Source organism: Cibotium barometz, chromosome 50 (genome assembly GCF_041138505.1).
Source record: "Cibotium barometz isolate CiBa-2024 chromosome 50, ASM4113850v1, whole genome shotgun sequence".
Lineage (NCBI taxonomy): Eukaryota > Viridiplantae > Streptophyta > Polypodiopsida > Cyatheales > Cibotiaceae > Cibotium > Cibotium barometz.
The window spans coordinates 9692961-9837139 of record NC_141095.1 but is presented as its reverse complement, the minus strand read 5'-3'; positions in this window follow the sequence as shown (position 1 = coordinate 9837139).

Here is a 144179-nt window from a genome sequence, read left to right as displayed (position 1 = left end):
CCGAGGGATAGGTGGAGGTGGGCCCTCAAGTATTGATTAAGCTTCCCTAATGAGTTGTTGATGTACAGCTAGATTGATCTTCTCCTCACGAGGGTTTGGGTATTCTTGAAGCTTCTTGGGTAGCTCAGATAAAGCTACAATGCGACTTCTATGAGCATCGATGATGGCATCTAGAGTCTCGTTCACCTTATCCACAAAAACAGAACCCCCAGAACTATCCTCGGTCGTACTAGCCTCATCTTGTTTAGCACTATGCCCAGGTTGAGGTTGATGCTCCTCATGCACTTCTTGGGATGTAAAAGCTTGATCTCTCATGTTTTATTTAGAGACTTCTTGAGAACTAGTGGATGCACTTTTATTTCGCTTGTTGCGGTTCTTTTTCCTCCTAGTGGTCCTTTTTCTATTGGAATGTAGGGTCTTGTCCACTAGATTTGCCTTTGCATCCCTAGTTCGAGGCATCTCATCAGTCTACATTTCGGCATTTCGTGTCTGTGATTTAGTCATGACTCTAAGTGGCATGACATCCTCATTCTCTGATGAAGGTGGCGATGGAACTTCCCTTACAAAGTTGAGTGAGACCTTGGGTTGAGAGGTGCCTTCCTCATGTGGTTTCAGCAAACAATCCTTTGGGAAGTGTTCTACACAACACCCTAGACAATATCTTTCAATTGGTAGAAACTGTGGTACTGTTGTATTGGATCGAGCTGCTTGCCTTGAGCGATGTGGACAATCACGAGCCCAATGGGGTTCTCCGCACTCATAACAGGGGCCCATTAGTTTGGCCTCTACTTTCCTTTGCTGCCATTGACCTGAGGGGCCTGGAGTCCTAGGTTGGTAGCCTCCTAGCAACATCAAAGTATTTTGTTCCCCTGGTTGAGCCTCCACCAGTGCTTGGCTTGGATATGCGGGACTTTCAAAGAGATTTTCCTTGGATGAATATGATGCATATTCCTCCTCCACATAGCCTGGGATTACCGAGTCTCTACACATATTTGAATTGTCATAGTCAACAACCCTCACAGGAGCAGTCCCAGGAGCAGGAGGTTGAGCACCAAGAACAGGTCGTGCTTGCTCTTGTGCCATCGGTGGCTTACGTTCAAAATTAGTATACTGTTAATGCATTTGTGGAGTCACTCCACCCCTTTGCTACTCACGCTCCTGTCTCATTCTTGCAATGCGAGTATATTCCTGTGTGGTGTGGGTAAAGTTCCAAGCACAGGCCTGGCACCACTTCTTTGTGGGTTGGTTTGTGACTAGAGGAGAAAAGGTATTACATTCTTTAGTTTTATGGTTACCGCCACATGCTCCACAAAGATGAGAACCTGTAGGTAGTACACTCCTCATTCGCTGCTGCTGTTGTTGTGGCTGCATGGGTGGGCGATAGGTTTGTCCCAATCTCCTTAGTACTAGGTTAGCTATTTGGTCTGGATTTACTAGCCCACTAGACCCTGCACTTTGGTCATCACCCCACTGATCTCTAGGTTTCACCTCAGGGCTAGAACCATCTTGGAATTTGAAGTTATCGGTGAAATCCATAGCATCATGGCAACTCATTGAAATTTGTATGCTTCTTTGCATAGAGATGTGTATGCAGTGTTGAATTTTTGAGTCCTTTTAAAAATAGAGAAATTAATCAACTCTGGGTGGGCTTCTCATCTTCTGGGCAACGATTAATGTACTGCTTTATCCTATTTACACAATCTCTAACACTCTCAGTCTCGCCTTGCTTGAAAGAGTAGATGTTTGCTATTGTGTCATGTTGAATCCCCATTAAGGAAAAAGCAGCAATGAATCTCTCTTCTAGAACTCGTAAAGAAGATTTGTCTGAAGCCTCTAGTGCCTGAAACCAAGCAAGGGCCTTTCCCTCAAGAGTGAGCCCAAATCCTTCAATTTGAGTATGCTTGTTATACTTGCGCAGCTCGAACTGCTTGCCTAAATGCTGCTACATGGTCATATGGATCTCCCGGCCCTTCGTACTTCTTTACCAGTTTCTGAAGAGTTGATGGCCTTACTTGTCTTGAATACTCATCATAGGGCCTACGACCTCTCACTCACAGTGGGAATTGTTCCTCTCTTTGGTAAGATGGTCCACATGCATCCCAAATTGGTGTGGGTCCCCTATTACCTACCTCACCAACCCCCTCCAAAGATCTTGTTACCCGCATTTCAGGAGGTGCATTTATGAGGCTGAGTTGGCTCCCCTACCCTCCGATTGTCATAGTGAGAGAAACATTGTTGTGGTGTGATCTGTGGTCGCACTTTTGGTGTAGGATAATATCTTGGTGCTAGAGTTGGGCTACTTGCAGTGGTCCACTTTGATGTTGAGGGTCCCTCTCTAGTGAACTCTCGTAGGGGAGGAGCAACAGTTTCTCCAAGAAAGGCTGTCTCTCCTGGTTTAGCTGTATTTGTTGAGAACACTTCCATGAATAATGGTCGTCCTTTCCACGTGAGCTCCCGAATCTCCTTCCAATCTAAGGTTCGGTATTCATTGGCCCATTTATCAACGATTCGGTTCATGTGTCCTGCAAGCTTCTCGACTACCACCACAAGTGCTAGAGGAAGATCTAGCTCTGGCAATCTAGTTGTAGCATAATATCCCTCTAAAGAGTCCTTATAGACCTCTTGAAGTGGGTCATCCTGTAAGACCTTTGTCACTAGAATCTGTCGTACAAACTCCCATTGGTTCGCAGCCCCCTGATCCATTTTGCTCTTGCCTTTCCTATCCCTTTCCAAATTTAGATCTACAAGAAGTAAATCATCTATGGATGGCTTTGAGGACTGGGCGCATTGGATGGTCCAAGCATGTCCGGCTCAATGAGCCAATCATCTCAAGACTCCCTTGCTCTGGAGAGCTTTGATAAGTCCAAGAACTCGCTCTTAGAGAGCTCCCCTAATTTGTCTACATTCTCTTGATGATAGGTGACTTCATAGCGAACACCATCTCCACCCATGTACATGTTACCATCTGCGAAATTTCCTACCGATTGGGTCCCACTTTCCTGCGTAGGGTAGGTACTCTAGAAGGTGCCCTAGGCCCTATGGCAATGTCTATGTGATGTCCCGACCGCAAGTGCATAAGGTCAAATTTTTTTTTTTTGGTTTTTTGGTTTTTTGGTTTTTCTTTTTTGTTTTTTTAATTATATATATATATATATATGTATATATATATATATTTTTAAACCCTACCTAACTACTAAATGCAACTAAAATAAATACGTGTGTAACTATCTATCTAATTTTCTCTTTTTTTTTCTCTCTTTTTTTTAAAAAATTGTTATTTATTTATTTATTTATTTATTTCTTATTAATTACACAAAAATACTAATTATGCTAAAAAATACTAATTATGCACAAAATTACAAAAATTTTAAAAAAAATACAAGTTACACTAATTATGAAAAAAATTACAAAAATTTTACAAAAAATACAAATTATGCAAAAAATATGGACTCCTAAAAAAATGTGGACTCCTAAAATTATTTTTTTTAATTTTATTTTATTTTCTTTCCTTTCCTTTCTTTTTTCTCTTTTTTTTCTTTTTTTTAAATTATTTTTTAATTTTTTTATTTTTTAATTTTCATGTTTTTTGTATTTTTAAAAAAAAATAATAATAAAATAAAATAATTTAAAAAAAAGAAAAAATGGAGAGACGGAAAACTCTCTCACTTGTAGCAAGAGTAGTATGATCCACGTATAGCTCAATCCAATGGGATTTGCATCCCTTTCGGAGCTAGGGATTCAACCCGTACCGGTGCACAAAAGCTTATCCATTGGAGAGAATGCTTATGGCTACCATCACATGACACTAGACTCAGCATACACACAAGCTCAACTTGCCCTCATTCTTACACACCCATTCATTCACAAATACAACCAAGAGGAACACAATCACTATGCGTACAAGGAAAGAGAAAGACCTCACTCCACTCCTATCTTCCTACAAGCATGCACACTCTCAAGCATCAAGCTTCCATGAAAGCTTCAAATCAATCCACATACTCAAAAATGAAATACTAAAAGCATGCATAAGAGTAAAATGATTAGAGAAGAGGATGAGAAAAGACTCATGACATTGCTATTGATTCAATGAAGAGATTTATCTCATACAAAGATGTAGATGGGGTGAGAGAAGAGTCTTCACCTCTACGGAGAAGAGGGAGATTAGCTCTCTCAAAGGAGCTCTTGCATGAACTTAGCCCAAAAGTGTCCATAAGCTCTCAAATGAGCCACTTTTTATACAAAAACTCTAAAACTCCCAAAACTTCCCATGTGGGATTGTTCTTAAGCCCACTCCCACACTCATCTACAACTTGGAACTCTTTACTAGAGCCCTAAATAAGAATGTCACTTGTTTTCCTGCTTGCATCTTTGAGTTGCATCCTTGCATTGATCACCACTTGTCCACTCGTCACGCAACAGTTGTCATGTCAAAAAATACCCTTGGACATGTGAAAATTGCAAGTGCAGTGAAGGACAAAGACGATAGTTAAGTGGAAGAAACCCTGTTTGACATTTCTATGCAATGTAAGAAGAAGCGTAAGGGTGCACCTCGATAGGTTGAAGGATCACTGCTAAAAAAAAACCAAAAAAAGTACATTTGTTGACCCTCCTAAGCCCCGTGCATGCAAGAAGCTTCAAGCTTTTTGTACAATATTGTACTCCTGGCTAGAATGAAGCTTTGTGTTGTAACACTTTATTCATGAATATGAATTTTTTTTGCTAAACATTGTGTATGCCATTTGGAAAACCCTTTTGTTCTCCATTAGTACCTCGTGTTGTACTATTTATGATTGTATATATTTTTTCAAGGCATTTAACCAAGTGCCTTTGTTGTTGTATTAAAATTTGAGTGATTGGTAGCAAATCTGACCCACCCATCCAAGAACATGTGCATATCGAAAGGGTGCTACCTACACCTCAGCTTAAGTACCTTGCAGGAAATGTAGGAAAGCTAGATCTTCTTGCATTGATCTTGGATTTGAATGGTTGAAGGACATTTATATGATAGAGCGGAAGGTCATAGTGATCTATACATCCTACTTGACAATAAACCTCCTGCCATCCTTTACTCACACTTGATTATATGCCTTAAGTTTTCCTTGTATCTTGTAAAGGGTGAGCCAAATGTATACACATTAACTAGTGAGGTATATGAGGACTTATACAATAGTATGCCTTTTGAAGACATGCCATAGATGTAATCTACCTTCTAGTTGTGTAAGGGAGAAAATAATTAATTGCGTGTGCCTATTAAGTTTACTTGTCTCATCAATGCAATGGAATCATTTGTATCGTGGAAAGTATGTTTACTTGTCGTCAATGTAGTAAGTTTACCTATCATCAACGTAGAAAGCTTACTACAAAATCAATTGTATCATAATTCAAAGGGATCTTAAGAAGCAAACAACAAGATCCACCCACTGAAGATATCTTAACCACGTCTGGAAGTTAGTAAAGAAAATGAATGCGAGGATTACGTGCAACATCCATAAACAAAGAATGCTATAAAGAAGAACCATTTTTTGACTTGCATCGAGACTACAAAGGAAAACCAACAATATACTACACAAAAAGTACTACATCCATGTAAATAAGTTACATATGTTCAGTGACAAAGTGTTGTAGAGAATTACATCCAATGACATAAAAGTATTCAGTGACTAAGTGCTGTAGAGCACTACATCCATGTACAACAAAAGTATAAGCCGATATAGGGGAGTTTACTTTACATGGCACCTAGTCCACCACATTATCACCCTCTAACAACTCCCTTGTGCATCCACTCTCCATAGAACAATATGTGAGATCGAGAGCATAAGCGTTCTTCTATGTACTGCATCACTCGAACGACTTGATCAGCAGGCTATGATCTTGCATTAAAAACATCCTCTTCTGGAGCTGCGCTCAGCTAACTCCACCCACCTATGCGGATATCATCCACCATGCCACTATGGGAAGCCAAAAAGAAAAAAGTAACCCAAAAATTCCAAAAAAGTGGTCTCACCAGTCCAGCATTCATGCTTCTTACCCATTAAAAGAAAAGAAAAGCCCCAAAACACTAGAGCAAAAGAAGAAGCCAAAAGAAAAATCCACTCAACTATGGAAGACTTTAAGTATTCCAAGGGAAAACAATGGGTATGAAAGGAAATCTTAAGGAGACAAGGGTACTATGAAGGACAAACACAAATCTAAATATTCCAAAATAATGTGGGAAGGCGAAGAGGGACATAAATACTAAAGAGAAGCCTCTACCATGACAACCAAAACAAGTAACAGACCCAAAGTGAAGCAAAACTATTATCAACTAGCACCACAAAAAAGGTTGTGGATACTGATAAGAAGTTTGGAAGCCCAAGGCTGCTGTCAAGGAAATATCAAGATATGGGTTCCAAAGAGAACGAAAGGCTAAAGACTAGAACAAGAGACAAACCTCAAAAGAGGAATGCTTCAATGGTATGGCACCCAAAATTATGCCCCACCAATAGTGTGATTGAGAATCCACAAGAACCTATGTCAAAGTTATAAGAACCCTCTCAGGTAAAAACCACACTAGCCCCAAGTCATGGAGTAAAATACAAAATCCCAATGGATGCCTGCTCCAAGGTCTTAGTTTGTATAGCACTTGTAGTGGCTATCATCCAATAGCAATGGGTTCTTGTTGCTGAACTCTGGTAAAACAGAGCCCAAAATCTCCTCAAGGTCTCCAAGAAAAAGGGTTTTCCCTTGTACTCAAAGGAAGAAATCCCACATATTTCTTGGCCCACCCACTCGGCCAACCTGTCCTTTATAGCTAGCAAAAATAAATCAATCCTTTTTTGTAAGTTTGCCAGCTTGCAGCAACTCCATATGAACACCTTTGCTATTTGGCTCATAGCCAAGATGAAGAATGCAACATCCTTCCTCACATAGTGAACCACATTGGAGTCGTGCCTCACAACATCGAAATCGGCATATGTACATCACCAACCTTGATTTCCCAAAATACCCGGTTCACTCCCTTTGTGGATGACATGTGGTTTCCACTATTGCTCATTGCATTGAGAAATTCCACCACACTTGTTGCATTGTCTAATGTCCATCCATCTAGCTCCAACTGCTCACTTGTCATCAGCTCTCTCTTTGATTACTGATCTACCCATCATGCTCACCCTTGCCATGTCCTGATCCAAAATAGTTATGCATCATCTCAAAACTAGTGAGTTTGAAGTACCTCGCAACAAAGTAGAACATACGCCTTGCTTTAAATTGTGATACCACACCATCAGACCACACCCAATGCCACTTTAGATTGCTACTCTGTTCTTTCAACCACCTCTTATGTAAAAGAAAACAGTGTTGCATAAACGAGGTGTCATGGACCTTGTCATCAGAGATATAGAAATGGGTGGTCTTTTTGATATTGCCCATTGTTGAGTGCATGTAAGAGATGTGAACCAAGATGGCCACCTAGTTTGAATACCAATGTATTGATTGGATCTCATTCTGCACTTTGACTGCAAAGTCCACCACTAAGACCACCACATCATTTGGAAACTTTTGTAAACAATCTTTGAATTGGTCAGCCTACTGTCAGGTAAAAATCTGAGAAGTGTTTTGGGCTTGTGTACATATGGGATGCATGGTGTGCAAATAAACTTTGCCCTGAATGCCCTGGCAGATGTACGGACTGAATGGCTTTGCAGTGAGCTAGTATACGCATGTTTTTTTTTGGGAGCAGGTGCTTGAGATTGGAAGTTTTTTTATTGCAGCAATATGGTGTGCGGGTGGTTGTAGGGCACTGATCGATTCGAATGAGAGGCCGCCTTTGGAGCATGGGCAATGGTCGTGTTTTGGTAATAATGATGCTGCTGATTATGAGCTGTGGGCAGCTCTTGTCATGTTTTTGTGTGGGTGCCGCACGTGAACTTGAAGCACAAGATAAAGAAAGGTTGGTGGTGGCCATCATTGAAGCTTTAAAAAAATATATAAAAATGATATCCACGTGGCCAGCTTGTAGGAGACCACATGGAGGTTTATCTCGCTGCCAGCGTGAGGTTCAAGAAGGTTGGCGAAGCGTGGGACACGAGGAAGAAGTGGAGTCGGGTTGTAAAAAGGAAGTTGGCTGCCTTGTGCGTGGGGGCTCTCGGGTAAGTGAAGGCGTGGCTCTGGTGAGTCTACAGAGAGACGCAAACAGTGTGGAGTTTGCCGCCTTGTGGGAGATAGCCTGGGGCGCAGAGCTGGAAAGGTGGCCTTTGTTGGTGCATGGCTAAGAGCAGCTATCTGCTGGCGATGGGCTAGTGAGAATCGCCTAGGAGCCGTGTGGGTGATGTGACTTTGGTTGCTGGGGCGACTGGGAGATGCCAATACAGCGTGTACAGGGACTGGAGCGCAGCTAAAGGGACAGCGTAGCCGCCTTGTGAAGAGAGGGGGGGCTCTCTGTTGGCGCTAGCTAGAGACTTCTCTGGTGGGCAAGAAGGGCTGGAGGCTCTCGGACGAGCATGGAGAGCAAACACGAAGAGAAGGTAGCCGCCTTGGGTTAGCTGGGGAGCTGCTAGGACAAGTCGCCGGTGACAGTGAGAGGGTGGCCTTTCTTTGTTTTGTGGCTGGACGTAGAGGAAGCCGTGTGGGTGATGTGGCTTGGGCTGGTGTTGGGTTGGTGATACAGGCAGTGGGGGCTGGAGATGTGAAGTGGTCAAGCGAAGAGAGCTACAGTGTGAAGAGCCTACGAGGGCTGAGGGCACGTAAAGCAGCTGCAAGCGCAAAAGTTTTTTGATGCAGAGGTGGCTGGTAGTGCTGAAAATAGGTGCAAAGGCCAGGTACCATAAAAGTTGGGTTGTTTCGTGTGTGGATGCCTTGTGAGAGAGGGGCTGTGGAAGAGAGAAGTGGCCCGTGGTGACGGGAGAGACAGTGCAAGGGTGCTGGTCGTGACACAGAGAGAGAGAGCTGCTGAAGTCGAGGGTTGCTGGTGGGGCGCTCTCTGGAGAGAGAAGTGGTCGGTTTTTGTGTGGGTGGCGACTACTACAGGCAGAGAGTGCAGTGCAGAGACCGGGAGAGAGGCTTGGTTGTTAGACGCAAGGGTGAATTCCCTTGGCAGCAAATCCAAGCCAGAGGCTTGGTTGTCAGATGCAAGGGTGAATTCCCTTGGCAGCAAATCCAAGCCAGAGTCTTGGTTTTTGGTGTAACTGCTGAGTTGGTTTGAAGTGTGGTGAAGATGGGATTGGATTTCCCAAAGTTGTATGGTGTGGATAGTGCTGTGTATGTTTTTTGCTGGATAATCATTTGTCTATCGTGGTTTTGAGCTATCTTTTTGGTGTGGGTGGGTGGTAATCTATGAAAAGTGTTCCAGCCGGTGGCTGGTGGTGTCCGCGTTTGTAGTTAGTGTTTCCAAAGTTGGGAGGTGAAGGGCTATAGAGGCATGGTCTTTTTTCTTTGTTTTCACCTCACATCTTTCTGGTGCCCCCACTGAGGAGAGCTCAAGTTTTTTGAGGGTGTTGATTAGCAAGGAGTAGTTCTGCTTGAAGCCACCTCCAGAGGGTGTATGCCCCATAGGAGCACGACTCGCTAGCTACTTTTTCTTGCAGTGTTGTGTTGGTTTTCAGAATGTTGATGTATCCGGAGTTTTTTGGTGGTTCTAATGAAGATGTAGCAGATTTTCTTGAGAGGTTCAAGGTTGCGTGCATTAGCAACCTTGTTGATAATGAAGAGCAGGTGTTGAAACTTTTGAGGATCTTTTTGAAGAGTGATGCTAGAGATTGGCTCAAAGGTTTTGAAGCAAAGGAAGCTAAGGCTGTACCACCTAGTGTTTTGACATTAGACAGGTTGATAGAGGCTCTTTTGGAGCGGTTCCAGCGAGTTGAAGACTCGAGTGTGCTATGGCAGGAACTCAATGATTTGCGACAGGGACAAGGACAAAACGTGGATGATTTTTTGTATGTGTTCACAGGGTTGTGGGATCGATGGTGCTTTTCTTTGCGGAGTGAGGCTCCCCCGATGTTTGTGAAGAAAGGATTGTTTGTAAGTGGTTTGCTTCCTGCGTTGAAGCTCAAGGTCGAAGGGAAGAAACCCAAAATGTTTGAGGATGCTGTGCAGATTGCAAGGGACAAGGAGTGGAAGATGAAGAAGATGGCAGAGCTTGGTATGCATTCAGAGGGTGTGCATGAGGATCTCTTTAATGCTGGAAAGGATGCCAAATGTTTTTTGCTGGAAGGAATGCCTTTAAGGCCAAAGCAGGTGAATAGATGTATGCTTGATAAGCCGTCACGGTTCTTTTCATGGTTGAAAGGGTGTCCGGAATGAGGATTCCATACAGGTTAAAAAGCCAAAGCAAAAGGAGTGCTTGACAGGTCTTGAAGAGAAGCCATTGTTTTTAGAAAGCGGGGTTGTCGACGAAGACGTTATTATGCCGAATGAAGAGATGCAGGTGCCAATTTGTGTAGAGGAAGAGATGTCCTTGCAATCGTATGTTGATGCTGTTGTGGAAAGTGATTTGGAATGCTCTCTTGGTGATGACTTGATTGTGGCTGCGAATGTTGAACATATGTGTGATGACACACCCATGTGGGAGGATAAGCAGGTTCTTTTGGCCAACGAAAAAGATGCCTTTTATAATGATATTTGTTTTGATGATTCGTCTATACAAACCATTACCAAGGAGGATAGGGTAGAGAGCTTTTCACTTGAGGATGATGATGTGAGTGCTTATATGTGTGGACAAGATGTGGACCATGAGCTGATTGCTTTCAAGAATGAAGAGGAGCAGGTCATTGCGGACTTCTTGGATGAGCATGTTTATGATTGTGAGAATGTGATTGATGCTGTGGATGTTTCCTTGTCTGATGAGCCAAGTGATATGGATCTTATGCATGAAGATGAAACCCGGATGGGCATAGACAAGAATGTTATGGGATGATTGCTTTGATGTGACTTTGGATAGGAAAGATGAGGCTCCCTTGTATGCTTTGGTTAGAGGATGGTGTTCACAAGTGGTCTTGAATTTGATGATGAGTGCTGCCATACAACAGGTTAGACAGATGAGTCTATGCATTGTGGGTTATCACTTATGTGATGCTTTGAAGTAGGAATCGACCAAAGTTTTGGACAAAGAGGACAGGATGTGTGATGAGGATGTTACAAAGGGGTTTTTAGCTGCTATGGGTGAGAATGGTGTGGTGATAAAGGAGAAGCTTTCAATGAAAAAGATGGATATATGGTCAAAAGAGGTACTCTTGGATGTTAAAGCTGAATGGTGGTCTATGCATTTTGGACATGGTTTGCATGCAGATGTTGAGGGTGCTTATCTTCTCAAGTGGTGGCAGTGTATTGATCCGTCCTTGTTCTTTCAAGAGCCTTTATTCTGGCATGGTGGATTTAAAAGGATGGATATATGGTCAAAAGAGGTACTCTTGGATGTTAAAGCTGAATGGTGGTCTATGCATTTTGGACATGGTTTGCATGCAGATGTTGAGGGTGCTTATCTTCTCAAGTGGTGGCAGTGTATTGATCAGTCCTTGTTCTTTCAAGAGCCTTTATTCTGGCATGGTTTTTATTCTGGCATGGTGAATTTAAAAGGATGCTCTTTGACCCAGGTGGGTGGATGTGGTATGCTATGATGTTAAGTTGGGTGATACAACTTTGGCCGTTTGATCCAGGAATATGAATGCAAGGTCTTGTTTTCTACTGAGCATGAATGCTCTAGCAGGCTGGGGGGTTGGGCAAAGTATATCAGGTAAAAATCTGAGAAGTGTTTTGTGCTTGTGTACATATGGGATGCACGGTGTGCAAATAAACTTTGCCCTGAATGCCCTGGTAGATGTACAGACTGAATGGCTTTGCAGTGAGCTAGTATATGCATGTTTTTTTGGGAGCAGGTGCTTGAGATTGGAAGTTTTTTTATTATAGCAGTATGGTGTGCGGGTGGTTGCCAAATGCAGGGCATCGATCGATTCGAATGAGAGGCCGCCTTTGGAGCATGGGCAATGGTGCTGGATAATCATTTGTCTATCGTGGTTTTGAGCTATCTTTTTGGTGTGGGTGGGTGGTGAACTGTGAAAAGTGTTTCAGCCGGTGTGGCTAGTGGTCCCCATTTGTAGTTAGTGTTTCCAAAGTTGGGAGGTGAAGGGCTATAGAGGCATGGTCTTTTTTCTTTGTTTTCACCTCACACCTGCCATCTGTAAATATAGTTATGTTTGCTAAAAGTGGTTAGCTTGTCCTTGAACAAAGAAATGAAACTTTTGCACCCTACTTGTTGCTGAGCTACAAGATCTTTTTTTTTTGTGGCCCTCTTCATCCACTTCTTGTGTCTACACATCAGCAAAAAGCTTGACAGTTACCAAGTATTTGTCATCATGCTCCTCTAAAGCACACAATTCCATCCTTCCTGTACCACATTGACCACACATTCCTAACAAGCATCTCTTTGAGAGTGGAACATTGAATTCTTTGGTCTTGTACACAGTAGGGACTCCCAAAGATTTGTCAAGTTGTGAAATGTGGATTTTTTTGCTGCACATGTAATACCACCTATTTCAGGAACATAGATTTTACAATTGTAGTTGCCAATCCATGCTGTCCAAACCTCCCTTGCCGCATTTGATTGAAGGCATATTTAAGATACACAACCTACACATGATATCGACAACAACAAATATTTTGGTCCTTCAATTTACACACTAAATAAGGTTTGAGACCCTTAAAGAATCTAAGGAAAATCTTCACGTCAGGATGTCTGTCTTGAAATCTTCTATAGAATTCCACCTGTGCCAATTCACCATGTAAATTTATAGTTAAAACAAAGATATCACTCTAAAGAGTTTTTTGCAATTGCAATTATTACAACTTACATCTAAGAGAACTCCAGATATTACCTGAGAGTACCCTAGAGTGTTCTTGGGAGTACCTAAGAATACTTGGAAGTGCTTTAGAAAGAACCTAAGAGTACTTTCAGAAAGTGCTTGGGAGTGCCCCTGAGACCACTTGAAAGCACTTTGAGACCTTTTGAAAGTACTCCAAAAATTACCTAAGAGTACTCCAAAAAGTTCTCGGGAGCTTCTGAGAGTACTTGGAAGTACTTTAGAAAGTACCTAAGAGTATTTGTAAGTACTCTAGAAAGAACCTAACACTACTTGAAAGTACTTTAAAAAGTCCCTAAGGAGGGTACTCCATAAAGTGCTTGTTGGAGTTCTTGAGAGTACATGGATATAGTTTAGAAAGAACCTAAGAGTACCTGGAAGTTCTTTAGAAAGCATCTAAGAGTACTTGTGAGTACGTGAGAGTAGTTGGGAGTACTTTAGAAAATAACAGAGAGTACTTCACAAAGTGCTTGGGAGTGCTTGTTGAGACCGCTAGAAAGAATTCTAGGATGCACTTGATAACACTCCAAAATGTTCTTGAGAGTGGCTGAGACCATTCCAAAGTAGTCTATGAGTACTCTAGATAGTGGTTGGGAGAGAGCACTTAGAAGGACTTTAGACATTGATTGAGGGTTCTCACAAGTACTAGGTAGGACTTCAACAAGTACATAGAAGTCCTTTAGACTAAGAGCACTCTAGAAAGTTCTTAGAAGTGTGTGAGAGTACTTGTAAAGACTCCAAAAAGTACTTGAGAGAGCTACTAAGTGTACTTGAGAGCTCCCATGCATACTTAAAAGAACTCCAAAAAGTACTTAAATGGGAGAAAAAATTGGATAAGAAAGTTGTACGAGCTTTGCAAAGTGCAAAGTATTACACAATGCCACCTTAGCAAAGTGTTTGAGAAGATTTTAGAGGTAATTGAGAGAACATCCCAGGATAGATTTCATACATGAGGCAAGTTAAGTAGATGCACTGGATGTATCACAAAAGCCTTTCTACCAATCCTCTTTCGACATATATCTTTTTTGTTTGGGGAGACACAAGTCTCTATTGCCCAAAAGTCAAATACAAGGTCCTTAATCTCTGGTGTGATGTTGGTAGTACGATGCACCTATCGTTGGCATGTAAACAGAGGGAAGAATCCATTTTCATCCTGACACTGCAAGCACGAATTGACAAAAATGATGTTCCTCCTATGTATACCCAATGCCTTGGCAACAACTGTTCTACTACTCAAGAGCTTTGCATCCTCCAAATCATTGGCATTGATACAGGTCACCACAATTTCCCTTTTGAAAAACATCTCATTACTTGAGTGAGGCACCTTCACTTTGGACAAGGCTTTGCAAATGTTGGAGAAAATTGCTCTCTCCAATTCTATTACTGGTGGTCGTAGCCCACGGAATGTTGAATGTAGGAGGAGTTGCCCAAGAATCTCTATTTGAATTTGTTTGTCAGTCCTTGTGTTTCCTTGCGCCATTACTTGGCCACAGCTCTGTAAATCTTGTTTCTTTGGATTTCATTAACCCAGTCATTTTCTCTCATCCTTTACACATCCTTTTCCCTACTTCTCTAATCTCTCTTCTTTGCAGCCCAGTAATCTCTCAAACTTGGTATGAGTTCTTGTGGAATTTGCGCTGCAATGCTCACACGTGAACCCACGGTGGCATTGGTGAAACCTGTAGAAAACAGCCATCCATTAATGGCATTAAGCAATCATGACGCGAATAAAAAATTAAGACTATTGACATCTCATTAGCTACTAAGTACCCATCTCAGTCTGTAGCTCCAATGTGTTTACGTCTCTACACCTCAGTATCCTAGAATCCACGTCTCTCCATTCTGTTGAAACCTCTTGACTTTGTGACTCCATGTGTGGGATCCCTGCCCTCTCTGTGCGCCGAACTTTGGAGTGCTGGTAGCAAAAGTAGCAACCTCACACATAGGGCGGAGCTTCCCACTCGGGGCCTCGCCCACACGAATGTCTAGACAATAGACTAATCTGACAGCTCTTCCAAAACCGACTCCAAAAAAAACTTCCCTCGCCCAGAAAGCTTAGGTGATTCCTCCACAAGAAACTCTTCTAACGTAGTCAAGGGCCTTATCTATCCTTTGTTTTCCAACCGATCCCATGGGTCACATGGCCTAATCAAAGGAGGAACTTGCACTTGGTTCATAGAGACCAACGCTTTTTCCCCCATCAAAAGAGGCATAGCCGTTGATTCTTGTCCATAGAACAAGAATTATCCTATGACTTACTTCAACTATCGTAACTTGAACAGAATTAAATTTTATTATAGGAATCCATCGATCTAGCCTAACCCCATCCAATCCCATGGGTCAGCCAACCACCCAGCCATTGTATTGATAGGATCCATTATAAGAATTTGGTTATGTTTTGTCTCGGGTACCAAGGGAAAAGAGTTCCCAGGCCCCCTAGCTGGCTCTCATGCAAAAATAAAATAGACACACCACTTACACACCCAATATGAGATTGCCTTTTCTTAGATTCACTATTTCTAAAAAGAATTGCAATAAAACCACATTATTTCCATCATAATCCTCAGTATTCCATTTCCAGGGTCCAAGTTCCAACTTTTCCAATTTCCAATCATGAAATCCAATTCCATTCATTCCTTCCTTGGTGTACCTATGGCATCATTGGCAACCAGAACGCTCACCACCTCATCAGTCTCTCTAGGCTCACCTAGTACTTCACTCAGGGGCCTTTTCAATAGTTCCTAGCCCATAGTACCCAAGAATATAATCAAGATTTTTTAATAAAATCCATATTCCATTCATTCCTTCCTTAGTGTACCTATGGCATCATTGGCATCCAGAACACTCACCACCTACTCACTCAGGGGTCTTTTCAATAGTTCCTAGCTCATAGTACCTAGGAGTATAATCTCATAAAATCCATATGGAGTCTCCATTGAAGATCAGCTAGATCAACCAACAAGATCCATTTAAAAGAGCCATGAACTCATCCGTTGAAGACGAACAAGGCCAATCAACCAGATCCATGCCCCTGTTCAGAAAATAACTCGAGCTCATTTTCTTCTTTGATGCAAGTGTGGGTATCCTAGGCGACCTAGAGCCCAAGCACTAAGGTCAGCACCCTCTAGGCTCCTTCGTAGGTGACCTAGCGCTTCACTCATAGGCCGCTTCCTTGGCCCCTCATCCACCATACCGAAAGCTCACCATTTTAACCGAACCGAGGCTGGTCAAGACCTTGGCCGACCTTGCCATGTGAGACGTCCTTCTTTGACTCTCATTCAGCTACTGTTGTAACATTTTCCAATTAGGTCCCCACCATAACCTCATTCCATAAGATAGTCAAAATGCTTCCCCCAGCATTCTTGACGGAAAACAATTTAAAAAAAAATAGGTTTCACATACAAATATAGTTTCCAAGAAAAATTCCCATCATTCCTCATCATTTCACATCATTCCTCATCGTTTCTCATCATTCCACATCATTTCTCATCATTCCACATCATTCCACCTCATTCCATGTCATTTCTTGTTATTTAACATTAATGCACATCACATCATTTCACATCAATTCACATCATCCCACATTCATTCACATTATCCCACATCATTTCCACGTTCATTCACATCATCCCACATCATTTCCACATCCATTCACATTATCCCACATCATTCACATCATTCCCACACCAATCCACATCAATCCACGCATCCCACACATCACTCCACATCAATCCATATCAATGAAGACATCCCACACATCACTCCACATCAATCCACACATTCCACATCCTTCCACACATCACTCCATATCATTTCACACATCACCCACATCAATTCAAATTTCTACGAACAAGATGGTCTCTTTTCGCTTTGAGCGAATCAGGTTTGATTATTACTTGGCTCAGTAAAGGTAACTTTTTCTTTTTTCTCGAGTCAATTCAATTAAGACTCAATTTTCGTTCCCCCTTTTGGATCCTCGATCCTTTCAAGAATTCCAGATTCCTTTCCCAAGGAATCTAGGAATAAGTCAGTCACAAGTGTTTACATTCATTCAACTAAGCGTGTTTCTGGTAATTTTTGGGAAATCCCTTTTCTCGTTTTAGAATGTACTCAAGATTCCATTTCTCGGGAGTCTAGACGTATACTTCATAATTCCAGAAGTTAATATGTTTGTGATTCCTCTTTCTGACAAAAAAATTATCCATGTTTTCTCGACGCATTCCTATGAATATTTTAACATTCTTTTCTCAAATTTTTCAAATAAAATATCATGGAAATCCCTCTTTTAGCATAAAATATTTATGTACTAATTCATTTTTATCTAAATGAATTATATTCATAATCATTTTCATAATTCTCATAAATTAAATGAGTCTAGAAAATTTGTGCATAACCTTATTTATTTTTCTAGCAAATGAATAATGCTCAAAACTCCACTTTTAACCTTATTTATTTTTCTAGCAAATGAATAATGCTCAAAACTCCACTTTTAACATAAAATTTATTATGGGTAAATTCATTTTCGAATTATAAAAATTCTTCCATAGTTTCCCCGCATTTTCTATGAAATGAGAATGCCTAAAATTCCACTTTTACAATAAAATTTATATGCATAAATTTATATGTATAAAATTTATATGCATAAATTTAAATTCATTTTTTAAATTTTTTTCCATAGCTTCCCCACATTTACTATGAAATGAGAATGCTCAAAATAACACTTTTAGCATAAAATTCAATATGTGCATAAACTCATATTCTAATGATAATCATTTTACCACAGTTTTTCCACATTCTCTATGAATTGGGAACTCTTAAAATTCCACTTTTAATATAAAAATTAGTTTATGCATAAACCTAAGCATAAACATAAACATTATTTCATCTAAACCACAACATAAATCAAGAAAGGCATGGTTTTAAGTGAAAAACCATGAAATAAAATGCTTCCCAAGCATGAGGGAGGTTAGGAAGAAGATTAACATCAAAAAGAGAGAATAAACTTCATTGTTTAGGCTTACCCTTGGTTTGCTTGATTCTTTACCTTGCAAAAGTTATGTAGGCCGCCTCAAGGAAGAGGCTTGGCCACCAAGAGAAGAGGGTAATCTTCAAGAGAAGAAGAGGTTTAGTGAAGCACCAAAGCTTCACAATGGAGAGGCAAGGAAGAGGGATAAAGGAATTACACTAAAATGAAAATTACACTAGCATGGAATTACTCTAAGATGAAAATAAAAAGGAATGGGGGTCTATTTATAGGTGAGGGAGGCCACCAACCAAGTCCAACTGGGATCTAGAGGCTTCCAGCTTCAGTTTGATCCAATTTGGACAAGTTTTGGACCAGTTAGGCCCACTTTTCTGATCTAGTTTGAAAGAGGTGAGAGGAGAGATGAAATATCTCATTTTTTGGATAAAATAATTGAGGTAATGATGGAGAATCTAGGAGCCTCCTTCATGAGCTCCACTCACCCTCCTGAGGTGTCAAAATTTTCATTTTTTTACTATTAAGTGCTAGTACTAGTCAACTCTTCATCTTATGTGAGAATCTACTCATTTTTGGGGGATTTTATTTTATTCTTGAATTTTTATTATTCAAACACTTGGATTAATCCTATAGGAACATTAGAACACTCTTTGGACCTTAATCTAATTTTTTCTGAAAATAGGTTTCCCTATGCTAAGGTGTCCAGTGCACGTATTCAATTAATTTCTAATGCACATTGGAAAACTCTTTTTAAACTTATGTTTTAGGGGATCACTTCCTATTGACTGGAAGAAAATACTTATCCAAAAATATTTCAAAGCTGTATTATCTCTCTCTAGAATATTTTCTCTCTCTAGACCAAAACAGGGTCAAACAAGATCTTTTTCCATTTTGAAAGGGGGGATGATTACAAGAGACTTAAGGGAAGGTTCTTACATCTTTACATCATCAAAAGGTGGCGAGAGGAATCTTACATCCTACCCCACTTAAAAAACATGACATGTCCTCATCTCGCAGCTGGAGGCTTGCAGCTGGAGGATAATCTCTTTCTTCTTTTATTACATCAAGCGTTACTGCTTTGGAAGTAGATGGCTGATTTCGAAACCTCTCTCTTTGACTTCTCCAATTCTGAGACTGAGGTCTTGCATTACTTTGCATCAAAGCTGAGAGTTGGTTAGGGAATCTACGTCTAGGGTTTCCCTGATTTTGACGGGAAGGACCTTGATTATTCTAGAAGGAAAGAGCCAGAATCTGGAATCTTGGTCCTTGACTTCCTTGTCTTAAAAACGTTGATCCAAAAGGAGTTGGGGAGTCCTTGAGCTGGTGCCCAAAACCTTGACAACCAAAACATATGTTCTCACTTCTAAGAGATCCGGAGTTTTAGAGAATGTGTCCTGAGAGGAAAAGGCCTTTCTTCCATTCTAAAGCTTCTCGTATCTTGGGTTTGATTAGGACCTTGCTGTCTCTTAGGAGGTGGAAAGCTGGAATTACTTTTCGGGGTTAGGAATATTTTGAAAGACGAGGGTGCTGGGACCTTGACAACAAAGGCCTTGACAAAATCCTTTGCCATCCGCAGTACTTCGTCCATAGAAACTAGCTTAGCATTTTTCACCAAGGTATCCAAGGGTTCGTTCATTCCCCGAATGAACCTGGCCATTCAGCTGTTCTTCATCACCGCGATGGGCAAGTATTTGAGGAGAGCGAATGCCTGGTGATATTCCTCCATAGTTTGGCTCCCCTGGGTAAGCTCAAGAAACGTATTTCTCTTTTCATCAATTCTTTGTGTTCGAAAATGCTTGCCTTCACACCATATAGCATTGAACATAGTGCACTGGACCAAAATAGAAGCAATATTTGTGTAAGCAATGTGAATAAATATTAAAAGCAAATCACTTACAACTAATGCAAAACATTAGTTCTATGTACCTTTGACATGCATCCTCGTGCATACTCCCATTCTTCCGCGGTGATATGCAGCCCCTCGTCGCTCTCTGCTCTCTCCATTTCCTCATGCAACCAATAAACATGGATATCATTCGGAAGTGTTGCTAGATGCTTAGGGTACGCCTTCCGAGAGCCATGTTGCCTCCGAAAGAGAGCTCTTTCTGCTTGCCTTTTTGTCTTTGCATCCTCATATCTTGTAACCCATCTGCTCATCACATCACTATTAAGGATACAAGTGAAATTGAGATCATCAATCAATGTTCTGTCAATTACTTTACTCTGTCCTTTTCCTTGAGGCACAATAGAGGTCATCCTCAAGTCCTCTTCATTGCTCCATAGTCGTGGCAAAGAGCTGTCCACCTGACCAAGAAATTCTGAAATATATACAAGAGACTCTTGTATCAACCAACCCTCGGCCATGCTTCCTTCAGGCCTTGCACTTTGCCTCACAAAGTCTTTTAAGGTCTTCATGAAGCGCTCTAGGAAGAACATCCAGCGTGCATGCACAGTACCACATAAAGCAATTTCGTCCACTAAATGCACAATGAGATGTAGTGGACTTGTGAGAATGGTTCGCGGAAAAGTCTCCTCTACCAAACAAACCACCTCCACTGCCATAACACGCGCATCATCCAACGTGGCTGGATCAATTGCTTTGGAACTAACATATCTGAAAAATAAATAAATAGTACGTTATACCTCATGCACGTTCATTTTGCAAGGTATAATGAAGGGTGATCTGAGCATGGGTTTTACATACCTCACAAGCTCGCCTCTGACAATAGATCCCGAAGCTCCAGCATCATCTCGTCGACGCTTTACGTGCTCTCGTCGCGCGTAGGGTACCATGTTAGGGTGTGGTACTGCATCCTGCTTCAATTAGAGTTTATATATTACAACTCTATTAATTTAATTTGGATACCATGAGTCATTTGAATACCATCAATTTACATCTACTCACCTCTAAACCTGTTTGATTCCATTCTCCATACATGGAGATGTGATTCAAGGTGATTCGACGTGCTCGTACAATGCATCGTTGACATCGATTACACATACATTTGATCCGTTGTCCCAACCACACATCGCGATTACGATGACGCATTGTCTCATCTTCCCCAGAACTGCTTGAAGAGGTTGATGACATCCTGTGTACAAACCAGAAAACACAAAATCATAATATGTTTTTAATGAAAGCACAAAAATCGCGTGTATTGACGCGGCTATTTCCTAAAAATTGCGTGTATTAACGCGGCTACTTCCTAAAAATCGCGTGTATTAACGCGGGTAATTTCTGCAAAACGCGTGTATAAACGCAGCTAAAATATCATACACGCTAATATACACGCGTTTGTAAACGCGAATATAAACGCGACGGTATGTTTAAACTAAAAATAGCCCGCCTTCCCCAAATATAGATTTTGAACTAACATATCAACACTGCTTGCGTTTTCGCCTGTTTTCGCCTCTTCCAACAGCAAGGAGGGAGCAGAGAAAGGAGCACACACACGGGAGAAGGAGGGAGCAGAGAAGGAGCAGAGAAGACTCACTTTTTCAGCGGTGAGTCACTTTTTCCTGTGCCTTGTCTCTTTCCTCAGATTTGTTTATGCTATTTGCTCTTTGCTTTTTGGGTTTGTCTCCGTCCTTTTGCTTCTGTGCACACGATTGGGTGAATGATTCTGACAGGGGCGACAATGGTCCTTTTATAAGGACACTTTGTCTTTGTCGGGGGTCGGTCCTTTTGAAAAAAATTTTTCGCAGGTCGCGTGTAGAAACGCGTGTAAAAGCGCGTGTAGTCTGTCTGCAGAGTCTGTTCACACGGATATACACGCGTTTCTGCATGGGTGCATACACGCGTTTTTTGACGGGTGTATACACGCGTTTCTGCACGAGACTGCGTTTCAGAATTCATGATTTGCAGACAACACAACTGACTTGAATGATGATATTTGTGTGAGTCAAGAGACAGCCCATGATGTACATGAAGATGTTTGTTGCAGGTTCTTTATGGATATTCCAGGTTCTTCATCCGATCCATTTGCGTACAGCAATTGGCTGATGGAGATGTTGAATCATTTTGGGCGCCATCCTGGTCCGGTTGAGCTTACAGAGTATATGTATGCCCATCCCCCTCCTTCCCTGCCTGGTGTCTATACCCCTACCGCGAGTATCCAGGGCACTCCAGTGCCGTCTATTCCTCCGAGTCCGACGAGACGGCATGCAGCTTCTCCTCTTCCACGTCCACCGAGGAGACATACCTCGTCCCAGACACACTCACGTACACCCTCACAGCCACCATCACGTGCTCCCTCAGAGCCACCGTCACGTCAGGGCTCACAACCACCGTCACGTAGACAATCCCCCAGTCGTGACTCCACCCGCAGCAGTAGGAAGAGTGGGAGTGGAGGATGCGGCGGGTGCTTTGGTGGGGGAGGTGGGGGAGGTGGGGGAGGTGGGGGAGCACGCGGTGAGAGAGGAGATAGAGGGAGAAGAGTTAGAGGAGACAGTTCGGAAGAGGAGGAGATGAGAGAGATGGAGAGAGTGGTCTGCTATGATGTGACGGATAGGGGCGGGATAGTGATGGTGGATGCGAGGGGGAGGGAGGTAATGGAGTACATGCGTGGGGTAGTATCAAACTCATATAGAAATTATTTTATTAAATTTAAAGATCAAAATAGCCGATTAGTTGGGGAGGTGATAGAGGCTGTACATAGTCGGTACCCCAATCCCCCACATGCTACATTCTCGGATGTATGGGGAAGGACACGAATAAGGGAGATCTTAAGTAATAAAAGATCTCACCTTCGCGTACGATGACCGGCTAAATGTAGCTGCGGGTGGCTATCCTGCCGAGAAACCTGCCCCACTGCGCACAAACGCGAGTGGAAGGAGGCAAAGAAACGAGCAGAGGGTGGCGTGAAGAGCAGGCAGCATGTGGAGGCACGACGGATCCAGATGGAGACCATTGGATCTTCGCATTTCGGATCTGGCGGCGTCAAGTCATGGGAGGCAGAGTTCGTAAGTATCTTGCCACTTTATTTGATTGTTTACTTAATTCATTGATTCTATGATTGTTTTAATCTTACAAATTGTGTTGATTATGATACAGCGACGGGTTACGGGGAGGAAGCCCACAACCCACGATACTGCGTATGCTCGCCGGCATAGCAGACGTGACACGTGGGCCATCTTCAGAGCCGAGGGACGTATTACGGACGCGCAGTTTGAGATGGCCATGAGACCATACGGTCGACAGGTACTTGAAAATTCTAAACGAATGATTTTGGTTTATTGAATTACATATATATATACTTATATACTATATATTACTTGAACAGGCACAAGCTGCTGATGATCCACCGGCCGCCACTGCAGAGGGTGGACGTGAGCACTACTCATCGGACATTCCGACCGATGTGAGCTCATCTGAGCATGGAGGGAGCACCGAGTCATCATCTGGGTCTGAGTAGTACTCAGACTTATAGTATCACATTCCATATTGAGGATGTGATTGTATATATTTTTTTGTAAACTGAAGCCATGGGCTACTTCGAGATATGGACTCCCTTGTATACATGTATGAAATTTTGATAGTAATATTGAATTGATTGATCGATAGTATTACATTCATGTCTGTCTTGAATCGTGTATTGACAATGTATGCATTCATGTCGTTCTTGTCTTAATCTCCCTCGTGCATATGTTCTTCGTGGATGGTCTAATGGGATGGTCTAATGCACAAAAAAAAAAATCCAGAGAGTGCTATTGGGTGCTAGAATGCTGGAACAGTATTCAGGCACCAAATAGCACTCTCTGTTTTTTTTTTTGCTCTCTGTTCGCGTGTATAAACGCGTCAAAACTGCTAAAACTCGCGTGTATCTACGCGGATACTCTGTAAAATACGCGTGTATTAATGCGTCAAAACTGACAATTACGCGTGTATAAGCGCATCTAAATTAAAGAAATGCGTGTATAGACGCAGGTATCAACGCGTCTGAGACATCTGAACTGAACAAAACACGGCTATACACCCGTGTATAAGCGCGTCTAAATTAAAAAAAAGCATGTATAACTGCATGTATCAACGCGTCTGTGAAAAGAACGCGGCTACACACCCGTGTATAAGCACGTCTGAGAGGTGCTATACACGCGCTTTTACACGCATGTCTGTGGCCGCGATGATACACGCGCTGATATACGAGCCCGCTACTTTTTTTCACAAGTCATTTTTAGCGGCTAGGAGCGCGGGTATGAGCCCGATCCCTTGTAGTGTACATGCATACTCATGCATCCTCATCCATACATCCACATCTACATGCACATTCACATCCATACATCCACATCTATATGCGTACATCCACATCTATATGCGTACATTCACATCTACATGTATACATCCACATCCCATCCATGCATCTATATCCACATCCTCATTTACATCCATACATCCACATTCACACTCACATCTACATGCATACATCCATACATACACATCCACATTTACATCCATGCATCCACATCCACATCCACATCCACATCCTCATTCACATCCATACATCCACATTCATGCATCCACATCTACATGCATACATCCATACATACCCATCCACATTCACATCCATATTCTCACCCTATCACAGCCCATATACATCTTATCCCATCACATACACTTCTTACCTCATCCCATACACATCTTATCACTTCTAAACTCATCTTATCACATCCTAACTCATCTCATATGCATCTTATCACATCTTATCACTTCCCATATCTTTTATGCATACCTCTATGCATAAAATTCAATTATGCTAAAAGTAACACTTTTATAATAAAATAATTATCTTTTATTTATACCTCTATGCATGAAATTCAATTATGCTAAAAGTAACACTTTTATAATAAAATAATTATTTTTTATGCATACCTCTATGCATGAATTTCAATTATGCTAAAAGTAACTCTTTTATAATAAACTATTCATCTTTTATGCATACCTCTATGCATGAAATTCAATTATGCTAAAAGTAACTCTTTTATAATAAAATATTCATCTTTTATGCATACCTCTATGCATGAAATTCAATTATGCTAAAAGTAACTCTTTTATAATAAAATATTCATCTTTTATGCATACCTCTATGCATAAAATTTAGTTATGCTAAAAGTAACACTTTTATAATAAAATATTTATCTTTTATACATAACTCTATGCATGAAATTCAATTATGCTAAAAGTAACTCTTTTATAATAAAATAATCATCTTCTATGCATAGCCCTATGCATGAAATTCAATTATGCTAAAGGTAACTCTTTTATAATAAAAAAATCATCTTCTATACATACCCCTATGCATGAAATTTAATTATGCTAAAGGTAACTCTTTTATAATAAAATATTCGTCTCTTATGCATACCTCTATGCATGAAATTCAATTATGCTAAAAGTAACTCTTTTATAATAAAATATCATCTTCTATGCATACCTCTATGCATGAAATTCAATTATGCATAATATAAAAATCAATTTCTCTAGGATTACAATGAATATCTTTCAATCAATCTAGGATGATAATTCCTAGAATATGGTAGGAAGTCCTCTTTTCATGATTTGAATGAAATTATTTTATGCGTAATTTTTATAAAAATTTTATCATAGTAAAACTTATCATTAAGGAAATAATTAGAATGATCCCTAATTGGATCACTAATCCATAATGGATTGAATCATCAATATTCATGAAATACATAAACTAAAAGCATAGTAAAAAGCCATTAATTTGACCTCAAGTATAGATTAATCTTGGATTAAAGAAAAACTTTATGAAAAGCTTCATTTGGATTGAGAATGGGTCATGAGTATGACCATTTCTTGAGTGAGAGAGAGAAATTACATAAAAACAATTTGAATTAAACATAAATGGAATTTCATGTAACTCTTATCATTAATCAATTAACTTCAATAGCATTCATCAAATTATGTAACTCTTCACTACCATTCATCAATTAACTTCAATAGCATTCAAAAACCATTCCAATTAAGCTTCTCAAGCTTGAGAGGGGTTGAGAAGAGAGAAACATTGAGAAATTATAGAAAAGATCAAAATTCACCACTTACCTTACAAATTTCTTGATTCTTTGTTCACGGTAGAGGCCCCCAACCAATCAATTGGTTAAGTATGTTGATGGAGCCACCAATGGGGATTGAAGAAAGAGGGAAGCTCCAATTTCTTACAAATTGGAGAGAATTTTAGAGAATAGTAAATATTAGCATTATTTCAGTATAGTTCTAGAATAGTAAAATTCTCCTCCTTTTTTTCAAAGGATTCATGTTCTATTTATAGGAGAGGGAGACTCTAACCAAAGCTAATTGATTTCTAGAATTTTCCCAATTTCAGTTTGGTTGAATTTGGACTAGATTTGGACCTAGTTTGGTTCCTTTTTTATTCGGTTTGGTTCCCTTTTGATTTGGTTTGGTTCAAGAGAGAGGAGAGATAAAAATATCACATTATTTTTTAGTTTAAAACTCATTCAAGCATGTGAAATATGCACCTCCTTTAATGGACTCCCCTTCCTTACATATGTGTCAAAATGGAATGATTATACCCAAAATATCTCATATTTTTAATATTGCTCATAGTTTTTTACTAATAAACCTTGTACATTTTTAACTCTTCATCTTATGTGAGCATTTACTCATTTTTGGATACTCAATTTATCTCATTTTTTTGATATTACTCATAGTTTTTTACTAATAAACCTTGTACATATTCAACTCTTCATCTTATGTGAGCATTTACTCATTTTTGGATACTCAATTTATCTCATTTTTTTGATATTACTCATAGTTTTTTACTAATAAACCTTGTACATATTCAACTCTTCATCTTATGTGAGCATTTACTCATTTTTGGATACTCAATTTATCTCATTTTTTTGATATTACTCATAGTTTTTTACTAATAAACCTTGTACATATTCAACTCTTCATCTTATGTGAGCATTTACTCATTTTTGGGTATCTTCTTTTACAAATAGGATTTATCTCCTCCCTACACATGGATTGATGCTATTGCCCATAGGAACCTTAATTGGACCATAATCCAAAAATTTCTGAAAATCTAGACCCTTAGGCTAAGGTCCTTCATATCCATTTTTAATTAATTCTAATTGCACATTGGAAAGTTCTTTTTGAATTTCTGTTTCAGGGGAACTTATTTTAATAAGATGAGTTATTTTTCTATCCAAAAATATTCATAATCTGAATATTCTCTCTCTAGAATATTTTCGCTCTCTATGCCAAAACAGGCAGAGACAAGATCTCTTATATTTTAGAAAAGGGAATTGATTACAGGGGAATATGTTGGACATTTTGAGAGGCTGGGGAGAAATCTTACATGGCGGGTTTTTCCAGAACGAGGGGCAGTACCCGCGAAGGCTGAGGGGGAGAAGGAGAGAGGAGTGGATAAACAGCAGAGAGGAGGAGCAGCAAAACAGGAGAAGCAGAGAAGGAGTGTGATGGAGTTGGAAGAGACTCGAGTGCAGGAGCGTGAGCTGCTGTGGGCTGGAACGAAGGACGACGCAGGAGCAGAAGAAAGAGAGCATGGGCTGCAAGAGTTTTGTAGGAACGGAGGAGCTGAAGTAGCGTGATGCAGCTTGAAGGTCGTCGTTGAATCCGATCATGATGAGAAGGGCTGACTGCTCGTGATATTCTATGAACGAGCTAGAGTAATGGAGTAGTTGAGGTGGAGACAAGTTGCTGTTGAGAGGGAGCCTTTTGAGAAAGGCCGACAACTGTGTGGTTGTTCTCTTGAGAGCCCGTGTGTTGTGCATCGCAAAACACAAAAGATAGATGGCTGGGGTTTGGTTCAACAGAAGCGAGGCTACAAGATATGGTGATAGGAAATGCAGAGGGAAGGTGACTGGAAGGTGTTTGGAACCCCGCGCAAAGAAGAGAATTAGGGTGAGAATGTCGGTTCTCCAGGCTACAGTCTCTGGGTAGAAGTGAGCATGTCGTGGAGAGTTTGTTTTGCTGGTCGTGAGGCAGTTCATGTGTAGAGGAAATCGAGGACATAGGGACGCCAAGCTTGGAGGTGGTGTGCAGTTTGCATGGGCTCTTTCTGGATACCAGAAACGAGGAGCCTTGGAGGTCGGTTGCCGCGTTTTGCTGAGAGCTCGTTGAAGCACTTCTTCACATCATCAAGGCTAGCCATGTTATATGTGGTGAGGTGGCTGACAGAGATATATTGAAATAAAGTTTTGTTCATACTCTTGGGTCTGGTGTTCTGGGTGTGTTTGTATCAGTGTGTGGAAGTGTGACACTCTATAAAGGCATATATATCTATACCGCTTCCGTGTCATCAACGTCCTTCTTTGACTCTTGATTAGCGGTTTGTAATATTTTTCACTTAGGTCCCCACAACCTCATTCCATAAGATAGTCAAAATGCTTCCCCCAGCATTCTTGACGTAAAATAATCTTTAAAAAAATAGATTTCACATATAAATACAATTTCCAAGCTAAATTCCCATCATTCCTCATCATTTCACATCATTCCTCATCGTTTCTCATCATTCCACATCATTTCTCATCATTGCATGTAATTTGTTATTATTTCACATTTTTCCACATTAATTCACATCACGTCATTCATCAATTCACATCATCCCACATTCATTCACATCATCCCACATCATTCCCATATTCATTTACATCATCCCACATCATTCCCACACCAATCCACATTAATCCACACATCCCACACATCCCTCCACATCGATCTATATCAATCCACACATCGCCCCACATTAATCCACACATGCCACATCCTTCCACACATCACTCCACATCATTTCACACATCACCCTCATTAATTTCAATTTCTACGAACAAGATGGTCTCTTTTCGCTTTGAGCGAATTAGGTTTGATTATCAACTTTCCTTGATCTAGTCATCAGAATCTTTGTTCCACAATCAACTAGGTTAAAAGTACAGTTACTCTACTTTTCATACTGACAGAACTTTCTAAGTCTTGTCCATTACTTGGCTTAGTAAAGGTAACATTTTCTCGACTCAATTCAATAAAGTCTAAATTTTCGTTCCCCTTTTGGATCCTCGATCCTTTCAAGAATTCCAGATTCCTTTCCTAAGGAATCTATGAATAAGTCAGTTACAAGTATTTACATTCATCCAACTAAGCATGTTTCTGATCTTTTTTTGGGAAATCCCTTTTCCCATTCAAAATGTATTCAAGATTCCATTTCTCGAGAGTCTAGACGTATACTACTTCATAATTCCAAAAGTTAATATGTTCGTGATTCCTCTTTCTCTGACTAAAACTTTATCCATGTTTTCTCGATGCATTCCTATGAATGTTTTAACATTCTTTTCTCAATTTACCCAAATAAAATATCATGGAAATCCTTTTTTTAGCATAAAATATTTATGCACCCCTACTAATTCATTTTTATCTAAATTAATTATATTCATAATCATTTCTATAATTCTCATAAATTGAATGAGTCTAGAAAATTTATGCATAACCTTCTTTATTTTTCTAGCAAATGAATAATGCTCAAAACTCCACGTTTAGCATAAAATTTACTACGCGTAAATTCGTTTCCTAATAATAAAAATTCTTCCATAGTTTTCTCACATTTTCTATAAAATGAGAATGCCTAAAATTCCACTTTTAACATAAAATTTATTACGCATCAATTTAAATTAATTTTCTAAAAATTGTACCATAGCTTCCCGACATTTACTATGAAACGAGAATGCTCAAAATTACACTTTTAGCATAAAATTTAATATATGCATAAACTTATATTCTAATGATAAAAATTTTACCATAATTTTTCTAGATTTTCTATGAATTGAGAATTCTTAAAATTTCACTTTTAATATAAAAATTAGTTTATGCATAAACCTAAGCATAAACATAAACATTATTTCATCTAAACCACAACATAAATCAAGAAAGGCATGGTTTTAAGTGAAAAACCGTGAAATAAAATGCTTCCAAAGCATGAGGAAGGTTCGAAAGAAGATTAATATCCAAAAAGAGAGAATAAACTTCATTGTTTAGGCTTACCCTTGGTTTGCTTGATTATTTACCTTGCAAAAGTTGTGTAGCCCTTAAGGAAGAGGCTTGGCCACCAAGAGAAGAGGGTAATCTTCAAGAGAAGAGGAGGTTTAGTGAAGCACCAAAGCTTCACAATGGAGTGGCAAGGAAGAGGGATAAAGGAATTACACTAAAATGAAAATTACACTAGCATGGAATTACTCTAAGATGAAAATACAAAGGAATGGGGGTCTATTTATAGGTGAGGGAGGCCACCAACCAAGTCCAACTGGGATCTAGAGGCTTCCAGTCTCAGTTTGATCCAATTTGAATAAGTTTTGGACCAGTTAGGCCCACTTTTCTGATCTAGTTTGAAAGAGGTGAGAGGAGAGATGAAATATCTCATTTTTTGGATAAAATAATTGAGGTAATGATGGAGGTTCTAGGCTCGTCATTCATGAGCTCCACTCACCCTCCTGAGGTGTCAAAATTTCCATTTTTTTATTATTAAGTGCTAGTACTAGTCAACTCTTCATCTTATGTGAGAATTTACTCATTTTTGGGGGATTTTCTTTTATTCTTGAATTTTTCTTATCCCCAAACACTTGGATTAATCCTATAGGCCCATTAGAACACTCTTTGAACCTTAATCCAATTTTTTCTGGAAATAGGTACCCCTAGGCAAAGGTGTCGAGTGCACATATTCAATTAATTTCTAATGCACATTAGAAAACTCTTTTTAAACTTATGTTTCAAGGGATCACTTCCTACTGACTGGAAGAAATTACTTATCCAAAAATATTTCAAAACTGTATTTCTCTTTCTAGACCAAAACAGGGTCAAACAATATATTTTTCCATTCTGAAAGAGGGGGTGATTACAAGATACTGAAGGCAAGGTTCTTACATCTTTACATCGTCAAAATATGGAGAGAGGAATCTTACACCATGCATTTGGCTAAGTCCTCGGTATAGTGTAACAAATGGATGTCACTAATCGCAACTCAAAGACTCTTAGTACTAGGAACAACCTGAATATTTGGAGCTTGGGCTACGGTAGATGATGATGCCTCGTTCAAGAGCCAAGACGACAACAATGAATGGCATCTAGGCATTAGGTTGTTCTACATGGGATACAGATGCATAAGGAAGGAAGCTGACTGTTTGTCTTGACTCTGCACATGAGAGAGGGAGGGGGAGAGGGAGAGGGAGAGGGAGGGGGAGAGGGAGGGGGAGAGGGAGAGGGAGAGGGAGAGGGAGGGGGAGGGGGAAAGGGATACACATAATGATGGAAGTTGACGCTGACTGTTTGTCTTGACTCTGCACAGGAGAGAGGGAGGGGGAGAGGGAGAGGGGGGGAGAGGGATACACATAATGATGGAAGTTGTCTTGCCTGTGTGTGTGTGTGTGTGTGTGTGTGAGAGAGAGAGAGAGAGAGAGAGAGAGAGAGAGAGAGAGAGAGAGAGAGAGAGAGAGAGAGAGAGAGAGAGAGAGAGATGGTCATTACCAAGGAGGTCGTGGGCACGTAGTTGCAATTATTTGCAAACAATAGTTTTTTCTTTTCTTTATTTCCATTATTTTCCCCCAAGCTCACTACATGAAAAAGAATGTCTAAGACACCCCTTTTTGGTACCACCAATACATGCTTTAACCCTTAGGAATACGCATGCTCCATCTTTGGTCCAAACTTGTCATTTTCATGGTTTCTGGCTCAGAGACTCATGTAACTTGGCTTAGAGAGATTGGTAAGCTTGGCGCAAAGGCTAGTGTGAGCATGTCCTCAATAGGCTCAAAGGCTCAACACTAGCATAGCTAGGAGGCTTAGAGGTTCATGTAGCTTGTTCCCAACTAGGGCCAAGGTAACTTTGGGATTTAGTGAACCATGACCTATACTAGTTTCATGCACAATAATCCCCCCTTGCTTTGATCAGGGATAATGGAGTATTGTGGTAGATGACTGACACATACACTGATTATTACATCTCGTTTTGGATTTAATCCATGAAAAAGTAGCCCGTCGGGCTAAATGACAACCCCGGCAGGCCCACCGGGGTTTTAAAATTCCCGAAAGGACCGCCGAGTATTGCAAAAATCTCGGCGGGATTTTGGCCGGTTACTAGGGAACCTCCCACCGGCTTTTTTGGGAACATGTTAACATGTTAACATGTTAATAACATGTTAACACATGTTATTAACATGTTAACACATGTTATTAACATGTTAACAATTTTTTTTTTGTTAATAACATGTTAACACATGTTATTAACAAAAAAAAAATTGTGATCACGTGAATATAAAATCATTGGTGCTAAGATCTTCTAAGCGAGAACAAGTTGACAAAGTCCCCAGGTTCTGGTGTGGGAAGCAAAGGATCCAAAGAGAGCCATCATGGAAAGTGTGTTGGGGAAATGGTGTTTTGTTAATGTGGGACATACTCAAGAATGGGATCATGGAAATACGAAAGAAGATCATAGTCTTGTTGGTGTGAGGTAGCTCAGGAACACAAGAAGGCCACTATAGCTCGCCGACTCACCACCTTCAGAACACTCACAAGCACAAGGGGCACCACCAGCTTCTCTAGCTGGAAAGAAAAATATCTCTCTCTCTCTCTACCACCCAGAGATACCCAAAGAAAGGCAGTTTAAATAGCTCACATATTTCATTATCCAGGCCTTTATCTGTCAGCAAGGCTAAGCCACTCACATATCATCAACACAAACCCTGTTTGTCCATCTACAAGGGGTGATCCATCACCATAGATTTTATTAATTGACAAACTTCAACCCACTCTTCCTCGCACTCACCTTTTATCACACACTCTCAGCAAACAACACACACACACACTGCCCAAGCTTCTCTTGGTCTCACACCAGAGGCCTCTTGGTCTCACACCAGAGGCCTCGAAACAAACGGCCACCTCCTGGTAGAAAGCCAGCAGCTGCACCAACACCTAGTCTCACAGACAGCCCAGCTCTCACCTTGACATTTGTCCTTTACCCGCTGGTCGGAGCTGCTTCACTAGATCACCTGGCCTTCCACACGGCGGCTACCTAGAATCACCAGCCCACCGTCTCTTTGGCGTCCATGTGTATAGCTTGCAGCAGCTTTGCTCGCTTTGTCACTAGAGCCACTCGAGCGCGACCTTCTCTGGACCCGGTCTCCTTTCCCCGCAACTGTCCCACACTTATCAGCTTCAAATCCTTGACCTGCTATCTTCACTCGCCAACCTCTGGCTCTGCCTTCCTCTTGCCAGCCTCAGAACACACACAAGTCGGCCTCTCCTTTTATGTCTGCAGCGCCTGAGGGAGAGCGTCCACTCTCTGTCGCCAGCTCTCCCACACACGAGCTTCACCAACGCTGGCCTCTGTAGAGCAACTTCACCAGGCTCACAAGGCGGCTCCTCTGCTCTGGTTCCCTCTCACTTCAGCAAGGCAGTCCACTGGTCCCCAGGCCTACCAGCCACCTCTGCAGTGCCTGGTTTTTCTTGCCTCTCTGCAGCTCTATTGCGCCTGTGTAAGGCCCTCTCTCTCTCTCTCTACTCGGCGACCTTCACGTCTTCGGCTGCTTTCTGCTGCAGATCACCCACGCAAGGCGATTTTCCTTCACATCGGCCTCTCACCTTCTTTACTGTTCCACGCTGCGCAATCACCAGCCCTCTTCAACAGCAAGGTGGCCACGGCTCTCCTTTCCCAACAGAACCACAGCAAGACGGCTTCTTCTCACGACCCCGAGCTCTCCTTTCCCAAGCGGTCAACTCCCTCTGCACACCTTAGTCTGCACACGCCCAGAGCGGCACTCTACAAAAGCGACCCTCTCTCTCTCTGCCTACTCACGACCCCGAGGTCTCCTTTCCCAAGCGGTCAACTCCCTCTGCACACCGTAGTCTGCACACGCCCAGAGCGGCACTCTGCAAAAGCGACCCTCTCTCTCTCTGCCTACTCTTTGTAGTGCCACACTCCTCATCCTTCACGCCGTTGCACCTTCTAGACATCAAGCTGGCGGCCTTTAAAAGCTCCCACGTGGCCATTAAAACCATTGGCCATGTGTATTGTATATTTATTATTATTTTTTTTAAAACTCTAAAGTGATGGCCACACTAGCAACAACAAGGCTCCTCCTCTCACACGATGATCCACAACTTTCCAAAACCATATGAGAGCTGCCCACCGCTCATCATCATCAGCATTAACTTACCAAACCTGACAATTTCCCAATCGGTGGCCTGCTTTAGTAACCATCCGTACACCACACCGTTGCTATAAAACTTTCAAATCCCAGCATTTGCTCCCAAAAAAGACACGTGCATATACCAGCTTACAGCAAAACCACTCAACCTGTACATTTACCAGGGCATTCAAGGCAAAGTTTTATTGCACACCACGCATCCCATATGTACACGGACTCAAAACATCTTTACAGAAAAACACCTGACAGTTGGCAGTAGAGTAATGCATGAGAGCATGGAGTGTTTACGAAATGCCCAAAAGTTGGTGGATAACTAATTGTGAATCCCCTTTAACATGAACCAATGATGCCCCAAATTTTCTCAATGCCCTCAACCCAATCAGCAAATCTTGATATTCGGCCATATTGTTACTAAAATTGTCCCCCAAACTAACCCCTAACCCCTAGAAGACTAATGTACCCATCAGGATGATCTATAATAATGCCACATGATCGAGACTTTGTAGACCCTCTCCTAGCTCAATCAAACCACATTGTCTACTTATCTACTACCTCCTCATCTCCAACACAAAGGAGAAAAGGTATTTAGATGCATAGTGAGAATATGAATCAAATCCAATAGGGCTTGATTTTATCAACATTGGTTTTGGTGGGAAACCATGTCCCATCCATTTCTGCAAATTGGACCTTATTATTTGGTTTCACCTCAACTATACGATAAGGACCTGACCATACATGACTAAGTTTCTTGGGAACAACTCATGGTGGCATCATGCATAATAAAGCAATACTAATTGGTGCTTCTCAAACTCATAAGATTTGGCTTTTCTAGCTCATTGTATTGTTTTTCTGTTTTTGGAAATCTCTTGAGATGTAAGTAAGCTCTCAACCTGCCACTCATCTAAATGATTCAAAGTGTTTAATCTCTCTTGCAAAGACTCTTCTAAAGGGAGGTTATGCTCATGCAAAAACCTTAAGCTCAACAATTCATGCTCAATGGGAAGTACACATTCTTTTCCATAAACCAATGAAAAAGAGGTAAAGCTAGTACCCTCCTTATATCTAGTATTATAAGCCCAAACAACAGCACATAACTTATCATTCCAATCCCCCTTGTGTGATGCAATGGTTTTTCTTAAGATAGTGATCAATGTCTTTTCAACTTGCCCATTGGTGAATATGGTGTGGTTTTATCATGATTAATATTTAAATAATCAATGAGACCTTCAATAACTTCATTGAGGAGATGTGTCCCCCTATTAGATATAAGTTCAGCTAGAGCTCCAAAACAATAAATGAAATTTTGCTCAATCAAGAAATTAGCAATGGTTTGTGCATCATCATCTTTTCTATCAGCTCATGCCTCAGACCATTTTGGTGAAGTAATTAGTGGCTACTATGATGTAGTTCTTTTGTCTCCTAATGTAGGTGCTATGGGTCCCACATAGTCTATCCCCCATTTTTCAAAAGGTAAAGCCGCCATAAAATGATTGTTTTATGTCAAGAATGGTGGGGAAGCATTTTGACCATCTTGTGAATGAGCTCGTGGAGACATAACTGATAAAGTTGCATCAGCTGTGATGGAGAGTCGACGGAGGACATCTCACATAGCAAGGTCGTCGAGGTCTTGACCAGCCTTGGTTTGATTTAAAGATAATAGGCCACCAAAAACCCACCCTTAGAATCTGCACGATAGTGCGTTTCCCAGCAAAATATACCCTGCAAGCTGAATCATGACATTCCCTCAATATGTGGGATATCTCCTCTTTTTCAACAGATCGTCTAAATACTCCTTCCATACCCTTTCTATAAAGTTTCCCATCAATAAAATAGAAATGTTTGGTGCATGTGTAGCTAATGTTTTTCTTTCTCCTTTATTCAATTCATCGAGAAACTCCAAGATAGAAAGATAAGAGGCTATTTTGTCATACCACTCTTGAGATTTCTCAGTACCAAACAAGTCAACCATCGAGTCACTAGGTGCTTCTTTTTCAACATTTCAGAGGTCAGCTAAGCAATCCATCGGTTTTTGAAGAGCCAAGGGTTTGGTTTTCAACTCATAATCAATGGCTTGTAACTCTACTACTACCCACTTCATGATTCTTTCAGGGGGCTCTAACTTATTCAATAAAAGCTTAAGGAATCTTTTGGTACATAGATGATAGTACTATGCTGCATAGTAAGATAAGGTTGAAACTTTCTAGCTGCCTCTGTAATGGCTAAACATGCTCTCTCCACCCAAGTGTATCTAGTTTCCGTGTCCTTCAACTTTTGGCTATAGTAAGCTATGGGGTGATCCCTCTTATCATATTTTTGAGCTAAGAAAGCTAAAATGACGTGTCATGAACAACATGAGTAAAGATGAAATGGTCTTATAGAATCAGGAGGTTTCATATTTGGAGCTTTGGTAAAGGCATCTTTAAGGGTATCAAATGACTTTTGGTGTCCCTCTACCCAATGAAACTTAATTTCAATCCTCAAGAGAGCATTCAAAGGAAAGAGAACATGAGCCATATCTTTTATGAATTAACTATAGTGTTTAGATACCCCAAGGAAATCTCTCAACTATCTCACTATTTTAGGTGCTCCTGTTTGGATAAGAGCCTCAACCTTGAAAGGGTGCATTTCTATGACATGTTTGCTAATGAGATGTCCCAAAAATATTTTTATGGGTTTACTGAGAGACACAAACACCGCTCAAAGACATACTCTAGCGCTTTCAAGTGTTTGTGTTTCTCAGTTCCCAACCCAAGGTCATCCATGAAAATCTTAAGGAACTCAGCCAAGTCATCCCAAAAAGATTTATTCATGAAACGTTGGAATGTGGCCGGTGCATTACATAACCCAAATGGGATGACATGATATGCATGTCCCAAAGGTGGTATTAGTAAAGGTGGATTTTAGTTATCCTCATTAGTTATGTCCATTTGATTATATCCATAAAAATAATCCATGAATGAATAGATCTCCCTCCCATCTAAGGAATCAAGAATTTGATCTATAAAAGGAGGGGGATAGTAGTCTTTCATAGTACTCCTTATTCAATTATTGTTTATACTCTACACAAATGTGCAATTGCTTATTTTTCTTAGGCACTATGACTGTAGGGGAAACCCACTCAGTTTTTTCTATTGGAAACATGAACCTTGCTGATAATAATAGTTTTTGCTCATTGTACACCCCAAGTCGATAATGCTTAGGCAAGTGTCTTTGTCTTTGTCTTTGTCTCACAGGTTGGAAATTCGGCTTTAAATGTATATGGTGGACAACCAACTTGGGTGGAATCCCCCTTAACTCAGAATAATCCTAAGATAAAATATCTTGATACCAGGTACAAAGCTCAATAATACCCTCTTATAGGCTAGGGTCCATGGATGCACTCACAATGATTGTTTTGTCAGGACTTTTAATGGGAATCTTAATGGTGTCAGCATCTCTAGAAAAGGGTGGTTTTTCCTTCTCCTCACCAAAGCTAATCTCCGTGTGATCAGGGTAGATAGTGTAAACATTAGGGGAATTGGATGAACCCTCACTCCCATCATCACTAGCTAATTCATCTGAATCTTCTCCCCTGTCAGAGACTGTGGAGCTCAAGGATATGCATCAAGCTTAATTCTTTATTTCCCTCTCCTAAAGATAAGATAGCCTCTAGGTATATCTACCATGCAATCACTCTTTCTGAGCTAAGGACACCCTAATAACACTTGATATTGACCAGACCCTTGGCGTAGTCTAATGACATAAAAGTCCCCACTATTATTATTCTACTTGCGCAATAGTGATTGGTAACCCTTGGATAAACCCCTCTGGCTAGATTGTTCTATGATCTTCCATCCTAAGACCACTCTCAGGTAACCCTTGGAAAAACCCCTCTGGCTAGATTGTTCAATGATCTTCCATCCTAAGACCACTCTCAGGTAACCCTTGGAAAAACCCCTCTAGCTAGATTGTTCAATGATCTTCCATCCTAAGACCACTCTCAGGTACACCATTAAATGTGAGCCCTAACTCGACAAAAATAGAATAGCTCAAAACATTAGCCCCATACCCAACATCCACCGTATCTTTACCAATGACTAGCTCATGAATCATGCAGGCTATGGATGGGAAATCCCTATCAACTTGCATAGGATCTATATTTTGCACTTTCCTACTCTCATGGACCAAGTGGCAGACTCAATTATGTTATATTACTATGCTAGTGATTATTTCACTAAATGGGCAAAGGCTAGAGCCTCTAAGAAAGTCAAACCTCCTAAATTCATGTATGAGCAAGTCATATTGTTATGTAGCTCATAGCAACTAAGAGGGAGCTCGATCGGCCTCTCAGACCATCCATCGTAGGTGTGAGTGGCGAGCGAGTCGGCATTCAGGGGAGAGGGCACTATATCACGAAATAGTCTTCTAATTTGGGTGTGACTATGAGAACTCTTTGGTAGAAATTGGGGAAGGGACCTGGTAATCTCTACTAAAAGACAGATAATGACATAGCACACACACATGATGAGAGAAAACCCTAATAGATTAATGTAACCCTAACCATAGAGGGAAGCCATATCCACTCTCACACAATGCATAATAGAACAAGACTACACACCACACACTACATCTGTTGTGTTCACACACCAAATAACCCTATCTAATGTCCACACACTGTGGCCAGCTGAACACGGCCATTTACTATCACACACATGCTACTGTTTACAAAGCCAACACATATCGTGCTTGACTCTACTTGTCATCGAGCTTGTAATCTTAACAGTCCCTCTCAAGCTCATAATGTATAGCCATAGATGAAGATGAGCTTGGGCTATCAACACTCCCCCTCAAGCTCATCACATGTACTCGCAACATGGTACAGAAGTACTCAACCTTCTCTCTCCCAAGTGGCTTCATAAATATAATGGCAACCTGCTCTTCAGTCTTCACATACTTCACTATTCCATCCAACACTTTCTCCCTGACAAAATGATAATGGACCTCTATATGTTTGGTCCGTGCATGAAAAATTGGATTATTGGCCAACTATATATTTCTAATGTTGTCACAGTGTATGAAAACCTTGCCCTCTCAATAGGCTCACCCAAATCAGCCCAGGAGTTTCTTTGACCATACTCCTTCACATGTAGCTATACTGCTCCTCTATACTCAGCCTATGTACTGGATAAAGTAACAGTGGGTTGCTTCTTGCTACTCCAACTCACCATTGCACTCCCAAATGTAGATCTCCTGCCATCATAAGAGCTACCTGCCCAATTTGCATATGTATACCCATATACATCTAAGCCTTTACCATGATCATAAACAATACCATAATGTGTAGTGGTCTTTACATAATGCATGATCCATCTCACTGCATCCAAATGAGGCTTTCTAGGGCTTTTCTTAAACTGATTCACTAGCCCCAGAGCATAACTCAAGTCTCGTCATCGTGTAATAGTCATGTAAATGAGGTTTCCAATCATCTTCTTGTACATAGATGGGTCTTCTTGTACATAGATGGGTCTTCTAACTCTTCACCAAAATCAGCCCTCAACTTCACATTTTGCTCCAAGGGTGTTCTCATGGGTTTACACCCAATCATCCCATATCTAGCCAGCATATCCAATGTATATTGACATTGGACTAGCCATATTCTTCCATGATCTTTGACCACTTCAATGCCAAGAAAATACCTCAAATCACCCAAGTCTTTCATATCAAACTGCCCACTTAATGCCTTCTTGACATGCATAATATCTATAGCATGATCACTTGTCTCAGAATCAAGTCATCCACATAGATGACAACCACAACAATCCCATGATCTGTATTCTTCACATATAGTGAAGAATTCGCCACAAAAACCTGAAAACCAATATAGATAAGATATCGGCTTATCTTATCACTCCAAGCACGAGGTGCTTGTTTTAGTGCATAAAGTGCTTTCTTCAACTTACATACATGAGTGGGGTACCTTGTGGGTGTACATAACCCTCTAGCTGCTCCATAAAAACTTCCTCTTGCAAATCACCATTTAGAAATGTATTCTTGATATCCATTTGATGCATTTTATCGTAGCCATGGTGGTGACGATAACTGACCTCACAGTTCCCATCTTTGCTACAGGGCTGAACGTCTCATCATAATCCAAGCCTTGGGTCTGTGCATAACCCTTAGCAACTAGCCGTGCTTTATGATGCTCAATCGAGCTATCTGACTTGCATTTCACCTTATAAACCCATTTACATCCAATGAAATTCTTGCCTTGTGGGGTAAGCCTCCAAATCCGAAGTATCATTATGAACCAATTCGTCCATCTTCTCATCCATTGCCTTCTTTTCCCATACATGCTTTCTAATAGCTTCTACATAGAATGTAGGTTCCGCATGCTTTACCAAAGAAGTGTTATATGCATAGTGCATAGAAAAACCATGGTATGTCAACCTATCAATTGTATACCTGACTCTTTGTGGTCTCCACAAACCTTGTGGATCACTCTGTACACATGTCACTCTAGCATGTGGAAGTACATATCTCCCTTTGGTGTGTGTAAGACTGGTATGCCAAGTTCATCATAAAATCTCTCCAAACTAGATGACTCATATCCTGTAATTCCAATACCTTCAACTTTCTTCGTTCCTTTGTCCACAACACTACTACTAGTGCTTCCACACTAGCATGCCTCAAATGCCCTAAACATGGACGTACACTACTACCACTTGACTCTTGTGGCCCAGACATAGATGTAGAAATTGCTTGTGGTAAGTCCACATGCACATCATCATCACTGGAATCACTGGCATCCTCATCTTTTTCTTTGCACCACAACTAGAAATCTGATCAAATACCACATCTCATGAAATGAACACTTGCCTAGTATCTAGATTGTAACATTTGTATGCTTTGTGATCTTTCTTAAGGTCCCTTAACATTCCAATAGGTTTAGCAATAGTTCCGTTTGCCATCTTGACCACTATGTTTGTGACCTCGAGGTGAGGTCTCCCCATAGATTCCCAACAGTTTTTAGTCACAATGCTCACTCCAGCACCACCATCAAGGATTCCCTTTAGAGTTAATCCCTTGGTAGTAATGGGGAGGGTTGCATTAGATTCGTCACCTTCAAAGTACTGTCCCAACTTGTTAACAGGTATTTCCACGACCGAGTTTTCATCTAGGTTGGGTTGTAGATCCCAATGTTCCTCCTCATCTTGAAGCGTGTCGGCTCTATCCATATTTGCAAATTGTGGTAGCCCCGCCTTTAGTTCTCCATTGAGAAATGCCCGAAGAGCTAAGAATAGCTCAGGATCTCTGTATAATTTGGATATGATCGTGGTTCTGATTTCAGACGACATGAAATCCATTAGCTTGGACACATTCAACGGTACTGTTCGAGATATCGCCCCTTGACTAGGGACTGGTGAAGATGGAATCACTTCCTCTTCGATGGGGTCAGGCATTCCCTCACTAAACATTCTTTCAAGCAAAAAGGGTGTTTGCCCACTTCCTAATGTCCTATCCTCACTTTCTTCCCGAATGATACTAGGTATAGCTAACGGTTTATGGTTCCTGTGAGGCTGAACTTGCGTAGGAAACACTGTGTCTAGAATTTTGATTTTTCTCAGGTTTGGTTCCAGTTCTCTTTGTGTTTCTTCCACCAAACCCCTTAAGTGTTGCACTTGTTCAATCTCCTCAACTGGGTTTGGGTAAGTTCCAATCTTTTTCTTGAGGGTCTTCAGCCCACGGGGCTTGTCTTGGGGAATCTCAGTCAGTTTGGGTGGTCGAGAGGGCATTAACTGACTTGGTTGTGGGGCCGAGGAAGTTTCCTTCTGTTTTCCCTTATTTATGTACTCGCTTGATTCTCCTTCATTGAGCTCCCGAGTGGGTTCCTCCCTTAAGGTAGTGGCTTTGGTCCCCATGGTTTCTATTGAATCAGAATCATCTTCAGGATCATTCATATACACGGGGTTGTCTCCTATCCCTATGTTAGTCTTTGAACTAGGCTTGGAGCTCGTGGCATTAAGTGATCTCTTCCGCCGTGTTTTCTTTTTCTTTGCCTGAGCGATTGATGCAGTATCCCTCTCTTCAAGAATGTAGTTTTGATTTTGAAGCATTGACCGTGTAACTACATTCGCGGGTACAACGGGTGTGGATCCTCGTGCTTGGTTGGTGACCTCAACCAAATTCAATGGCGTAATCTTGGGTGCATTAGGATTATGTGGACATTGAGCGATCAAATGATCTATGCCACAACGATTACATGTAAGTACCGGCATTCCCGCTGTGCTCCCTTGATTTGGTTGCATTTGAGTAGCGATCTTCTGTAGCCTATTAGGGCACTCCGCTACACGATGCGGTCCACCACAATCGTAGCATTGAAGAGGTGGTCTCCTCGCCAAGGTATTAAGGTTTTGCCCTCTTATGGCGAGAGTAGCCGCTTGATATACAGGCTTGACTTGCCCAAAATGATCCTCCATGTAGTACTGGTGGGGAATCATTTCAAACGTATCAATCCCATATGGAGCAGTGGGGTCTATCTCCTCTTCATAATCCCCACACGCACTATGTGACTCACAACCCATCTGGTTTATTGGGGTAATCCTTGGATGTGGAGGTTGTGGTCCTAGCACTGGTGGTGGTAACGGCATAGACTGGACTACATTTGGATTCCTTGGAACTATGTGCTGTGATGGTTGCTCGACAGGTTGTGCAGGCATTAGCGCGGTTACTTGAGGTGTGTCTGACCAGGCTAGTGGTGCCTGATTTGCCAACATTCGCTTAAGTACTAGGCAATCCTTAGATTGATGGCCGTACTTACCACATGCATTGCAATTCCCATTGAATTTGACTCTGAATGTGGGACATTCACTCGTGCTATGTGGTCCTAAGCACACCGAACACCATTGTTGCTCTCTTCTTGGGTACATATGGCTATTCTGAGGAGCTCGATTACCCCTAAAGTATTCTTGGAGAGCCTTAGTAAGGTCGGTCATAGACATTTCAGATATCTTGGGCTCCTTGTCAATAGGTTTCACCATCATTGGCTCGTGCCCAGATACTTGCAAACTAACGGATTTTGTTTCCAAAGACACCTTTTTACCTGCAATCATCAAGTTGTCTTCTAACTGGATTGCATTGGCAGTGACTGCTTCCCACGTTGTAAGACCTCTAATGACTAGGCCATTGTAAATGTCCTCATGGCGCAATCCTCGAATGAATCTATCGAGAATTTAGATGCTTCAATCGACTTATAAAGTCTCTCACTGATTCCCCTTCCTCACGTTCAGCTTTTTGGAGTTGAGATGCTACCCCCCAAAGCACACCCTTACGTATGTATTCTTTCAAGAACAATCTCTTGAAAGTGGGGTAGTGAGTGCGCTCTTCAACCCTTAAGGTTCGATACCAATCTCTGGCCTTCCCACTCAAGGTTAAGCCTAAGGCTTTACACTTATGCAGCTCATTGTGCTCTTCCAAGGAATCACACACGTGTTCAAAGACTTCAATGTGCTTCCTAACATCCTCGTTACCACTGAAGTTTTGAGTGAGCTTAGCCACTTGTACTGCCTTGCTTCTAGGTTCTCTCTCAGGCATACCCCGCATGTTTTCCGCAATGGATCGTCCGATCGTCTGAGCAAACACTGCGAGATCACCTAGGTGAGCAGGCATAGCTGGTGGAGGCACTTCTGGGATAGCCTGGTGTGGAGGGAAAAAAATAAGATGGGAATGCCTCTATAGCGTTTCTCCCACCCAGCTCGGAATATACAAAACACAAAAACGGGGGCACCACCAGCTATGGCTGGACACTTTTTCAGAAACTCTTACTCACCCTTACCCTATGGCAACGGCCAGGTCATCGAGGTCGGAGCTCCACTGCTCAATGCATCCTCTCTTGCAGCCTAAAACCATAGACAACAAGGCACACAATTCCCAACACCACACGTTTCAAACTTACTCTTCACCCCTCCCAAAACCACCCATAAGCTTCTCATCACAAAGAAAAGCCCACAACTGATTCACTCTCTTCATTCCTTTCACATACACAAAACAAGGTTCTCACAAGACCATACAAATTTTCAAAGCTTATCCAGAGCTTTCATGGAGAACACAAGAGAACATGGAGATCTTTCTCTCACATACTAAAACATTGAAGCATGCACCCACCATGCTTGCTTATACACACACTACTACCTATAGTTGTACAGCTCAAGAGGTTTCTCTACAAAACCATCAACAAGGCATCCACCCAACTAGCTGCGCAAACTCACTCAAAAGCAGCTCTCCTTCTTTATGCCTGCAGCAAGCCTTTGGAGTAGAGCAACCCAGTCGTCTCCAGCTCTCTCTGCAGCAAACGCCGGCTCTTCACACGCACAAGGTTCTCCCCTCTTTCAGCAAGGCGACGACCCCACTCATTTTCCTCTCTCTGGCTTCCTTTTTCATGCAGCACCCGTCTCCCTCTTGTGGTTTCTCAACACACCTTCCCTTCGGCTACTCTCCTCTGCGACCACCTTCCTGGTGATTTCTCTCTTTGGCGACTCGCTCTGCAGCACTTCTCTCGGCGACCTCTTCATGATTTCTCTTGGCCACCTCACACCTTCGCTACTTTCTCTTCGGCGACTCCCTCTGGCGACCGTCTTCGACTTCCTTGGGCGACTCACACCTTCGGCTTCCCTCTCTATGTTGGCTCTGCCCGCTCACAAGAGCGCCTGCGTGTGACTAGCCACACACGAATAAAAAAAACCACCCTCTCTGCTCAGTCACCGTCGGCTTCCCAATGGGTCGGCGTCTCCCAGTTGCCCCAGCAGCCACTGTGCGTCCCCAAGATGGCTTCCCCCTCGTCGTTGGCACTACACGATCACCAGAGAGCACTTCGTCTCGCACAAGGCGGCCACACCAGTGCAAACGTGCAGAATCCCCAGTGCCACCCGTCTTCAAGTACAAGGCAGCAACACCTTTCACAAGTCCCTCTGCTGCTTTCACCAGCGCGGTTTCTAGCTACGCCAAACCACACTCAAACCCAAGGCCCAAGGGCTGCGCCTCTCTACTCATCGCCTGCTACTGCTCTACAGCCAGCCTCCATCCTTCACCATGATAGCTTCACCCACGCTGGCCCTGTCTGCTGCGGTGCGGCTGTCCCCTCTCTCCTCTTCGAAGCTGCTCCCTTTTTTTTTTTTTTTTCATTCTCTCCGTGTCTTCTACTTCTTCAAGGCCGCTTCACGTGTTGGCCACCTTCGAGATAACAAGCTGGCAGCCCCTACAATTCCCACGTGGCCTTCTCTAAATTGGCCATTTGAATATACATTTTTTATTTTTGATTAAAGCCTCAAAATAGCCATACAATGCTACAAGGGCCCCCTTTTCTCCTTGCATTCAGATGAACATACTGCGCCCACACTTTCCAAGCCAGAGCCGTCCCACTGCCTCGTCACCAGCATCATCATACCAAGACGGCGATTCCAAACCTGAAAGATTCTCAATCTCAAGCATAAAAGCAATTATATTTTGCTAGCGTCGCCTGAGGGATTTCAACATTTACAGTGTGAATTGAGCTCTCTCTCCACCTAAACCAGCATATCTACTTTATTTTTACCAGAAGCTTAGCAAAACCCATCATTGATATCCTCATGCTCATCCACCTCTTATTTACACACATCCCAGACACCTTCTTGACAGCTAAAAAACTCATACAAATAAAAACTCCAAGTCATTTCGTCTGTACACTTGCCAGGGCATTCATGGCAAAATTTATTGCAAACCATCCACACCATATGTACGCTGACTCAAAACAGCTTTACAGAAAAAAACCTGACATACTTTGCCCAACCCCCAGCCTGTTGAATCATTCATGATCAGCAGCAAAAAGCATTTCCAGACCTAAATCCATATTTAAAAACTGCCCTTCATCTGGAATCACATCTTCAGACACTGCATCCTGCACAATTACCATCAAACGTGCATGATACTTCTTCAGCCTGTATCCATTTACCCTGGAAGCATGTAAAGTCCCATCTAAGTCTGCCAATTGATAAGTGCCATTTGCAAATCCTTGCATCACCAAGAAAGGTCCTTCCCACTTAATTTGGAATTTCTTATGAAAGGTATTATCCAGTCTGCTATTATAACGTAACACCAGATCATTCTTCATAATTCCTTTGCTTTTAATCTTCTTGTTGAACTTCTCCAGCGTCCTTGCCTGCATATCTTCATAATGCTTCAAAGCATTATCCCTATTCAGCTGTGCTTCTTGTAAATATAACAGTCGTTCTTTAAGGGCATCTTTAGGTTCTTCCAAAAGCTTTTCCAACATTTTAACAGCTGGTATCTCCACCTCAATAGGCAATAAGGCTTCCTTTCCAAAAACAAGATAAAATGGAGTGAAACCCGTACCGGTCTTAATTGCTGTTCGGTATGCCCACAAGGCAGCAGGCAACTCCAGATCCCAATTCTTCCCTTGTTGCTCTGTCACCTTAGATAAAATCTTGATCAATTCACCATTGAACCGTTCATTCAGGCCATTACACTGTGGATAGTAAGGTGTGGTAAAACTACGACTGATCTTCATTTTTATACACAGATAACCCATAAGCTCTGCTCTGAAACCTGGACCCTGATCAGAAAGCAACTCCAATGGCACACCAAATTTACAGCAGATATCTTGATATACAAATTTTGCTACCTCCTTAGTAGTAATTTGTTTCACTGCCTTTGCTTCCGCCCATCTAGAAAGGTAATCAACTGCAGTCAAGATGTAGCATTTCCCTCGGCTAGTAATAAGCAATGGTCCCACAGCATCAATTCCCCATTTTTCAAAAACATCATAAGCAAGAATTGTCTTCCTCACTTCAGGCTTTAATATCCGTTTACTGTGAGCTTGGCATTGTTTGCATGACCTGCACCAATGATTAACATCCTTATGTATACTTGGCCATACATAACCTTCCTGCAATACCTTATGCAAGGTAATCTTTGAGGCAAAATGTCCACCGCATGCTCCTTCATGGTTTTCCTTGAGAATTTTATAGATTTCTTCCTTCCAAGGTACCCTTCGCATTATCAAATCAATTCCCTTCAAATACAAAGCATCACTAATCATCACATACCTTGTAGCTTTCCTGATGAAACCATATTTTTTTGATTTGTCAACACCATTAGGAATCATCCCTGTTAACAAAAACTCCTCAACATCCTGTAAATTCTCCCTGCCACAATAAAATGATGCATGAGCTTTAAGAACAAATACTTCACCAATCATTCCCTGGGCTGCTTCATGAGCCTCCTCATTATGCCTTCGATCCACATGCTTTAGACTCCAAGCTTCAAATTCCTTCAGTAGACTCTTAATCTTGAAACACATTTCTTTGAGTAATATATTCTTTGACTTCCAAACTCCCAATACCTGTTTTACCACCAGCAATGCATCTCCTCGAATGCGAATCCTGTGTACACCATGCTTCAAACATATTTGCAATCCAACTTCCAGAGTCAGATACTCCACTTCATTGTTGCTATGTGCATCCACTTTAACACCCTTTTTAAAAACAAGGCAACCCTGTGGATCATAAAGCACCAAACCTCCTGAGGCTGCGTCATGGCTTTTCCTGTAAGAACCATCAAAATATAATAAGTATGCATTCATCAACTCAGCCGCATCCTCAACTGGCTTCTTGATGGTCTCCTCCTTTATAAGAAGAGGACTCTCCTTATATGTCAGTAGATCCGCTAAGGTAGCGGTACTCTCTTCCACCAGGAATGAAAAAGTAAATTCCTGCAGCTCAATCACCCACTTCATCATAGCCTTAGATAAATTCGTACCATTTATCAACTGAGGCAAAAAAGTGTAGCTTGTCAAAAACACAAAGGGGCGAGGCAATAAGTAATGGCGGAACCGCCTACATGCATAAAGTACACTGACGATAACAAGTTCCACCTCTGATAGCAACCTCTCTCTGGCAAGTTTTACTCTGCTAGCACAGTAGACTGGTTGCATATAATGTGATTCTTTCCCCTTTTGTAACAGCATAGCTCCAATAGCATCTTCACCTACTGAAAGATTGACATAAAATACCTGTTTCCAATTAGGTGCCTGCATTGTAGGAATAGCTCCCAACACCTCTTTCACTTTCTGAAAAGCCACTTCACACTCCTCCGTCCAATGCAAAGGATCATGCTGTGCTGCTTGCTGCAAAGGATATAACAACTGTGAAGATAGAGAAATGAATCGAGCCATATACTTCACCTTTTGCACAAAAGTAGCCAGTTGCCTTGTATTCTTTGGTGTAGGAAGAAGAAGAAGAGACTTGACTTTATCAGGATCTGGATCAATACCATTCTCTGATATAACATGGCCCAAAAGTTTCACCCTCGGTTGAGTTAAAAAGCACTTTTTTGGATTTAATTGACCACCACACTCATCATAACGCTGAAAAACTGTAGCCAGCTTATCACAATGCTCTTGCCTGGAGCTGTATATACAAAAATCATCAATAAAATCCTTCACAAACTTGTTTAAAAAAGGAGATAATACCCAATTTGCCCTTCTTTGGTAGTAGGCTGGTCCATTCATCAATCCAAAAGGAAGAACTTTATAGCAGAAACACCCCCACGGTGTAATGAAAGTCGTCTTGCGCTGATCTTCTTCTGCAATTTTTAACTGGAAATAACCTGAATACCCATCACAAACACTATACCTTTCATATCCAGCTACAGTATCCAAGATTTCATCCAAAAAGGGTAGGGGGTAAGAATCCTTCTTCGTAGCAGCATTCAAAGGCTTGAAATCCACACATATACGCCACCTGCCATCCTTCTTTGGACTCACCACCGTAGGACTTACCCACTCAGCTGTATCTACTGGAGTAATGAAACCTGCACTCAACAACTTATCAACTTCCTCTCTCAGGGCCTGCATTTGTTCTCGTCCCATCCTGCGAAGCTTCTGCCTAACTGTTTTTACACCCTCCTTCAATTCAATCCTCAGGTCTGGCCCTTTAAATCCTCGAATCTCTCTATAAGAAGTGATGAATAATTTTGGAAAGTGAGACAGCATATTAACATATCTAACCTTTTCTCCACTCGAGAGATCCGGACTCAGCATTCCTTCAATCAGCTCCTGCTTCTTCTTCACTTCTATCTTTGGCTGCAATAATTCCTCGATCACTTCATATGACCCCATAGTATCTTCTCCCTCAGCACCCACTTCATGCACTTCTTTATCTTCATTACTTTGTTGCTCTGATAAAAGAAAAGCCACATCTGCCCCTTCTCCACTAGAAGCAGTGGTCGATGAATCCGTCTCTGATTCAGAAGTAGTGGTGGTAGTTTCCTCTTCACTTGAATCCTGTGGCCTCTCCCACACATCATTTAAAGATCTCCTACTATGCATCTCAAAAGATTTTTTATTACCCTGCTTATTATGCAAAGAAATGGTCCCATACCTCCAATCTTGTACTGCACCCACCACTCGCAACCAGGGTCGTCCAAGGATGATTGGAAAAGCAGACCCGCAGGCATCACATGGAAATCTACAGTAGCTTTGACATTAAAAGCTTCAATTTCCAATTCCTTTATCATACCAAGACATTTTACCTTTTGATGATTAGCCATCCTGATTCGAAAACCAGAAACTCCAGACACCCTCAAGCCTGACTGCTCCACACATGATTGGGTAATCACACAAATTTGAGCTCCTCCATCTATATAAGCCTGACCAAGGCTCTTGCCTTTACTCCACACCTCCACAATAGGGCAAATATCTGGAAGCTCCTCTAAAGATAGTACCTTGACTGACCTCTTCTCTGACTCCTTTTCCATTGGATTCACCAGTCTCTTCCATTGTCTTCTCAATTTTGGCACCATCTCCACCAACTGCCCAAAGGTGATGTTTGCCTTCCTGTTCACCAAATCAGATTTCAAGTCATAGCTGGTTTGCCCATCCCCCAGTGGGAAATCTGATACCTGGAACCTTCTACGAGGCTTCCGTTTCCTTTTGGCTTTCACATCTTCTCCTTCCTGCTGCTTCCCCTTCTTACGGCTGGGTCCAGCCACCCCTTTTCCTTCTCTTTCATCTGTGGTGCGCTTGCCAACAGGCATCACATCCCCTTCTTCTCTCACCTGAACATTCTCCAGAGTAACAACATTCATGACCTTTGCCTTCCCCTTCTCCTCAGCTGTAATTCCACTAGGGCCTGCTTGATCCTTGATATCAATACCATAATCTTTTGACCTATCAGGTAACTGTGAAGGTAGTGGGTACATATCACCACCCATACGCTGAGGCTTATCACAATCTGTACTCAGATGACCAAGCTCACCACAGTTCCAACATGTAGGGATGAAACGACGGCCCCTACCGCGACCACGTCCATACCCTGCTTGTCCATCCCCCTCCTCATGATTGTTGCCACGGCCTCTACCACGTCCACCACCTGTACTTCCCATTAAATTTAAGCTCAAATTCTTCATAAGATCAACCATCTGTTTCATATCCTGCCGCAATCCTTCATCAGAACCTGCAGGAACCATAGGTACTCCTTGACTAGCTTGAGGTACCATCTGCATAGCTTGAGCTTCAGTGGGCTTCATCCTCTCGATCACTGCACTCATGGGTGTAGCCTCCACTCTACGAATCTCCGGCTGTGCTACAACTGGAATCATCCCCAGCTGATTCATTCGTTGCAGCTTCCAATCTTTTGACTTAGCAATTTCTACCGCATCCTCAAAAGACCTGGGCTTCTTCAATTCCACTTTCCAGCGAATACTCCTCTTAAGCCCGGCTACAAACTTGTTTTTCTTCATCATATCTGGCGGTACCTGGTCTTCCCCTAAAGCCCTGCATAGAGTTTCCCATAACAAAGAAAATTTCTTCATATAATCATCTAATGATTCAAACTCACCTTGTGTCAGAGCTTGCACCTCGTGCCAAACTTTATCAGGGTCTTCCACCTTCTTGAACCTGTTGCTGAGTGCTGTCTTTAATCCATTTTCAGTCATATCAAGATGTGGAACAGCAACCCTCAATGACTCCTCATAAGTCGTGTACCAGGTCCTTGCATCCCCTTTCAAACAGATGCTCAGAAGCCGCAACACCTGTACCGACTCATTAATATGGTTGCTTATGCATGCCACCTCCATTCTTTCCAAGAAGTCTGCCACATCCTCATTCGGACCACCGTAAAACTCTGGATAAGACATCATCTTGATCCCAAAACCTCTCGTCAGATCCCAAGCAAAAAACTAAAAACACCTTCCTTCAATCTCTCACTCTGGGGCATACACCCTCGTAAGAGAAATCCCTGAGCAACTCCTCAGTGGGGGCACCAAAGCCTGTGGAGGGAAAAAAATAAGATGGGAATGCCTCTATAGCGTTTCTCCCACCCAGCTCGGAATATACAAAACACAAAAACGGGGGCACCACCAGCTATGGCTGGACACTTTTTCAGAAACTCTTACTCACCCTTACCCTATGGCAACGGCCAGGTCATCGAGGTCGGAGCTCCACTGCTCAATGCATCCTCTCCTGCAGCCTAAAACCATAGACAACAAGGCACACAATTCCCAACACCACACGTTTCAAACTTACTCTTCACCCCTCCCAAAACCACCCATAAGCTTCTCATCACAAAGAAAAGCCCACAACTGATTCACTCTCTTCATTCCTTTCACATACACAAAACAAGGTTCTCACAAGACCATACAAATTTTCAAAGCTTATCCAGAGCTTTCATGGAGAACACAAGAGAACATGGAGATCTTTCTCTCACATACTAAAACATTGAAGCATGCACCCACCATGCTTGCTTATACACACACTACTACCTATAGTTGTACAGCTCAAGAGGTTTCTCTACAAAACCATCAACAAGGCATCCACCCAACTAGCTGCGCAAACTCACTCAAAAGCAGCTCTCCTTCTTTATGCCTGCAGCAAGCCTTTGGAGTAGAGCAACCCAGTCGTCTCCAGCTCTCTCTGCAGTAAACGCCGGCTCTTCACACGCACAAGGTTCTCCCCTCTTTCAGCAAGGCGACGACCCCACTCATTTTTCTCTCTCTGGCTTCCTTTTTCATGCAGCACCCGTCTCCCTCTTGTGGTTTCTCAACACACCTTCCCTTTGGCTACTCTCCTCTGCGACCACCTTCCTGGTGATTTCTCTCTTTGGCGACTCGCTTTGCAGCACTTCTCTCGGCGACCTCTTCACGATTTCTCTTGGCCACCTCACACCTTCGCTACTTTCTCTTCGGCGACTCCCTCTGGCGACCGTCTTCGACTTCCTTGGGCGACTCACACCTTCGGCTTCCCTCTCTATGTTGGCTCTGCCCGCTCACAAGAGCGCCTGCGTGTGACTAGCCACACACGAATAAAAAAAACCACCCTCTCTGCTCAGTCACCGTCGGCTTCCCAATGGGTCGGCGTCTCCCAGTTGCCCCAGCAGCCACTGTGCGTCCCCAAGATGGCTTCCCCCTCGTCGTTGGCACTACACGATCACCAGAGAGCACTTCGTCTCGCACAAGGCAGCCACACCAGTGCAAACCTGCAGAATCCCCAGTGCCACCCGTCTTCAAGTACAAGGCAGCAACACCTTTCACAAGTCCCTCTGCTGCTTTCACCAGCGCGGTTTCTAGCTACGCCAAACCACACTCAAACCCAAGGCCCAAGGGCTGCGCCTCTCTACTCATCACCTGCTACTGCTCTACAGCCAGCCTCCATCCTTCACCATGACAGCTTCACCCACGCTGGCCCTGTCTGCTGCGGTGCGGCTGTCCCCTCTCTCCTCTTCGAAGCTGCTCCCTTTTTTTTTTTTTTTTCATTCTCTCCGTGTCTTCTACTTCTTCGAGGCCGCTTCACGTGTTGGCCACCTTCGAGATAACAAGCTGGCAGCCCCTACAATTCCCACGTGGCCTTCTCTAAATTGGCCATTTGAATATACATTTTTTATTTTTGATTAAAGCCTCAAAATAGCCATACAATGCTACAAGGGCCCCCTTTTCTCCTTGCATTCAGATGAACATACTGCGCCCACACTTTCCAAGCCAGAGCCGTCCCACTGCCTCGTCACCAGCATCATCATACCAAGACGGCGATTCCAAACCTGAAAGATTCTCAATCTCAAGCATAAAAGCAATTATATTTTGCTGGCGTCGCCTGAGGGATTTCAACATTTATAGTGTGAATTGAGCTCTCTCTCCACCTAAACCAGCATATCTACTTTATTTTTACCAGAAGCTCAGCAAAACCCATCATTGATATCCTCATGCTCATACACCTCTTATTTACACACATCCCAGACACCTTCTTGACAGCTAAAAAACTCATACAAATAAAAACTCCAAGTCATTTCGTCTGTACACTTGCCAGGGCATTCAGGGCAAAATTTATTGCAAACCATCCACACCATATGTACGCTGACTCAAAACAGCTTTACAGAAAAAAACCTGACACCTGGCTGATAGGAGTTGGCGTTGGTCTGAGTATGTTGGCAAATGACATAGGATATGATATGTGACTAGGCCTAGCTCCTCTTGGATAAGGGTTGTGATAAGGCAGTCGTGGAGCATACGCCATTGGCATACTGAGAGGCGTAGGAGCTACATGAACATGAGTAGCGATAGGTACATATGGTTGATAGGCACTTGCACGCACTGTTGTATGTACTGTTCCACTAGGTAGTGACGTCGTACTAACTACAGCGATAACAGGTGCACTTTCCGTTATGCTCATCATTGGGGTAGGCATTGCGAATTCCCTAATGGAAAGTTGAGCCAAGGTTGGAAAGCTAAAGTTACTGCTCGTGGGCTCAACTTGCATTGAGACTCCAGGCGAAACAACATACGAAGGGTCTATGGGACTCACCGAGGGAGTCTCCAATTGTGATAGGGTTGGTTGTTTGGCCTTGCGCGTATCCAAAAACCTCATAGGGCCAGTGGAAGCTAGGTTCACTCCCCTATTTTACCTCTCAATTTGGATAATTCTATGAATAATGTCACATATCATTTGCTGTTGCTCTTCTAGATTAGTGGCGCTAGATGTAGATCGTAGGACTTCTAACCAACCCACATGGTATGTGTAACCCGTGTATAGGTCCGTTAGAGTCTCTCTGTGTAGATCATATTCCCAATTTTCATTGAGAAATATCCCATCCAGACTTGGTGTGCCAAACGGTTCTCTTGAAGTGGACGCAATGTCACTTCTTCTGGGTTGGCTTCTAGGGACTTCTACTTTAGGAAGAGCATCGAAATGTGGTAACTCAGTAGGGCCCTCATTAAACGAAGTGGGTAGAATATCCACATGGACACTCTTTGGGAGGGTAGGGTCCACATAAGATATGAATGGTGAATCTACTATCCCTCCTTCTTCATTTACTTCGCTTGTTGCATGCTCAGAGCGTGTAGCTCTACTAAAGGTCTCTATTAGACGACTAAACATGCTAGATCCGGGTTGTGGGGCCCAACCTGGCATGTTTTGGCTTGTCTCCTCAGGGTTCTTGGTAAGGTGCCCTTCCATGGCTTCTGAGTCAGAGGACGAGTCACTATCCACTATTCGTGGATCTTGGGTTGCACTCCCTTGGGTTCCAGCCGAAGGCCAAGATGCCAACGTGGAGGGATGGTGTGAGCCTGCGTAAACTGAAATGCTTTCTAGTGGTTCAGGCTCTAGCACCCGACCAGAACGTAGATGCATGTGACGTGGGTAACCTACGTGTGTTGGTAACTACCCTTGAAACTCACACAAGTGGTTTCTTAGGTGTTTCGCACCCCGTTTTTACTTGTTTTTAGATTGTTTTTAACTCGTTTTTGACCCCCTTACTTACGGTCGAACTTGGACTAGGGCGTGTAATAGCTCGAAATAAGCGTATCGTTTAAAGGGTCCTAGCATGCTTTATAGCACCGTGTTTGCCTATCCAGAGCTCCTGTGGTCCTCAAAACAGTCCGTTTTCTTATGGGAGAAGGGGCAAAAGCCTATTTGCTTGTGGAGGAAAGGGTGAGGGCTTTATCCCACATGCTCACTTTACTCCTTGGGGAGTGGGCTACATATAGGGCACAACTTCCCATAAGCTCTCACTTGAAAGAAAGCTATGGAGGCTCACTCTCCTATATATATATATATCAAAAGACCGAGACTGAGGCCGGGGTCGTGGATCAATTGGGGTTTTTTCTTTTCAAAATTTTTTTCGGTTTTTTCTTTTCAAAATTTCTTTCTCCAATTAAAAAATCTTTCCTCTCCACACGTTTGGTTTTTTTCTTTAAAAATATAATTTAATTTTTTATTTTTTATTTTTTATATTTTTTAGAATTTTTATTTTTTATTTTTTATTTTTGAGAAAAGTTTTCTAGGGTTTCTTTCTAGGTTTCAGTCTTGGCCGCGGTGTGGTTCGCACACAGCACAGGTCGTCCAGGGATTCAGAAATCCCCCTCGCACATAGAAAACTAGATAACAGAACGCACGCCCACACACGGAGCGGAAAAATAACAGAGATGCAGAAGACAAATTGCAGAAATAGATTGCCAAACACAGAAACACCTCAACAACAAACACACAGTCGCTTTCCAACAATGTACATTAAACTTCACGCAACAGCAGCTCGAGCTGCAAACTGGAGCTTGGTGCAGGGCAACTCCCCGGCAGCGGCGCCAAAAATGTGTGCTTTTGCCGCACAGGTCGTAGCTGGGGACTTGCCGGACACCGTATGCGAGCCACGAATGGCTGCAAGCATACAACCAAGGAAGGAAGCTCAAACAAAATGCAAAGGATTCCCGCTCAACCGCCGCCTTGAAGGATTCCCGCGTCGCAGTGAAGAAGGAGCCGCCGTCGCCGCTCTACCGCCTCTCCGCCGCCGCCGTGCCGCTACACAGTGCTCGATCGCTCTCTCACTCTCTCTCTCTCTCTCACACACACGCAGGAGAAAGAAACCAAGGAGATAAGGCAAAAGCACTCTTGTATTCACAACACATGAGAATGAGGATTTTAGGGTTACATTTGACTCTTATAGGTGACTTGGCCGTTCACACTTGGGCACCCATACATGGCCGGCCGATCCTAACCCTTATCCTACTGATATTCAAGGTGCGCCTCTCATCGGCGATCACCCAATCCCTTCATCCTTAACAGATGGTGCCGACAAGTCCGGCCCATGACTCAAAATATTTAAATTAATGACGTAAAACATAGTACGTCTCAATGTCCGTCGGTTAACAGTATCATAAGCCTTAATCGTCCAATCATTGGATTTGCGATTTTGACTAACCACCACATTCTAATAATGTCTCACTATCTACCACTCTTTTGATCTACAAGATTGAGCATTTTAAGATGTAGTGATCGTGGGTACAAAAAGTGTCATATTTTATAACACTTTAAAGACCTTGAAATTTTTAAAGAAAATAAAAAAATAGCTTAAAATTTTCTCAAAAAATCAAGTTAAGCTCTATATTATGCGAAGATATAAGGTCCAAAGTGGGAATTGCATATGAGCTTATATGTAAAACATATTAGCATTTTTTGAAATCGGTCCTGTAAGATTCCTCTCCCAACCCCTTTTTTTGATGTCTAGTATCTTCCCCTGTAATCAATCACTCTTCAGAAATATAAAGATCTTGTTTCTAACTGTTTTAACCTAGAGAGAGAATATTCAGATTTTGAATATTTTTGGATAGAAAAATATCTCATATAATTAAGATGAATTCCCCTGAAACAGAAATTCAAAAAGAATTTTCAAATGTGCAATTGGAATTAATTGGAAATAGGTATAAAGAACCTTAGTCTAAGGGTCTAGATTTTCAGAAATCTTTAGACTATGGTCCAATTAAGGTTCCTATGGGCCAATAGCATCAATCCATGTGTAGGGAGGAGATAAATCCAATTTGTAAAAGAAAATACCCAAAAATGAGTAAATGCTCACATAAGATGAGAGTTGAAAATGTACAAGGTTTATTAGTAAAAAACTATGAGCAATATTAAAAATATAAGATATTTTGGGTATCCAAAAATGAGTAAATGCTCACATAAGATGAAGAGTTGAAAATGTACAAGGTTTATTAGAAAAAAACTATGAGCAATATTAAAATGATTCCATTATGACACATATGTAAGGAAGGGGAGTTCTTTAAAGGAGGTGCATATTTCACATAAGATGAAGAGTTGAAAATGTACAAGGTTTATTAGTAAAAAACTATGAGCAATATTAAAATGATTCCATTATGACACAAATGTAAGGAAGGGGAGTTCTTTAAAGGAGGTGCATATTTCACATGCTTGAATGAGTTTTAAACTCATAAAAATGGAGATATTTCATCTCTCCTCTCTCCTCATTCAAGTCTAGTTCCAAAAAGTTAGCTTAACTGACCTAAAAATGGTCAAAAAGTGACCTAACTAACTTGGAAAATTCTAGAATCAGTTTGTTTGGTTAGGAGCTCAAATTTTCCTATAAATAGAAGCCTCCCCTTGTTGAAAAACATATAATGTCTTATGCTTTGTTACTCTACTCCACCTAAGCCAAAATATATAGTGCCTTATGCTTTGTTACTCTACTCCACCTAAGCCAAAATATATAGTGCCTTATGCTTTGTTACTCTACTCCACCTAAGCCAAGAACTATGAATTCTTTATGTAGATATAGTGTCTTATGCATTGTTACTCTACTCCACCTAAGCCAAGAACTGTGAATTCTTTAATAATTCACTAGTTTTTGATACTTCTCTCTTTCTTCAATCCCCATTGGTGGCTCCATCAACATACTAAACCAATTGATTGGTTGGGGGCCTCTACCGTGAATAAAGAATCAAGCAAATTATAAGATAAGTATAGTGAATTTTGATCTTTTCTATAATTTCTCAATGTTTCTCTCTTCTCAACCCCTCTCAAGCTTGAGAAGCTTAATTGGTATGGTTTTTTTTTTAATGCTATTGAGGTTAATTGGTGAATAGTAGTAAAGAGTTACATAATCTAATAAATGCTATTGAAGTTAATTTCCATTTATGTTTAAATTCTAATGGTTTTTATGAAATTTCTCTCTCTCACTCAAGAAATGGTCATACTCATGATCCATTCTCAATCCAAATGAAGCTTTTCATAAAGCTTTTCCTTAATCCAAGATTAAGCTATGCTTGAGGCCAAATTAATGGTTTTTTTCTATGCTTTTAGTTTATGCATATTGATGATTCAATCCATTATGGATTGATGATCCAATTAGAGACCATTCTAATTATTTCCTTAATGGTAAGCCTTATCCCTTAGAAAAAAATTTGAGATTTATCAATCATAGTAGCGGAGCTATGGCAAAATTTTTATAGAAATTACGCATAAAATAATTTCATTCAAAGCATAAAAAGAGGACTTCCTACCATATTCTAGGAACTATCATCCTAGATTAATTAAAAGAATATTATTATGCATGGAGATATGGATGTTTGCATGTAGATGTAGAGGTATGGATGTGAGTGTGAATGTGGAGGTGGATGTATGCATGTAGAAGTAGATGTATAGATGAGGATGTAAATGGAGATGTGGATGGATGCATGTAGATGTAGATGTATAGATATAGATGTGAATGGAGATGTGGATGTATGCATGTAAATGTAGATGTATAGTTGTAGATGTGAATGGAGATGTGGATGTATACATGTAGATGTAGATGTGTAGATGAGGATGTAAATGGAGATGTGGATGGATGCATGTAGATGTAGATGTATAGATGTAGATGTGAATGGAGATGTGGATGTATACATGTAGATGTAGATGTATAGAGGTAGATGTGGATGTAGATGTGGAGGTGGATGTATGCATGTAGATGTAGATGTAGATGTATAGATGTGGATGTGAATGTGGAGGTGGGTGTATGCATGTAGATGTAGATGTATGGAGATGAATGTGCATGTAGATGTGGATGTATGGATGTGGATGCATGAATGTGCATGTAGATGTGGATGTGAAAATAGATGTATGGATGTAGATGTGGATGTATGGATGTGAATATATGATATGTGATATGAAGGAATCTGAAGTGATGAGATGGAAAATGATGTGATGGGATGAGTATACATATAAATGGAATATGGAATAAGTAATGTAGATTGATGAGGGATAATGTGGAAAATGAAAGTTAAAATAGAAATTGTATTGTAAACTGTTTGTAAATGTTGTTTGTAAATGCTGTTTGTAAATGACTGTTTTATGTCAAGAATGCTGGGGGAGCATTTTGACCGTCTTGTGATTAAGGTCGTGGACCTAACTGATAAAGTTGCAACTGCTGACGGAGAGTCAATGAAGGACGTCTCGCGTAGCAAGGTCAGCCGAGGTCTTGACCAGCCTCGGTGCGATTAAAATGGTGAGCTTCCGGTACGGTGGATGAGGGGCCAAGGAAGCGGCCTATGAGTGAAGCGCTAGGTCACCTACGAAGGATCCTAGAGGGTGCTGACCATACGGTGCTCGGGCTCTGGGTTGCCTAGGATACCCACGCGTGCGTCGAGGAAGATATTGGAACAGAGTTGGAGTTGTTTTCTGAAATCGGGCATGGATCTAGTTGATTGACCTTGCTGGTCTTCAATGGATGAGTCCATGGCCCCTTATATGGATCTGTTGGTTGATCTTGCTGATCTTCAACGAGAGTCCATCTTGATAAGTGATTATATTGCCGAGTATTATGGGCTAGGAACTATCGAAACGGCCCCTGAGCGTTCTAGTTGCCAATGTTGCCATAGATACTCTGATGAAGGAATGATGGGAAACTAAGAATCAATTGGATAAATTGGAAGATGGTGATCAATGATACTATGGTTTTATTAAAGGATTGTTTTAAACTGGTTGAATCTGTGAAAAGGCAATTTCATATTGGGTGTGTGAGTGGTGTGACTAGTTTTATCTTTGCATGAACATCCGGCTAGGGGGCCTTGGAACTCTTTTCCTTGGTACCCGGGACAAAACCTAACCAAATTCTTAATTGGATCCCATCACTACAGTGGTTGGGCGGTTGGCTAACCCATGGGATCGGATGGGGTTAGGCTGGACTGATGGATCCGTAAATCGAGACTCAAACTTTTGTTTTTACGATAGATAAAATAAATCCCGGACAGTAACTGTTCTATGGATAGGAATCAACGGCTGTGCCTCTTGAATGGGGAAAAAAGCGTTGATCCTAATGATCCAAGTGCAAGTTTCTTCCTTGATCTAACCAAGTATCTTATAGATGCAATTGGATCAGCTCGATCAGAAATGACCTTGACTACGTTAGAGTAAAAAGTTATCCTGGTGGAATCGCCCGTGCTTTCCGGTAAAGGGAGTTTTTCCGGGTTCGGTTTTGGAACAATCGACGGATTAGTCTCTTATCCGGATATCCGTGGGTGAGGCCCCGAATGTGGGACCCCTGTCCCGCGCGAGAAGTGCTACTTCCGCTGCTAGTATCCCGAAGTTGTTGCTCGGTGGGAATAGGGGGATCTTACAGGTTTCAAATTTGGGACGACAGGGTGTATACATTGACTTTATACCTAAGGAAATCAGGACTTTAGACTATCTAATTCTTAATCAAATTATGCAACTATATTCCTAACTTTGCATGTGATGTTCCAACAAAAGAACTTGAAAGGAAATTCCTTCATTATGTAAGAGAGATTAGCCTCTAAAGGTAAACAAATGCCTGTTTTTTTACTGTTTACAGGGTGTTTGAGTGGACAAAACTGGGCACCCTGATCTTGCAACCACCCGATGAGATGTGGATATGGGTAGATGCGACTGGATGGATCTGATGAGGATAAATTGAGGAAAGATGTGATGAGATGAAAATGATGTGATTGGATGAGAATAGGAATACTTATGAAATGGTTGTGGAATTAAATAATGTGGGTTGATGTGGAGCAATGTGGAAAGACGAGAGTTTGTTATAGAAACTATATTTTTGAACTGTTTTTAAATGACTGTTTTATGTCAAGAATACTGGAGAAGCATTTTGATCGTCTTGTGAATGAGGTCGTGGAGACCTAATCTGATAAAGTTGCAACAGCTAACGGAGAGTTTATGGAGGACGTCTCGCGTAGCAAGGTTGGCCGAGGTCTTGACCAGCCTCGGTTCGATTAAAATGGTGAGCTTTCGGTACGGTGGATCGGTACGGTGGATATGAGGGACCAAGGAAGCGGCCTATGAGTGAAGCGCTAGGTGACCTGCGAAGGATCCTAGCGGGTGCTGACCATCATACAGTGCTCGGGCTCTTGGTCATCACCGAAGATACCCACATGTGCGTCGAGGAAGATATTGGAACAAGGAGTAAGAGTTGTTTTCTGAATTCAGGCATGGATCTTGTTGATTGACCTTGCTGGTCCTCAACGGATGAGTCCATGGCTCTTTTATATGGATCCGTTGGTTGATCTTGCTGATCTTCAATGGAGATTCTATTGATATGTGAATATATTATCGGTTACCATGAGCTAAGGATTCAATCAGAGATTTTGAGGATTATGATCAGTGGCACAATGGTTTCATTAAATGATTGTTTTTAAAGATAGCTGATTCTATGAAAAGGGCAATTTCATATTGGGTGTGTAAGTGGTGTGACTAGTTTTAAGTTTGCATGAATATCTAGCCAGGGGGCCTGGGAACTCTTTTCCCTGGTACCCAAGACAAAACCTAACCAAATTCCTAATTGGATCCCATCACTACAGTGGTTTGGGTAGTTGGCTAACCCATGGGACTCGATGGGGTTAGGCTGGACTGATGGATACGTAAAATGAGACTCAATTCTATTATAGTACGATAGATGAAGTAAATCTCGGATAGTAATTGTTCTATGGAAAAAGAATCAAGGGCTGTGCCTCTCGATGGGAAAAAAAGCGTTGGTTTCTATGATCCAAGTGCAAGTTTCTTCCTTGATCTGACCAAGTGACTCAGAAGTTTGATCGGATCAGTTTGGTCAGTAATGACCCTGACTACGTTAGAATACAAATATCCTGGAGGAATCGCCCGTGCTTTTCGGTAGGGGGAAGTTTTTTTAGGTTTGGTTTTTGAAGAACCAAGGGATTAGTCTCTTGTCCGGATATCCATGGGCGAGGCCCCGAGTAAGGGATCCTGCCCCGCGCAAGAAGTACTACTTCCATTGTGCTAGCAGCCCCGAATCCATTGCACGGAGGGGACAGGGATCTTTCACTTATAGTAGTGGATCCAATGTTAATCCATGGTTAAGCAGGTCAATGATAGTATATGCAAGGAATGTAAATCAACCTTTGTCCATGATCTATCAATAGGTCACTCTTATGTGGACAATGTCTCTAGTGGCTTGATGAGAAGCTTGAGGAGCTTGGCATCCTATCAGTATGGTTACTCTTAGTGCATGGTGAACAAGGGCTATTTTGAGGACATCCAATAGTGATCCATGCAGTGTACACAAGTCTACTTGGGTTAGATACCCCATCACTATGCTTACATGGCTAAAGTAAAATGTGGCATGGAAATTAGTGCATTTACTTAAGGGAAAGAAGGCAATTCGATATAAGTGGGTGTACAAGGTCAAGCATAACTTAGATGAATCTAGCAAGATTACAAGGATTATGTGTAGACATATGGCATTGACTATAAGGTAGCATTTAGCTTGGTTATGAGAATGGAAACAGTAAGAGAAAGTGGGTGTACAAGGTCAAGCATAACTTAGATGAATCTAGCAAGATTACAAGGATTATGTGTAGACATATGGCATTGACTATAAGGCAGCATTTAGCTTGGTTATGATGAGAATGGAAACAGTAAGAGAAAGTGTGGCTAGTTTATGAGAGAGTGGGATCATGGTATCTTTTTCACTACTACCACTCATATGGGACCTTGCTAGTAGCACTAGATTGGTTAAGATTTCCCCCCTTCTTGATCTAAAATCTCCCTTAATTATATTTTTTTCATACTTGATAGTTCTAAGTCTCTCTTTCAAGGAAAAAAATAATAGCATGAGATCTTTCATTGTTATGGCTATAGAAAAGAGTTGATCTTTACATCATAAAGGATGTGTTCTTCCATGGTGATTTGTAAGAAAAAGTTTACATGATGCAGCCACTAGGATTTGAGAGCAATGCACATCTTGATTTTGTGTGCATGTTATGCAAAGCCTTGTATATCTTGAAGACGTCTCTCAAAGCATGTCAAAAACATTTAGGGAGTATCTTGTTACCATTAGATTTCAACTATAGAAAATTGGATCATGGTGTTAGTAATTTATGTGGATGACTTGATTAACATTGGTGATATCATGTCAAGATGCTTTTAAAGAAAAAAATCGAGGTGAAAGATTTGGGTGAGCTCTAGTATTCTATGTGTATGGAGAAAGAGAGAAAGATAGATAGATAGAGAGAGAGAGAGGGAGAGAGAGAGAGAATTAAGAAGAGTTGATTGTAGCTTCTTGCACATGTGCCTCTTTATGCTTTGTGTGAGAGTGTAAAGAATAAGATAGGTAAGTTCTTAGAGAGAAGTGAAACAAACTTCTTAGTTACAACAAGGAGGCTTGGGAGTTAGAGCTAGCAATCATGACTAGTGGAGATTAGAGGTCAAATAGATATTGGGTTGGAAGCAAGGTGATAATCCCATGATGGTGGTTTCTTGTTTCACTACTTTCTTGAATGGTAGAGGTCCTTGGAAGAGTAGAAATATATCACAACATTATCAACAAGGAGTTTGCTATGGACACACCTCTCTCACTCTCTACACTCTCTCACTGTAAGGTCCCTCCCAAGCCACGTATGTATGTGTCTCTTTTAATATAGATTTCAAGAAGGAAAGAGAGTGCACTTAGAGAAGAGTAAGACAATAAGGCTAGAAACATTAGGAAAGTGTTAGAATAAAAATATTAGCTCCAAAAATCCTAAAAGAAATAAGAAGATAAGAATAGTTCTATTAAGAGATAAGTATTCCCAAAAATAGAATTTCGAGTTTAGGTGATAAGAGGTCATATTTAGAGTACTTTTACACATTTAGAGTCCATGCATACTAAAAATCTGGAAAAGTAACGCATTTCTAAAGATGGCACGTTTGTGGCTATATACAGATGTTTTTGCCTATTCTGCCCGCGCAAGCTTGTAGACCAGATGCCTTCCCGTTCTTTTGCTTGGTTATACAACTATATTCTGAGTTTTTATCAGAGAGTTATGGTCAAAACAGTTTGCTGTTTCTGTCAGGGTCTCTACACAGAGAAAACTGTGAGAAGGCAGCAAGTAGCCTCAAGGTAATCCTAGAGTTTGAGATGTATATATCCCTTCATTCTTATCTAATATCTTAGAAAAGAAGCTTAGATTGCTATGGTCTTTTGAAGGAAGATACCAAAACTCCATAGCTTTTCTTGTAGAGAAAGAATAGTAGACCGTAGTCCTGCTGGAAGGCCGAATTCTAGATCATCGGCGGTATAAAGGAAAAGAATAAGAGAGCCAGTTTGACTTGTATGAAATTGATTCATGATTAAACTTTGTTTTTATAAATCTTGTCTTTGGTATGATTGTATTGTAGAAAAAGGCTGTTTTAACAAATCTTGTGAAAAGGGCCTTAATTAAGGAACATGTTTATTTATGTCAAACAGTGTGGTAGGATTAACTAGAAAACAAATTGACGCGTGAGTAGGGTGGAAAGTGGGAGGATGGAATGCCCCGACGGCACCATCCTACGGACGGGTGGACCCTGTTGAAAGAACGGTAGAGGGGGGAGGAGACACACACATGAGCAAACCCTAATGTATATTGCAAACCCTAACCATAGAGAGAAGCCATGTCCACTCTCACACAAAGCATAATGCACTAATCCATAATCCACACAACACACAATGAGTTGTGTCCACACTCTACTAACCCTAGCTAATGTCCACACACTATGACCAGCTGGACACGCGGTCATTTATGTCTCACACATGTTCCTACCTAATCTACCAGCACATAGCATAGCTGGCTCACACTGGCATCGAGCTTGAATCTCAACAGCCCCTCTCAAGCTCATGATGTACTGACGATGAAGATGTAGATGAGCTTGGGATATCAAGACTCTCAACACTCCCCCTCAAGCTCATCCCATGTACTCCCAACATAGTCCGGAAGTACTCAAACTTCTCCCTGCTAAGTGGCTTCGTAAAGATATCAGCCACTTGCTCATCAGTATTCACATACTGAAGATCAACTGAACCATCCAGCACCTTCTCTCTGACAAAGTGATAATGGACCTCTATGTGTTTGGTCCTCGCATGAAACACTGGATTCTTTGCCAACTGTATACTGCTCATGTTGTCACAATGAATGACAACTTTGCCATCAAGAGGCTCACATAAATCTGCCAAGAGACTCTTTAACCATATAGCCTCACAAGTAGCAATGGCTGCACCTCTATACTCAGCCTCTGTACTGGATAAAGAAACTGTAAGTTGCTTTTTGCTACTCCAACTCACCACAGCACTTCCAAGTGTAAAAGCATATCCACTAGTAGACCTCCTGTCATATGCGCTACCTGCCCAATCAGCATCTGTGTAGCCATGTATGTCCAAGATTTTACCACTCTCATAAAATAAACCATAATGTGCTGTGGTCTTCACATATCTCATGATGCGTCTCACTGCATACAAATGTGGTTTCCTGGGGCTCTGCATAAACTGGCTGACTAGCCCCACAGCATAACTCAAATCTGGGCGTGTGATAGTCATATATATGAGACTACCAACCATCTTCTTGTACATAGAAGGATCATCCAATTCCTCGCCATAATCAGCCCACAACTTCACATTTTGCTCCAATGGTGTACTCATAGGTTTACACCCTGTCATGCCATATTTTGCCAGCATATCCAATGCATATTGGCGCTGTACTAACCAAGTACCTGCATGATCTTTCACCACTTCAATTCCAAGGAAGTATCTCAACTCACCAAGATCTTTCATGTCAAATTGCCTACTCAAAGCTTTCTTGACATGCATCACATCTGCACTATGATCAACAGCGAGACAGAGAGTAATGTTCTTCAAATATTGAGAATATTACAAGACAGAGCAAGAGAGATATTGCCTTTTTTTGTAGTTTGGGCTCAAGAGGCTTGCGAGAAGGATAAAAGTGGTAAAATAGCTAGACCTGATAATCCAACAGTTCAGGCAATGTTCAAGCCATTGTCAAAAATTGCTTCATGTTTTGATTGTGATGCTCGTAGAACGGTTCTTATTGATGACTCTCCATACAAGGGATGTGCTTCTCCTGATAATAATTGTATATATCCTGTAAAGTTTGATGAAGAAAAGATGGACGACAATATTCTCATTGATGAGCTGCTCCCTTACCTATTGCAGCTTGATGAGAGTGAAGATGTGCGTGAGATCATTGGCTCTAATCGCTATGGACAACCTCCAGTATCCAATGAAAATGAATACAGAGGTGTGGTAGATTTTTGGAGAAAGCGCAATTTAAATTGGTCGTAGAAGACAATCTACACTGATAGGCCACCACTATTAGAGATTATGCAAAAGTATGTCAACAATCAAGAGGTATTAGCAAGACAATATGAAAACAAAAGAGAAGAGATAATAGAAATTATGGCAAAAGAACGAGTCAATATTGCTAGCATGAGGGGACCACAAGTGATTTCTCTAGCTAGAAAATTGGGTTCTACCACAACGTAGTTTTTGAAGGCAGCCAATGCAAGGACTTTCATAAAACAAGGTGTTAAATGAGTACAATCTTCTCCAAGGGATAGAAATAACTAAGGTACTACCCAACATAAATGATAATTATAACTAAATACATGATTTTATACAACAATTGTGTATTCACAACAATGAAGAAACTTAATTTATGATGGTTTCTTGTAGATTTATTTCAAGGATATTGTTCCAAGGAGTATTCACTTAAAGAAGCCATTTGTCACCAAGGATTGTATTTTTTTTGGAGGAATTTTTTCTTTTTGTAATCATGAATTGACAAGAAATTTTGTCTTGTTTTTAAAGTAGTGGCAAATGTATTACTCTTCAAATAATTTTATAAATGTTGGAGTGCACTCTACTATAAGGGGCCTCCTAATTTGAAAATGTATGGAAGCTTGATCTTTGTCTTATGATTTTAATTCCTACATATATGGACTATGGTAGAGCTAGATCAATGCCTTCTAGCTCCACCTCATGGTAGAGCTAGACTTCAAAGCATTCTACCTCCACGACATGGTAGAGCTAGACTTGAAAGCGTTCTAGCTCTACCATATGGTAGAGCTAGATCAATGCATTCTAGCTCTTCCAAATCACCACACATGGTTGAGTTGGACTTCAAACCATTCTAGTTCTACCATGGGGTCTATCTGAAATATTTTGATACAGCTCTACCACGTGCTAGAGCTGGACTTCAAATATTATTTCTAATTTTGCCATGGGATCGAGCTAGAATACTTTGATATAGCTCTATCACATGGTAGAACTAGATTTAAAAATATTCTAGCCCTACCAGCTAGAACAGTGCATTCTAGCCCTACCACATGGTTGAGCTAGAACAATGCATTCTAGCTCTACCACGTGGTTGATCTAGATCAATGCATTCTAATTTCACCACATTCTGATATCTGCTAGTACATTTTGTCACGTCTTTTTAGAATCAAATGGAAAGAGTCTTTGCATCTTGGGTCATTTTGTAATGCAACTAAAGTCAACATTTTAGAACAGTATATAGTTTAATGTTAGCGTGCATAGTCACATTTGTTTTGTAATTGTTTAAAATCTATCTTTGCATAAAAGTAGTTGTAACATGCCTTCCCCCACATGCCCACCTTTATCATTAAGCATGCTCATTTTTTTTCAGGTCATGTGATTGATTCTAATTGGTAGAGGCGACTTCTTCGTCATCACATAGCATTAGTACGTCACATGTCCAAGAAAATCCAGAGTGTACGAAGACAGTTGGTTCAGTGCCGTCTTGACCGTCTATGGGAAATTGATGCAAGGTTGCGCTTTGTGCATCCCTCTGAGGGGATTATCATACTGACATGGTATTTGTCAGACCCAATATGCGTACCCCTACGCAAAGAGGATGATAGGAGGGCTATTATTCTAAACCTTAATGGTTTGTTGTGCCATGTTGTCGAAACCCAATATGAGGAGAAGGATCCTCCTTACAGCAACGAGTTGGTAAAATACCCATTTAACCAATATCGTTATGTCCTATGTCACAAGGATGCACATGAGTTCTTAGATTGGTGTATTCAATTCTTTTATGTTTTTATTTGGAGAGCATGTAGGAGAACTAAGCTCTCTGGAATAATTGACACAGTATTTCCACAACAAAAGCCCAAGTTTGTAGGTGTTCTCTCACAAGAGCATTGTTCAAAATCCACATGGGTTGTGCAGAATAGACAAGTTTTCTTTAAAAAGCTTGAGACCTTTTGGGGTCTCCATCCTTTGTACAACAAGAAAAATACATTGATAATTGATGATAGCTACTATAAGGTGTTTAAGAATGAACGAGGAACCTGGTTAATAGTCCGAGAATTATACCAACAACCTTCCAAGGAAAGGTATAATTTTTTGAAAGAAGATTTAAGAAATTGGTTGTTTTTATGGCTACAGAATGAAGATCGGCAAGAGTATACATGGGATAATGCCTTTGAAGAAAAACCTAACCAATTCTCAGATGATGTGATGAAGAAATGGCTTGAAGAAGAGAAATTGGAAGTAGAGAATAGGAAAAAGGCAGAGGTGTGGATGCAACAGCAGGAGGCTGATGCTGAGGTAGAGAGACAGGAACAACTTGAAATTCAAAGAAAGCAAAGAGAGGAGACTGAAGCTGAGGCAGAGAGGCAAGCAGAGAGTGAAAATCAAGCAAAGCAACAAGAGGAGGCATCATGAAAGTAATACACCACCATGAAGCTCATTTTATTTGTCCATAATATAATCAAATATAGAGGATGCAAGTATTTTGGCCTTTTTTTAATGTAATAAAAAGCCATATATTGAAATATGATATTGTAATCAGGCCTCTTATGGAGCATACTATTCAAATATTTGCCTTTGCAAAGCATTGAACAAATTCTAGCACAAGCAATAAATTCATGTTCATTTACAATGTCTTATTATATGTAAGATTCCTCCCCAGCCTCTCAAAATGTCCAGCATCTTCCCCTGTAATCAATCCCTCTTCAGAAATATAAAAGACTTGTTTCTAACTGTTTTAACCTAGAGAGAGAAAATATTCTAGAGAGAGAATATTCAGATTTTTAATATTTTTGGATAGAAAATTATCTCATCTTATTAAAATAAGTTCCCCTGAAACAGAAATTCAAAAAGAACTTTCCAATGTGCAATTGGAATTAATTGGAAATGGGTATAAAGGACCTTAGCCTAAGGGTCTAGATTTTAAGAAATTTTTGGATTATGGTCCAATTAAGATTCTTATGGGGGGCCAATAGCATCAATCCATGTGTAGGGAGGAGATAAATCTAATTTGTAAAAGAAGATACCCAAAAATGAGTAAATGCTCACATAAGATGAAGAGTTGAAAATGTACAAGGTTTATTAGTAAAAAACTATGAGCAATATTAAAAATATGAGATATTTTGGGTATCCAAAAATGAGTAAATGCTCACATAAGATGAAGAGTTGAAAATGTACAAGGTTTATTAGTAAAAAACTATGAGCAATATTAAAAATATGAGATATTTTGGGTATAATGATTCCATTTTGACACATATGTAAGGAAGGGGAGTTCTTTAAAGGAGGTGCATATTTCACATAAGATGAAGAGTTGAAAATATACAAGGTTTATTAGTAAAAAACTATGAGCAATATTAAAAATATGAGATATTTTGGATATAATGATTCCATTTTGACACATATGTAAGGAAGGGGAGTTCTTTAAAGGAGGTGCATATTTCACATGCTTGAATGAGTTTTAAACTCATAAAAATTGAGATATTTCATCTCTCCTCTCTCCTCATTCAAGTCTAGTTCCAAAAAGTTAGCTTAACTGACCTAAAAATGGTCAAATATTGACCAAAGTGATTTAGAAAATTCTAGAATCAGTTTGTTTGGTTAGGAGCTCAATTTTTCCTATAAATAGAAGCCTCCCCCTTGTTGAAAAATATATAGTGTTTATGCATCGTTACTCTACTCCACCTAAGCCAAGAACTGTGAATTCATTAATAATTCACTAGTTTTTGGAGCTTCCCTCTTTCTTCAATCCCCATTGGTGGTAATTAGTGAATTTTGATCATTTTCTATAAATTCTCAATGTTTCTTTTTGGAGCTTCCCTCTTTCTTCAATCCCCATTGGTGGTAATTAGTGAATTTTGATCATTTTCTATAAATTCTCAATGTTTCTCTCTTCTCAACCCCTCTCAAGCTTGAGAAGCTTAATTGGAATGGTTTTTGAATGCTATTGAAGTTATGTTAGTGAAGAGTTACATAATTTGATGAATGCTATTGAAGTTAATTGATTAATGATAGTTAAGAATTACATAAATTTCCATTTATGCTTAATTCTAATGGTTTTTATGTAATTTCTCTCTCTCACTCAAGAAATGGTCATACTCATGACCCATTCTCAATCCAAATGAAGCTTTTCATAAAGCTTTTTCTTAATCCAAGATTAAGCTATGCTTGAGGCCAAATTAATGGCTTTTTTCTATGCTTTTAGTTTATGTATATTGATGATTCAATCCATTATGGATTAATGATCCAATTAGAGACCATTCTAATTATTTCCTTAATGATAAGCTTTATCCCTTTAAAAAAAAAAATTGAGATTTATCAGTCATAACAGCGGAGCTATGGCAAAATTTTTATAAAAATTACGCATAAAATAATTTCTTTCAAAGCATAAAAAGAGGACTTCCTACCATATTCTAGGAATTATCATCCTAGATTAATTGAAGATATTCATTGTAATCATAGAGAAATTGATTTTTATACTATGCATATTTGATTTTCATGCATAGAGGTATGCATAATAGATTATTATTTTAACATAAAAGTGTTACTTTTATTATAATTAGATTTCATGCATAGAGGTATGCATAAAAGATTATTATTTTAATGTAAAAGTGTTGCTTTTAGCATATTTGAATTTCATGCATAGATGTATACATAAAAGATGATTATTTTATTATAAAAGTGTTATTTTTATCATATTTAGATTTCATGCATAGAGGTATGCATAAAAGTTGATTATTTTATTATAAAAGTGTTACTTTTATCACAATTGAATTTCATGCATAGAGGTATGCATAAAAGATGATTATTTTATTATAAAAGTGTGACTTTTATCATAATTGAATTTCATGCATAAAGGTATGCATAAAAGTTGATTATTTTATTATAAAAGTGTGACTTTTATCGTAATTGAATTTCATGCATAGAGGTATGCATAAAAGATGATTATTTTATTATAAAAGTGTGACTTTTATCGTAATTGAATTTCATGCATAGAGGTATGCATAAAAGTTGATTATTTTATTATAAAAGTGTGACTTTTATCATATTTGAATTTCATGCATAGAGGTATGCATAAAAGATGATTATTTTATTATAAAAGTGTTACTTTTATCATATTTGAATTTCATGCATAGAGGTATGCATAAAAGATGATTATTTTATTATAAAAGTGTTACTTTTATCATATTTGAATTTCATGCATAGAGGTATGCATAAAAGTTGATTATTTTATTGTAAAAGTGTTACTTTTATCATATTGGATTTCATGCATAGAAGTATGCATAAAAGATATTCTTTTTATACTAAAAGTGTGATTTTCATCATAAATGGATTTTATGCATAACTTAGATGCATAAGAGAAATTCTTTTATTCTAAAAGTGTAATTCCTACCAAATTGAATTTATGCATAAGAAGATGCATAAAAGTTTGATTTTTAATTCAAAGTGTCATTCTCATCTAAATTGAATTTATGCATAGGAAGATGCATAAAAGAATAAGATTTCAATTCAAAAGCGTTATTCTCATCCAAATTGAATTTATGCATAGGAAGATGCATAAAAGATGGATTTTTAATTCAAAAATGTCAATTCTCATCCAAATTGAATTTATGCATAGGAAGATACATAAAAGATTGAATTTTAATTCAAAAGTGTCATTTTCATTTAAAATGAAATTATGCATAGGAAGATGCATAAAAGATTGATTTTTAATTTGAAAGTGTTGTCTTCTTAAATGGAATTTATGCATAAATAAAAATGTAGAGAAATCTTATATCAAATATAAGAATTCTCTTGTATTCTATAAAAAGATATAAAATGTGATAAGACGTGATAAGAGGTGTATGAGATGTGATAATAATATGATAAGATGCATATGAGAAGTGATAAGATGTGATAAGAGGTGTATGAGATATGATAAGATGTATATGGAATGTGTAGGGTGAGAATGGATGTAATATGGATGTAGATACGGATATGTCTGTATGAATGTGAATGTGGATGTGGATGTGTATGTATGAATGTGAATGTGGATGTGGATATATGTATGGATATGAATGTGGATGTATGGATGTGGATGTGGATGTATGTATGTATGTGAATGTGGATGTATGAATGAGGATGTGAAAATGGCTGTATGCATGTAGATGTGGATGTATGGAAGTGAATGTGAATGTGGATGTGGATGTGGATGTCTGGATGTAGATACAGATGTGGACGTATGTATGTGGAAGTGGATGTATGAATGAGAATGTGAAAATGGATGTATGCATGGATGTGTATGTAGAATAATGAATGTGAATGTGTATGGAAAATAATGTGTTGTCGATATGAGTGAATGGATGATGATGATGAATACATATGAATGGGATGTGGAATAAGTAATGTGGACTAAGGAGGATAAAATGGAAAGACGAGAGTTCGATATAGAAACTGTATTTTGTGAACTGTTTGTAAATGAATGTTTTATGTCAAGAATGCTGGGGAAGCATTTTGACCGTCTTGTAGATTAAGGTCAAGGAGACCTAACTGATAAAGTTGCAACTGCTGACAGAGAGTCAATGGAGGATGTCTCGCGTAGCAAGGTCGGCCGAGGTCTTGACCAGCCTCGGTTCGATTTAAATGGTGAGCTTCCGGTACGGTGGATTAGGGACCAAGGAAGCGGCCTATGAGTGAAGCGCTAGGTCACCTGCGAAGGATCCTAGAGGGTGCTGACCATACGGTGCTCGGGCTCTGGGTCGCCGAAGATACCCACACGTGCATCGTGGAAGATATTGGAACAAGGAGTAAGAGTTGTTTTCCGAAACCGGGCATGGATCTGGTTGATTGACCTTGCTGGTCCTCAACGAATGAGTCCATGGCTCTTTTATATGGATCTGTGGGTTGATCTTGCTGATCTTCCACGGAGATTCCATTCTATTATATGAATATATTGCCAGTTACTATGAGCTAGGAACTATGGAAAAGGCCCCTGAGTGAACAGGTGGTGAGCGTTCTGGTTGCCAATGATGCCATAAGTACACCGATGAAAGAATGACTGGAATTAAGGATTCAACCAGAGACTTGAGGATTGTCATCAGTGACATAATGGTTTTATTAAAGGATTGTTTTAAAGCTAGTTGATGCTGAGAAAAAGGCAATTTCATATTGGGTGTGTAAATGGTGTGACTAGTTTTATGCTTGCATGAACTTCCGGCTAGGGGGCCTTGGAACTCTTTTCCTTGGTACCCGGGACAAAACCTAACCAAATTCCAAATTGGATCCCATCACTACAGTGGTTGGGCAGTTGACTAACCCATGGGATCGGATGGGGTTAGGCTGGACTGATGGATCCGTAAATCGAGATTTAATTTCTATTATTACGATAGATGAAGTAAATCCCGGATGGTAATTGTTCTATGGATAGGAATCAACGGCTGTGCCTCTTGATGGCGTTGATCCCAATGATCCAAGTGCAAGTTTCTTCCTTGATCTGACCAAGTACCGTTAGAGGTGCAGTCGGATCAGTTTGATCAGTAATGATCTTGACTACGTTAGAGTAAAGAGTTATCCTGGTGGAATCGCCCGTGCTTTCCGGGTAAAGAAAGTTTTTTCGGTTTCGGTTTTGGACAAACCGACGGATTAGTCTCTTGTCCGGATATCCGTGGGTGAGGCCCCGAGTGTGAGACCCCTACCCGCACACGATGTGCTACTTCCGCTGCTAGTACCCCGAATCCGTTGCGCGGTGGAGATCGGGATCTTACAGTTGGTATCAGAGCGGTTTAAAACTAATACGGATAAGCAAATTCTTATCATAAATTGATAATAAAAATTCAGAAAAAGCATTTTTCATAATGTATTTTCATTCCGTAAGCCTCTTTAATGAAGAATTTTTAATCAAAGAATTTTTTTTATATAGATGGAAGTTCCCTACTTATCTGGTATTCCCGACCTCACCCAGTCTCAAGATATGACTGCGTTCGCCTTCGAACATCTCATCTCTTCCGTTTCAACTCAAACAAGCCGAGCAAGATTCGCACGCCATTTCGCGGATTTATATTTTCCTACCCCAGCAGAGAGAATACAGCATAAGTGGTTTGCAGGGCAATATGTCCACGCCCCTTGTGACCGCCGTACAATGCTATGGCAGAATCTCTCATTGACTATGATCCTGTTAAAGCTGAAAATGGTGCGTGGTGTCATTCTATATCATTCAATGCCTCGAAATTTCAGACTTTCATGTCGAATTTATAGACTCCTTAGTCGATTTATCCCTAAGGAGAAAATAATAGTCCCCTTCGCAGTTAGAGAACTTATGTAACAGGGCATGACTATGGCCCAGTACGATCCTCTTATATGTCTTCCGAGGAGATTTTGAACTCAGAGCCGAGTTGCTCTATGTACATATTGCAACTTTTATATAACTAAGGAAACGTTTTCCGGTGAAAAAATTCCTGTTGGATAAATGATTGTTTATGGCAGACGATCTGCTCTGCTGATAAAGAAAAAAAAATCTCTTATCGGACATATGTCATAGATCTCCATTAAGATCTTGTCTTGTATAAGAAATTGTTTTCCGAACTCTTAAGTCTTAGGATCTCGTGAATAATATCAAAATAAAAATTTAATAATATATGAATTTTGGCAGAATCATGAGACGAGGAAACCGTAGTCGTCAGCCAGACCCTGTCTCTGAAAATGACGAGCTTGACCTTGATGTTCGCAAGGCTCTTCATAGGACTCAGCCAGGACTCTTCAAAGGAGAAGGGGAGAACCTGGGCGAGGCTATGGAGAAATGGGTGGAAGCCTTGGAAGAGTATTTTGACGTCACAGGATACAATCATTAGAGCAATTGGCTAATAAAGATCAACTGAGAAGCCAAATATGTCAAAAATTTATCAAGAAACACAAAAAGGTTGTAATTGTGTGATATAATTCATACAATTTGATATTCAAACTAAAAAATTCGTAAATTAGTAATTGGGTCTTCAATTGGAAGTACCGCAATTGTATGGAACCCTGACTTGCTTGAGGCCTAGACATGATGGTATTTACCTTATAGTTTCGAGTTTCATGACTATCCATATATACCGAGGATATAACTGTAGCTCTTTACCGGCAGTATATACGAGTAAATCTAAGACTTGAAATTATAAGCGTTAATGCTATCCAGATGATGAATTCGAATGTGGTTGATATGATTTTTAATTATGTTTGAGAATTGATGAATTTATTTGGATTCTGATTGAAAAATGATGAAATCTAAAATTTAGTTGAAATGTAATAAGCTGAGCGAAACCACAATGTGGATGATTGGGACGAGTCCCTGTAATGATAAATGATGAAAATGATTCAGCAAATCACTATGAGATTAGTGGATTGTGCTGTCAAATTGCTAGTGTTAATACTTGAGACGGTAGATCAAGTTAAGGGATGACAAATTGAGAACTTGCTTAATTAAAATTCCCGTGGAGGAATGTTCAGAAGGAAATTTTTCGGTCTAATGGACCATTATCGTGTTAAAGATATGAATGATATGATCTGAATGAATTGTTATTTAATGATGAGTTCTATACAAGGGATATTTATCCCCATATTCTGTTGGGTTGACAGGAATATAAGGAACCCCAGAATAAATTGGATCTTAAGCAAAAGAGTTGTCCTCTACTTGCGAGATGAGGACATCTTGCACCTTTTAAGTGGGGTAGAATGTAAGATTCCTCCCCCAGCCTTAGAGGTATACAGGAGTAAGAATCTCCCTTTCTGATCTTATAATTATTCCCTCTCTAAAATAAAAGAAAGATTTTGTTTAAAAAGGGAAGACACTTTCCCCAGAATACCTTCTCAGGAGCCCACCTGTTTTAAGGATTCAGAACGATGAGTTCAAAAGTGAGAACCGATGTTTTGGATACCAAGGTTTTGGTCATCAGTTAAAAAGACTGCCTGACTCCTACCATGAAAAGGGCACAGGGAAGTCTAGAACCCAAATTCAGAGACCAATTCCTTCATACCAATCTAATCAGGGTCCACCGTCTCGGATGAGATTGCTTAACTCCATTAACTAGGTCCGACCCATTGATTAGGGTTGAGATGACCAGTCAAATGCTTGGCGACTTAGAGCAACAGATGCAGGCAATTCATAAAGATATAAACACTGCCGAGGATCGACAGAGACAATATACAGATAAGAAGAGGACAATCAGAGAATTCAAAGAAGCAGTTATAGTCTTCATTTGAATATGGACCAAAAGAATTTCTTTATCTCTAGGGGAGTATAAGTAGTGGACCAAAGAAAGTAGGTGACTTAGCCTACGAACTTCTTTTATCTCTTCATCTCAAAGTTCTTAATGCCTTCTATAGAAAAATGTGCCAAACCCAAATCATGGAAAGACGGTAAAACTTCAGTGGCAAGATACCGTTGGCTTCTAAGTTACGCTAGCTCCTTCCTTTATATAAGTCGTAACTTTTACTTGTCGCTCACAGTAATCTTACTTCCATCGATCTCCCTTCTTCTTAATCTCCTTCATGGCTTGGCAACAAGAATTAGTTTTATCCATGATGATTTCTCACCTTCAAGACACAAGCAAGTCTGTGATGAAGAAGGATTTTATAGAACAGTATGAGCGTTCACTTTTTCCTCACCTGGGAACGTCTATAGCTCAGACCAAATGGCGGACCTATCAAGACATAACTAGGGTAACACCTTGGGGTCAGTAGCACTTTCGTAACAATGTCCGCTTGGCCATGGTTATTGAAGCCTTGGGTTTGGGTCCCCGATACTACTGCGTCATGAGATCAAGACATCTTGGGTTTTCTGAGCGGGTCTTCTTACTGGCATGTTTTCTTCCTGATCAGAAGATATGCCTTTACCCCGTTTTTGGCTTGCCTCTCAGAGGTCCTTTTGTTAGATCACCTCATACCACTGAGATAGGTGCGGCAATAACCAACAGAATCATTCCCATAGATGAGTTACCTTATACGTGGCTTGCCTCTCAAAGGTCCTTTTGTTAGATCACCTCATACCACTGAGATAGGTGCGGCAATAACCAACAGAATCATTCCCATAGATGAGTTACCTTATACGTGCGCAGCTTGTGAGTGCTGCTTTTGTGATCATATGATGGACGGGCTTATGGAAGTGTAAAGAGTTCTTCTATCTTTACTGTATATGTTCCAAGAATGAATAAAGTTTAAATCTTGTTCTTGTCTTGACCCTTACTCTCTTTGAGACTTTTTAATTGGTGATTAATCTTAATTAAAAATTTTCTCTCAGTCTCATACTTGTGCATCTTGCGAAATTACCCCCAGTTTGCGAGATGAGGGCATCTCGCGTTTTTCAAGTGGGAGAGAATGTAAGATTTAGTTGACCAGATCCCAACATTAATATTTTTTAATAAAATCTTCAAGAATTGGATACATCCTGACCTTAGTACAATATATCGTTTTGAATCCATTTGAATAGTTTCATGTATTGAAGATGGTTGTTGTTGACAACGTTTCAGTAGTAGACCATTCAGGTCCAACACAATTGTCAACACTCATTTCTTGGAGATAGCAGTGTCGGTACTTCTTGGAGATAGCAGTGTCGGTACTTCTTGGTACTTCTTCTTCGGGCTGGAAACTCTCACCCATTGCTTCATTTGTTGGAGATTTAGGTACCCCAATTTCATTGTCAGCATTTGTCTTTAAACCGTCTGGATGGACATCACTGAATGTGTGGGAGAAGCTCTCATCCACAGTTTGATTGTGGCATTCCGTAGCTACTTCACTTGGTGCTACTATCTCAATTTTGGGATCTAAAAGAAAAAAAAGTAACATTGACTCAACAATCTTTCAAACTAAAAGAATTTACAATTGTAACACTCACTCTTGACACATGTTTATTGGTGTAATCTAAAAGGAAATCATGTTTGGATACCAATTATCAATTCTAGTTGCTCACTCTAGAATTGGAGGGTTTAAAATGGATTTCCAAATACACCCATTATTCTAGCTCTACCGTTTGGTAGAGCCAGTTTGCAAGGGAGCTCTTGTTGGAAGTAGGCCTTGAGATCCACTGTTGAGCTCCAAGAGTAGGTGGAGGTGAGAAACACAAACCCAAATCTTCAGTGTTATCCAGAACACATAACCCAATGGAAATTGGATTGTTGAAGTGGCGCTTCAAGTAGTAACTCCCGTCGAATGGAAGACTCACAGCATAAATACACCAAGGAAGATCCAAGGACAAGGTTGAACTTTCTTTGCTAAGGCTGATATTCCACTCCACATATTGCCTTGCTTCTACTCGAAAATCAATCTTCTTTGATCCAACCTGTAGCTTTGACTTTATATACACATCACATAACTTCAAAAGAACTGAGTATACAACCTCATTGATGCTATAGGTGATAGTCAATTCTGACCAATCTTGACATTGTTTGTCCTTGTTCAGAGTGTTGAACTCTACAAGCAATGCATCTTGAATAATTTTATCTTGCTTGAGCTGCTTGATACGCTCTGGCATGTCTTGAAATCACATCTACATCCTTAGTACCCTTTGAAAGAACATTTTTTCCAGACCTGATTTCTGATTGTATTTGTTTGGCTTCTTGTTCATCTAGCCCAGCAAGACATCTGAAAACTGTGGCAGTTGGTTTCTTGTTTTGCTTCTCCATGATTTCAAGCTAGCCTTTGAAAACTTCATCAGAGTAAATGACCATGTGAGATTGCTTTGAAATGAAGGATGCTTCCACCGTAATTCTAGCCATTCGTTGCAAAGAAATAAAAGAAAAAAAGATCAAAATCAAGTATTTTTTTCAAAACATATAATTATAAGAGAGCAAGGGATATGGATATACATCCCAGTCTAGACGCGAGGATGAGCCCTCTGTTACTCTAGATGCTGGCCTTGAGTGACGGAGAATTATTGAAGATCCACTAACTCCTCAAGTGCTGCAAGACATCATAGTATGGTTGTTTGACATATAATGATTGGGCCTCTTCATTAGCTATAGCAAATATGGCCGTCGCAACTTGTGGCTCTGGATCTACAACAATTCGAGCCTTTCTTTTTTCATACACTTGTATCAGGTCTTGAGCATGACCATCTTTTTCCATTTCTTGATACCGTAAGAATTTTGCAGCATAGATGGAATGTTGGCCATCAATAATCTAATATGAATACTCAGTGAGTCTCTCCTCTGTTACCTCACTTAGTTTCATTGGAATTCCTTTCTTCTTGCCAGCATTCTTTACAGGCATTAAGTATGCACACGCTCCTGGCCTGTTTGCACTTGCACCAAAAAATAACACGCATTCATCCACACGGTGAGGTTCTATTTGACGGGATACTTAGAGTATTTTTCCATACCCCCTGTATCACTCTTTTGTGCCTTTTGCACCTCATTTTCCAAAACTTTGGGATCCACAAATCTTATTTTTGTTGAATTTTCCAAGCTTGTTTTCTCTACTGTAGATTTAAGAACTGCTTCATCTACATCTATAATACCTGTACTACTTTTTGCCTTTTTTTGAACTGGATTTTTAGAGGGCGTTTTCTCCTTTTTTTGTTTGCCTTTCACACAATAAGCAATGGAAGCTTGCAACTCTTCAAGAGTTATTTCTTGACTTGCACAATCTAACTTCCACCCTCAAGAGAACATAGTATCTTGTTTATCTCTTACTATTCGTTCAATAATGAATGCCTTGGGATCTAGTTGGTACTCATGGATCCCAGGTACCCCAATATTTATGCATTCAATATCGGGATGAGAATCAACTACAGAAATATAAGATAGAGTCATTGGTCCTAGATCCTCAAAAGTATCCACGCCCACATCACTAGCAACAAATAGATGAATTTTGTTAAATTGTGAACCCTGAAGATCCCAAATATCTAAGTACCACTATCGTTGATCAGCAATAGCAGAGACAAAGTTAACACTGTCCGAAACTTCCACCACTTTTCTTTTCTGAGACATCTTTCACCTACAACAAAAACCACAATTGTTAATTATAGTTATTGTATTCTTACACTTAAAAAAAAACTTAAAATATCATATTCAAAAATCACAATATATATCCATGAAAACACTGTGGAGGAGATAAAGAGTATTTCCATCTTGGAGATCTCAATACATTTGTTAGTCTTGCTCTACCACATGGTAAAGCTAGATAAATGCATTCTAGCTGGACTTCAAAGTATTCTAGTGCTAGTTTTTCAATGGATATTATCTCTACCGGGTGGTAGAGCAAGATTAATAAATGTATTGACTAGAATGCTTTGAAATGTAGCTCTACCATGTGGTGGAGCTAGAATGCATTCTTCTAGCTCTACCATGTGGTAGAGCTAGACTTCAATGAATGTAACCGGCTGAGCTTGAATGTAACTGTGGTAGAGCTGCATTCTACCTAAACCTTACTGTAGAGATAGAATGCTTTGAGATCCAGCTCTATCATGTGGTGGTTCTAGAATTGCATTTGAGGTCTAGCTCTACCATGTGGAGGAGCTAGAATCGTAGAGGTAGAAAGCTTTGAGGGCTAGATCTACCATGTGGTAGAGCAAGAATGCATCGATCTAGCTGTCTTCCATACACATCAACAAAACCAATTACTCCAAGAAGAGACCTACTTCTCATGACAAGAATCAAGGAGCTAGAATTGCATTTGATCTAGCTCTACCACATGGTAGAGCTGTATTCTGCCTAGACCACATCGTAGAGCTAGAATGCTTGAGGTCCAGCTCCACCATGTGGTGGAGCTAGAATGCATTCTTCTAGCTCTACCATGTGGTAGAGCTAGACTTCAATGAATGTACCACCGGTTGAGGTTGAATGTAACTGTGGTAGAGCTGTATTCTACCTAAACCACATTGTTGAGATAGAATGCTTTGAGGTCTAGCTCTACCATGTGGTGGAGGTATTATTGCATTTGAGGTCTAGCTCTACCATGTGGTGGAGCTAGAATCGTAGATGTAGAAAGCTTTGAGGTCTAGCTCTACAATGTGGTGGAGCTAGAATCGTAGAGGTAGAAACCTTTGACGTCTAGCTCTACCTTGTGATAGAGCTCTATTCTATCTAGACTACATCGTAGAGCTAGAATGCTTTGAGGTCCAGCTCTACCATGTGGTGGAGCTAGAATGCATTCTTCTAGCTCTACCATGTGGTAGATCTAGACTTCAATGAATGTAACCGGCTGAGGTTGAATGTAACTGTGGTAGAGCTAGACCTCAAATGCAATTCTAGCTCCACCACATGGTAGAGCTAGACCTCAAGGAATTCTATCTTAATTACTCCATCTTGGAGCTCTCAATTGTACATTTATTAGTCTTGCTCTACCGCATGGTAGAGCTAGATAAATGCATTCTAGCTGGACTTCATAGTATTCTAGTGCTGGTTTTTCAATGGATATTATCTCTACCAGGTGGTAGAGCAAGATTAATAAATGTATTGACCAGAATGCTTTGAAATCTAGCTCTACCATGTGGTGGAGCTAGAATGCATTCTTATAGCTCTACCATGTGGCAGAGCAAGATTAATAAATGTATTGACGAGAATGCTTTGAAATCTAGCTCTACTAGGTGGTGGAGCTAGAATACATTCTAATAGCTCTACCATGTGGTAGATCTAGACTTCAATGAATGTAACCGCGGCTGAGGTTGAATGTAACTGTGGTAGAGCTGTATTCTACCTAAACCACATTGTAGAGATAGAATGCTTTGAGGTCTAGCTCTACCATGTGGTGGAGGTAGAATTGCATTTCAGGTCTAGCTCTACCATGTGGTGGAGCTAGAGTCGTAGAGGTAGAAAGATTTGAGGTCTAGCTCTACCATGTGGTAGAGCAAGAATGCATCGATCTAGCTGTGTTCCATACTGTACATCAACAAAACCAATTACTCCAAGAAGAGACCTACTTCACATGACAATAACCAAGGAGCTAGAATTGCATTTGATCTAGCTCTACCATGTGGTATTGCTGTATTCTATCTAGACCACATCATAGGGTTAGAATGCTTTGAGGTCCAGCTCTACCATCATGTGGTGGAGCTAGAATTGCATTCTTCTAGCTCTACCATGTGGTAGAGCTAAGCTTCAACGAATGTAACCGGCTGAGGTTGAATGTAGCTGTGGTAGAGCTGTATTCTACCTAAACCACATTGTAGAGATAGAATGCTTTGAGGTCTAGCTCTACCATGTGGTGGAGCTAGAATTGCATTTGAGGTCTAGCTCTACCATGTGGTGGAGCTAGAGTCGTAGAGGTAGAAAGCTTTGAGGTCTAGCTCTACCATGTGGTAGAGCAGAATGCATCGATCTACCTGTGTTCCATACACATCAACAAAACCAATTACTCCAAGAAGAGACCTACTTCACATGACAAGATCCAAGGAGCTAGATATGCATTTGATCTAGGTCTACCATGAGGTAGAGCTGTATTCTACCTAGGCCACATCGTAGAGCTAGAATGCTTTAAGGTCCAGCTCTACCATGTGGTGGAGCTAGAATGCTTTAAGGTCCAGCTCTACCATGTGGTGAAGCTAGAATTGCATTTGAGGTCTAGCTCTACCATGTGGTAGAGCTAGACTTCAACAAATGTAACCGGCTGAGGTTGAATGTAACTGTGGTAGAGCTGTATTCTACCTTAACCACATTGTAGAGATAGAATGCTTTGAGGTCTAGCTCCACAATGTGGTGGAGTTAGAATTGCATTGAGATCTAGCTCTACCATGTGGTGGAGCTAGAATCGTAGAGGTAGAAAGCTTTGAGGTCTAGCTCTACCATGTGGTAGAGCAAGAATGCATCGATCTAGCTGTGTTCCATACACATCAACAAAACCAATTACTCCAAGAAGAGACCTACTTCACACAACAAGAACCAACGAGCTAGAATTGCATTTGATCTAGCTCTACCATGTGGTAGAAATGTATTCTACCTAGACCACATTCTAGAGCTAGAATGCTTTGAGGTGAAGCTCCACCATGTGGTGAAGCTAGAATGCATTCGTCTAGCTCTACCATGTGGTAGAGCTAGACTTCAACGAATGTAACCGGCTGAGGTTGAATGTAACTGTGATAGAGCTGTATTCTATCTAAACCACATTGTAGAGATAGAATGCTTTGAGGTCTAGCTCTACCATGTGGTGAAGCTAGAACTGCATTTGAGGTCTAGCTCTACCATGTGGTGGAGCTAGAATTGCATTTGAGGTATAAAGCTTTAAGGTCTAGCTCTACCATGTGGTTGAGCAAGAATGCATCGATCTAGCTGTGTTCCATACACATCAACAAAACCAATTACTCCAAAAAGAGACCTACGTCACATGACAAGAACCAAGGAGCTAGAATTGCATTTGATCTAGCTCTACCACGTGGTAGAGTTGTACTCTACCTAGACCACATCGTAGAGCTAGAATGCTTTGAGGTCCAGCTCCACCATGTGGTGGAGCTAGAATGCATTCTTCTACCTCTACCATGTGGTAGAGCTAGACTTCAATGAATGTAACCGGCTGAGGTTGAATGTGACATTGGTAGAGCTGTATTCTACCTAAACCACATTGTAGAGATAGAATAATTTGAGATCTAGCTCTACCATGTGGTGGAGCTAGAATTGCAATTGAGGTCTAGCTCTACCATGTGGTGGAGCTAGAATCGTTGAGGTAGAAAACCAGGTGGCAGAGCAAGATTAATAAATGTATTGACCAGAATGCTTTGAAATCTAGCTCTACCATGTGGTGGAGCTATCATGCGTTCTTTTAGCTCTACCATGTGGTGGAGCTATAATGCGTTCTTCTAGCTCTACCATGTGGTAGAGCTAGACTTCAATGAATGTAACCGGCTGAGGTTGAATGTGACATTGGTAGAGCTGTATTCTACCTAAACCTTATTGTAGAGATAGAATGCTTTGGGGTCTAGCTCTACCATGTGGTGGAGCTAGAATTGCAATTGAGGTCTAGCTCTACCATGCGGTGGAGCTAGAATCGTAGAGGTAGAAAGCTTTGAGGTCTAGCTCTACCATGTGGTAGAGCAAGAATGCATCGATCTAGCTGTGTTCCATACACATCAACAAAACCAATTACTCCAAGAAGAGACCTTCTTCACATGACAATAACCAAGGAGCTAGAATTGCATTTGTGGTAGAGCTATATTCTACCTAGACTACTTCGTAGAACTGAATGCTTTGAGGTCCAGCTCTACCATGTGGTGGTTCTAGATTTGCATTTGAGGTCTAGCTCTACCATATGGTATAACTGTATTCTATCTAGACTACATCGTAGAGCTAGAATGCTTTGAGGTCCAGCTCTACCATGTGGTGGAGCTAGAATACATTCTTCTAGCTCTACCATGTGGTAGAGCTAGACTTCAAAGAATGTAACCTGCTGAGGTTGAATGTAACTGTGGTAGAGCTAGACCATAAAGCTTTCTACCTCTACCATTCTAGCTCCACCACATGGTAGAGCTAGACCTCAAGTGCAATTCTAGCTCCACCACATGGTAAAGCTAGAACGCAAAGCATTCTATCTCAATTCCTCCATCTTGGAGCTCTCAATACATTTATTAGTCTTGCTCTACCACATGATAGAGCTAGATAAATGCATTCTAGCTAGCCTTCAAAGTATTCTAGTGCTGGTTTTTTGATGGATATTATCTCTACCAGGTGGCAGAGCAAGATTAATGAATGTATTGACCAGAATGCTATGAAATCTAGCTCTACCATGTGGTGGAGCTAGAATGCATTCTTCTAGCTCTACCATGTGGTAGAGCTAGACTTCAATGAATGTAACCGACTGAGGTTGAATGTAACCGGTTGAGGTTGGATATGCCGGCTAAGGTTGAATGTAACTGTGGTAGAGCTGTATTCTACCTAAACCACATTGTAGAGATAGAATGATTTGAGGTCTAGCTCTACCATGTGGTGGAGCAACAGTCGTAGAGGTAGAAAGCTTTGAGGTCTAGCTCTACCATGTGGTAGAGCAAGAATGCATCGATCTAGCTGTGTTCCATACACATCAACAACACCAATTACTCCAAGAAAAGACCTACCTCACACAACAAGAACCAAGGAGCTAGAATGGCATTTGATCCAGCTCTACCACGTGGTAGAAATGTATTCTAACTAGACCATATTGTAGAGCTAGAATGCTTTGAGTTCAAGCTCCACCATGTGGTGGAGCTAGAATGCATTCTTCTAGCTCTACCATGTGGTAGAGCTAGACTTCAACGAATGTAACCAGCTGAGGTTGAATGTAACTGTGATAGAGCTGTATTCTATCTAAACCACATTGTAGAGATAGAATGGTTTGAGTTCTAGCTCTACCATGTGGTGAAGCTAGAATTGCATTTGAGGTCTAGCTCTACCATGTGGTGGAGCTAGAATTGCATTTGAGGTCTAAAGCTTTAAGGTCTAGCTCTACCATGTGTGGTACAGCAAGAATGCATCCATCTAGCTGTGTTCCATACACATCAACAAAACCAATTACTCCAAAAAGAGACCTACTTCACATGACAAGAACCAAGGAGCTAGAATTACATTTGATCTAGCTCTACCACGTGGTAGAGCTGTATTCTACCTAGACCACATCGTAGAGCTAGAATGCTTTGAGGTCCAGCTCCACCATGTGGTGGAACTAGAATGCATTCTTCTACCTCTACCATGTGGTAGAGCTAGACTTTAATGAATGTAACCAGCTGAGGTTGAATGTGACATTGGTAGAGCTGTATTCTACCTAAACCACCTTGTAGAGATAGAGTAATTTGAGATCTAGCTCTACCATGTGGTGGAGCTAGAATTGCAATTTAGGTCTAGCTCTACCATGTGGTGGAGCTAGAATCGTTGAGGTAGAAAGCTTTGAGGTCTAGCTCTACCATGTGGTAGAGCAAGAATGCATCGATCTAGCTGTGTTCCATACACATCAACAAAACCAATTACTCCAAGAAGAGACATACTTCACATGACAAGAACCAAGGAGCTAGAATAGAATTTCATCTAGCTCTACCACTTGGTAGAGCTGTATTCTACCTAGACCACTTCGTAGAACTGAATGCTTTGAGGTCCAGCTCTATCATGTGGTGGTTCTAGAATTGCATTTGAGGTCAGATAGCTCTACCATGTGGTAGAACTGTATTCTATCTAGACTACATCGTAGAGCTAGAATGCTTTGAGATCTAGCTCCACCATGTGGTGGAGCTAGAATGCATTCTTCTAGCTCTACCATGTGGTAGAGCTAGACTTCAATGAATGTAACCGGCTAAGGTTGAATGTAACTGTGGTAGAGCTAGACCTCAAAGCTTTCTACCTCTACAATTCTAGCTCCACCACATGGTAGAGCTAGACCTCAAATGCAATTCTAGCTCCACCACATGGTAAAGCTAGGCCTCAAAGCATTCTATCTTAATTACTCCATCTTGGAGCTCTCAATACATTTATTAGTCTTGCTCTACCACATGGTAGAGCTAGATAAATGCATTCTAGCTGGACTTCAAAGTATTCTAGTAGTGCTCTTTTTTCAATGGATATTATCTCTACCAGGTGTCAGAGAAAGATTAATAAATGTATTGACGAGAATGCTTTGAAATCTAGCTCTACCATGTGGTGGAGCTAGAATGCATTCTTCTAGCTCTACCATGTGGTAGAGCTAGACTTCACTGAATGTAAGCGGCTGAGGTTGAATGTGACATTGGTAGAGATGTATTCTACCTAAACCACATTGTAGAGATAGAATGCTTTGAGGTCTAGCTCTACCATGTGGTGGAGCTAGAATTGCAATTGAGGTCTAGCTCTACCATGTGGTGGAGCTAGAATCGTAGAGGTAGAAAGCTTTGAGGTCTAGCTCTAGCATGTGGTAGAGCAAGAATGCATCAATCTAGCTGTGTTCCATACACATTAACAAAACCAATTACTCCAAGAAGAGACATACTTCACATGACAATAACCAACAAGGAGCTAGAATTGCATTTGATCTAGCTCTACCACGTGGTAGAGCTGTATTCTACCTAGACCACTTTGTAGAACTGAATGCTTTGAGGTCCAACTCTACCATGTGGTGGTTCTAGAATTGCATTTGAGGTCTAGCTCTACATGTGGTATAACTGTATTCTATCTAGACTACATCGTAGAGCTAGAATGCTTTGAGGTCCAGCTCTACCATGTGGTGGAGCTAAAATGCATTCTTCTAGCTCTACCATGTGGTAGAGCTAGACTTCAAAGAATGTAACCGGCTGAGGTTGAATGTAACGGTGGTAGAGCTAGACCATAAAGCTTTCTACCTCTACGATTCTACCTCCACCACATGGTAGAGCTAGACCTCAAGTGCAATTCTAGCTCCACCACATGGTAAAGCTAGAACTCAAAGCATTCTATCTCAATTACTCCATCTTGGAGCTCTCAATATATTTATTAGTCTTGCTCTACCACATGGTAGAGCTAGATAAATGCATTCTAGCTGGACTACTTCAAAGTATTCTAGTGCTGGTTTTTCAATGGATATTATCTCTACCAGGTGGCAGAGCAAGATTAATGAATGTATTGACCAGAATGCTATGAAATCTAGCTCTACCATGTGGTGGTGCTAGAATGCATTCTTCTAGCTCTACCATGTGGTAGAGCTAGACTTCAATGAATGTAATCGGCTGAGGTTGAATGTAACCGGTTGAGGTTGGATAAGCCGGCTGAGGTTGAATGTAACTGTGGTAGAGCTGTATTCTACTTAAACCACATTGTAGAGATAGAATGCTTTGAGGTCTAGCTCTACCATGTGGTGGAGCAACAGTCGTAGAGGTAGAAAGCTTTGAGGTCTAGCTCTACCATGTGGTAGAGCAAGAATGCATCGATCTAGCTGTGTTCCATACACATCAACAACACCAATTACTCCAAGAAAAGACCTACATCACACAACAAGAACCAAGGAGCTAGAATGGCATTTGATCTAGCTCTACCACGTGGTAGAAATGTATTCTAACTAGACCATATTGTAGAGCTAGAATGCTTTGAGGTCAAGCTCCACCATGTGGTGGAGCTAGAATGCATTCTTCTAGCTCTACCATGTGGTAGAGCTAGACTTCAACGAATGTAACCGGTTGAGGTTGAATGTAACTCTGATAGAGCTGTATTCTATCTAAACCACATTGTAGAGATAGAATGTTTTGAGGTCCAGCTCTACCATGTGGTGAAGCTAGAATTGCATTTGAGGTCTAGCTCTACCATGTGGTGGAGCTAGAATTGCATTTGAGGTCTAAAGCTTTAAGGTCTAGCTCTACCATGTGTGGTAGAGCAACAATGCATCCATCTAGCTGTGTTCCATACACATCAACAAAACCAATTACTCCAAAAAGAGACCTACTTCACATGACAAGAACCAAGGAGCTAGAATTGCATTTGATCTAGCTCTACCACGTGGTAGAGCTGTATTCTACCTAGACCACATCGTAGAGCTAGAATGCTTTGAGGTCCAGCTCCACCATGTGGTGGAACTAGAATGCATTCTTCTACCTCTACCATGTGGTAGAGCTAGACTTTAATGTATGTAACCGCGGCTGAGGTAGAATGTCACATTGGTAGAGCTGTATTCTACCTAAACCACATTGTAGAGATAGAGTAATTTGAGATCTAGCTCTCCCATGTGGTGGAGCTAGAATTGCAATTGAGGTCTAGCTCTACCATGTGGTGGAGCTAGAATCGTTGAGGTAGAAAGCTTTGAGGTCTAGCTCTACCATGTGGTAGAGCAAGAATGCATCGATCTAACTGTGTTCCAAATACATCAACAAAACCAATTACTCCAAGAAGAGACATACTTCACATGACAAGAACCAAGGAGCTAGAATTGCATTTGATCTAGCTCTACCACGTGGTAGATCTGTATTCTACCTAGACTACTTCGTAGAACTGAATGCTTTGAGGTCCAGCTCTATCATGTGGTGGTTCTAGAATTGCATTTGAGGTCAGATAGCTCTACCATGTGGTAGAACTGTATTCTATCTAGACTACATCGTAGAGCTAGAATGCTTTGAGATCCAGCTCCACCATGTGGTGGAGCTAGAATTCATTCTTGTAGTTCTACCATGTGGTAGAGCTAGACTTCAATGAATGTAATCGGCTAAGGTTGAATGTAACTGTGGTAGAGCTAGACCTCAAAGCTTTCTACCTCTACGATTCTAGCTCCACCACATGGTAGAGCTAGACCTCAAATGGAATTCTAGCTCCACCACATGGTCAAGCTAGACCTCAAAGCATTCTATCTCAATTACTCCATCTTGGAGCTCTAAATACATTTATTAGTCTTGCTCTACCACATGGTAGAGCTAGATAAATGCATTCTAGCTGGACTTCAAAGAATTCTAGTAGTGCTGGTTTTTCAATGGATATTATCTCTACCAGGTGGCAGAGCAAGATTAATAAATGTATTGACCAGAATGCTTTGAAATCTAGCTCTACCATGTGGTGGAGCTAGAATGCATTCTTCTAGCTCTACCATGTGGTAGAGCTAGACTTCAATGAATGTAACCGGCTGAGGTTGAATGTGACATTGGTAGAGCTGTATTCTACTTAAACCACATTGTATAGATATAATGCTTTGAGGTCTAGCTCTACCATGTGGTGGAGCTAGAATTGCAATTGAGATCTAGCTCTACCATGTGGTGGAGCTAGAATCGTAGAGGTAGAAAGCTTTGAGGTCTAGCTCTACCATGTGGTAGAGCAAGTATGCATCGATCTAGCTGTGTTCCATACACATCAACAAAACCAATTACTCCAAGAAGAGACATACTTCACATGACAATAACCAACAAGGAGCTAGAATGGCATTTGATCTAGCTCTACCACGTGGTAGAGCTGTATTCTACGTAGACCACTTTGTAGAACTGAATGCTTTGAGGTCCAGCTCTATCATGTGGTGGTTCTAGAATTGCATTTGAGGTCTAGCTCTACATGTGGTATAACTGTATTCTATCTAGACTACATCGTAGAGCTAGAATGCTTTGAGGTCCAGCTCTACCATGTGGTGGAGCTAAAATGCATTCTTCTAGCTCTACCATGTGGTAGAGCTAGACTTCAAAGAATGTAACCGGCTGAGGTTGAATGTAACGGTGGTAGAGCTAGACCATAAAGCTTTCTACCTCTACGATTCTAGCTCCACCACATGGTAGAGCTAGACCTCAAGTGCAATTCTAGCTCCACCACATGGTAAAGCTAGACCTCAAAGCGTTCTATCTCAATTACTCCATCTTGGAGCTCTCAATACATTTATTAGTCTTGCTCTACCACATGGTAGAGCTAGATAAATGCATTCTAGCTGGACTACTTCAAAGTATTCTAGTGCTAGTTTTTCAATGGATATTATCTCTACCAGGTGGCAGAGCAAGATTAATGAATGTATTGACCAGAATGCTATGAAATCTAGCTCTACCATGTGGTGGAGCTAGAATGCATTCTTCTAGCTCTACCATGTGGTAGAGCTACACTTCAATGAATGTAACCGGCTGAGGTTGAATGTAACCGGCTAAGGTTGAATGTAACTGTGGTAGAGCTGTATTCTACCTAAACCACATTGTAGAGATAGAATGCTTTGAGATCTAGCTCTACCATGTGGTGGAGCAAGAGTCGTAGAGGTAGAAAGCTTTGAGGTCTAGCTCTACCATGTGGTAAAGCAAGAATGCATCGATCTAGTTGTGTTCCATACACATCAACAAAACCAATTACTCCAAGAAGAGACCTACTTCACACAACAAGAACCAAGGAGCTAGAATGGCATTTGATCTAGCTCTTCCACGTGGTAGAAATGTATTCTAACTAGACCACATCGTAGAGCTAGAATGCTTTAAGGTCAAGCTCCACCATGTGGTGGAGCTAGAATGCATTCGTCTAGCTCTACCATGTGGTAGAGCTAGACTTCAAGGAATGTAACCATGATAGAGCTGTATTCTATATCTAAACCACATTGTAGAGATAGAATGCTTTGAGATCTAGCTCTACCATGTGGTGAAGCTAGAATTGCATTTGAGGTCTAGCTCTACCATGTGGTGGAGCTAGAATTGCATTTGAGGTCTAAAGCTTTAAGGTCTAGCTCTACCATGTGGTAGAGCAAGAATGCATCGATCTATCTGTGTTCCATACACATCAACAAAACCAATTACTCCAAAAAGAGACCTACTTCACATGACAAGAACCAAGGAGCTAGAATTGCATTTGATCTAGCTCTACCAGGTGGTAGAGCTGTATTCTACCTAGACCACATCGTAGAGCTAGAATGCTTTGAGGTCCAGCTCCACCATGTGGTGGAACTAGAATGCATTCTTCTACCTCTACCATGTGGTAGAGCTAGACTTTAATGAATGTAACCGGTTGAGGTTGTAACCGGTTGAGGTTGTAACCACATCGTAGAGCTAGAATGCTTTGAGGTCCAGCTCCACCATGTGGTGGAACTAGAATGCATTCTTCTACCTCTACCATGTGGTAGAGCTAGACTTTAATGAATGTAACCGGTTGAGGTTGTAACCGGTTGAGGTTGTAACCACATCGTAGAGCTAGAATGCTTTGAGGTCCAGCTCCACCATGTGGTGGAACTAGAATGCATTCTTCTACCTCTACCATGTGGTAGAGCTAGACTTTAATGAATGTAACCGGTTGAGGTTGAATGTGACATTGGTAGAGCTGTATTCTACCTAAACCACATTGTAGAGATAGAGTAATTTGAGATCTAGCTCTACCATGTGGTGGAGCTAGAATTGCAATTGAGGTCTAGTTCTACCATGTGGTGGAGCTAGAGTCGTTGAGGTAGAAAGGTTTAAGGTCTAGCTCTACCATGTGGTAGAGCAAGAATGCATCGATCTAGCTGTGTTCCATACACATCAACAAAACCAATTACTCCAAGAAGAGACATACTTCACATGACAAGAACCAAGGAGCTAGAATTGCATTTGATCTAGCTCTACCACATGGTAGAGCTGTATTCTATCTAGACCACTTCGTAGAACTGAATGCTTTGAGGTCCAGCTCTATCATGTGGTGGTTCTAGAATTGTATTTGAGGTCAGATAGCTCTACCATGTGGTAGAACTGTATTCTATCTAGACTACATCGTAGAGCTAGAATGCTTTATGGTCCAGCTCCACCATGTGGTGGAGCTAGAATGCATTCTTCTAGCTCTACCATGTGGTAGAGCTAGACTTCAATGACTGTAACCGGCTAAGGTTGAATGTAACTGTGGTAGAGCTAGACCTCAAAGCTTTCTACCTCTACGATTCTAGCTCCACCAGGTTGAATGTAACTGTGGTAGAGCTAGACCTCAAAGCTGTCTACCTCTACGATTCTAGCTCCACCACATGGTAGAGCTAGACCTCAAATGCAATTCTAGCTCCACCACATGGTAAAGCTAGACCTCAAAGCATTCTATCTCAATTACTCCATCTTGGAGCTCTCAATACATTTATTAGTCTTGCTCTACCACATGGTAGAGCTAGATAAATGCATTCTAGCTGGACTTCAAAGTATTCTAGTAGTGCTGGTTTTTCAATGGATATTATCTCTACCAGGTGGCAGAGCAAGATTAATAAATGTAATGACCAGAATGCTTTGAAATCTAGCTCTACCATGTGGTGGAGCTAGAATGCATTCTTCTAGCTCTACCATGTGGTAGAGCTAGACTTCAATGAATGTAATCGGCTGAGGTTGAATGTGACATTGGTAGAGCTGTATTCTAGCTAAACCACATTGTAGAGATAGAATGCTTTGAGGTCTAGCTCTACCATGTGGTGGAGCTAGAATTGCAATTGAGGTCTAGCTCTACCATGTGGTGGAGCTAGAATCGTAGAGGTAGAAAGCTTTGAGGTCTAGCTCTACCATGTGGTAGAGCAAGAATGCATCAATCTAGTTGTGTTCCATACACATCAACAAAACCAATTACTCCAAAAAGAGACCTACTTCACATGACAAGAACCAAGGAGCTAGAATTGCATTTGATCTAGCTCTACCACGTGGTAGAGCTGTATTCTACCTAGACCACATCGTAGAGCTAGAATGCTTTGAGGTCAAGCTCCACCATGTGGTGGAGCTAGAATGCATTCTTCAACCTCTACCATGTGGTAGAGCTAGACTTCAATGAATGTAACCGGCTAAGGTTGAATGTGACATTGGTAGAGCTGTATTCTACCTAAACCACATTGTAGAGATAGAATAATTTGAGATCTAGCTCTACCATGTGGTGGAGCTAGAATTGCAATTGAGGTCTAGTTCTACCATGTGGTGGAGCTAGAATCGTTGAGGTAGAAAGCTTTGAGGTCTAGCTCTACCATGTGGTAGAGCAAGAATGCATCGATCTAGCTGTGTTCTATACACATCAACAAAACCAATTACTCCAAGAAGAGACATACTTCACATGACAAGAACCAAGGAGCTAGAATTGTATTTGATCTAGCTCTACCATGTGGTAGAGCTGTATTCTACCTAGACCACTTCGTAAAACTGAATGCTTTGAGGTCCAGCTCTATCATGTGGTGGTTCTAGAATTGCATTTGAGGTCAGATAGCTCTACCATGTGGTAGAACTGTATTCTATCTAGACTACATCGTAGAGATAGAATGCTTTGAGGTCCAGCTCCACCATGTGGTGGAGCTAGAATGCATTCTTCTAGCTCTACCATGTGGTAGAGCTAGACTTCAATGAATGTAACCGGCTAAGGTTGAATGTAACTGTGGTAGAGCTAGACCTCAAAGCTTTCTACCTCTACGATTCTAGCTCCACCACATGGTAGAGCTAGACCTCAAATGCAATTCTAGCTCCACCACATGGTAGAGCTAGACCTCAAATGCAATTCTAGCTCCACCACATGGTAAAGCTAGACCTCAAAGCATTCTATCTTAATTACTCCATCTTGGAGCTCTCAATACATTTATTAGTCTTGCTCTACCACATGGTAGATATAGATAAATGCATTCTAGCTGGACTTCAAAGTATTCTAGTAGTGCTGGTTTTTCAATGGATATTATCTCTACCAGGTGGCAGAGCAAGATTAATAAATGTATTGACGAGAATGCTTTGAAATCTAGCTCTACCATGTGGTGGAGCTAGAATGCATTCTTCTAGCTCTACCATGTGGTAGAGCTAGACTTCAATGAATGTAACCGGCTGAGGTTGAATGTGACATTGGTAGAGCTATATTCTACCTAAACCACATTGTAAAGATAGAATGCTTTGACGTCTAGCTCTACCATGTGGTGGAGCTAGAATTGCAATTGAGGTCTAGCTCTACCATGTGGTGGAGCTAGAATCGTAGAGGTAGAAAGCTTTGAGGTCTAGCTCTAGCATGTGGTAGAGCAAGAATGCATCGATCTAGCTGTGTTCCATACACATCAACAAAACCAATTACTACAAGAAGAGACATACTTCACATGACAATAACCAACAAGGAGCTAGAATTGCATTTGATCTAGCTCTACCACGTGGTAAAGCTGTATTCTACCTAGACCACTTTGTAGAACTGAATGCTTTGAGGTCCAGCTCTACCATGTGGTGGTTCTAAAATTGCATTTGAGGTCTAGCTCTACATGTGGTATAACTGTATTCTATCTAGACTACATCGTAGAGCTAGAATGCTTTGAGGTCCAGCTCTACCATGTGGTGGAGCTAAAATGCATTCTTCTAGCTCTACCATGTGGTAGAGCTAGACTTCAAAGAATGTAACCGGCTGAGGTTGAATGTAACTGTGGTAGAGCTAGACCATAAAGCTTTCTACCTCTACGATTCTAGCTCCACCACATGGTAGAGCTAGACCTCAAGTGCAATTCTAGCTCCACAACATGGTAAAGCTAGAACTCAAAGCATTCTATCTCAATTACTCCATCTTGGAGCTCTCAATACATTTATTAGTCTTGCTCTACCACATGGTAGAGCTAGATAAATGCATTCTAGCTTGACTACTTCAAAGTATTCTAGTGCTGGTTTTTCAATGGATATTATCTCTACCAAGTGGCAGAGCAAGATTAATGAATGCATTGACTAGAATGCTATGAAATCTAGCTCTACCATGTGATGGAGCTAGAATGCATTCTTCTAGCTCTACCATGTGGTAGAGCTAGACTTCAATGAATGTAAACCGGCTGATGTTGAATGTAACCGGCTAAGGTTGAATGTAACTGTGGTAGAGCTGTCTTCTACCTAAACCACATTGTAGAGATAGAATGCTTTGAGGTCTAGCTCTACCATGTGGTGGAGCAAGAGTCGTAGAGGTAGAAAGCTTTGAGGTCTAGCTCTACCATGTGATAGAGCAAGAATGCATCGATCTAGTTGTGTTCCATACACATCAACAAAACCAATTACTCCAAGAAGAGACCTACTTCACACAACAAGAACCAAGGAGCTAGAATTGCATTTGATCTAGCTCTTCCACATGGTGGAAATGTATTCTAACTAGACCACATCGTAGAGCTAGAATGCTTTGAGGTCAAGCTCCACCGTGTGGTGGAGCTAGAATGCATTCTTCTAGCTCTACCATGTGGTAGAGCTAGAATGCATTCTTCTAGCTCTACCATGTGGTAGAGCTAGACTTCAAGGAATGTAACCGGCTGAGGTTGAATGTAACTGTGATAGAGCTGTATTCTATCTAAACCACATTGTAGAGAAAGAATGCTTTGAGGTCTAGCTCTACCATGTGGTGAAGCTAGAATTGCATTTGAGGTCTAGCTCTACCATGTGGTGGAGCTAGAATTGCATTTGAGGTCTAAAGCTTTAAGGTCTATGTAAGATCCCTGTTCCCACCGAGCAACGGATTCGGGGTACTGGCAGCGGAAGTAGCGCTTCTCGCGTGGGACAGGGGTCCCACACTCGGGGCCTCGCCCACGGATATCCGGATAAGAGACTAGTCCATCGGTTGTTCCAAAACCGAACCCGAAAAAACTTCCTTTACCGAAAAGCACGGGCGATTCCACCAGGATAACTTTTTACTCTAACGTAGTCAAGATCATTTCTGATCGAGATGATCCAATTACATCTATAAGGTACTTAGTCAGTTCAAGGAAGAAACTTGCACTTGGATCATTGGGATCAACGCTTTTTTCCCCATTCAAGAGGCACAGCCGTTGATTCCTATCCATAGAACAGTTACTGTCCGGGATTTATTTTTTTCTATCATAAAAACAAAAGTTTGAGTCTCGATTTACGGATCCATCAGTCCAGCCTAACCCCATCCAATCCCATGGGTTAGCCAACCGCCCAACCACTGTAGTGATGGGATCCAATTAAAAATTTGGTTAGGTTTTGTCCCGGGTACCAAGGAAAAGAGTTCCAAGGCCCCCTAGCCGGATGTTCATGCAAAATAAAACTAGTCACACCACTCACACACCCAATATGAAATTGCCTTTTTCAACCAGATTCAACCAGTTTAAAACAATCCTTTAATAAAACCATAGTATCATTGATCACCATCTTCCAATTTATCCAATTGATTCTTGATTTCCCATCATTCCTTCATCAGAGTATCTATGGCATCATTGGCAACTAGAATGCTCAGGAGCCGTTTCGATAGTTCCTAGCCCATAATACTTGGCAATATAATCACTTAACAAGATGGACTCTCATTGAAGATCAGCAAGATCAACCAACAGATCCATATAAGGAGCCATGGACTCATCCATTGAAGACCAGCAAGGTCAATCAACCAGATCCATGCTCGATTTCAGAAAACAACTCCAACTCTGTTCCAATATCTTCCTCGACGCACGCGTGGGTATCCTAGGCGACCCAGAGCCCGAGCACCGTATGGTCAGCACCCTCTAGGATCCTTCGTCGCAGGTAACCTAGCGCTTCACGCATAGGCCGCTTCCTTGGCCCCTCATCCACTGTACCGGAAGCTCACCATTTTAATCGCACCGAGGCTGGTCAAGACCTCGGCCGACCTTGCTACGCGAGACGTCCTTCATTGACTCCCCGTCAGCAGTTGCAACTTTCTCATCACGACCTTAATCACAAGACGGTCAAAATGCTCCCCCCAGCATTCTTGACATAAAACAATCATTTACAGACAGCATTTACAAACAGTTTACAATACAATTTCTATTTTAACTTTCATTTTTCCACATTATCCCTCCTCAATCTACATTACTTATTCCATATTCCATTTATATGTATACTCATCCCATCACATCATTTCCATCTCATCACTTCAGATTCCCTCACATCACAATCGTATATTCACATCCATACATCCACAACTATATGCGTACATTCACATCTACATGCATACATCTACATCCCTATGCATACATCCACATCCACATTCACATTTACCTCCATACATCTACATCTACATGCATACATCCACTCCACATTCACATCCACATCTATACATCTACATCTACATGCATACATCCACCTCTACATCCACATCTACGTCTATACACCTACATCTACATGCATACATCCACATCTCCATTCACATCTACGTCTATACATCTACATCTACATGTATACATCCACATCTCCATTCCCATCTACATCTATACATCTACATCTACATGTATACATCCACATCTCCATTCACATCTACATCTATACATCTACATCTACATATATACATCCACATCTCCATTCCCATCTACATCTATACATCTACCTCTACATGCATACATCCACCTCTACATCCACATCTACGTCTATACACCTACATCTACATGCATACATCCACATCTCCATTCACATCTACGTCTATACATATACATCTACATGTATACATCCACATCTCCATTCCCATCTACATCTATACATCTACATCTACATGTATACATCCACATCTCTATTCACATCTACATCTATACATCTACATCTACATATATACATCCACATCTCCATTCCCATCTACATCTATACATCTACATCTACATGTATACATCCACATCTCTATTCACATCTACATCTATACATCTACATCTACATATATACATCCACATCTCCATTCTTATCTACATCTATACATCTACATCTTCATGCAAACGTCCATATCTCCATGCATAATAATATTCATTTAATTAATCTAGGATGATAGTTCCTAGGATATAGTAGGAAGTCCTCTTTTTATGCTTTGAATGAATTTATTTTATGCGTGATTTCTATAAAAATTTTGCCATAGCTCCGCTACTATGACTGATAAATCTCAAATTTTTTTTCTAAGGGATAAAGCTTATCATTAAGGAAATAATTAGAATGGTCTCTAATTGGGTCATCAATCCATAATGGATTGAATCATCAATGTGCATAAACTAAAAGCATAGCAAAAAGCCATTAATTTGGCCTCAAGCATAGCTTGATTAAGGAAAAGCTTCATTTGGATTGAGAATGAGTCATGAGTATGACCATTTCTTGAGAGAGAGAGAGAGAAATTACATAAAAACCATTTGAATTTAAACATAAATGGAATTTAACTTCTATAGCATTTATTAAATTATGTAACTCTTCCCTACTATTCACCAATTAACTTCAATAGCATTTAAAAAACCATACCAATTAAGCTTCTCAAGCTTGAGAGGGATTGAGAAGAGAGAATCATTGAGAAATTATAGAAAAGATCAAAATTCAATATACTTACCTTATGATTTGCTTGATTCTTTATTCACGGTAGAGGCCCCCAACCAATCAATTGGTTTAGTATGTTGATGGAGCCACCAATGGGGATTGAAGAAAGAGAGAAGTATCAAAAACTAGTGAATTATTAAAGAATTCACAACTCTTGGCTTAGGTAGAGTAGAGTAACAATGCATAAGACACTCTATATTTTGGCTTAGGTGGAGTAGAGTAACAAAGCATAAGACACTATATATTTTGGCTTAGGTGGAGTAGAGTGACAAAGCATAAGACACTATATATTTTGGCTTAGGTGGAGTAGAGTGACAAGCATAAGACACTATATATTTTGGCTTAGGTGGAGTAGAGTAACAAAGCATAAGACACTATATATTTTGGCTTAGGTGGAGTAGAGTGACAAAGCATAAGACACTATATTTCTTTCAACAAGGGGAGGCTTCTATTTATAGGAAAATTTGAGCTCCTAACCAAACAAACTGATTCTAGAATTTTCCAAGTCAGTTTGGTTGAATTTGGACTAGATTTGGACCTAGTTTGGTTACTTTTTGATTCGGTTTGGTTCCATTTTGATTTGGTTTGGTTCAAGAGAGATGAGAGATAAAAATATCACATTATTTTTGAGTTTAAAACTCATTCAAGCATGTGAAATATGCACCTCCTTTAAAGAATTCCCCTTCCTTACATATGTGTCAAAATTTTATTGCTCATAGTTTTTTACTAATAAACCTTGTACATTTTCAACTCTTCATCTTATGTGAAATATGCACCTCCTTTAAAGAACTCCTCTTCCTTACATATGTGTCATAGTTTTTTTATTAATAAACCTTGTACATTTTCAACTCTTCATCTTATGTGAGCATTTACTCATTTTTGGATACCCAAAATATCTCATATCTTTAATATTGCTCATAGTTTTTTTTATTAATAAACCTTGTACATTTTCAACTCTTCATCTTATGTGAAATATGCACCTCCTTTAAAGAACTCTCCTTCCTTACATATGTGTCATAATGGAATCATTTTAATATTGCTCATAGTTTTTTTACTAATAAACCTTGTACATTTTCAACTCTTCATCTTATGTGAAATATGCACCTCCTTTAAAGAACTCCTCTTCCTTACATATGTGTCATAGTTTTTTTTTTAACTAATAAACCTTGTACATTTTCAACTCTTCATCTTATGTGAAATATGCACCTCCTTTAAAGAACTCTCCTTCCTTACATATGTGTCATAATGGAATCATTTTAATATTGCTCATAGTTTTTTACTAATAAACCTTGTACATTTTCAACTCTTCATCTTATGTGAGCATTTAAGGGACTCCCCTTCCTTACATATGTGTCATAATAAAATCATTATACCCAAAATATCTCATATTTTTAATATTGTTCATAGTTTTTTTACTAATAAACCTTGTACATTTTCAACTCTTCACCTCATGTGAGCATTTACTCATTTTTGGGTATTTTCTTTTTACAATTTGGATTTATCTCCTCCCTACACATGGATTGATGCTATTGGCCCATAGGAACCTTAATTGGACCATAGTCTAAAGATTTATGAAAATCTAGACCCTTAGGCTAAGGTTCTTTATACCTCTTTCCAATTAATTCCAATTGCACATTGGAAAATTCTTTTTAAATTTCTGTTTCAGGGGAACTCATCTGAATTATAAGAGATATTTTTCTATCCAGAAATATTCAAAATCTGAATATTCTCTCTCTAGAATATTTTCTCTCTCTAGGTTAAAACAGTCACAAACAAGATCTCTTATATTTCAGAAAAGGAATTGATTACAGGGGAATATACTAGACATCAAAAAGGGGGTTGGGGGAGGAATCTTACATTCTACCCCACTTAAAAAACGCGAGATGTCCTTATCTCGCAACTTGGAATAATTTCGCAAGATGCACGAATATGAGACTTAGAGAAAAATTTTAATCACGATTAACCACCAAGAAAAGTCTTAAAGAGAGCAAGATTCAAAATAAGAACAAGATTTAAACTTTATTCATTCTCGGAACTTATACAGTAAAGATAGAGAAACTCTTTACACTTCCATAAGCCCGTCCATCATATGGTCACAAAAGCAGTCCTCACAAGCTGCACAAGTATAGGGTAACTCATCTATGGGAATGATTCTGCTGGTTATTGCCGCACCTATCTCAGTGGTATGAGGTGATCTAACAAAAGGACCTCTGAGAGGCAAGCCAAAAACGGGGTAAAGGCATATCTTCTCATGAGAAAGAAAACATGCCAGTAAGAAGACCCGCTCAGAAAACCCAAGATGCCTTGATCTCATGACACAGTAGTATCGGGGACCCAAACCCAAGGCTTCGATAACCATGGCCAAGCGGACATTGTTACGAAAGTGCTGCTGACCCCAGGGTGTTACCCTAGTTATATTTTGATAGGTCCGCCATTTGGTCTGCGCTACAGAAGTTCCTAGGTGAGGAAAAAGTGAGCGCTCATACTGTTCTATAAAGTCTTTCTTCACAGACTCTCTTGCGTCTTGAAGGTGAGAAATCATCAGGGATAAAACTAGTTCCTGTTGCCAAGCCATGAAGGAGATTAAGAAAGAAAGGAGATTGATGGGAGTAAGATTACTGTGAGCGACAAGTAAAAGTTACGACTTATATAAAGGAAGGAGCTAGCGTAACCTAGAAGCCAACGGTAACTTGCCACTGAAGTTTTACCGTCTTTCCATAATTTGAGTTTGACACATTTTTCTATAGAAGGCATTAAGAATTTTGAGATGAGGAGATAAAAGCAACTTGTAGGCTAAGTCACCTACTTTCATTGAATTTAGATATAAGGATCACAATATCTGGGGGATAACTTCTTATACTCCCCAAGAGATAAAGAACTTCTTTTGGGCCGTACTCGAATGAAAACCAAAATCTTGGTATCCAAAACACCTGTTCCCACCGAGCAACGGATTCGGGGTAGTGGCAGCGGAAGTAGCGCTTCTCGCGCGGGACAGGGGTCCCACACTCGGGGCCTCGCCCACGGATATCCGGATAAGAGACTAGTCCGTCGGTTGTTCCAAAACCGAACCCGGAAAAACTTCCTTTACCGAAAAGCACGGGCAATTCCACCAGGATAACTTTTTACTCTAACGTAGTCAAGATCATTTCTGATCGAGATGATCCAATTACATCTATAAGGTACTTAGTCAGTTCAAGGAAGAAACTTGCACTTGGATCATTGGGATCAACGCTTTTTTTCCCATTCAAGAGGCACAGCCGTTGATTCCTATCCATAGAATAGTTACTGTCCGGGATTTATTTTTTTCTATCATAAAAACAAAAGTTTGAGTCTCGATTTACGGATCCATCAGTCCAGCCTAACCCCATCCAATCCCATGGGTTAGCCAACCGCCCAACCACTGTAGTGATGGGATCCAATTAAAAATTTGGTTAGGTTTTGTCCCGGGTACCAAGGAAAAGAGTTCCAAGGCCCCCTAGCCGGATGTTCATGCAAAATAAAACTAGTCACACCACTCACACACCCAATATGAAATTGCCTTTTTCAACCAGATTCAACCAGTTTAAAACAATCCTTTAATAAAACCATAGTATCATTGATCACCATCTTCCAATTTATCCAATTGATTCTTGATTTCCCATCATTCCTTCATCAGAGTATCTATGGCATCATTGGCAACTAGAACGCTCAGGAGCCATTTCGATAGTTCCTAGCCCATAATACTTGGCAATATAATCACTTAACAAGATGGACTCTCATTGAAGATCAGCAAGATCAACCAACAGATCCATATAAGGAGCCATGGACTCATCCATTGAAGACCAGCAAGGTCAATCAACCAGATCCATGCTCGATTTCAGAAAACAACTCCAACTCTGTTCCAATATCTTCCTCGACGCACGCGTGGGTATCCTAGGCGACCCAGAGCCCGAGCACCGTATGGTCAGCACCCTCTAGGATCCTTCGTCGCAGGTAACCTAGCGCTTCACGCATAGGCCGCTTCCTTGGCCCCTCATCCACTGTACCGGAAGCTCACCATTTTAATCGCACCGAGGCTGGTCAAGACCTCGGCCGACCTTGCTACGCGAGACGTCCTTCATTGACTCCCCGTCAGCAGTTGCAACTTTCTCATCACGACCTTAATCACAAGACGGTCAAAATGCTCCCCCCAGCATTCTTGACATAAAACAATCATTTACAGACAGCATTTACAAACAGTTTACAATACAATTTCTATTTTAACTTTCATTTTTCCACATTATCCCTCCTCAATCTACATTACTTATTCCATATTCCATTTATATGTATACTCATCCCATCACATCATTTCCATCTCATCACTTCAGATTCCCTCACATCACAATCGTATATTCACATCCATACATCCACAACTATATGCGTACATTCACATCTACATGCATACATCTACATCCCTATGCATACATCCACATCCACATTCACATTTACCTCCATACATCTACATCTACATGCATACATCCACTCCACATTCACATCCACATCTATACATCTACATCTACATGCATACATCCACCTCTACATCCACATCTACGTCTATACACCTACATCTACATGCATACATCCACATCTCCATTCACATCTACGTCTATACATCTACATCTACATGTATACATCCACATCTCCATTCCCATCTACATATATACATCTACATCTACATGTATACATCCACATCTCCATTCACATCTACATCTATACATCTACATCTACATATATACATCCACATCTCCATTCCCATCTACATCTATACATCTACCTCTACATGCATACATCCACCTCTACATCCACATCTACGTCTATACACCTACATCTACATGCATACATCCACATCTCCATTCACATCTACGTCTATACATATACATCTACATGTATACATCCACATCTCCATTCCCATCTACATCTATACATCTACATCTACATGTATACATCCACATCTCTATTCACATCTACATCTATACATCTACATCTACATATATACATCCACATCTCCATTCCCATCTACATCTATACATCTACATCTACATGTATACATCCACATCTCTATTCACATCTACATCTATACATCTACATCTACATATATACATCCACATCTCCATTCTTATCTACATCTATACATCTACATCTTCATGCAAACGTCCATATCTCCATGCATAATAATATTCTTTTAATTAATCTAGGATGATAGTTCCTAGGATATAGTAGGAAGTCCTCTTTTTATGCTTTGAATGAATTTATTTTATGCGTGATTTCTATAAAAATTTTGCCATAGCTCCGCTACTATGACTGATAAATCTCAATTTTTTTTTTCTAAGGGATAAAGCTTATCATTAAGGAAATAATTAGAATGGTCTCTAATTGGGTCATCAATCCATAATGGATTGAATCATCAATGTGCATAAACTAAAAGCATAGCAAAAAGCCATTAATTTGGCCTCAAGCATAGCTTGATTAAGGAAAAGCTTCATTTGGATTGAGAATGAGTCATGAGTATGACCATTTCTTGAGAGAGAGAGAGAGAAATTACATAAAAACCATTTGAATTTAAACATAAATGGAATTTAACTTCTATAGCATTTATTAAATTATGTAACTCTTCCCTACTATTCACCAATTAACTTCAATAGCATTTAAAAAACCATACCAATTAAGCTTCTCAAGCTTGAGAGGGGTTGAGAAGAGAGAATCATTGAGAAATTATAGAAAAAATCAAAATTCAATATACTTACCTTATGATTTGCTTGATTCTTTATTCACGGTAGAGGCCCCCAACCAATCAATTGGTTTAGTATGTTGATGGAGCCACCAATGGGGATTGAAGAAAGAGAGAAGTATCAAAAACTAGTGAATTATTAAAGAATTCACAACTCTTGGCTTAGGTAGAGTAGAGTAAAAATGCATAAGACACTCTATATTTTGGCTTAGGTGGAGTAGAGTAACAAAGCATAAGACACTATATATTTTGGCTTAGGTGGAGTAGAGTGACAAAGCATAAGACACTATATATTTTGGCTTAGGTGGAGTAGAGTGACAAGCATAAGACACTATATATTTTGGCTTAGGTGGAGTAGAGTAACAAAGCATAAGACACTATATATTTTGGCTTAGGTGGAGTAGAGTGACAAAGCATAAGACACTATATTTCTTTCAACAAGGGGAGGCTTCTATTTATAGGAAAATTTGAGCTCCTAACCAAACAAACTGATTCTAGAATTTTCCAAGTCAGTTTGGTTGAATTTGGACTAGATTTGGACCTAGTTTGGTTACTTTTTGATTCGGTTTGGTTCCATTTTGATTTGGTTTGGTTCAAGAGAGATGAGAGATAAAAATATCACATTATTTTTGAGTTTAAAACTCATTCAAGCATGTGAAATATGCACCTCCTTTAAAGAATTCCCCTTCCTTACATATGTGTCAAAATTTTATTGCTCATAGTTTTTTACTAATAAACCTTGTACATTTTCAACTCTTCATCTTATGTGAAATATGCACCTCCTTTAAAGAACTCCTCTTCCTTACATATGTGTCATAGTTTTTTTACTAATAAACCTTGTACATTTTCAACTCTTCATCTTATGTGAGCATTTACTCATTTTTGGATACCCAAAATATCTCATATTTTTAATATTGCTCATAGTTTTTTTTATTAATAAACCTTGTACATTTTCAACTCTTCATCTTATGTGAAATATGCACCTCCTTTAAAGAACTCTCCTTCCTTACATATGTGTCATAATGGAATCATTTTAATATTGCTCATAGTTTTTTTACTAATAAACCTTGTACATTTTCAACTCTTCATCTTATGTGAAATATGCACCTCCTTTAAAGAACTCCTCTTCCTTACATATGTGTCATAGTTTTTTTTTTTACTAATAAACCTTGTACATTTTCAACTCTTCATCTTATGTGAAATATGCACCTCCTTTAAAGAACTCTCCTTCCTTACATATGTGTCATAATGGAATCATTTTAATATTGCTCATAGTTTTTTACTAATAAACCTTGTACATTTTCAACTCTTCATCTTATGTGAGCATTTAAGGGACTCCCCTTCCTTACATATGTGTCATAATAAAATCATTATACCCAAAATATCTCATATTTTTAATATTGTTCATAGTTTTTTTACTAATAAACCTTGTACATTTTCAACTCTTCACCTCATGTGAGCATTTACTCATTTTTGGGTATTTTCTTTTTACAATTTGGATTTATCTCCTCCCTACACATGGATTGATGCTATTGGCCCATAGGAACCTTAATTGGACCATAGTCTAAAGATTTATGAAAATCTAGACCCTTAGGCTAAGGTTCTTTATACCTCTTTCCAATTAATTCCAATTGCACATTGGAAAATTCTTTTTAAATTTCTGTTTCAGGGGAACTCATCTGAATTATAAGAGATATTTTTCTATCCAGAAATATTCAAAATCTGAATATTCTCTCTCTAGAATATTTTCTCTCTCTAGGTTAAAACAGTCACAAACAAGATCTCTTATATTTCAGAAAAGGAATTGATTACAGGGGAATATACTAGACATCAAAAAGGGGGTTGGGGGAGGAATCTTACATTCTACCCCACTTAAAAAACGCGAGATGTCCTCATCTCGCAACTTGGAATAATTTCGCAAGATGCACGAATATGAGACTTAGAGAAAAATTTTAATCACGATTAACCACCAAGAAAAGTCTTAAAGAGAGCAAGATTCAAAATAAGAACAAGATTTAAACTTTATTCATTCTCGGAACTTATACAGTAAAGATAGAGAAACTCTTTACACTTCCATAAGCCCGTCCATCATATGGTCACAAAAGCAGTCCTCACAAGCTGCACAAGTATAGGGTAACTCATCTATGGGAATGATTCTGCTGGTTATTGCCGCACCTATCTCAGTGGTATGAGGTGATCTAACAAAAGGACCTCTGAGAGGCAAGCCAAAAACGGGGTAAAGGCATATCTTCTCATGAGGAAGAAAACATGCCAGTAAGAAGACCCGCTCAGAAAACCCAAGATGCCTTGATCTCATGACACAGTAGTATCGGGGACCCAAACCCAAGGCTTCGATAACCATGGCCAAGCGGACATTGTTACGAAAGTGCTGCTGACCCCAGGGTGTTACCCTAGTTATATTTTGATAGGTCCGCCATTTGGTCTGCGCTACAGAAGTTCCTAGGTGAGGAAAAAGTGAGCGCTCATACTGTTCTATAAAGTCTTTCTTCACAGACTCTCTTGCGTCTTGAAGGTGAGAAATCATCAGGGATAAAACTAGTTCCTGTTGCCAAGCCATGAAGGAGATTAAGAAAGAAAGGAGATTGATGGGAGTAAGATTACTGTGAGCGACAAGTAAAAGTTACGACTTATATAAAGGAAGGAGCTAGCGTAGCCTAGAAGCCAACGGTAACTTGCCACTGAAGTTTTACCGTCTTTCCATAATTTGAGTTTGACACATTTTTCTATAGAAGGCATTAAGAATTTTGAGATGAGGAGATAAAAGCAACTTGTAGGCTAAGTCACCTACTTTCATTGAATTTAGATATAAGGATCACAATATCTGGGGGATAACTTCTTATACTCCCCAAGAGATAAAGAACTTCTTTTGGGCCGTACTCGAATGAAAACCAAAATCTTGGTATCCAAAACACCGATTTTCACTTCTGAACTCATTGTTTTGAATCCTTAAAATAGGCGTGACTCCTGAGAAGTATTCTAGGAAAGGGTCTTCCTTTTTTTTTAAAACAGAAACTTTCTTTTATTTTAGAGAGGGAATAATTATAAGATCAGAAAGGGAGATTCTTACTCCTGTATACCTCGAAGGTTGGGGAGGAATCTTACATTCTACCCCACTTAAAAAGTGCGAGATGTCCTCATCTCGCAAGGTAGAGGACAACTTTTTTTTTTCTTTTTCTTAAGATCCAATTTTATTCTGGGGTTCCTTATTTTCTAGTTAACCCAATAGAATACTGGGATAAATATCCCTTATATAGAACTCATCATTAAATAACAATTCATTCAGATCATGTCATTCATATCTTTAACATGATAATGGTCCATTAGACCGAAAAGTTTCCTTCGGAACATTCCTCCACGAGAATTTCAATTAAGCTAGTCCTCAATTTGACATCCCTTAACTTGATCTACCGATCAAGTATTAACAGTAGCAATCTGACAGCACAACCCACTAATCTCATAGTGATTTGCTGAATTCATTATCATCATTCTAGTTATGAATATCATCACAGGGACTCGTCCCATTCCCCCTCATTGTGGTTTCATTATATTTCAACTAATTTTTAAAAATCAACATTTTTTTTTTCAATCAGCATTTTCAATCAGAATCCAAATCAATTCATCAATTCTCAAACAGAATTAAAAAGCATATCAATCACATTCGAAATCATCATCTGGATAGCATTAACGCTTATAATTTCAAGTCTTAGATTTACTCGTATATACTGTCAGTAAAGAGCTGCAGTATACTCTCGGTATATACGGGTAGTCACGGTCCTTGGAATTATAAAGTAAATACTATCATGTCTAGGCCTCAAGCAAGTCAGGGATTCTATATAATTGCGGTACTTCCATTTGAAGACCCAATTACCAAAATTACGAGTTTCAGTTTGAATATCAAATTGTATGAATTATATCACACAATTATAACCTTTTTGTGTTTCTTGATGAATTTTTGACATATTTGTCTTCTCAATTGATCTTTATTAACCAAATGCTCTGATACCAACTGTAAGATCCCTGTTCCCACCGAGCAACGGATTCGGGGTACTGGCAGCGGAAGTAGCGCTTCTCGCGCGGGACAGGGGTCCCACACTCGGGGCCTCGCCCACGGATATCCGGATAAGAGACTAGTCCGTCGGTTGTTCCAAAACCGAACCCGGAAAAACTTCCTTTACCGAAAAGCACGGGCGATTCCACCAGGATAACTTTTTACTCTAACGTAGTCAAGATCATTTCTGATCGAGATGATCCAATTACATCTATAAGGTACTTAGTCAGTTCAAGGAAGAAACTTGCACTTGGATCATTGGGATCAACGCTTTTTTCCCCATTCAAGAGGCACAGCCGTTGATTCCTATCCATAGAACAGTTACTGTCCGGGATTTATTTTTTTCTATCATAAAAACAAAAGTTTGAGTCTCGATTTACGGATCCATCAGTCCAGCCTAACCCCATCCAATCCCATGGGTTAGCCAACCGCCCAACCACTGTAGTGATGGGATCCAATTAAAAATTTGGTTAGGTTTTGTCCCGGGTACCAAGGAAAAGAGTTCCAAGGCCCCCTAGCCGGATGTTCATGCAAAATAAAACTAGTCACACCACTCACACACCCAATATGAAATTGCCTTTTTCAACCAGATTCAACCAGTTTAAAACAATCCTTTAATAAAACCATAGTATCATTGATCACCATCTTCCAATTTATCCAATTGATTCTTGATTTCCCATCATTCCTTCATCAGAGTATCTATGGCATCATTGGCAACTAGAACGCTCAGGAGCCGTTTCGATAGTTCCTAGCCCATAATACTTGGCAATATAATCACTTAACAAGATGGACTCTCATTGAAGATCAGCAAGATCAACCAACAGATCCATATAAGGAGCCATGGACTCATCCATTGAAGACCAGCAAGGTCAATCAACCAGATCCATGCTCGATTTCAGAAAACAACTCCAACTCTGTTCCAATATCTTCCTCGACGCACGCGTGGGTATCCTAGGCGACCCAGAGCCCGAGCACCGTATGGTCAGCACCCTCTAGGATCCTTCGCAGGTAACCTAGCGCTTCACGCATAGGCCGCTTCCTTGGCCCCTCATCCACCGTACCGGAAGCTCACCATTTTAATCGCACCGAGGCTGGTCAAGACCTCGGCCGACCTTGCTACGCGAGACGTCCTTCATTGACTCCCCGTCAGCAGTTGCAACTTTCTCATCACGACCTTAATCACAAGACGGTCAAAATGCTCCCCCCAGCATTCTTGACATAAAACAATCATTTACAGACAGCATTTACAAACAGTTTACAATACAATTTCTATTTTAACTTTCATTTTTCCACATTATCCCTTGTAAGATTCCTCCCCCAATCCCTTTTTTGATGTCTAGTATCTTCCCCCTGTAATCAATCACTCTTCAGAAATATAAAGACCTTGTTTCTAACTGTTTTAGCCTAGAGAGAGAATATTCAAATTATGAATATTTTTTGGATAGAAAAATAACTCATCTTATTAAAATAAGTTCCCCTGAAACAGAAATTCAAAAAGAATTTTCCAATGTGCAATTGGAATTAATTGAAAATAGGTATAAAGAACCTTAGTCTAAGGGTCTAGATTTTCAGAAATCTTTAGACTATAGTCCAATTAAGGTTCCTATGGACCAATAGCATCAATACATGTGTAGGGAGGAGATAAATCCAATTTGTAAAAAAGAAGATACCAAAAAATGAGTAAATGCTCACATGAGGTGAAGAGTTGAAAATGTACAAGGTTTATTAGTAAAAAACTATGAGCAATATTAAAAATATGAGGTATTTTGGGAATAATGATTTTATTATGACACATATGTAAGGAAGGGGAGTCCCTTAAATGCTCACATAAGATGAAGAGTTGAAAATGTACAAGGTTTATTAGTAAAAAACTATGAGCAATATTAAAATGATTCCATTATGACACATATGTAAGGAAGGAGAGTTCTTTAAAGGAGGTGCATATTTCACATAAGATGAAGAGTTGAAAATGTACAAGGGTTGTTAATAAAAAACTATGAGCAATACTAAAAATATAAGATATTTTGGGAATAATGATTTTATTATGACACATATGTAAGGAAGGGGAGTCCCTTAAATGCTCACATAAGATGAAGAGTTGAAAATGTACAAGACTTATTAGTAAAAAAACTATGAGCAATATTAAAATGATTCCATTATGACACATATGTAAGGAAGGGGAATTCTTTAAAGGAGGTACATATTTCACATGCTTGAATGAGTTTTAAACTCATTAAAAATTAAGATATTTCATCTCTCCTCTCTCCTCATTCAAGTCTAGTTCCAAAAAGTTAGCTTAATTGACCTAAAAATGGTCAAAAAGTGACCAAACTGACTTGGAAAATTCTAGAATCAGTTTGTTTGGTTAGGAGCTCAAATTTTCCTATAAATAGAAGCCTCCCCTTGTTGGAAAAAACATAGTGTCTTATGCCTTGTTACTCTACTCCACCTAAGCCAAAGCATATAGTCTCTGATGCTTTGTTACTCTACTCCACCTAAGCCAAAATATATAGTCTCTTATGCTTTGTTACTCTACTCCACCTAAGCCAAAATATATAGTCTCTTATGCTTTGTTACTCTACTCCACCTAAGCCAAATTAGATAGAGTCTTATGCCTTGTTACTCTACTCCACCTAAGCCAAATTAGATAGTGTCTTATGCTTTGTTACTCTACTCCACCTAAGCCAAATTAGATAGAGTCTTATGCTTGTTACTCTACTCCACCTAAGCCAAATTAGATAGAGTCTTATGCCTTGTTACTCTACTCCACCTAAGCCAAAATATAGAGTGTTTTATGCATTGTTACTCTATTCTACCTAAGCCAAGAGTTGTGAATTCTTTAATAATTCACTAGTTTTTGATACTTCTCTCTTTCTTCAATCCCCATTGGTGGCTTCATCAACATACTAAACCAATTGATTGGTTGGGGGCCTCTACCGTGAATAAAGAATCAAGCAAATTATAAGGTAAGTATATTGAATTTTGATCTTTCTATAATTTCTCAATGATTCTCTCTTCTCAACCCCTCTCAAGCTTGAGAAGTTTAATTGGTATGGTTTTTAAATGCTATTGAAGTTAATTGGTGAATAGTAGTGAAGAGTTACATAATTTAATAATGCTATAGAAGTCAATTTCCATTTATGTTTAAATTCTAATGGTTTTTATGTAATTTCTCTCTCTCACTCAAGAAATGGTCATACTCATGAACCATTCTCAATCCAGATGAAGCTTTTCATAAAGCCTTTCCTTAATCCAAGATTAAGCTATGCTTGAGGCCAAATTAATGGCTTTTTGCTATGCTTTTAGTTTATGCACATCGATGATTCAATCCATTATGGATTGATGACCCAATTAGAGACCATTCTAATTGTTTTCTTAATGATCCAATTAGAGACCATTATAGATTGATGATCCAATTAGAGACCATTCTAATTATTTCTTTAATAATGAGCTTTATCCCTTAGAAAAAAAAATTGAGATTTATCAGTCATAGTAGCGGAGCTATGGCAAAATTTTTATAGAAATTACGCATAAAATAAATTCATTCAAAGCATAAAAAGAGGACTTCCTACCATATTCTAGGAACTATCATCCTAGATTAATTAAAAGAATTTTATTATGCATGGAGATGTGGATGTTGCATGCAGATGTAGATGTATGGATGTGAGTGTGAATGAGGAGGTGGATGTATGCATGGGATGTGGATGTATGCATGTAGAAATAGATGTGTAGAAGAGGATGTAAATGGAGATGTGGATGGATGCATGTAGATGTAGATGTATAGATGTAGATGTGAATGGAGATGTGGATGTATACATGTAGATGTAGATGTATAGATGTGGATGTGAATGTGGAGGTGGATGTATGCATATAGATGTAGATGTATGGAGGTGAATGTGAATGTATGCATATAGATGTAGATATATGGAGGTGAATGTGAATGTGGATGTAGATGTATGCATGTAGATGTAGATGTATAGATGTAGATGTGAATGTGGAGGTAGATGTATGCATGTAGATGTAGATGTATGGAGGAGAATGTGAATGTGGATGTGGATGTATACATAGAGATGTGGATGTATGCATGTAGATGTAGATGTATAGATGTGGATGTGAATGTGGAGTGGATGTATGCATGTAGATGTAGATGTATGGAGGTGAATGTGAATGTGGATGTGGATGTATGCATAGGGATGTAGATGTATGCATGTAGATGTGAATGTACGCATATAGTTGTGGATGTATGGATGTGAATATACGATTGTGATGTGAGGGAATCTGAAGTGATGAGATGGAAATGATGTGATGGGAGGAGTATACATATAAATGGAATATGGAATAAGTAATGTAGATTGAGGAGGGATAATGTGGAAAAATGAAAGTTAAAATAGAAATTGTATTGTAAACTGTTTGTAAATGCTGTTTGTAAATGCTGTCTGTAAATGATTGTTTTATGTCAAGAATGCTGGGGGGAGCATTTTGACCATCTTGTGATTAAGGTCGTGATGAGAAAGTTGCAACTGCTAACGGAGAGTCAATGAAGGACGTCTCGCGTAGCAAGGTCGGCCGAGGTCTTGACCAGCCTCGGTGCGATTAAAATGGTGAGCTTCCGGTACGGTGGATGAGGGGCCAAGGAAGCGGCCTATGCGTGAAGCGCTAGGTTACCTGCGAAGGATCCTAGAGGGTGCTGACCATACGGTGCTCGGGCTCTGGGTCGCCTAGGATACCCACGCGTGCGTCGAGGAAGATATTGGAACAGAGTTGGAGTTGTTTTCTGAAATCGAGCATGGATCTGGTTGATTGACCTTGCTGGTCTTCAATGGATGAGTCCATGGCTCCTTATATGGATCTGTTGGTTGATCTTGCTGATCTTCAACGAGAGTCCATCTTGTTAAGTGATTATATTGCCAAGTATTATGGGCTAGGAACTATCGAAACGGCTCCTGAGCGTTCTAGTTGCCAATGATGCCATAGATACTCTGATGAAGGAATGATGGGAAATTAAGAATCAATTGGATAAATTGGAAGATGGTGATCAATGATACTATGGTTTTATTAAAGGATTGTTTTAAACTGGTTGAATCTGGTTGAAAAAGGGCAATTTCATATTGGGTGTGTGAGTGGTGTGACTAGTTTTATTTTGCATGAACATCCGGCTAGGGGGCCTTGGAACTCTTTTCCTTGGTACCCGGGACAAAACCTAACCAAATTTTTAATTGGATCCCATCACTACAGTGTTGGGCGGTTGGCTAATCCATGGGATTGGATGGGGTTAGGCTGGACTGATGGATCCATAAATCGAGACTCAAACTTTTGTTTTTACGATAGATAAAATAAATCCCGGACAGTAACTGTTCTATGGATAGGAATCAACGGCTGTGCCTCTTGAATGGGAAAAAAAGCGTTGATCCCAATGATCCAAGTGCAAGTTTCTTCCTTAATCTGACCATGTATCTTATAGATGCAATGGGATCAGCTCGATCAGAAATGTTCTTGACTACGTTAGAGTAAAAAGTTATCCAGGTGGAATCGCCCGTGCTTTCCGGTAAAGGAAGTTTTTCCGGGTTCGGCTTTGGAACAACCGACGGATTAGTCTCTTATCCGGATATCCGTGGGTGAGGCCCCGAATGTGGGACCCCTGTCCCGCGCGAGAAGTGCTACTTCCGCTGCCAGTATCCTGAATCCATTGCTCGGTGGGAACAGGGATCTTACAGTTGGTATCAGAGCATTTGGTTAATAAAGATCAACTGAGAAGACAAATATGTCAAAAATTTATCTAGAAAGACAAAAAGGTTATAATTGTGTGATATAATTCATACAATTTGATATTCAAACTGAAACTTGTAATTTGGTAATTGGGTCTTCAAATGGAAGTACCGCAATTATATAAAATCCCTGACTTGCTTGAGGCCTAGACATGATGGTATTTACCTTATAATTCCAAGGGTCGTGACTACCCATATATACAGAGAGTATACTGCAGCTCTTTACTGACAGTATATACGAGTAAATCTAAGACTTGAAATTATAAGCGTTAATGCTATCTAGATGATGATTTCGAATGTGATTGATATGATTTTTAATTCTGTTTGAGAATGGATGAATTGAATTGGATTCTGATTGAAAATGCTGATTGAAAAATGTTGATTTTTAAAAATTAGTTGAAATATAATGAAACCACAATGAGGGGGAATGGGACGAGTCCCTGTGATGATATTTATAACTAGAATGATGATAATGAATTCAGCAAATCACTATGAGGTTAGTGGGTTGTGCTGTTAGATTGCTACTGCTAATACTTGACCGGTAGATCAAGTTAAGGGATGTCAAATGGAGAACTTGCTTGACTGAAATTTTCGTGGAGGAATGTTCCAAAGGAAACTTTTCGTCTAATGGACCATTATCATGTTAAAGCTATGAATGATATGATCTGAATGAATTGTTATTTAATGATGAGTTCTATATAAGGGATATTTATCCCAGTATTCTGTTGGGTTGACCAGAATATAAGCAACCCCAGAATAAAAATTGGATCTTAAGAAAAAGAGTTATCCTCTACCTTGCGAGATGAGGACATCTCGCACTTTTTTAAGTGGGGTAGAATGTAAAATTTCTCCCCAGTTATTGAAGTATTCAAAAATAAGAATCTCCCTTCTGATCTTATAACTATTCTCTCTCTAATATATAAATTTTGACAGAATCATGAGACGAGGAAACCATAGCCGTCAGTAGCCAGACCCTATCCTTGAAGATAATGAACTTGACCCTGATGTTCGCAAGGCTCTTCATAGGACTCAGCCAGGACCCTTCAAAGGAGAAGGGGAGAACCTGGGTGAGACTGTGGAGAAATGGGTGGAAGCCATGGAAGAGTATTTTGACGTCACAGGTTATAATGAGCTGAGCAAAATGGCTCTTGGCCGGTTGAAAATAGTGGAAACAGCCAGGGTAGCATGGAGGAACCACTGTGACACCAACCGTCTGAATAGAAATACTCAATCTTGGAATGACCTAAAAACCTATTTGAGAAAGAGATTTTGTCCCCCTGGATTTTTGGAAACCAAAATGAACGAATTTTTAGAACTAAAGCAGGAGAACAAAACCATTGAAGAATATCACCAGGCCTTTGCTCTTCTACTCAAATACTCACCACCTCTAGATGAAGAACAGCTCATGGCCAGGTTCATTCGGGGAATGAACGAACCCTTAGACACATTGGTCAAAAATGCCAAACCAGTGTCCATGGCTGAAGCAGTAAAAATGGCAAAGGATTTTGCCAAGGCCTTTGTAGTAAAGGTCCCGCCAAAGCCTGCACCCTCTAACTTTAAAAGATTCCAAGCCCAGGAAGGTACTTCAAACTTTCCACCCCCAAAGAGGCAGCAAGGACCAATTCAGAATCAAGATGCAGGAAGATTCCAAAGTGAAGGAAGATCCTTCCCCCAGAATACTTTCTCAGGAGGACCATCTATTTTAAGGATGCAGAACAATGAGACCAGAAGTGAGAACCGGTGTTTTGGATGCCAAGGTTTTGGTCATCAGTTAAAAGACTGCCCAACTCCTGCCATGTCAAGGGGACAGGGAAGTCTAGGACCCCGAATTGAGAGACCAATTCCTTCATACCTGTCTAATCAGGGTCCGTCTCGCCCAAGCCAGGATAACCCCAGAAGAACTCCAAATCAACCATCTGCCTCTACCCAGAGTAACCTCAGAACTCCTTTCCAGAATAGGGGCAACCAAAGAGAAAGAATTCCACCTCAGACTGCAGCAGCCAGAGCAGTCACAATTGCAGAAGAAGTAGAAGAGGAAAGAAGGGCAGATCCTTACTGCAATTGAAAAAAAAAAAAAAAACCAAGGGCTTAATCGACAATTCTCAAGTCATCCATAATCCAGCAGAATACCAGGGAAAAATTGACCGTTGAATGTGATTGAAGGAGAAAAAGATGATGAAAGAGAGCATACTCCACCTGCGAGATGAGGACATCTCGCGTTTTTTAAGTGGGGTAGAATGTAAGATTCCTCCCCCAATCCCTTTTTTGATGTCTAGTATCTTCCCCCTGTAATCAATCACTCTTCAGAAATATAAAGACCTTGTTTCTAACTGTTTTAGCCTAGAGAGAGAATATTCAAATTATGAATATTTTTTGGATAGAAAAATAACTCATCTTATTAAAATAAGTTCCCCTGAAACAGAAATTCAAAAAGAATTTTCCAATGTGCAATTGGAATTAATTGGAAATAGATATAAAGAACCTTAGTCTAAGGGTCTAGATTTTCAGAAATCTTTAGACTATAGTCCAATTAAGGTTCCTATGGACCAATAGCATCAATACATGTGTAGGGAGGAGATAAATCCAATTTGTAAAAAAGAAGATACCCAAAAATGAGTAAATGCTCACATGAGGTGAAGAGTTGAAAATGTACAAGGTTTATTAGTAAAAAACTATGAGCAATATTAAAAATATGAGGTATTTTGGGAATAATGATTTTATTATGACACATATGTAAGGAAGGGGAGTCCCTTAAATGCTCACATAAGATGAAGAGTTGAAAATGTACAAGGTTTATTAGTAAAAAACTATGAGCAATATTAAAATGATTCCATTATGACACATATGTAAGGAAGGAGAGTTCTTTAAAGGAGGTGCATATTTCACATAAGATGAAGAGTTGAAAATGTACAAGGGTTATTAATAAAAAACTATGAGCAATACTAAAAATATGAGATATTTTGGGAATAATGATTTTATTATGACACATATGTAAGGAAGGGGAGTCCCTTAAATGCTCACATAAGATGAAGAGTTGAAAATGTACAAGACTTATTAGTAAAAAAACTATGAGCAATATTAAAATGATTCCATTATGACACATATGTAAGGAAGGGGAATTCTTTAAAGGAGGTGCATATTTCACATGCTTGAATGAGTTTTAAACTCATTAAAAATTAAGATATTTCATCTCTCCTCTCTCCTCATTCAAGTCTAGTTCCAAAAAGTTAGCTTAATTGACCTAAAAATGGTAAAAAAGTGACCAAACTGACTTGGAAAATTCTAGAATCAGTTTGTTTGGTTAGGAGCTCAAATTTTCCTATAAATAGAAGCCTCCCCTTGTTGGAAAAAACATAGTGTCTTATGCCTTGTTACTCTACTCCACCTAAGCCAAAGCATATAGTCTCTTATGCTTTGTTACTCTACTCCACCTAAGCCAAAATATATAGTCTCTTATGCTTTGTTACTCTACTCCACCTAAGCCAAAATATATAGTCTCTTATGCTTTGTTACTCTACTCCACCTAAGCCAAATTAGATAGAGTCTTATGCCTTGTTACTCTACTCCACCTAAGCCAAATTAGATAGTGTCTTATGCTTTGTTACTCTACTCCACCTAAGCCAAATTAGATAGAGTCTTATGCTTGTTACTCTACTCCACCTAAGCCAAATTAGATAGAGTCTTATGCCTTGTTACTCTACTCCACCTAAGCCAAAATATAGAGTGTTTTATGCATTGTTACTCTATTCTACCTAAGCCAAGAGTTGTGAATTCTTTAATAATTCACTAGTTTTTGATACTTCTCTCTTTCTTCAATCCCCATTGGTGGCTTCATCAACATACTAAACCAATTGATTGGTTGGGGGCCTCTACCGTGAATAAAGAATCAAGCAAATTATAAGGTAAGTATATTGAATTTTGATCTTTCTATAATTTCTCAATGATTCTCTCTTCTCAACCCCTCTCAAGCTTGAGAAGTTTAATTGGTATGGTTTTTAAATGCTATTGAAGTTAATTGGTGAATAGTAGTGAAGAGTTACATAATTTAATAATGCTATAGAAGTCAATTTCCATTTATGTTTAAATTCTAATGGTTTTTATGTAATTTCTCTCTCTCACTCAAGAAATGGTCATACTCATGAACCATTCTCAATCCAGATGAAGCTTTTCATAAAGCCTTTCCTTAATCCAAGATTAAGCTATGCTTGAGGCCAAATTAATGGCTTTTTGCTATGCTTTTAGTTTATGCACATCGATGATTCAATCCATTATGGATTGATGACCCAATTAGAGACCATTCTAATTGTTTTCTTAATGATCCAATTAGAGACCATTATAGATTGATGATCCAATTAGAGACCATTCTAATTATTTCTTTAATAATGAGCTTTATCCCTTAGAAAAAAAAATTGAGATTTATCAGTCATAGTAGCGGAGCTATGGCAAAATTTTTATAGAAATTACGCATAAAATAAATTCATTCAAAGCATAAAAAGAGGACTTCCTACCATATTCTAGGAACTATCATCCTAGATTAATTAAAAGAATTTTATTATGCATGGAGATGTGGATGTTGCATGTAGATGTAGATGTATGGATGTGAGTGTGAATGAGGAGGTGGATGTATGCATGGGATGTGGATGTATGCATGTAGAAATAGATGTGTAGAAGAGGATGTAAATGGAGATGTGGATGGATGCATGTAGATGTAGATGTATAGATGTAGATGTGAATGGAGATGTGGATGTATACATGTAGATGTAGATGTATAGATGTGGATGTGAATGTGGAGGTGGATGTATGCATATAGATGTAGATGTATGGAGGTGAATGTGAATGTATGCATATAGATGTAGATATATGGAGGTGAATGTGAATGTGGATGTGGATGTATGCATGTAGATGTATATGTATAGATGTAGATGTGAATGTGGAGGTAGATGTATGCATGTAGATGTAGATGTATGGAGGAGAATGTGAATGTGGATGTGGATGTATACATAGAGATGTGGATGTATGCATGTAGATGTAGATGTATAGATGTGGATGTGAATGTGGAGTGGATGTATGCATGTAGATGTAGATGTATGGAGGTGAATGTGAATGTGGATGTGGATGTATGCATAGGGATGTAGATGTATGCATGTAGATGTGAATGTACGCATATAGTTGTGGATGTATGGATGTGAATATACGATTGTGATGTGAGGGAATCTGAAGTGATGAGATGGAAATGATGTGATGGGAGGAGTATACATATAAATGGAATATGGAATAAGTAATGTAGATTGAGGAGGGATAATGTGGAAAAATGAAAGTTAAAATAGAAATTGTATTGTAAACTGTTTGTAAATGCTGTTTGTAAATGCTGTCTGTAAATGATTGTTTTATGTCAAGAATGCTGGGGGGAGCATTTTGACCGTCTTGTGATTAAGGTCGTGATGAGAAAGTTGCAACTGCTGATGGAGAGTCAATGAAGGACGTCTCGCGTAGCAAGGTTGGCCGAGGTCTTGACCAGCCTCGGTGCGATTAAAATGGTGAGCTTCCGGTACGGTGGATGAGGGGCCAAGGAAGCGGCCTATGCGTGAAGCGCTAGGTTACCTGCGAAGGATCCTAGAGGGTGCTGACCATACGGTGCTCGGGCTCTGGGTCGCCTAGGATACCCACGCGTGCGTCGAGGAAGATATTGGAACAGAGTTGGAGTTGTTTTCTGAAATCGAGCATGGATCTGGTTGATTGACCTTGCTGGTCTTCAATGGATGAGTCCATGGCTCCTTATATGGATCTGTTGGTTGATCTTGCTGATCTTCAACGAGAGTCCATCTTGTTAAGTGATTATATTGCCAAGTATTATGGGCTAGGAACTATCGAAACGGCTCCTGAGCGTTCTAGTTGCCAATGATGCCATAGATACTCTGATGAAGGAATGATGGGAAATTAAGAATCAATTGGATAAATTGGAAGATGGTGATCAATGATACTATGGTTTTATTAAAGGATTGTTTTAAACTGGTTGAATCTGGTTGAAAAAGGGCAATTTCATATTGGGTGTGTGAGTGGTGTGACTAGTTTTATTTTGCATGAACATCCGGCTAGGGGGCCTTGGAACTCTTTTCCTTGGTACCCGGGACAAAACCTAACCAAATTTTTAATTGGATCCCATCACTACAGTGTTGGGCGGTTGGCTAATCCATGGGATTGGATGGGGTTAGCTGGACTGATGGATCCGTAAATCGAGACTCAAACTTTTGTTTTTACGATAGATAAAATAAATCCCGGACAGTAACTGTTCTATGGATAGGAATCAACGGCTGTGCCTCTTGAATGGGGAAAAAAGCGTTGATCCCAATGATCCAAGTGCAAGTTTCTTCCTTAATCTGACCATGTATCTTATAGATGCAATGGGATCAGCTCGATCAGAAATGTTCTTGACTACGTTAGAGTAAAAAGTTATCTAGGTGGAATCGCCCGTGCTTTCCGGTAAAGGAAGTTTTTCCGGGTTCGGCTTTGGAACAACCGACGGATTAGTCTCTTATCCGGATATCCGTGGGTGAGGCCCCGAATGTGGGACCCCTGTCCCGCGCGAGAAGTGCTACTTCCGCTGCCAGTATCCTGAATCCATTGCTCGGTGGGAACAGGGATCTTACATCCCTCCTCAATCTACATTACTTATTCCATATTCCATTTATATGTATACTCATCCCATCACATCATTTCCATCTCATCACTTCAGATTCCCTCACATCACAATCGTATATTCACATCCATACATCCACAACTCTATGCGTACATTCACATCTACATGCATACATCTACATCCCTATGCATACATCCTCATCCACATTCACATTTACCTCCATACATCTACATCTACATGCATACATCCACTCCACATTCACATCCACTTCTATACATCTACATCTACATGCATACATCCACCTCTACATCCACATCTACGTCTATACACCTACATCTACATGCATACATCCACATCTCCATTCACATCTACGTCTATACATCTACATCTACATGTATACATCCACATCTCCATTCCCATCTACATCTATACATCTACATCTACATGTATACATCCACATCTCCATTCACATCTACATCTATACATCTACATCTACATATATACATCCACATCTCCATTCCCATCTACATCTATACATCTACCTCTACATGCATACATCCACCTCTACATCCACATCTACGTCTATACACCTACCTCTACATGCATACATCCACCTCTACATCCACATCTACGTCTATACATCTACATCTACATGTATACATCCACATCTCCATTCCCATCTACATCTATACATCTACATCTACATGTATACATCCACATCTCCATTCCCATCTACATCTATACATCTACATCTACATGTATACATCCACATCTCCATTCCCATCTACATCTATACATCTACATCTACATGTATACATCCACATCTCTATTCACATCTACATCTATACATCTACATCTACATATATACATCCACATCTCCATTCTCATCTACATCTATACATCTACATCTTCATGCAAACGTCCATATCTCCATGCATAATAATATTCTTTTAATTAATCTAGGATGATAGTTCCTAGGATATAGTAGGAAGTCCTCTTTTTATGCTTTGAATGAATTTATTTTATGCGTGATTTCTATAAAAATTTTGCCATAGCTCCGCTACTATGACTGATAAATCTCAATTTTTTTTTTCTAAGGGATAAAGCTTATCATTAAGGAAATAATTAGAATGGTCTCTAATTGGGTCATCAATCCATAATGGAATGAATCATCAATGTGCATAAACTAAAAGCATAGCAAAAAGCCATTAATTTGGCCTCAAGCATAGCTTGATTAAGGAAAAGCTTCATTTGGATTGAGAATGAGTCATGAGTATGACCATTTCTTGAGAGAGAGAGAGAGAAATTACATAAAAACCATTTGAATTTAAACATAAATGGAATTTAACTTCTATAGCATTTATTAAATTATGTAACTCTTCCCTACTATTCACCAATTAACTTCAATAGCATTTAAAAAACCATACCAATTAAGCTTCTCAAGCTTGAGAGGGGTTGAGAAGAGAGAATCATTGAGAAATTATAGAAAAGATCAAAATTCAATATACTTACCTTATGATTTGCTTGATTCTTTATTCACGGTAGAGGCCCCCAACCAATCAATTGGTTTAGTATGTTGATGGAGCCACCAATGGGGATTGAAGAAAGAGAGAAGTATCAAAAACTAGTGAATTATTAAAGAATTCACAACTCTTGGCTTAGGTAGAGTAGAGTAACAATGCATAAGACACTCTATATTTTGGCTTAGGTGGAGTAGAGTAACAAAGCATAAGACACTATATATTTTGGCTTAGGTGGAGTAGAGTGACAAAGCATAAGACACTATATATTTTGGCTTAGGTGGAGTAGAGTGACAAGCATAAGACACTATATATTTTGGCTTAGGTGGAGTAGAGTAACAAAGCATAAGACACTATATATTTTGGCTTAGGTGGAGTAGAGTGACAAAGCATAAGACACTATATTTCTTTCAACAAGGGGAGGCTTCTATTTATAGGAAAATTTGAGCTCCTAACCAAACAAACTGATTCTAGAATTTTCCAAGTCAGTTTGGTTGAATTTGGACTAGATTTGGACCTAGTTTGGTTACTTTTTGATTCGGTTTGGTTCCATTTTGATTTGGTTTGGTTCAAGAGAGATGAGAGATAAAAATATCACATTATTTTTGAGTTTAAAACTCATTCAAGCATGTGAAATATGCACCTCCTTTAAAGAATTCCCCTTCCTTACATATGTGTCAAAATTTTATTGCTCATAGTTTTTTACTAATAAACCTTGTACATTTTCAACTCTTCATCTTATGTGAAATATGCACCTCCTTTAAAGAACTCCTCTTCCTTACATATGTGTCATAGTTTTTTTATTAATAAACCTTGTACATTTTCAACTCTTCATCTTATGTGAGCATTTACTCATTTTTGGATACCCAAAATATCTCATATCTTTAATATTGCTCATAGTTTTTTTTATTAATAAACCTTGTACATTTTCAACTCTTCATCTTATGTGAAATATGCACCTCCTTTAAAGAACTCTCCTTCCTTACATATGTGTCATAATGGAATCATTTTAATATTGCTCATAGTTTTTTTACTAATAAACCTTGTACATTTTCAACTCTTCATCTTATGTGAAATATGCACCTCCTTTAAAGAACTCCTCTTCCTTACATATGTGTCATAGTTTTTTTTTTTACTAATAAACCTTGTACATTTTCAACTCTTCATCTTATGTGAAATATGCACCTCCTTTAAAGAACTCTCCTTCCTTACATATGTGTCATAATGGAATCATTTTAATATTGCTCATAGTTTTTTACTAATAAACCTTGTACATTTTCAACTCTTCATCTTATGTGAGCATTTAAGGGACTCCCCTTCCTTACATATGTGTCATAATAAAATCATTATACCCAAAATATCTCATATTTTTAATATTGTTCATAGTTTTTTTACTAATAAACCTTGTACATTTTCAACTCTTCACCTCATGTGAGCATTTACTCATTTTTGGGTATTTTCTTTTTACAATTTGGATTTATCTCCTCCCTACACATGGATTGATGCTATTGGCCCATAGGAACCTTAATTGGACCATAGTCTAAAGATTTATGAAAATCTAGACCCTTAGGCTAAGGTTCTTTATACCTCTTTCCAATTAATTCCAATTGCACATTGGAAAATTCTTTTTAAATTTCTGTTTCAGGGGAACTCATCTGAATTATAAGAGATATTTTTCTATCCAGAAATATTCAAAATCTGAATATTCTCTCTCTAGAATATTTTCTCTCTCTAGGTTAAAACAGTCACAAACAAGATCTCTTATATTTCAGAAAAGGAATTGATTACAGGGGAATATACTAGACATCAAAAAGGGGGTTGGGGGAGGAATCTTACAGTCTAGCTCTACCATGTGTGGTAGAGCAACAATGCATCCATCTAGCTGTGTTCCATACACATCAACAAAACCAATTACTCCAAAAAGAGACCTACTTCACATGACAAGAACCAAGGAGCTAGAATTGCATTTGATCTAGCTCTACCACGTGGTAGAGCTGTATTCTACCTAGACCACATCGTAGAGCTAGAATGCTTTGAGGTCCAGCTCCACCATGTGGTGGAACTAGAATGCATTCTTCTACCTCTACCATGTGGTAGAGCTAGACTTTAATGAATGTAACCGCGGCTGAGGTAGAATGTCACATTGGTAGAGCTGTATTCTACCTAAACCACATTGTAGAGATAAAGTAATTTGAGATCTAGCTCTCCCATGTGGTGGAGCTAGAATTGCAATTGAGGTCTAGCTCTACCATGTGGTGGAGCTAGAATCGTTGAGGTAGAAAGCTTTGAGGTCTAGCTCTACCATGTGGTAGAGCAAGAATGCATCGATCTAACTGTGTTCCAAATACATCAACAAAACCAATTACTCCAAGAAGAGACATACTTCACATGACAAGAACCAAGGAGCTAGAATTGCATTTGATCTAGCTCTACCACATGGTAGAGCTGTATTCTACCTAGACTACTTCGTAGAACTGAATGCTTTGAGGTCCACCTCTATCATGTGGTGGTTCTAGAATTGCATTTGAGGTCAAATAGCTCTACCATGTGGTAGAACTGTATTCTATCTAGACTACATCGTAGAGCTAGAATGCTTTGAGATCCAGCTCCACCATGTGGTGGAGCTAGAATTCATTCTTGTAGTTCTACCATGTGGTAGAGCTAGACTTCAATGAATGTAACCGGCTAAGGTTGAATGTAACTGTGGTAGAGCTAGACCTCAAAGCTTTCTACCTCTACGATTCTAGCTCCACTACATGCTGACCAAGTATCTTATAGATGTAATTGGATCAGCTCGATCAGAAATGATCTTGACTACGTTAGAGTAAAAAGTTATCCTGGTGGAATCGCCCGTGCTTTCCGGTAAAGGAAGTTTTTCCGGGTTCGGTTTTAGAACAACCAACGGATTAGTCTCTTATCCGGATATCCGTGGGTGAGGCCCCGAATGTGGGACCCCTGTCCCGCGCGAGAAGTGCTACTTCCGCTACTAGTATCCCGAATTTGTTGCTCGGTGGGAACACGGATCTTACAGTTGGTATCAGAGCCTTTGGTTAACAAAGATCAACTGAGAAGACAAATATGTTAAAAATTTATCTAGAAAGACAAAAATGTTATAATTGTGTGATATAATTCATACAATTTGATATTCAAATTGAAACTCGTAATTTGGTAATTGGGTCTTCAAATGGAAGTACCGCAATTATATAGAACCCTGACTTGCTTGAGGCCTAGACATGATGGTATTTACCTTATAATTCCAAGGGCCGTGTGACTACCCGTATATACCGAGAGTATACTGTAGCTCTTTATTGATAGTATATACGAATAAATCTAAGACTTGAAATTATAAGCGTTAATGCTATCTAGATGATGATTTCGAATGTGATTGATATGATTTTTAATTCTGTTTGAGAATTGATGAATTGATTTGGATTTTGATTGAAAATTTTGATTGAAAAATGATGATTTTTGAAATTAGTTGAAATATAAAAATCTGAACAAAATCACAATGAGGATTAATGGGACGACTCCTAGTGATGATATTCATAACTAGAATGATGATAATGAATTTAGCAAATCACTATGAGATTAGTGGGTTGTGCTGTCAGATTGCTACTATTAATACTTGACCGGTAGATCAAGTTAAGAGATGTCAAATTGAGAACTTGCTTGACTGAAATTTCCATGGAGGAATGTTCCGAAGGAAACTTTTCGGTCTAATGGACCATTATCATATTAAAGATATGAATGATATGATCTGAATGAATTGTTATTTAATGATAAGTTCTATATAAGGGATATTTATCCCAGTGTTCTGTTGGGTTGACCAGAATATAAGGAACCCCAGAATAAAATTGAATCTTAAGAAAAAGAGCTGTCCTCTACCTTGCGAGATGAGGACATCTCGCACTTTTTAAGTGGGGTAGAATGTAAGATTCCTCCCCAGCCTTCGAGGTATACAGGAGTAAGAATCTCCCTTTCTGATCTTATAATTATTCCCTCTCTAAAATAAAAGAAAGTTTCTGTTTGAAAAAAGGAAGACCCTTTCCCTAGAATACTTCTCAGGAGTCCCACCTGTTTTAAGGATTTAGAACAATGAGTTCAAAAGTGAGAATCGGTGTTTTGGATACCAAGGTTTTGGTTTTCATTCGAGTACGGCCCAAAAAGAAGTTCTTTATCTCTTGGGGAGTATAAGAAGTTATCCCCCAGATATTGTGACCCTTATATCTGAATTCAATGAAAGTAGGTGACTTAGCCTACAAGCTTCTTTTATCTCCTCATCTCAAAATTCTTAATGCCTTCTGTAGAAAAATGTGTCAAACACAAATCATGGAAAGACGACAAAACTTCAGTGGCAAGTTACCGTTGGCTTCTAGGTTACGCTAGCTCCTTCCTTTATATAAGTCGTAACTTTTATTTATCGCTCATAGTAATCTTACTTTCATCGATTTCCCTTCTTCTTAATCTCCTTCATGGCTTGGCAACAGGAATTAGTTTTATCCATGATGATTTCTCACCTTCAAGACGCAAGAGAGTCTGTGAAGAAAGATTTTATAGAACAGTATGAGCGCTCACTTTTCCCTCACTTGGGAACTTCTGTAGCGCAGACCAAATGGCAGACCTATCAAAACATAACTAGGGTAACACCTTGGGGTCAGCAGCACTTTCCTAACAATGTCCGCTTGGCCATGGTTATTGAAGCTTTGGGTTTGGGTCCCCGATACTACTGCGTCATGAGATCAAGGCATCTTGGGTTTTCTGAGCGGGTCTTCTTACTGGCGTGTTTTCTTCCTCATGAGAAGATATGCCTTTATCCCATTTTTGGCTTGCCTCTCAGAGGTCCTTTTGTTAGATCACCTCATACCAGTGAGATAGGTGCGGCAATAACCAGCAGAATCATTCCTATAGATGAGTTACCCTATACTTGTGCAGCTTGTGAGTGCTGCTTTTGTGACCATATGATGGACGGGCTTATGGAAGTGTAAAGAGTTCTTCTATCTTTACTGTATAAGTTCCGAGAATGAATAAAGTTTAAATCTTGTTTTTATCTTGCTTTCTTTAAGACTTTTCTTGGTGGTTAATCTTGATTAAAATTTTTCTCTAAGTCTCATAATCGTGCATCTTGCGAAATTATCCCAGTTTGCGAGATGAGGACATCTTGCATTTTTTAAGTGGGGTAGAATGTAAGATTCCTCCCCCAACTCCCTTTTTGATGTCTAGCATATTCCACTGTAATCAATTCCTTTTCTGAAATATAAGAGATCTTGTTTGTGGCTGTTTTAACCTAGAGAGAGAAAGTATTCTAGAGAGAGAATATTCAGATTTTGAATATTTTTGGATAGAAAAATATCTCACCTTATTAAAATGAATCTCCCTGAAACAGAAATTCAGAAAGAATTTTCCAATGTGCAGTTGGAATTAATTGGAAATGGGTATAAAGGACCTTAGCCTAAGGGTCTAGATTTTCAGAAATTTTTGGATTATGGTCCAATTAAGGTTCCTATGGGCCAATAGCATCAATCCATGTGTAGGGAGGAGATAAATCCAATTTGTAAAAGAAGATACCCAAAAATGAGTAAATGCTCACATAAGATGAAGAGTTGAAAATGTACAAGGTTTATTAGTAATAAACTATGAGTAATAAAATTTTGACACATATGTAAGGAAGGGGAATTCTTTAAAGAAGATGCATATTTCACATAAGATGAAGAGTTGAAAATGTACAAGGTTTATCAGTAAAAAACTATGAGCAATAAAATTTTGACACATATGTAAGGAAGGGGAGTTCTTCAAAGAAGGTGCATATTTCACATAAGATGAAGAGTTGAAAATGTACAAGGTTTATTAGTAAAAAACTATGAGCAATAAAATTTTGATAGATATGTAAGGAAGGGGAGTTCTTTAAAGAAGGTGCATATTTCACATAAGATGAAGAGTTGAAAATGTACAAGGTTTATTAGTAAAAAAAAACTATGAGCAATAAAATTTTGACACATATGACCAAATTGACTTGGAAAATTCTAGAATCAGTTTGTTTGGTTAGGAGCTCAATTTTTCCTATAAATAGAAGCCTTCCCTTGTTGAAAAAAATATAGTGTCTTATGCTTTGTTACTCTACTCCACCTAAGCCAAGAACTGTGAGTTCTTTAATAATTCACTAGTTTTTGACACTTCTCTCTTTTTTCAATCCCCATTGGTGGCTCCATCAACATACTAAACCAATTGATTGGTTGGGGGCCTCTACCGTGATCAAAGAATCAAGCAAGTTATAAGATAAGTATAGTGAATTTTGATCTTTTCTATAATTTCTCAATGATTCTCTCTTCTCAACCCCTCTCAAGCTTGAGAAGCTTAATTGATATGGTTTTTGAAATGCTATTGAAGTTAATTAATTAATGATAGTAAAGAATTACATAAAATTCTATTTATATTCAATTCTAATGGTTTTTCTCTCTCTCACTTAAGAAATGGTCATACTCATGACCCTTTTCAATCCAAATGAAGCTTTTCATAAGGCTTTTCCTTAATCCAAGATTAAGCTATGCTTGAGGCCAAATTAATGGCTTTTTTCTATACTTTTAGTTTCTGTATATCGATGATTCAATCCATTATGGATTGATGATCCAATTAGATTTGCTTTTCCTTAATCCAAGATTAAGCTATGCTTGAGGCCAAATTAATGGCTTTTCTCTATACTTTTAGTTTATGTATATCGATGACTCAATCCGTTATGGATTGATGATCCAATTAGAGACCATTCTAATTATTTCCTTAATGATAAGCCTTATCCCTTAGAAAAAATTGAGATTTATCAGTCATAGTAGCAGAGCTATGGCAAAATTTTTATAGAAATTACGCATAAAATAATTTCATTCAAAGCATAAAAAGAGGACTTCCTACCATATTCTAGGAACTATCATCCTAGATTAATTAAAAGAATTTTATTATTCATGTAGATGTATAGATGAGGATGTAAATGGAGATGTGGATATTCCCCAGCCTCTCAAAATGTCCAGCATCTTCCCCTGTAATCAATCCCTCTTCAGAAATATAAAAGACTTGTTTCTAACTGTTTTAACCTAGAGAGAGAAAATATTCTAGAGAGAGAATATTTAGATTTTTAATATTTTTGGATAGAAAATTATCTCATCTTATTAAAATAAGTTCCCCTGAAACAGAAATTCAAAAAGAACTTTCCAATGTGCAGTTGGAATTAATTGGAAATGGGTATAAAGGACCTTAGCCTAAGGGTCTAGATTTTCAGAAATTTTTGGATTATGGTCCAATTAAGGTTCCTATGGGCCAATAGCATCAATCCATGTGTAGGGAGGAGATAAATCCAATTTGTAAAAGAAGATACCCAAAAATGAGTAAATGCTTACATAAGATGAAGAGTTGAAAATATACAAGGTTTATTAGTAAAAAACTATGAGCAATATTAAAAATATGAGATATTTTGGGTATCCAAAAATGAGTAAATGCTCACATAAGATGAAGAGTTGAAAATGTACAAGGTTTATTAGTAAAAAACTATGAGCAATATTAAAAATATGAGATATTTTGGGAATAATGATTCCATTTTCACACATATGTAAGGAAGGGGAGTTCTTTAAAGGAGGTGCATATTTCACATAAGATGAAGAGTTGAAAATGTACAAGGTTTATTAGTAAAAAACTATGAGCAATATTAAAAATATGAGATATTTTGGATATAATGATTCCATTTTGACACATATGTAAGGAAGGGAAGTTCTTTAAAGGAGGTGCATATTTCACATGCTTGAATGAGTTTTAAACTCATAAAAATTGAGATATTTCATCTCTCCTCTCTCCTCATTCAAGTCTAGTTCCAAACAGTTAGCTTAACTGACCTAAAAATGGTCAAATATTGACCAAACTGATTTAGAAAACTCTAGAATCAGTTTGTTTGGTTAGGAGCTCAATTTTTCCTATAAATAGAAGCCTCCCCCTTGTTGAAAAATATATAGTGTTTATGCATCGTTACTCTACTCCACCTAAGCCAAGAACTGTGAATTCATTAATAATTCACTAGTTTTTGGAGCTTCCCTCTTTCTTCAATCCCCATTGGTGGTAATTAGTGAATTTTGATCATTTTCTATAAATTCTCAATGTTTCTCTCTTCTCAACCCCTCTCAAGCTTGAGAAGCTTAATTGGAATGGTTTTTGAATGCTATTGAATTTAATTGATGAATGTTAGTGAAAAGTTACATAATTTGATGAATGCTATTGAAGTTAATTGATTAATGATAGTTAAGAATTACATAAATTTCTATTTATGCTTAATTCTAATGGTTTTTATGTAATTTCTCTCTCTCACTCAAGAAATGGTCATACTCATGACCCATTCTCAATCCAAATGAAGCTTTTCATAAAGCTTTTCCTTAATCCAAGATTAATCTATGCTTGAGGCCAAATTAATGGCTTTTTTCTATGCTTTTAGTTTATGTATATTGATGATTCAATCCATTATGGATTAATGATCCAATTAGAGACCATTCTAATTATTTCCTTAATGATAAGCTTTATCCCTTTTAAATTTTTTTTTGAGATTTATCAGTCATAGCAGCGGAGCTATGGCAAAATTTTTACGCATAAAATAATTTCTTTCAAAGCATAAAAAGAGGACTTCCTACCATATTCTAGGAATTATCATCCTAGATTAATTGAAGATATTCATTATAATCATAGAGAAATTAATTTTTATATTATGCATAATTGATTTTCATGCATAGAGGTATGCATAATAGATTATTATTTTAACATAAAAGTGTTACTTTTATCATAATTAGATTTCATGCATAGAGGTATGCATAAAAGATTATTATTTTAATGTAAAAGTGTTACTTTTAGCATAATTGAATTTCATGCATAGATGTATACATAAAAGATGATTATTTTATTATAAAAGTGTTATTTTTATCATATTTAGATTTCATGCATAGAGGTATGTATAAAAGTTTATTATTTTATTATAAAAGTGTTACTTTTATCACAATTGAATTTCATGCATAGAGGTATGCATAAAAGATGATTATTTTATTATAAAAGTGTGACTTTTATCATAATTGAATTTCATGCATAAAGGTATGCATAAAAGTTGATTATTTTATTATAAAAGTGTGACTTTTATCATATTTGAATTTCATGCATAGAGGTATGTATAAAAGATGATTATTTTATTATAAAAGTGTGACTTTTATCATAATTGAATTTCATGCATAAAGGTATGCATAAAAGTTGATTATTTTATTATAAAAGTGTGACTTTTATCATATTTGAATTTCATGCATAGAGGTATGCATAAAAGATGATTATTTTATTATAAGAGTGTTACTTTTATCATATTTGAATTTTATGCATAGAGGTATGCATAAAAGATGATTATTTTATTATAAAAGTGTTACTTTTATCATATTTGAATTTCATGCATAGAGGTATGCATAAAAGTTGATTATTTTATTGTAAAAGTGTTACTTTTATCATATTGGATTTCATGCATAGAGGTATGCATAAAAGATATTCTTTTTATACTAAAAGTGTGATTTTCATCATAAATGGATTTTATGCATAACTTAGATGCATAAGAGAAATTCTTTTATTCTAAAAGTGTAATTCCTACCAAATTGAATTTATGCATAAGAAGATGCATAAAAGTTTGATTTTTAATTCAAAGTGTCATTCTCATCTAAATTGAATTTATGCATAGGAAGATGCATAAAAGAATAAGATTTCAATTCAAAAGCGTTATTCTCATCCAAATTGAATTTATGCATAGGAAGATGCATAAAAGATGGATTTTTAATTCAAAAATGTCAATTCTCATCCAAATTGAATTTATGCATAGGAAGATACATAAAAGATTGAATTTTAATTCAAAAGTGTCATTTTCATTTAAAATGAAATTATGCATAGGAAGATGCATAAAAGATTGATTTTTAATTTGAAAGTGTTAGTCTCCTTAAATGGAATTTATGCATAAATAAAAATGTAGAGAAATATTATATCAAATATAAGAATTCTCTTGTATTCTATAAAAAGATATAAAATGTGATAAGACGTGATAAGAGGTGTATGAGATGTGATAATAATATGATAAGATTCATATAAGAAGTGATAAGATGTGATAAGAGGTGTATGAGAGGTGTATGATAAGATGTGATAAGAGGTGTATGAGATATGATAAGATGTATATGGAATGTGTAGGGCGAGAATGGATGTAATATGGATGTATGGATGTAGATACGGATATGTATGTATGAATGTGAATGTGGATGTGGATGTGTATGTATGAATGTGAATGTGGATGTGGATATATGTATGGATATGAATGTGGATGTATGGATGTGGATGCGGATGTATGTATGTATGTGGGTGTGGATGTATGAATGAGGATGTGAAAATGGCTGTATGCATGTAGATGTGGATGTATGGAAGTGAATGTGAATGTGGATGTGGATGTGGATGTGGATGTGGATGTATGGATGTAGATACGGATGTGGATGTATGTATGTGGAAGTGGATGAGGATGTGAAAATGGATGTATGCATGGATGTGTATGTAGAATAATGAATGTGAATGTGTATGGAAAATAATGTGTTGTCGATATGAGTGAATGGATGATGATGATGAATACATATGAATGGGATGTGGAATAAGTAATGTGGACTAAGGAGGATAAAATGGAAAGATGAGAGTTCGATATAGAAACTGTATTTTGTGAACTATTTGTAAATGAATGTTTTATGTCAAGAATGCTGGGGAAGCATTTTGACCGTCTTGTAGATTAAGGTCAAGGAGACCTAACTGATAAAGTTGCAACTGCTGACGGAGAGTCAATGGAGGATGTCTCGCGTAGCAAGGTCGGTCGAGGTCTTGACCAGCCTCGGTTCGATTTAAATGGTGAGCTTCCGGTACGGTGGATTAGGGACCAAGGAAGCAACCTATGAGTGAAGTGCTAGGTCACCTGCGAAGGATCCTAGAGGGTGCTGACCATACAGTGCTCGGGCTCTGGGTCGCCGAAGATACCCACACGTGCATCGTGGAAGATATTGGAACAAGGAGTAAGAGTTGTTTTCCGAAACCGGACATGGATCTGGTTGATTGACCTTGCTGGTCCTCAACGGATGAGTCCATGGCTCTTTTATATGGATCTGTGGGTTGATCTTGCTGATCTTCCACGGAGATTCCATTCTATTATATGAATATACTGCCAGCTACTATGAGCTAGGAACTATGGAAAAGGCCCCTGAGTGAACAGGTGGTGAGCGTTCTGGTTGCCAATGATGCCATAAGTACACCGATGAAAGAATGACTGGAATTAAGGATTCAACCAGAGACTTGAGGATTGTCATCAGTGACATAATGGTTTTAATAAAGGATTGTTTTAAAGCTAGTTGATGCTGAGAAAAAGGCAATTTCATATTGGGTGTGTAAGTGGTGTGACTAGTTTTATGTTTGCATGAACTTTCGGCTAGGGGGCCTTGGAACTCTTTTCCTTGGTACCCGGGACAAAACCTAACCAAATTCCAAATTGGATCCCATCACTATAGTGGTTGGGCGGTTGGCTAACGCATGGGATCGGATGGGGTTAGGCTGGACTGATGGATCCGTAAATTGAGATTTAATTTCTATTATTACGATAGATGAAGTAAATCCCGGATGGTAATTGTTCTATGGATAGGAATCAACGGCTGTGCCTCTTGATGGGAAAAAAAGCGTTGATCCCAATGATCCAAGTGCAAGTTTCTTCCTTGATCTGACCAAGTACCGTTAGAGGTGCAGTCGGATCAGTTTGATCAGTAATGATCTTGACTACGTTAGAGTAAAGAGTTATCCTGGTGGAATTGCCCGTGCTTTCCGGGTAAAGGAAGTTTTTCCGGTTTCCGTTTTGGACAAACCGACGGATTAGTCTCTTGTCCGGATATCCGTGGGCAAGGCCCCGAGTGTGAGACCCCTACCCGCGCACGATGTGCTACTTCCACTGCTAGTACCCCGAATCTGTTGTTGCGCGGTGGAGACCAGGATCTTACATTATAAATTCATGTTCATTTACAATGTCTTATTATAATTGAGTCATAAATGGAGTGCATCCTTCTCTAAGGGGACTCCTTTTATCCTTTTATCTTTTGGTCAAACTTTGCAAATTATTATTATTTTAGTAAGAGTAGGTGAAGACTTTTAACTATCATTTTGACAAAGGTCATCCTACTGCAAGGAGACTCTTTCTATCTTTAGTAATGTTAATTTTTAGTAGTTGTGTATATAAGGAAACTTTCACCATGTCAAATTATAAATTCTTGTTTCAAATTATTTAGTCTTTGTTCATTACAATGCAGTCTTAAAATTGGAGAGTGCATCCTACTCTAAGGGGACTCTCAATATACAATCTCTTGTATCAATGTTTTTATCTGGGAGTCTAGATTGAACAAATGGTAGATCTTGGTTCTTTCAATGCATTCTTGCTCCACGTGGTAGAGCTAGCATTCTATGTCTATATCTACCATGTGGTGGATCCACCATCCATTGAAGTCTAGCTGTATAATTTCATGGAGCTAGCTAGCTCCACCATGTGGTATCTTATTGAGCTCTAGCTCCACCATGTGGTGGAGGTAGCAGCCATGGTATCTTCATGGAATTTTGGCCTTACCACATGGTGGAGCTAGTATCCATGTGTGGTAGACCTAAACCTTTGGAAGTCATAAAATACGACTAGAATTTTGAGTCTAGATCTACCGTTTGGTGGAGCTTGCATCCACTGAAGTCTAGCTCTATAATGTCCAAGTGGTGGAACAGGATCTAGAATGGATAAGTCATGGATCAAGAAATCCTTTTCAGCTCTATAATAGACAAGTGCTAGATCTAAAGTGAAGGGATAAAGTGATTGACGTTGGACTGCATGCTAGCTAGACACCTCAATATGAGCAACAAGGCAAATATCTCGCTACATTGTCCATTTCAGATAAATAACTACATGAGTTTTCTTCAAAAAAGTTCATTTCTTTTGGGGTCTCCATGTTTTGTACAACAACAAGAATACATTGAAACTCGATGATAGCTACTACAATGTGATAGCTACTACAATGTGTTCAACAATCAAGATGATAATCAAGATACTAATTGAGAGAATAATATAAGTGTGTAATCTTGTGAGTACACAAAATGAACATGCTTAAAAAGAAGCTCAATACCTCATTCAACCAATACACCCCCATGACACTAGTACATTTTGTTACTCCCTTTTGTAATTGAATGTAAATGGTCTTTGTAAATGGTCTCTATTATAATAAAATATAAAGGGTCTTTGTAATCTGGCCATCTTCACGAGCGTGCTGTTCAATTGTGTGCCTTTTGCAAGGCATTGAACATATTTTAACACAAAAAAATAAATTCATTTTCATTTACAATGTTTTATTATAATGGAGTAATAGATGGAGTGCATCCTACTCTAAGGAGACTCCTTTTATCTATTGACAAAGTGCATCATACTTTAAGGGGACTCTTTAGTAGAATAAGCTTCATCAAAATGAAATCTTTTAACCGTAATTTTGACAAAGTGCATCCTACTCAAGGAGACTCTTTCTATCTTTAATAATGTTAATCTGTAGCGATTGTATATATAAGTATAATAGCTTCACCACCTCAATTTATAAAATCTTGTTCATTTTGTCTTGTTCATTACAATGAAGCTTTAAAATTGGAGAGTGCATCCTACTCTAAGGGGACTCTCAATATACAATCTCTTGTATCAATGTTTGTAATTGGGGGTCTAGATCAATCAAATGTTATATCTTGGTTTCTTATGGACTATAGAATGGCCAAGTGGTGGATCTAAAAATCTTTAAATCCTCCTCAATGTGTTGTAGCTCCACATGGTAGAGCTAGCTCAAAATTCTAGCTCTACCATGTGGTGGAGCTAGAACCCCTTAAAATCAAAATTACACCCCCATGATACTAGCACATTTTGTTACCTCATTTTATAATTGAATGTAAATGGTCTTTGAATATGGTCTCTATTATAACAAAATATAGAGGATCTTTGTAATTTGGCCAACTTTGGGAGCAGACTGTTCAATTGTGTATCTTTGCAATGCATTGAACAATTTTTAACACAATAAATAAATTCATAGATGTAGTGCATCCTAGTCTAAGGAGACTCCTCTTATGCATCCACAATGTGCATCCTACTTTAGGGGAAACCTTTTATCTAGCTATCTTTTGGTTGTTAATGCAAAAGTTTTATTATTTCTTTAGTAGAATTAGCTTCATCAAAACAAAAATTTATAATCGTAATTTTCACAAAGTGCATCCTACTCCAAGGAGACTCTTTCTATCCTTAATAATGTTAATTTGTAGTGGTTGTGTATATAAGGATACCTTCAAGTGGTGGATCTGAAAAATCTTGAAACCTTTCTATTTCTAAGATCAAGCTACTAGGTTCGATCTAGCATCACTTGATAAAGCAAACCATTTTTAAATTTTTTATACTAGATTGAAGAAGGTAGATTCTAGATTAAATGCATACAATTTTTCAATGTGGGAATGGGATTTTTCCCACTTTACCTAATACGGTCTTTGTGTGCACACTCTCGATGGGCACAGACCATCTAGCCTTCTTGAGGAAAGTGTTCGAGCGATGTCAATTATATCGTATATCCCTGAACCCCTTGAAGTGTCAGTTTTGGGTCAAGCATGGTGTCATATTGGGACAAATTGTCTCACGGAATGGTATATCCATGGACGATAACAAGGTCAAACTAATATTGAAGCTGCCACCACTGCCTATTAACTACAAGGGTGTGCAAAGATTTATGGGCCATGTGTGTAAGATTCCTCCCCAGCCTCTCAAAATGTCCAGCATATTCCCCTGTAATCAATCCCTCTTCAGAAATATAAAGACCTTGTTTCTAACTGTTTTAACCTAGAGAGAGAAAATATTCTAGAGAGAGAATATTCAGATTTTAAATATTTTTGGATAGAAAAATATCTCACCGTATTAAAATGAATTCCCTTGAAACAGAAATTCAGAAAGAAGTTTCCAATGTGCAATTGGAATTAATTGAAAATAGGTATAAAGAACCTTAGTCTAAGGGTCTAGATTTTCAGAAATCTTTGGATTATGGTCCAATTAAGGTTCCTATGGGCCAATAGCATCAATCCATGTGTAGGGAGGAGATAAATCCAATTTTGTAAAAGAAGATACCTAAAAATGAGTAAATGCTCACATAAGATGAAGAGTTGAAAATGTACAAGGTTTATTAGTAAAAAACTATGAGCAATATTAAAAATATGAGATATTTTGGGTATCCAAAAATGAGTAAATGCTCACATAAGATGAAGAGTTGAAAATGTACAAGGTTTATTAGTAAAAAACTATGAGCAATATTAAAAATATGAGATATTTTGGGTATAATGATTCCATTTTGACACATATGTAAGGAAGGGGAGTTCTTTAAAGGAGGTGCATATTTCACATAAGATGAAGAGTTGAAAATGTACAAGGTTTATTAGTAAAAAACTATGAGCAATATTAAAAATATGAGATATTTTGGGATAATGATTCCATTTTGACACATATGTAAGGAAGGGGAGTTCTTTAAAGGAGGTGCATATTTCACATGCTTGAATGAGTTTTAAACTCATAAAAATTGAGATATTTCATCTCTCCTCTCTCCTAATTCAAGTCTAGTTCCAAAAAGTTAGCTTAACTGACCTAAAAATGGTCAAATATTGACCAAACTGATTTAGAAAATTCTAGAATCAGTTTGTTTGGTTAGGAGCTCAATTTTTCCTATAAGTAGAAGCCTCCCCCTTGTTGAAAAATAGATAGTGTTTACACATTGTTACTCTACTCCACCTAAGCCAAGAACTGTGAATTCTTTAATAATTCACTAGTTCTTGACACTTCTCTCTTTCTTCAATTCCCATTAGTGGCTCCATCAACATACTAAACTAATTGATTGGTTGGGGGCCTCTACCGTGAACAAAGAATCAAGCAATTTGTAAGGTAAGTATGATGAATTTTGATCTTTTCTATAATTTCTCAATGTTTCTCTCTTCTCAACCCCTCTCAAGCTTGAGAAGCTTAATTGGTATGGTTTTTGAATGCTATTAAAGTTAATTGATTAATGATAGTAAGAAATTACATAAATTTCCATTTATGTTTAATTCTAATGGTTTTTTTTCTCTCTCTCACTTAAGAAATAGTCATACTCATGACCCATTCTTAATCCAAATGAAGCTTTTCATAAAGCTTTTCCTTAATCCAAGATTAATCTATGCTTGAGAATAAATTAATAGTTTTTTTTATCTGTGCTTTTAGTTTATGATTATTTTTTATTTAATCCATTAAGGATTAATGATCCAATTAGGGATCATTCTAATCATTCCCTTAAAGATAACCTATCTTTAAAATAATTGAGATTTATTAGTTATAGTAGCGGAGCTATGGTAAAATTTTATAAAAATTTACAAATAAAATAATTTCATTCAAAGCATGAAAAGAGGATTTCCTACCATATTCTAGAAATTATCATCCTAGATTAATTGAAGATGTTCATTGTAATCATAGAGAAATTGATTTTTATATTATACATAATTGATTTTCATGCATAGAGGTATGCATAAAAGATTATTATTTTAATGTAAAAGTGTTACTCTTAGCATAATTGAATTTCATGCATAGAGGTATGCATAAAAGATGATTATTTTATTATAAAAGTGTTACTTTTAGCATAATTGGATTTCATGCATAGAGGTATGCATAAAAGTTGATTATTTTATTATAAAAGTGTTACTTTTATCACAATTGAATTTCATGCATAGAAGTATGCATAAGAGTTTATTATTTTATTATAAAAGTGTTACTTTTATCATATTTGGATTTCATGCATAGAAGTATGCATAAAAGAATTATTATTTTAATATAAAAGTGTTACTTTTATCATAATTGAATTTCATGCATAGAGGTATGCATAAAAGTTGATTATCTTATTGTAAAAGTGTTACTTTTATCATATTGGATTTCATGCATAGAGGTATGCATAAAAGATATTCTTTTTATACTAAAAGTGTGATTTTCATCATAAAGGGATTTTATGCATAACTTAGATGCATAAGAGAAATTCTCTTATTCTAAAAGTGTAATTCCTACCAAATTGAATTTATGCATAAAAGGATGCATAAAGATTGATTTTTAATTCAAAAGTGTCATTCTCATCTAAATTGAACTTATGCATAGGAAAATGCATAAAAGATTGAAATTTAATTCAAAAGTATCATTTTCATTTAAAATGAATTTATGCATAAGAAAATGCATAAAAGATTGATTTTTACTTCGAAAGTATTAATCTCCTTAAATAGAATTTATACATAAATAAATGTGTAAAGAAATCTTATATCAAATATAAGAATTCTCTTGTATTCTATAAATAGATATGAGATGTGATAGGATGTGATAAGAGGTGATAAGATGAATTAAGATGTGATAAGATGTGTATGGGATGAGGTAAGAAGAGTATGTGATAGGGCGAGAATGGATGTGATGTAAAAGATTAGATGTGAAGGCATATGGAGTTATATGAATGGGAATGTGGAAATGGATGTATGTAGGTAGATGTGTGGATGTGGAGATGGGAGTGTGGATGTATGAATGTGAAAATGGATGTATGCATGAAGATGTATATGCATAGATGTGAATGTGGATGTAGATGTGGCTGTATAGATGTGAATGTGGAATGTGGATGTGGATGTATGTATGTATGTGGATGTAGATGTGGATGTATAGATGTGAATGGGAATGTGGATGTGGATGTATGTGAATGTGGATGTATAGATGTGAATGTGCAATGTGGATGTGGATGTATGTATGTATGTGGATGTAGATGTGGATGTATAGATGTGAATGGGAATGTGGATGTGGATGTATGTGAATGTGGATGTATAGATGTGAATGGGAATGTGGATGTAGATGTGGATGTATAGATGTGAATGTGGAATGTGGATGTGGATGTATGTATGTATGTGGATATAGATATGGATGTATAGATGTGAATGGGAATGTGGATGCGGATGTATGTATGTGTGTGGATGCGGATGTATGTATGTGTGTGGATGTGGATGTATGAATGAGGACGTGATAGTGGATGTATGCATGTGGATGTGGATGTATGGATGTGGATATGGATGTGTATGTATGAATGTGGATATGGGATGTGGATGTATAAATGAGGATGTGAAAATGGAGGTAAGCATGTAGATGTGGATGTATGGATGTGAATGTGGATGTGGATGTGGATGTGGATGTATGGATGTGAAATTATGATATGTGATGTGAAGGAATCTGAAGTGAAGAGATGGAAAATGATGTGATTGGATGAGTACACATATAAATGGAATGTGGAATAAGTAATGTGGATTAATGAGGATTAATGTGAAAAAATGAGAGTTAATATAGAAATTGTATTGGTAAACTGTTTGTAAATGCTGTTTGTAAATGGCTGTTTTATGATGTTTGTAAATGGCTGTTGTATTGGTAAATGCTGTTTGTAAATGGCTATTTTATGTCAAGAATGCTGGGGAAGCATTTTGACCGTCTTGTGATTAAGGTCGTGGAGACCTAACTGATAAAGTTGCAGCTGCTGACAGAGAGTCAATGGAGGACGTCTTGCGTAGCAAGGTCGGTCGACCAGCCTCGGTTCAATTAAAATGGTGAGCTTCCGGTACGGTGGATGAGGGACCAAGGAAGGGGCCTATGAGTGAAGCGCTAGGTCACCTGCGAAGGATCCTAGAGGGTGCTGACCATACAGTGCTCGGGCTCTGGGTAGCCTAGGATACTCACGCGTGCGTCGAGGAAGATATTGGAACAAGGAATAAGAGTTGTTTTCTGAAACCGGGCATGGATCTGGTTGATTGACCTTGCTGGTCCTCAACGGATGAGTCCATGGCTCTTTTATATGGATCTGTTGGTTGATCTTGCTGATCTTCAACGAGAGTCCATATTTATAAGTGACTATATTGCCGAGTATTATGGGCTAGGAACTATTGAAAAGGCCCCTGATGAGTGGACAGGTGGTGAGCGTTCTAGTTGCCAATGATGCCATAGATACTCTGATGAAGGAATGATGGGAAATTATGAATCAACCGGATAAATTGGAAGATTGTGATCAGTGGCACTATGGTTTCATTAAAGGATTGTTTTAAAGTTAGCTGATGTTGAGAAAAAGGTAATTTCATATTGGGTGTGTAAGTGGTGTGACTAGTTTTATGTTTGCATGAACTTCCGGCTAGGGGGCCTTGGAACTCTTTTCCTTAGTACCCGAGACAAAACCTAACCAAATTCATAATTGGATCCCATCACTACAGTGGTTGGGCGGTTGGCTAACCCATGGGATCGGATGGGGTTAGGCTGGACTGATGGATCCGTAAATCGAGACTCAATTTTTGTTATTACGATAGATAAAGTAAATCCTGGACAGTAATTGTTCTATGGATAGGAATCAACGGCTGTGCCTCTTGAATGGGAAAAAAAGCGTTGATCCCAATGATCCAAGTGCAAGCTTCTTCCTTGATCTGACCGAGTATCTTTATAGATACATTCGGATCAACTTGATCAGTAAGGTCTTGACTACGTTAGAGTAAAAAGTTATCCTGGTGGAATCGCCCGTGCTTTCCAGGTAAAGGAAGTCTTTTCGGGTTCGGTTTTGGAACAACCGTCGGATTAGTCTCTTGTCCGGATATTTGTGGGCGAGGCCCCGAGTGTGGGACCCCTGTCCCGCACGAGAAGTGCTACTTCCGCTGCTAGTACCCCGAATCTGTTGCTCGGTGGGAACAGGGGGGATCTCACAGTTGGTATCAAAGCGTTTGGTTAATAAAGATCAACTGAGAAGACAAATATGTCAAAAATTTATCAAGAAACAGAAAAAGGTTATAATTGTGTGATATAATTCATACAATTTGATATTCAAACTAAAATTCGTAATTTGGTAATTGGGTCTTCAGATGGAAGTACCGCAATTATATAGAATCCCTGACTTGCTTGAGGCCTAGACATGATGGTATTTACCTTATAATTCTAAGGGCCGTGACTACCGTATATACCGAGAGTATAACTGCAGCTCTTTACTCACAGTATATACGAGTAAATCTAAGACTTGAAATTATAAGCGTTAATGCTATCCAGGTGATGATTTCGAATGTGGTTGATATGATTTTTAATTCTGTTTGAGAATTGATGAATTGAATTGGATTCTGATTGAAAATTGATGATTTCTGAAATTAGTTGAAATATAATAATCTGAACAAAACCACAATGAGGATGAATGGGACGAGTCCCTGTGATGATATTCATAACTAGAATGATAATAATGATTTCAGCAAATCACTATGAGATTAGTGGGTTGTGCTGTCAAATTGTTACTGTTAACACTTGACCGGTAGATCAAGTTAAGGGATGACAAATTGAGAACTTGCTTGACTGAAATTTCCGTGGAGGAATGTTCAGAAGGAAATTTTTCGGTTTAATGGACCACTATCATGTTAAAGATATGAATGATATGATCTGAATGAATTGTTATGAGTTCTATATAAGGGATATTTATCCCAGTATTCCGTTGGGTTGACCAGAATATAAGGAACCCCAGAATAAAATTGGAGCTTAAGAAAAAGAGTTGGCCTCTACTTGCGAGATGAGGACATCTCGCACTTTTTAAGTGGGGTAGAATCAAAGATTCCTCCCCAACCTTCGAGGTATACAGGAGTAAGAATCTCCCTTTTGATCTTATTCCCTCTCTAAAATAAAAGAAAGATTCTGTTTAAAAAAAAGGAAGATCCTTTCCCTAGAATACTTCTCAAGAGTCACACCTATTTTAAGGATTCAGAACAATGAGTTCAGAAGTGAAAATCGGTGTTTTGGATACCAAGGTTTTGGTTTTCATTCGAGTACGGCCCAAAAAGAAGTTCTTTATCTCTTGGGGAGTATAAGAAGTTATCCCCCAGATATTGTGAACCTTATCTGAATTCAATGAAAGTAGGTGACTTAGCCTACAAGCTTCTTTTATCTCCTCATCTCAAAGTTCTTAATGCCTTCTATAGAAAAATGTGCCAAACCCAAATCATGGAAAGACGGTAAAACTTCAATGGCAAGTTACCGTTGGCTTCTAGGTTACGCTAGCTCCTTCCTTTATATAAGTCGAAACTTTTACCTGTCGCTCACAGTAATCTTACTTCCATCGATCTCCCTTCTTCTTAATCTCCTTCATGGCTTGGCAACAGGAATTAGTTTTATCCATGATGATTTCTCACCTTCAAGACGCAAGTGAGTCTGTGAAGAAGGATTTTATAAAACAGTATGAGCGCTCACTTTTCCCTCACTTGGGAACTTCTGTAGCTCAGACCAAATGGCAGACCTATCAAGACATAACTAGGGTAACACCCTGGGGTCAGCAACACTTTCGTAACAATGTCTGCTTGGCCATGGTTATTGAAGCCTTAGGTTTGGGTCCCCGATACTACTGCGTCATGAGATCAAGACATCTTGGGTTTTCTGAGCGGGTCTTCTTACTGGCGTGTTTTCTTCCTCATG